Source organism: Stenella coeruleoalba, assembly GCF_951394435.1.
Source record: "Stenella coeruleoalba genome assembly, chromosome: 21".
Classification (NCBI taxonomy): Eukaryota; Metazoa; Chordata; class Mammalia; order Artiodactyla; family Delphinidae; genus Stenella; species Stenella coeruleoalba.
This window is the reverse complement of record NC_137167.1, coordinates 14,970,262-15,092,157: the sequence shown is the minus strand read 5'-3', so window position 1 is coordinate 15,092,157 and position 121,896 is coordinate 14,970,262. Positions and strand designations below refer to the sequence as shown.

Sequence of the window (121,896 nt, the reverse complement as noted above, 5' to 3'; positions counted from 1 at the left end):
TACACGAATTCTGCAACCGGTTGTTTTCCACTTTTTTAGGTTGGTGGACAGCTCAGAAGTAAGTTTGATCGCTATCATTCCTCTCAATTAGAATGTATTGCTATAGTTCCTTTTCTTTCCACCTTAATTTTGGGTTCATTTTGGTTCCTAAAACCTTTTCTACCATCTCAGTTTTTTTTTTTTTTTTTCCTGAAGTGGGTGGCATATAAAAAAGGTGCAATTAATTCAGAGGTTTAAAATGTGCCTCTTGAGACGTTTATTTCCAAATAGCGCCTTATTCCCCGGCAGAATATTTGTTTCCTCCCTCTCCATTGTTTATTTATTTGAAGTAAGAAAGAACAAGAAAGCAAAAGACAGCAAATCGAAGGAGAGGGTTTGCCTGGAAAATTCCCAGGAAGAAGCAACGGACAAAATAATACCCCCTGAAACAGACAGGTCCTATGGAGAACTATGATTTCCATGTTCAAAACTCTTTCTCCTGTACAAACATAGTTGGAAGCTGGTTTTAGCCACTTCTTTCCTCAATGCTCAAGCGAGAGTTGAAATGACAAATGTGCCCCGAAGCCCCAGGTTTCACCTCAGATGTTTGCAAGTGTAGGTGTGTTTACCTGGAGTCCCAGGATGGAAGGCTTGTAAAAGGAGTGAAATTAATATGCAGAAGGTGACCTGGGAGATTTCCCCATCCTGGTTGCTAGCCACATTCCTAGATTTCTAGGACATTCATTAAGATCTTTGCATTTGTTTTAAAATTGTCCATAGTTATTAACAAGGTTTGAGAAATTAGTTCACAAGTTGGAAGATTACTCTTTAGGTAGAAATACAAGGGCCTTGGGCTGTTTCTCTTCAAATGAGTATTTAGTGACTTCTTGTGAGTCTAGTTTTGAGGAGGAAAGATCTGCTGCTTCCTAATTTTCTTTGAGTATTTTTAAAGTATTTTGAATGAGTTTTTGAAAATGGAAACCCAAAAGAGCTTAGAACAGCAGGGGGACTAGCGATCTGAAAGTGGGAACACTGGAGTTCGACTCTTGCCCTGTCCTTATCTAGGACAGCAGTACCAGTGGGCTGTTTTCCACCTAGCCCTCTATCCATCCTTCTCAACCCTGCCCAGGGAGGCCAATCCTGCAGACTGTATCACCCAGGTCCCCTTGCTGTCTGGCATCTCACTGGTCTTGGCCTAGGGATGACAGGTGGGAAACAGGTTGAGTGAATCCTCCCCATTCCTGCCCTTGCTTTTGCCTCATCGTCCTTTGCTTTTCTCTAACCCTGCCTACAACCCTCTAAGTGGTCCCCTGTTAAGGTCTTGTCATTTGAACCATCTGGGGTGGCTTCTGCTTTGAGCCAGGCTTCTGATACAAATGACAACCAGCTTTAGCAAACTGGAAATGGATTTCAAGCAGTGGGATTAAATTCTGAAATTCTGGGATCACACCAGCTGTGTCTGAATTCTTCCTAAGAGACTTGTTAGGTGGGGAGAGAAGCGGGGAAGATTAACTGGTCTCCGCATGCCTGGGGCCCTTGCGGCCTTTTGCTCTATCTTACGAGAAGTGTAAGGCAGAGGACAGTTCAGGTGGTCTTGAAGCCACTGCTCCAGGGGCTTAAAAACAATTTTACCCGCCAAAGGTATTAACGCACTTGGGCACTTGAGGATAAAAGAGCTTTCTTTACTCAGGAGTCAACCGAAAATTTTAATTAAAAATGGAAGGTTTTTTGGTTTTTTTTTAAATAGCCACTTGACAAGAGGGTAAAGGGAGCCCATAATGGGATAGTGAGACCAGAGTCCAGGCTTCACTCTGCTGGCCACACTGTCCTCAGGACCTTGCAATAAGCTAGAAATGTACACAATTGTAGGCGAAAACTTCGAGGCTAGGGGAGGAGAGGAGGCCAGACCAGGGTGGGCAGTGACATCCTCAGTCTTTTGTATTTATATCTTACACACACACACACACACACACACACACACATATATATATAACATCCAAGTACAACAGTCATTTGTACCATTTCCCAGGAGACACAGATGTTTCCAAGGCAAGGCAGGGCGGGGCTGGGGGCAGCACGCGGGACGGGGGCTGCCTCACAGAAGCTGCAGGAGCTTCAGCGATTGTAAGAGAGCTCCGGGCTCCGCCGACGCCAAATACTGGCAGCAGAGCCAGTCCTCCAGCTCCACCCCGCGCCGGCGGTCCACCGCCTTCTCGGCGAACTTCATCATCATCAGGGCCCGCTTCATGTCGATCCAGTTGCTGAGCGTGGCGCACAGCGCCTCCTCCGAGGTGCCCGGCTGCTCCACCAGCTCCCGCCGGGGTCCCCACAGAAGGCACTGCAGCACGCGCTTGGCCTCGCCGATGCGGATGCGCTTGATGGGGTCGGCCTGCAGCAGCAGGTGCGCAAGCCGCTGCAGGCCCGGCGAGTAGAGGGACAGCGCAGGCAGTGGGGGCAGGTCCTCCTGCCGGTAGTCCTGCTCCCGCAGCTGCGCCCGCACCTCGAACGGGTTGGGCTGGTGGAGCAGCTCGTAAATGAGGATGCCCGTTTGGAACTCGTCGAACTTGCGGTACTGGGAGGCAGACACAATCTCTGGGGCCAGGCGGGCCTGGCTCTTTTTCTGCTGCAGGTTGGTGGAACCGCCCGGCTTCTGCTTGGCCTTCAGGAAGTTGCTGATGATGAGTCGGGGCAAGTGCTTCTCGCCGGGCCCTCCCTGACAGGCGGGGCCAGCCGGAGGGGTGGGCGTGACGCCGGCCGGGAGGGCGGCAGAGGGGCAAGAGGAAGGGGTAGCGGCAGGGGCAGGGGGTATGGTGGTGGGAGGGGCCCAGGAGGTGGCGGAGGAGGGGTCCGGGGAGGCCTGCGGGGCGCAGTGCACCAGCAGCAGGTTCTCCAGGCATAGGTCCCGGTGGATGATGCCGTGCTCCTTTAGGTGCTCCAGCCCGTTGCAGAGCTGCAGAAGCAGGAAGCACACGCGCCGCTCGTAAACCTCGGGCTCAGACTGGTGGCTGGTGGCTGAGTCTTGCACAAAGTCCGAGGCGGTCTGGTGGGGTACCTCTCGGGTGATGACCACCACGCAGTCCTGCTCCTGGGCGGGGGGATGTGAAGGCAGGGCAGACAGGGGGTCCTTGGGCACATCGGGAGAGGTGAGCATGCTGGAGGGCACCGAGGCGACAAAGTGGCCGCAGTCCTGCTGGATGTTGAAGTGCACGGGCACGGAAGGGCTGCAGTATGAGGCTGCTTTGGGCTCAGGGGTTTTGCAGATCTGTGGGGGAAAGGGGCAGTGAGGTCAAAGGGCCAGAGCCAGCATTCGGTTCAGCAGCTGGGGTTGGGACATTTAGCTTTCCACATGCAAAACGGTGAACTTACACCCATATCTCACACCGTACACACAATTTAACTCAAAATGGATCCCAGAGACCTAGGTCATAATGGAGAGACTTAGATGTGAGAGCCAAAACATACGCACTTTTGAAGAAAACACAGGACAGAATCTTTGAGACCTTAGGCTAAGCCAAGGACCTCTCAGATACCACACCAAAAGCATGGTCTATGAGAGAAAAAAATGGACAAGCCTGACCTTACCGAAACTCAAAACGTGTATGCTTCAAAAGATACTAAGAAAATGCAAAGACAAGCAATAGAGTGGGAGGAAATATCTGCAAAACACATATCCAGTAAAATGATTTCTATCCAGAATTTACCAAAAATTCTTGCAATGCAGTAATAAGATAAATTACCCAATCAAAAAGTGGGCAAAAGATCAACAGGCATTTCACCAAAGAAATATATAATTGGCCATAAACACATGAAAAGATGTTCGACATCATGAATCATAAGGGAAATGCAAGTCAAAACCACAATGAGAGACCAGGTGAGGCCCACCAGAACGGCTATAATAAAATGATAACCGCAAGTGTCTATGAGGATGTGGAGAAATGGGAACTCTCATTTATAGCTGGTGGAATGTAAAATGGTACCACCACTCTGGAATACAGTTTCGCAATTTCTTAACAAGTTAAACCTAAAATTATCACACAACCCAGCAAGAGTGAGTTCCCTTGGTAGGAAGACGTCCCCATGCCCACGGCGTAGGCTGGACAAATTCTCAGGAAGCCAGATAAGAGCTTACACAGGCAGTCAGCCTCACTCCCCAGCCCTCGCACCTGAATTGGCAGCTACCTTATAATAGATGTGTTCGACCCCTGGGATGTTCCCTTCTTGGGGAATCTCGGGGGCAGATGCAGGCCCCAAACCTCTAGGACTTGGTCAAATTCTCTTAGGCTGCCCTAGTTTCTAGATCCAGGTACATATGCCATGCCTACCGGCTGGCACAACCTGTGGGGCTGATTTCAGTGGAGCCGCTAAGTGGAAGCCATGAGCTTTTCCTCCAAGGGTGAGTCAGAGCAGTTGAAAGAAAACAGAAAGCTCTCCAGAGAATAGGGAACCCAGAGGGCCCAAAGGCACCCTCTGAACCAGAGGTGGGAATAAACAGACGGATGATCTCAAGCTCCTTTGGGGAATTCCCAGTATCTTTCCCACCTCTTCTACATCTTCTTGTACTAACGACAGCGACTGCCAACTAAGGATCCTGAGCAACAGGAACCCTCATCTGGTGGCCACACAACTGAAGAGTCTTGAGCCAGACACAATGGCCCCCTGTCAGGCCTCAATTTCCCTCTAATTACACTGAAAGGGTCGGTATATGGTCTGTGGGTGCCCCTCTCAGAAGGAGATGATGCAACCCCAGCCGTACTTTGTAGAAAGGTAAGGATCAGTGCGTAATCCTGAGAAGAAAGGCATTTCGCCTCCATCTATAAAATATCATCCTGCAAACAATCCAAAAATAACCCTTTGGGGTGCTGCACGGCTGCACTCAGATGAGTACAGCAGTGTTTATGGAGCACCACAATGCTTACAGGTGACGTTTTTAGAAGTTCTGTTGCAAGTACCTTTTCAAAGAGATTTATTTATATTGCAGTTCTACAAAGCTCAGCATAAAACCTGGCATAAAAGAGCTCTGCTTCTGAGAAAACTTTTTAAAAGATAATTGGAGGGCTTGGGGGAGAGAACACATTAATTTATTGATCCCTCTATTAGAGAAGTAGAATAGAAATAAAAGGAAAGTACATTTTATCCCAGACAGTGCTTCCTATTACTAACAAAAGTGATTTCAGAATGCATGCCTAAAAGGCACTGCTGCAGGCTCTTTCTTATCCAAGCACACCCAGCTATATTCAGTTTTTATTTTTGGCTGTGTTGGGTCCCCATTGCTGCACATGGGCTCTCTCTAGTTGAGGCAAGCAGGGGCTACTCTTCGTTGCGGTGCACGGGCCTCTCTTGTTGCAGAGCACAGGCTCCAGAGCGCAGGCTCAGTAGTTGTGGCGCACGGGCTTAGTTGCTCCGCGGCATGTGGGACCTTCCCGGGCCAGGGATCGAACCCGTGTCCACTGCACTGGCAGGCGGGTTCTTAACCACTGCGCCACCGGGGAAGCCCTGTATTCAATTTTTAAATGGCAATCTTCTGGAACACTATTACACTAAAGGAAATTTGGGAGGGGTCCTCAAAAAACAGTCTTGCATATAAATACCAACCCCTGTGTATGGACCCGTATGCTGTGCCATCCATGGATACTGACGTCATCCCCTCCAGTGAGGGCTTCTCAACTACAACATATACCTACTGAACTCTTGCACCATGCCTACAAGCATTTTGTCATGTAGTGTCTCGTTAAATCTCATTGAACAACTCAATGAGGTAGATGCTACTACAGAGGAGGAAACTGAGACTTCAAGAGGTTAAATTATTTGCCCTAGATTATACAGCTAAGAAGTGTTCTGGAGGTGAAAAGTATGGGCTTTGGAGTGAAAAGGACCTTAGTTTAAATATAAACTCTGTAAACATTGGCAACTTTCCCTTGATTCTTGTTATTTGTAGTAGTTATGTTCTATTAAGTAGCCACAAACACTGAATGCATGAATGCTGAACCACTGCTCCTGGGGAAATACAATGTGAAGTTCTTGCAAGCCTCTGGTCACAAGATGTTCACCAACTTATCAATATGTAACCTTGTTGTATACTGTGTGTGTTTCTGTTTAAAGACGCCTTATTCATAGATACTGCTGATGCACTAACACTGACTCACAGCCAACAGCAGTGTAACTCATGCCTGAACTAAGCCGATCTAACACCCTCTCAAAGGTGCATCACAGCCTTCCTGACCTTAGGAACACGAGACAGGACTTCAGGGCTCAGCGTGGCCATTTTAAAGCGAAATCGCCAACGAAAAGCACGGAAGTGTGACGATGAGGCACTCAATAGACACAAAAAGCACACCTGTGTACAGTTATGAGAGCTGAAACAAGAAGGCGGAGGGTCCCTTTGTACCACCTCAGCTGAAGACATGCAAGTCAGATGACCCGGATTTCCGCCCCTGCCCACTGTGTGCCAGTTCAGGAATGAACCCCAAAGCCCTCCAAGTATTGACGTGGGGTTACAAGTAAGTTTCAGCATCGAATTCACAAACGCAGAATCCACGAATACTGAAGATCAATGGTATTTATCTCCAAGTATGTTTCTCCTCTGTATCTCAGGGGCAGTGTCCCTCTTCACAGGGCCACTGGGAGCATTAAAGGACACAGCACAGGTGTGGCTTTCAACACAATGCCCAGGCGAGCACCCACCGGGAGAGGTTGCTATGGTGACTGCCCTTGCGGGTCCGGCTGTAGCCATGTGGTGGTGCTGGGCAATTCCAGAGCTGGCTGGCTGTACAAACCCAGAGGGTTCAGCTGCCGGGGCCTGGGCTGTGTTTCCAAGGATCCCCTTTCTCCAGGGTATCAAAGGCCTGGGCCCGGCAAACACTCTCCTTGGGAGCTCCAGGCACTTCGCACAGAGGTGTAAATGAAAGAGGAGAGTAAATGACAAGTGGCCTGGATGCATTTCAGAATCAGTGAGCTGGTCCCTCTGGCAAGACCTGCAGCTTCCTCACTGCCTCGAACAAAAGACAGAGCGCGTGTTATCCAGAGGGGCAGCCCTGGGCCACCGCCAAGATCATTCTACAGTGTCAAATTAGAGGTGAGGGGAGAGGAGGGGGCGGAGGGAGGGGACGGCTTCTTTTCCACCCCATCTCCCCTCACCGCCCCCCAAGTTCATTTTCAGGGAGTCTGTGCTTGGGTTCTGGCTCAAGACCTTCACACAGACCTTTGGTTCAGCTCAAATTTCAAACGTTTCACTGAGCCAAGTCTCACTTTAAACTTTGGTGCCACGGCCTGATTCGTGGTTGAAAATCTGGGCTAAGTCACGTCTGTTAAATAAAAAAGGCCCAGCCCGCTTAGCGCAGGTCCCTAATTACCGGAGTTCTGGCTGACTGAGGCATGAAACAGCTTCGAAAGCACACACAACTAAGGCTTTTTTCCCCCTCCTCATACTCGTGGAGCTGGGCTGCATGAGCTGGCTTCACCTCCTCGTGGCTACAGGGCGTCAAGCCCACAAACGGAGGGACCAGCGTCAGCCCGAGCAGGTGGGAGCCTGCAACTGAAGCTCCCGCTTCCCAGGCCACAGCCAGGCAGTGCGGGAAGGAGCCCCCTCCCCACTCCTGGGGATTCAGCCGATTCAGATGACTGTATTCCATCTAGGATCAGCACTAATGAAGTGGAACAGCAGTGTGGAAGGATGCTCCGTGCCCCGCCCCCTCCCCTCCCCCCTCCCCTCCCCCCCAGACCAGGCCCATTTGCAAATTGATATTGTTGTTCCCCAGACTCTGAATACTGGAAGCTCTTCTCCAGATTTTCTTTTCACACATTACGGAGATAGTCCCTGAGCTGCCAAGGCTCCAGCAAAATCAAAGAGGAGACCCCGGGGACTCTCTTCCTTAAGAGGACCAAGGTCTATCGCTGGCTTCCTTATGGTTTAGATTTCGAATGCAATGAACGATGCTGTCTTTTAACATCCTCTGGAAATGCTGAATTTTCTGCACTGTTCTTCGGAGAACTGGCTAATTCTACATTGTTACAGGAGGTCCTAGAATCCAAGTTGCACGTCACCATCATGGATATAAAAAACAAACCCCTTTGCCCGGAGGTTCTGATCCAGCGGCAGATCTTGCGCCACGTGGCCCCCTGGGCCATATCACTTTCCACCCCATGGGCAAGAGGGATTAAGCCTGTCCCACCAGGCTCTTTCCTCCTCAAAATGGAGAAGTCAGCTGTCTCTTGACAGTGAAGGAGCCGCCCAGGTCCAGCCCAAGTAGGCGGGGGAGAGTAACACATGCACTGAACACAGGAAATGTTCAGGGTGGAAGCAGAGACATTATTCACAAATCCCTTTCTCAGGTCCACTAGGTTGGCAGAAGCAAAGAACTTCCTAAAGGCACCTCCATCCCCTTGACTTTCAAGGAGCTCAAACTTACATCCCTTTCAGTGCATGGATACAGGCCCCTGGCTCTGGGCCACCAGCGATGACCAGGCTGACCATGTCCAGCTCTCTGGAGGGTCTACTCACTCTTCCTTTACTGGATACAGCACCCTGCTAATAGGAAGGGAAACGCTGGGGTTGTTTCTTTTTCTTTTAATTGTGGTTGGGGGGGGTGACCAGGAAGGGTAGCTCAACAAGAGAGTACTGCCGAGTTCAGATATAAAGAGGCAATGAAGTTCAAAAATCTATCTAGTCTTTCGGGGCCTTGATTTCTGACAATGAACTGGATCCTCCTAATAGCTACCTTCCTGCCTAGTTTTTCTGCAAGAAGGCAGCGAGTAATTATACAGAGCCCCTTGAACAAATAAATCAGGGGTTCCCAATCTATATTTTATGGTGGTGTCACCAATTTTTTAAAAGAAAAATCTCACAGTAAAATTCACTGCAATTTTCCTTGGCTAATAATCATAGTATTAAAAAAAATCTTACTGGTAAGAAGGAAGCCACCCCGCCAAGGTCGTTTCATGTTAGTTCACCGTTTGCATTTTTTCTAATTAGAAATAAAAGAATGTCTTGGGGCAGGCGATGGCAGAAAAGAGTTCAGGGTTCCCTTCTCACTCCTCACAAAAGCCTGCATTTATAGAAGGACCACAGACCACCAGGTACTCAAGGGACACCAAAAGAAGATGAGAAAAGGGGCCACCAGAGGGGCCAGATGGATACAGACAGCTCCACCAGCTTACTCAGAGCTGTGCCCCAAAAGAGCAGTGGGGCGTGCTAGCAACAGCCCTGATCCAGGGCCAACGATTAAACAGCTGTGTTACTTTGGGCTAGTCACTTAGCTTCCCTGAACTTCATTTTTCTTAACTGAAAGGGTGGTAGCATAGGCTTTGAGACAAGACAAAGAAGACTTCAAATCCATCTTAGCCACCTGCCAGCTGTGGGCAGATTACTTAATCATTTTGAGCCTCAGATTTCCCACCTGTAACACCTACCTCCCCTGTGAGGATTTGAGGTCGTGTAGTTAACACACCCATCCAAGAGTCTAGTTGTATACTGACTGCTCTATCAATAATATTACTGTTGTGGTTCAAGATGATGTTTGGGTCTAACTCTCCTTCCGGCTCTATTTTAAGAACTATATCTGAATTGCCTACCTCCCGTATTAGATTATAAGCTCCACAGGAACCATATGTTCACCTCTATATACTCAGATCTTTACAAAATACCTGGCTCATAGGAGGCATTCAATAGAAACCTGCTGAATAAATGAATGAATTCTCCATCACATTAAAAGGCAACTGTCTTAATCCAACTCGATCACGTAGGTTCGTTCCTGAAAGCACAGAATGAACCTTGTATTCATTGTACAAATCACACTGCACCACGTCCTGGGCCAGGCAGAGAGTGAGATCACCGAGCATTTTTTGGAAACTACCCTCCTTCGGGAGCTGGCTGAGGGGAAATGACTTCCCCAGCCATAGCGCTGCCCCCCCAGCCAGGACCGGCTGGCGGCACTGTGGAATGGGAGGAGGGGTTGGTACCTACTTTCACAGCGTAGGTGCTGCCGGGGTCCTCGGAGCAGGTGGCACAGTAATAAATGGCATCCCCCGAGTCGCAGCAGGGCTTGTTACAGGCCAGCTTGAACAGGGACCAGTTATTCTCGCTGAAGTGCAGCCCCTTTTTCTGGCCGCCCATGAAGAGGTCCTCACACCTGGCCACGAGGCGGACCAAGGACTGGGCGTAGAGCCCTCCCAGCTTGGTGTAGGTGCCCTCCTTGCTGCTGATGCTGCTCAGGAGGCTGTGCAGCTGCAGCTGGGCACTGCCCGCCGAGGCCTGGCTGGACACGCTCAGATGGGAGGCCGCGGCCGAGGAGACCCCTTTGCCCTGCAGGCTCTGGCTGCCCGCCAGCCCTGGCGCTGGGCCCCAGGGGCCATTGTCTTTGAATGTTTTCTCCAGAGGCTCGGAAGCAGAGAAGGTGTGCTGGAGGCGGCTGCCGGGGCCTGAGGAGTAGCTGAAGTGGGACTCGTCATGGACACAGACGTTGGTTTCCGAGTGGCTGAGGTTCAGCTTGGGACCTGCTGTTCTTGGCTTGGGGGAGCCTTGGGTCCAGAAGAAGCCATCCGGAGAAGAGGCCGCCCGGCTCACTAGCTTCTTCTGGGGGAGGGGTGGGGGCTGCAGGGGGCCACTGGGGGACACATCCTCAGTGGAGCCCGAAGGGAAGGGGACAGGGCTGAAGAGCTCCTTCCCGCTGCTGGTGGGCGAGTGAGTCAGCTCAGATGATGGACCTGAAAAAGAGAAACAGAAACCATCAGACCGGGGGCCCAGGCCACTCAGTTCCAGGGTCCCGTGGGCCTTTTTTTTCTTTCCATCAAAGCAATCTATTTTATTTTGTTTTTATCTATTTCTTGAAGAGACAACATATGCACAATGAACACAACTCAAAATGCAAAAAAGGTGTACAATGCCAATGAAGTCTTCCTCCTACCCTGTTCCTTAGCGCCCAGTCCCTCTCTTCAGAGGAAACATGGCTGGCAATTTCCCACACATCCTTCTGGAGATCTGCCAAACAACCCAAACACACACACACACACACATTTACACAAAGGAGAGCAAACGGTGCCCACTGATTGCAGTATTCCTTTTCTTCACTTGCCACTATGGCTTGGAGATATTCCACATCAGATGATGTTCAGGTCTATCTAATTCTTTTTAAAAGCTATCCCATACTGTATCATCATATGCAAGTACCAAAATTTATTTAACTGGTCCCCCGTGGATGGACACTTAGGTTGCTTCTAATATTTTGCAAACAATGTTGCAACAGCACCAACAAACTTGAACATGTATGGCTTGGCTGGATTTTTTCAAAATGTCAGTTTATAGAGGGTACAATTTAGCTACAGTATAATTCCTCCTTTTTAGGGTATAATTCTCTGAGTTTTGACAAATGCCCTGATGGCCTGGGGGACAGTGCAGGCCCACAGACATTTCAGAAGACAGAGAATGTGATTTCATAAGAAGAAACAGATTTCAAGGGAAAGCGAGTGGTTCCCAGGCCCCACAGTTCCCAGAGGTGCACGTGGATATTGATGTGATTTGGGGAAAGTTCCGTCACCGCCTCAGGCCTCCGCAGAGCATGGGGACCTTCAGAAATGTCACAGACGGTGAGATAAGAGCGAAGCCTGGACTTACTCTTTATATCAATGTATGAAATGGAGAGTTCACAATGAAACAAGAGTTCAGGTAAAAAATACATAAGAAAAGGTACTGACATCAGAGACAAGAAAGGGCCAATTGAAAATAATACTCATTTCTTTCATTCTAAGAACTGACTCAAAGATATACCCAATATTTTAATAACAGTTTTTAAGGGGACTAAAAAAAAACCAAAACATTAACTGTATCCATACATTATAAAATACATCCTATTATCCTGAAGGTTAAAATGTGAAAGAAATATGGGTCTCAGATTCAAGGAAATAGGCAGTTATGATGTGCGCCCCTCATTTAGTTGACTGTGCATGTAGCCTAAGGGTGGGGCACATAGTGCCTCTCTGGACGCCCTCCCACCTTAGCAGGACGACCAAGATGCAAGACGCACAACAAACACAGAGGCCGGAGGCAAGTGGAGAAAGGCCGCAAAGGAAGCAAACTGTCTGTTAGTTTTGTGTCACTTCACTCAGAGGCACATGGCCTTCGCAGGGCTGCTTCTGAACAGGTAACAGCTGTCTCTGCTTGAGTCCCTCTCTGATTTCTCCAGCCAAAGGGGGACAGAATGGGCTGGCACCAAGCCTCTCTCATCAACACGGGGGCCTCCTTACATGGGGGTGCTCCACAGGCAGGAGGGAGCCAGGTGGATGACCATGTCCTCAGGCGCCGATGTCCGTGCCTCAGCCCCATTGACCAGCATCAGTAAGTGACAGCAGGGGCCTCCTGCACAGTACAAGCTCCAGCGCAAAGCCCCCAGGAGGACAGAGTTGGTAAACGCAGCTAGTTGAACACAGGAGCTGGGAACCAGGTTTGTGCAAAGAGATGCATTATCAACACGCAGAAGATAAGGGTTGGGGAGGCGGCAGGCAGAGCGTGATCAGAATCCCGGTCAACGCTTTACTCAGTGCCTCCAGTCTCCCTGTCCAGACAGGGACAGCCTGCCTATGGTCAGGACACCTGGGTCCCCCGTCCAACCAGCCGGGGAGCTTTTTGACAAATCAGTTTCATGGCTAGTCCCCTCCTTAAGCCTTATGCTTATTCCCACCCCTTTCTTTGGTTTGTCTTCCTGGGCTTCCCCCTACAGCTCTCCTTGATGCTTTCAACACATTCCTTTCTGCCTCTGGTCTGATCTGAGGGCGCATAGTGGGATGAACCCTGATGTAAGCTGTCAATCTTACTCGGCTGAATTTCCTCATTTAAAAACTGACCGGGGGGCTTCCCTGGTGGCGCAGTGGTTGAGGGTCCGTCTGCCGATGCAGGGGACACAGGTTCGTGCCCCGGTCTGGGAGGATCCCACATGCCGCGGAGCGGCTGGGCCCGTGAGCCATGGCCGCTGAGCCTGTGCTCCGTGACAGGAGAGGCCACAGCAGTGAGAGGCCCGCGTACCGCAAAAAAACAAAAACAAAAACTGACCAGATTGCATCCCTGCGAAGGCTCCTTCCAGCACTAATAGTCTATAATTTCAGCCATTCTCTCCATTTTCAACAACTCCTCATGTGCATTTTGTCTCAAAGCTGCCCCTGAAATAAAATACCTCTAGGCAGATGGTTATCTTGCTTCCACTGTTCCTCTATCTCTAGTTCCCACAAGCTGCTGCTGGAAAACTTTTCAATCCTTAAGGATAGCAGGAATCTTAAAAAAAAAAATATATATATATATATATCGGTAACACTTCTCGTTCCCTAGATTACCAAAGAAAACCAAGAGGTTGTGCTTTAGCACAGAAAATAACACGTGTGTTCAGGCAGTTGGAAGGAAGTGATTTTCTCCTTTGCCCTGTGTGTGTTCTCTTGCTTTCTTGTGGGAACTGTGAGTACGTGGCTTTGATCAGATCTATATCCCATAACCACTTAGCTAAGTAGGGGCAGGAGTACTGGGTATTAGAAGGAGGTGTGGCTTCAGGGATTAGCATGTGGACTGGTTCATTTTTCTTTATTTCTTAGATGTTAGGTGTTTCTCACCCAACAATCACTGCCTAAAGCACACAGTAATCAGAGGACGGAAGGCTCCTAGCCATGCACTTCCCCAGAGGTTGTAAAGGACTGCATTACACAGACCTCATCTGGTGAAGTGAGGCTCATCTGAAATGTGCACTTCCTCTGTATGACTGGGCATTACATACACATATTGTGATTTTTGCATTTAAAAAAAAATCTCCTACTTGGGTAACAGGTACACCATCTTCTGACCATTCTCCAGATGTGGACCCGCACCAGGCAAAAAGACCATAATTCACTCTGATCGCCCCCAGGCACCCCAGGACCATATAACATCTCAGCTGTTAATATTCTTGGCTGTTAATATTTGGAGGGAGATGTCTACGTGTAGCCCTTCTCGATAAAACCGATTTCTCCAGCATGAGACAAGCAGTTAGCTGTCTTCTGCGGGACCAGAGAGCCCCCCAGAAGACCCGCTCTGGTTCTGTCGTGTTGTTGGCTCTCGCATGGGGCACCTCCTCACAGACACAGCTTATCCCGGTTCTATGCCAGTGTTAGACCACCCTGTTTCCAAATTCTGGCTTACAATTAAGGGTGTAAAAAGGATATGAATGGAAAATTCATATCAAAGGATATGAATGAAAAATACTTTGCTGGGAAGTCTGCCTACATCATAGTTACATAATTAGTGGTTTTTTGTTTTTTTTAAATGACTTTGAGTCCTAATTGGGCCAGAGAGCTACAAATCCCATTTCCTAAGTTTTCCTTCCAATTTCCAATTCTGCATGTCAACCCTGCAGCCGGCTATAGAGCAGAACACCTCTGCATCTCCTTAGTGCCTGTGCTTCAGAGAAGAGAAAAAAGTTTTCTAGAGAACTTCCTAGAGAAGTTTTCTAGGAAAAAACTACACATCACATTTGGTGCACTGGGTGGGATCTTAAAACGATGGAGAGGAAAGTATACCAGTTTGGTGCCATTATATTTATAAAGCAAGAGAAGAGAAATCAGGATTTCAACGGTGGGGGAAAAAAAGGCTCAACTCCTATGCAGAAATGCAGGCCAAAAGTTCAAACCCAGCACTGTGAGGTTTTCTGATTATAGAGTCCTCTCTTCTGGCTGGGTTTTAATAGGTACTTTCACTGTTCTCTATAGCCAAAGGGAGAGCTGGGCTTCAGGAGGAAGTGGTCAGTCCAGTTTTGAACCGTATAAATGAGCCCGTGTGGCTTGCTTGGCGCCCGGCTCTGCCTCCTGACGGCAGCTGGGCCAGAACAAATGTGGGGACAAAGGGCAGGGTCCCAGCTAAGAGTCCCCCAGCTCCAAACTTCAGCTTTGGTGTCTGACGATTCTCCAACTTAAAGTAAAGGAAAGCAAATTGAATTTTCTTTTGTTCGAAACACTGAGTGTTCTGTGGATTGTTTTTAAAAATGAGGATAAGAGATTTGGCTGGAAACGGCTGTAGAGATGAATCCATGCATTCACTCAGCATTTCTTGAGCACCTACAAAATGCAAGGCGGGGGAACAAAGCAGATGGAGAAAACCTCGCCCACACTCTGTGGCCTGGTTCAATCCCTTCATGTTCAAGGTGAGAAAACTAAAGGCATCTGTGTAGGCCAGGGTCGCACAGGAAGAGGCAGTCTTACAGGTTTTGGCCAAAACCCCTCTTCCCACCCCCAGAAGACGTGAAGAGTGGTGGCAGAGGGGATGTTCTAGCCTCACAGAGAGTAATTTTTTCCTCCAAAGGAAAATTTGGTCAGAATAAACTCTAATTTTTTTTTTTTAAAGGAAGGCACATAGCATTCCTTCAAGAGGAACGCTTGCTTTTTCAAGAAGGTAAACGTGGTCTGAAAATGGAAGCATAGTATTAGCATTTTACAATTGGATGGAAAATGTGGCATTTGTGAGAAGTCTCTCCAGACCAGTTAATCATCCCAAGAAACAGTGATCCAGATGGGTAGGCAATTGACATGCAAAACAGGAGAAGCACCGTCTCAGTTTGGAAAACAGGCTCGTGGAAAATATTGCGTGTCTGCAGCCCATGTGTGGTTCCATGATCTTTCCCCTGTTGTAACAAAATCATCATGGGTTTTCTTCCAAATGAACAGTAAAATTAAAAGTTAGTTCAAGGCACTTTCACATGCTGTTGACAGAAGCATAAACTGACATTTTTAGAGGTTAATTTGGTAACATCTGTTTAAAAATGCATATACATTTTGACATATCGATTCTACTTCTAGTAATTTATCTTACAGATATGCTCACCAAATTATCTTGGTGTACGTCACAGGATCTTCCTGCAGACTTGTAATGAAAGTAACCTAAACATGCATTGACAAGAGAAGGGTTTAACCAATTTATACAATGAAAAAAATATACAGCATGAAAAAAAATGAAGTAGACCTAGAGGTTCTGATTTGAAGGACTTCAAGATACATTAAGTACAAAAATGTGTAGAACTGAAGTTTATATTTAAAATATGGATACGAATTTCTGGGATGATATACAAAAAAATGTTCCAAATGGGGGGTGGAGCTGGGAGTCTGAAGACTCTGACTTTTCACTTTATATCTTTCTCCATTGTTTGGATTTTTATCATAGACACGTATTGACTTCATTGAAGTGATAATATATTTTAAAAAATTTAGTTTAAAGGGAATAGCTCAAACTAAAACGAAGCTTCACTTTAGAGATACTGTGAGGGCTCAGGCCACAGACAATCTTAAAAACGCGTATTTTTTCCTTTAGGATAACTTCTCCATCCTTCAGTAACACATCTCCCAGAATAGAACCGGTGACTCAGTCTGTCTCCGTGGGGGATGGGAGGGTATACTGTGTTAGAGCAAAACATCAGTGTAATATATTAGACTGAACCCATCAATTTAGGATCAAGTGCTCTAACAAGCCTGCTTAATTGTCAGAAAGCACGCTATTTTTGGCTAGAGAGTTTTAGATGCCTTTTTCAGGACCACCTTTCTTTTTTCTTTTTTTTTTTTTGGCTGCTATGTGCGGCTTGTGGGATCTCAGTCCCCTGACCAGGGATTGAACCTGGGCCACGGCAATGAAAGCCTGGAATCCTAACCACTAGGCCACCAGGGAACTCCCAGGACCACCTTTTTAAAAATACTATTTCTTCTTCTTTTTTTTTTTAACATCTTTATTGGAGTGTAATTGCTGTACAATGGTGTGTTAGTTTCTGCTTTATAACAAAGTGAATCAGCTACACATACACCTACATCCCCATATCTCCTCGCTCTTGTGTTCTCCCTCCCACCCTCCCTATCCCACCCCTCTAGGTGGTCACAAAGCACGGAGCTGATCTCCCTGTGTTATGCGGCTGCTTCCCATTAGCTAACTATTTTACATTTGGTAGTGTATATATGTCCATGCCACTCTCTCACTTCGTCCCAGCTTATCCTCCCCCCTCCCCATGTCCTCAAGTCCATCCACTACGTCTGCATTCCTGTCCTGCCCTTAAGTTCTTCAGAACCTTTGTTTTTTTTTTAGATTCCATATATATATGTGTTAGCATACGGTATTTGTTTTTCTCTTTCTGACTTACTTTACTCTGTATGACAGACTCTAGGTCCATCCACCTCACTACAAATAACTCAATTTCGTTTCTTTTCATGGCTGAGTAATATTCCATTGTATATATGTGCCACATCTTCTTTATCCATTCATCTGTCGATGGACACTTAGGTTGCTTCCATGTCCTGGCTATTGTAAATAGAGCTACAGTGAACATTGTGGTACATGACTCTTTTAAAAATACTATTTCTTCTTAGAGTCTCAGGTAACAGCCTGAGTGGGTGAGCAAGGGCTCAGTGAGGGTCAGGCTGTCACTCATTCTGACTGACGTCTTTGTGGACTTACTATCTCCCCACCCTTCCCTGGCCCCTTCCTGGCTGACTTTTCCCCATAGCACTTACTGCCATCTGACACACTGGCTACTTTAGTCCCTTATCTTCCTCATTGCCCATCTCTCCCCACTAGAATGTGAGCTCCACGAAAGGAAGGGACAGGGCATTTTTGGGTCACTGCTGTATCTTCAGCATCTAAAACTGTATCCAGCCCATAGTTTGTATTCAACAAATATCTATCAAACCAATGACTGAATTAATGTCTATATTTCAAAAATCTTCTTGGCATTATTGTTGAGAAACACAAGCTGACTACTGTCAAGATATTTAATTAACTTCCTGTGTTTCTGGGTTGGCAGTTACAAAAAAATCAGAACACAAACACTGCCTCGGTGCATAGCTTCATGGGAGTTTATAAGGATATTCACTACTGTATAGTTATTTAGACCTCTCATCTATCACTTCTGCCCATATTTTCAGTTCAACACAGCACTCATCTCCTTTGGGAAGAGGGGAACCTGGCATCTATGATGTCTGTTTAACTGTGGAACTGAGTTGTAATGTTATCCTAAATCAAAAGGGAAAATGATCTTAATGCAATTATGAGGTCTGCGTATTTAAAAGTAACCATTTAAAAGCACAAGAGTCTTCTGGTGACCATTTCTGCTGATCATTCCCCCCACGCCCATCCATCCATCCACTACAGAGGACCTTCCCCTTGGCAGCGTTCGTGGATCTGTCCTAATACATGCAGTTTGTCCCTCCCCAACCAAGCATAAACCCGACAACTGCTTAGATGGATTTTTCCTTTCACCGAGTTGACCTACTGTTCAATGGAACCGCCCACATGGACAAATGGGATAACAGATGTGCTTGGAGAAGTATGGAATGTGATACAAGCACAAAGAGCTGACATTAACACTGATATAAAATATTTTGTCAACGAAAAGTTTAGACACACTCGTTTTTAAAATGCAACCAAGTTATAGCTTTCGATTATGTTTATTTTACTTAGAAAATTTAAAACTATATTTTGGGGAACCACAAAACCTGAATGGTAGAAAACTAATTTTCACCATTAACCCTGATGAGCTTCCAAGAAGTTTACACAGACTACTACTATGCTATGCCCCAGAATGACTTTGTCCTTAACTCCCCCAGGCCCACCCATACCACAGAGGCACAAAGTCCACGAAATGCATTGTTTTCGTTACTGAATTCTTACTGACAAAAATCAATGTATAGTTGAATGGTCTCTTTTGACTTAATATATAATATTAAAGAGGTGGACGCTACATTCTTGACCTAACTCTACCTCTCCCGTTTGGATTCCCTCTCTCAGCTTTGGCGCTAGATGCCGAATAGTAACAAAAGGCACGATGGGTCAGTATTTCAGCTACGAGGTAAAAGTGAGTACGGATTCACAGGATGGAAAGCTAATTGTTCAGTAATAGATTAAAGCCAGCTGTCTTGGCTACTGACGAGCGGTTGAATGAAGGGTTTCCTACATTTTAGGACCTGCGGTTCTGGACATTCTCCAGCTTAATGTTTAAGAGACACAGAAAAGGAAAAAAAGAGAGAGAGAGAATGCCTGTGGTCTCTTGCCAGTTTCAAAGCATGGTTCTGGGTACAGAGCCATAAGCAGGAGCAGCAGATAGAAACTGCTTTGCTCTGAGAAGCCAGAGTCCGGTAAGAAGGTATATATACCTTTTTGTTGATCTTCTAGGAATCTAAATTTCGAGGTGCATTTCCACTGAATAACTCGTTCGTGATAAAGGACTAGCCATGAAAATATATTCTTTTTTAAAAATTGAAGTACTGTTGATTTACAATGTGATTTCAGTGTCAGGCGTACAAGAAAATATATTCATTTTAATTCGAAAATGACTGAGTTAGGTGTCACCATTGTACTCATAAACCCTCAAATGGCTCCCTATTTCCGAACTCCACAAACTGGTTTTGAGAGTTTTGTACAATCCAGCCCCCAGCCTCCCACCACCTCATGTCCCACTGCCCCTCATTTGCTTCCACTGAAGTGCGTTGGGCTGGTCTGACCCTTTCCCCATGTGCACCGCTAACCCTGTGCCTTCTATCCTCTTGAATTGTTTCCTTAACCTGCAAAGACCCCTCCTCCTCCCTCTACTGTCTCAATTTTAACCACTCTGGAGACAAGAGCTGAAGTCCCATGTCCTCAAAAAGCCTTCTGGGGACTTGCTTGGCAGTGGAGTGGTTAAGACTCCACGCTTCCACTGCAGGGGACGCGGGTTCAATCCCTGGTCAGGGAACTAAGATCCCGCATGTCTCAGGCGCGGCCCAAAAGAAAAAAAAAAAAGCCTTCTCTGAACCCTACATCAGCACTCATTGATTTCTCTCTCTCTGGAAGCTTTCATAAGCACTCCTGTTCTGAGCAGCCCAATTTCCTAGCTTAACCCATCCACCCACATGTCACGTATTTTAATCTTACCTTCCTGGCTAGACCGTGTAAGAGCCCTGAGAGCAAACATCATGATCTGCTGGTTCTGAGAAGCAAAGTGCTGGGGCAATTAAGTCCAGTTCTCACTAACACCAGCTGGCAAGTGGAGGATGAAAGACCCCACCCTCAGAATTGCTCACAATCCCAAGACAGCAGGTCAGGGCTGACCAGCACAGGGACTAACGGTTCACGTGCCCAGCCCAGCCTTCGATGGCATAAGGTGCCTTGTAGAATTTCTGCACAATGGAATGGGAAAAGGAAAAAGATAGAAACCCAGAAAAATCTGCAGAGAAAGAAAATCCTTTTTTGCCACGTCCCACCCAAATCAAGGCTAAGATATTTCCTGTTTTGAAGTCAGAGCTGTCAGAAGTTTCCCATCAGAACACACCACAGGCTGACGTACAACATATGCTTTTGTCTTAGCAGCGCTAATCTTTTAGATAGAAAAATGTTGGTGACAGTAAATTCACAATGGAACCCTCTACTCCAAAAATGCCTATTGAGAGGAAATGCTTCCTTAGGACTGAGAAAGACAGTCATGCTAGCACGCGTCCAAACCTAACATGCTGGGGCAAGTCAGTGAGAAAAGCAGGAGGGGACACATACACACAAGTGGTAAAGGGTGAAGGTGTTAATAGTACCCATCACAACCACAGGAAAGCAAGAGTTCTTTTTTTTAGGAATACAGTCGTCCTTCATTATGTGCGGGGAATTGGTTCCAGGAATCGCCTCAGCTACCAAAATCCGTGGATGCTCAAGTCCCTTATATAAAATGGCGGAGTACCGTCGGCCCTCTGAACCCGAACCAACAGAGGTTGGAAGGTCTTTGAATCTGCGAATTTGGAGCCCGAGAATACCAAGGGCCGACTGTACACCCAGTCAGGACTTAGCCACATATTACGCCTTAGAGCTTAATCCAGAAAGTGGGGTGGATGGTGGTCTAATGAAGCCGGCATGCTTTAGTTCAACACACACTTATGTAAACGCCTGCTGTGTGTCCAAGGAAGTGTGTGCATGTGTGTGTGTGTGTGTGTGTGTGTGCCCATGAAAGAATGAGAGAGACAGAGGGTGGAGGAGGGGGAATTTGTGGTTGGCATGCACCCAGTCCCCTGTAAACTAATCCTGAGGACAGAAATGGAACGCAGACCTATACACAGATGTCTCATTACCCAAGGAATCAGGAGTCTTTCGATATGCTTCCGACTTCAGCCTCCTCCCACCTTGCTGCCATGCGGATGCGCTGTGTGTAACTGGAGAGGGAGATATGGGATGAGGCGCCTTGTCATAAACTCAATAGGGAATAAATGTCAGCTGCTCCTTGGTAGAGTCTACTTCACAGGGAAAGTGGGACCAAGACAGTAGGTCTAGCTCGGCCCTTCCGAATCTAGGCAATTAACCCAGGCTGGCCTTCCAGACTCAGGGAATCTAAGCCTCTCCATCAAGGTCAAGTCTGTTACCTCCATCACTGCAGGTCCTGGAGTCGGAGGCCAGGCTGTCCGTGGAGCCCGTGGTGAAGCTGACGTGGACGCCCCTGAAGGATGGGCTGAGGCTCTCAGCAGAGCCCTGGCTCACCTTCTCCAAATCAGAGCTGCTCTTGTTCATTTTTAAAAGGTGCCTGGAAAATGTAGAAACAAATGATAAAAGTAATTAATTTGGTTTCTATTCAAAAACCAGCTGATGGATTATGAACCTACTATGCTCCTGAAGCCTGATCAGTGCCAGTAAGTTTTAAAAAAACAATTTGGGGAAGAGAGAACAGGGACTCTTCTGAAACCTTACGCACGTGAATGGCAGGAGATTTCTCAAGCACGGTTAAGGAGAAGTGAGTCTATTAAATTTAGAAAAGCACCAAAATCATGATTTGGGAGGAACTGCCTTCATATTCTGGCCCCGTCTGCCAAAACATTTACGTCATCTACTACATTCTATGTAACATCTCTACAAAGAAAAACTGAACATTATCATACAAGCCAATGTATAGAGATACACAGAGATTGGGTAGGTTTTGCAAGATCACAGGACAAGGGAATTGCAAATTCAGACCAAAAACAAGAGATTTCTTTTGTGCCTGATACCCTCTTGACATAGCTTCAAAGGGTCTAGCTTATTCCTTGGACTTAAGGTCAATTTTAACCAGACATCTAGTGCAATGTTTAGATGGAACCATGTTAACATAACCCTTATTCCAGAACTATGGAATGAATCTGCCCTTAGGCTTTCTATGAAATCTTTGATTGCATCTCTAAGATAGCACGACCGATACATCAGGGACAGGAATACCAAGTTCAAGAAAAAAGAACTCGCCGTGGAGAAGACGGTTCCATTATTAAGTGGAAGGTTTAGCTTATTGATTTCTCTTTCCCTCTTTCCAAGGACTACATGAATATTCACTCTGACCTGACATTTCCCCCACGCAGCCGGACAGACCACAATCAATCCAGCCCTTTTCCCTGTTGGTGGTAACCCAGATTTGTCTGAACTGATATTTCCTGATTACATGCCTGCTCCCACTACGGCAGATCTATATCTCAATATCTGCTGTAGGAAATACACAATACAGTATTGATTTGGCATCAGAACTGCCTCATTTAACGCACATGACCTTACAGCCAAGAATGTATCGATCATTCTCTGTGTTCAATATTGCGCAGCCCTGTACTGGTCCTCACAGGCACTGGAATCCCTTGTTCATTAACAGAAAAGTTTAGAGAAAGTTCGCTCCCATGAAATGTGCTCCCTAGAAACATGTCTGTCTCCCCACCTCCAACCCTTAGAACCAGATTAAAAGACGTTTTAAAGCTGTTACACCTAAGTGTGACAGTGATGGCCATGTTACAACTAATAGTATTCTTTATATTTCAGTGTCACTGTAGGGACCGTGGGGATGTCAAATCTTTTGGAAGTGCTACGGCAGTATATTATCTTTATTTTACCCTCTGGCAAAATATAATCATAGAAAGTTTCATGAAATATTTTTATCCTCATCAAATCCATCAATAATGGCTTTTGCAGATGAAGCCAAGATATGAAGCTGTGAATAACGACAAGTCCTCAGTCTAGGAAAAAAGCCAGATCTATGGCAATCCAACTACGCTGCCCTCTTCAAAGTGGCCCCTGGAGTCTCTTGGTTTTCAGGCTCAGAAAGCTGCCAAGGGAGAAATTCCAGCACCATAGCTGCTGAGCTGGTGCAGAAAAACACTAGATGAAATGTATATAAATAGATGAAACTAAGAAGTACATAAATGTGTGTATGTATGAGTATATACAGATACACATACGCACACATACACATAATTATTTAGTATAACAGTGAAGCATTAAAAGAAAGAAAAATGCGCAGTGCCAGATGCAAAGGGAACAATGATTTTCAAATGACTCGTAGTGAATGAATGGCCAGGTCAATTTCATGAGCCAAGGCAGTTTACCGACTAGCAGTTTATTTTAATAAGAACAGACGAGAAAAAAATATGAAAATATAGAGTGAGGATTTGTGAAACCTTGTTTTGTGGAATTTTTGTTTCGTGTGTGTATGTGTGTTGGATCACAATATTAAATATATTCCTTTAAAATATATTTTAAAAACCTGGTTCAAAAAAGGTTAAATAGGGATAGACAAACTTTTCCTTAAAGGCCAGATGGTAATATTTTAGGCTCACAGATCATATAGTCTCTGTTGCAAGTATCAACTCCGCTGTTGTAGCAGGAAAGCAGCCATTATATGTAAACAAATGGGTACGTTTTCCAGTAATACTTTATTCACAGACATAGATGGCTGGCCTGTGGGTGGTGGATTACTGACTCCTGATTTATTGATAGAACAGCCTTATTCAACAGAAGTATAATGCAAGTCATATATCTATACATGTATATATATATATAAAATTTAAAAAATTTTAGTAGCCAAATTATAGATGAAATTAATTTTAATAATGTATTTTATTTCACAAAATGCATAAAAATATCCTCATTTCAACATGCAATGAATATAACATTATTAATGAGATATTTTATATATTTTTTTCATTCTAAGTCTTCAAACTCTGGTATGTATTTTATATTTACAGCACATTGCAATTTAGGCTCACCACATTTTAACTAGTGGCTATTACAGTGCAGATCTAGAGAAACTCATGCATGGACAAGACTGTTCACAGTGTTACTAACAGCAAAAACAAAATCATAAACAGTCCAATGTCCATCAATAAAGGAGTGGATACACTGTGGTAGAGTCTTGTAATGGAATACCACATAGCATTCAAAAATAAATAAACTTGATTTTAAGGTACCAGTATGAAAATTATTCTTAAAATGTTGAATATTAAAAGTAGATTGCAAAAGGCTCATGTAAAGTGTCATACCATTTATATACAATTTAAAAACACATAATGATGCTATGTATTCTTTATATATTACATATATGTGGTAAAATGGAAATAACTTCATCAACTTCAAGATAGTGATGACTCTGGCAAGGGGAAATTGAAATGGAAATTGGATGGACAGGGATCTTCCACTGTACCTGCAATATTTTATTTTAAAAAATCCAAAACAGGTAACAAAATGTTAATATTTGAAAAATCTTAGGGGGACACATGAAAGTAAGTTAAATTATTCTTTGAACTTCATCGTTCGCTTGAAATACTTGATAAGTTGAAAATGAACACAGAAATGTTCATTTCTAGAAAGAAGGAAAGAAAATCACTAGGGCCTGAATGAGTCCAGGATGGCCATTCCTGTTGACCTGTTGCTGAGCCTCTGAAAGGCAAGGAACACAGAGATGACCCAGTGAGATTTCCATCAGTCCCCATGGGACAGACAGGCTCTATGAGGATTGGTTCCGCCACAGAATAGCCTCATGGATGGAAAAAGTTATTTCTCAGTCCTAACAACTCGCCTGAGACTGTGGGTGTTAATTTTTCTGCATCTAGTCACTATGAGAAGTCATAGCTGTGAAGCCCACCAAGTGAATGCACACAAAACCAGATTATTCCTGTGGTTGCAGGATAAATTCTCCGTGTGTGTGTGTGTGTGTGTGTGTGTGTGTGTGTGTGTGTGTGTGTGTGTGTGTGTGTGTGTGTGTGTGTGTAGGGAAGTGGGAAGCCTCCAAATGCAGACTTTGGTCAATCTTAGTACAAGCCACAAGTGGAATTTTCACGTTTCCACGGCTTCTGGGGATATTACTACTGTTTCTCTACCAAAAAAGCTCAGGAAGCCCAGGTTCCCGCCCAGTAACAAAAACCCAATAGGCAGTTGGGATGCTTAGATGTAAATAAGGAGGAAAGGGGTGACCCCTTCTCTTAAATCTGTCATATGAACTGCATCAAATATCTTCCACCTTGGAAACCTGTATGATCTGCTGTCTTAGAGAACTGCCACTTTAATTATTGAATGAACAAAAACACACCAGATTTGAAAACGAAAGGGGAAGCTGGCCATCAAAGCAGACTGACAATCACATTGTTTTTGTATCTCCAGTCTGTGTGTGCAGTAGATTTCTTAAGAATCCCTGCAAAAGGCTTAACATTCCGAAGGTGACTTTTCTGAGCCCTAATGGATTGTTCTGTCAGATGCAAGGCCAAGGTCAATCCGAATGTACTCAGCAACGCATAACAAGACTATACTTATTCTTTTTTACAGGCACTTTTCCCTCATTAATGATAGTTTGATTTGCCTTTCATAAAACCAGTGCAAACCATCTATAAGATGAACTGATGTCATGTGATTTAAGGAAGTGGCTTCATGGGCCCAAAACCACATCTAGTCTTTCCTCTCTGGGTGGCAAATAACTCTTATCAGCTGCAGCGAGAGAGCCTGGCCCGCACAGATGTCTTTGCTCCGCGCTGTGATAAATGACTTGCTCTTGCTCAGACTTCCTTCCCTGCCTCCCCACGTTGATTAGACACAGTCACAGGAGAGCAGCGTGAAATACACAGCCAGTGGCACAGCGTCCTTAGAGACCTGAGCCCTGCAGCTGCTGCCCGGTGTTTGCAGAATGGCTTTTCCCCCCATTGTCCTTGGAGAAAGAAGCCTTGCCAGAGTTTTCTCCATACTGTATTAGTAGAAAGCTGCAAAAAATAATAATAATCCAGCCGGAAGAGCCATCTGCCAGACTTCCTCATCTGTAGGAAAAAAGCCGAGTCTAAAAATACCCCCTGAGTTTTCAGAATGTCCAAAATTTTTAACGGATACTGGACCCCAGTGTGGGTCAGAGATTGTATCTCGAACTTCACATGGCTGCTAGAATCCTCATACGGCAGCACAACTTAAAGTGTGACAGAGGCACATTTTCATTCTCACGGCCAACTTTGGTTTAGTTCACATCCATTTGGTTGAAAACTTTTTGCTTCTGGAGCAGGAGATATGAAAAGTCACATAATGCCAGCATGCAGTTTTAGACTAGCTCTCCAGACCCTGGTACACAATCCCACCACCCAGTCTTTGGATTGGGCAAGTTCACTGCTAAGTTTAGCCTTTTGGAGAAGCCCTTGCGGGTAGCTCTGAAAGCACAAACACGTTAGAAAACTCTACATACCTTGTTTACATTACCAAGAAGTGAAAACAGACTGGTTTAGATGCGAATAAATCAAGTCATGCCTAAATCAAAGAACGAGAGCCTCTTACCATCCCAGACTCCAGCCTGCGGTGCTGTGATCATCCGCATGGCCCCCCAGAGCCTGGGGATGGGCCGTGCCAGTGACCGTGGGGTCCCGTGGAGCAGCCCTGAGGATGAAGGGTCAGCTTCAGAGGCGGCTGAGAGTGCCCTGTCAGACCGCTGTGAATTCACCAGCTCAGAGCTCTCCGTTTCCCCTCAGTTCCTCTCTGACTTTTCTATAAAATGCACTTCCTGCAAAAGCACAGGAAAATAGGGACGGCTTTGCCTCTGTGACCTGCAGCTTTCAATCTCCAATTGTCCTGTTGGGCTGCATCATTAGAAGCAATTCAAATACCCTCTCAAATACACTCGGTTTCACCCCATTCATTCTCTACTATTTGGCCACATCCTAAAGTCAAAATCCTTCAATGATTTGAGCTAAAACACGGGGTTTGCTTGGTGAATAAGAGCACCTCGTTTTTATTTATCTTATGCCTGTAGGACCTGCAGTGCATCCCCCATCCTGTCTCTTCTGACTCTCAGATTTTCCAACGAATAAATATTGACTGCCTGCTGCGTGCCGGGCACTGTGTCAGGTCTTGTGCATACAATAGTGAGTAGAGGTGACACCGTCCCTGCTTCAACAACCCTTCCCTGGTGGCACAGTGGTTAAGAATCCGCCTGCCAATGCAGGGGACACGGGTTCGAGCCCTGGTCCGGGAAGACCCCACATGCCACGGAGCAACTAAGTCCGTGCGCCACAACTACTGAGCCCGCACGCCTAGAGACCGTGCTCCGCAACAAGAGAAGCTACCACAACGAGAAGCCCACGTACCACAACAAAGAGTAGCCCCTGCTCGCTACAACCAGAGAAAAGCCCGCGCGCAGCAACGAACACCCAATGCGGCCCAAAATAAATAAATTAATTAATTAAAAAGCACATTTATCTACAACCTGGTAGATAAATATTGATCAATCTCCTTTCAAAAAGTATATACAGGGTTCAAGCCACATCTTCCAAAAAGATCTGCAGCCTTGGGGCAGATCATCCTGACTCAAAATCTTTCCAAAATTCTACTCTCATAATGATGACCAACCCTGAAGAGCCCTACACGGAGCTCTTGTAAGTATTCTTGACCTTGGCAGCCATACTAGATCAGCTCTGGTCCTCTATGGTGACAGAAACACACACCCTGGATTTTCTTTGACACTCCCTATTTCAAATATTTCCCCACACGGTCTGTACATTAGAACATATGCCTAGTTTTTAGTTTGGAAAAAAATTATCACCATTTTGGTTAATCAATACCTATTACTTATGCTCATATATACTTTGCTCTAATGGGGCTAGTCTCCCACTGTCCGCAAAGCACCCTGCATTCCTGTCCTTTCCCCACCTTGGCACAGAGGAAAACATTCTCTCTCCCCTTCAAACCTTTTCCATCCCCAAGACCTAGCAGCAGGATCACTCACCTAAAAACCCTTCCTAAACCATCTCAATCTTCTCTGACTGGTCTCTCCCCTCTGGAACTCACACCAAACAGTCTGATTCACATCACTAAGCATTTGGTTATAATCCTGGTTAGATTACTCTGTTTCATGTGAAATAGGCTTGTTGCCACCACAATTATAAACTGTTTGAGGAGCTGTGTCATAGTCAGGACATGCTGGAACACAGAGTAATTATTAAATACTTCTCGATTAAGTTTATCTGCCTCTGTTTCAATAACTGGGAGGCATCTAGGAGGATAAATGTTTCCTTTAAGAAAAGAATTACACTTGCCCAGCTACACTTGCCCAGCAAAACTTGCAAAAGGGGCAAAACTTGCAAGAGGCAGGGACACTGAGTAAACAACAGCCCTCAGCAAAGCTGGACCTTTCTCATATCTACAAAATATAACAGTCCCAAAATATCCTGAATTTACACAATCTTGCAGTTAAAAAAACTGTTTTTTCAAGAGATGGGATGAGAAAGGCAGATAGCTACACCAGAAAGGTTCTTATTGTTTTTATCTTTAGTGCTCTTTGATGACGATGCTATGGGAGTTATTTTGCAAGTGTCTAAGTGCCAAATGAAGGAACTAAAGGATGCAGTCTGCTCTGGGGCAGGTTTCCCCGCTGATTTATTAGCATGTATAAAGATAGGAAATCAGTTTCATTTTGGGTCAGATGACCTTTACGGTCCCCACGGTGCAGACTTGTTAATTTGCATTTGCAGTTAATGCACTGGTGACCGCTGGGGCTCTTCAAGCTGAAAAAGCCTTTGGTTCAACCCAAAAATGAATGTGCTTTGCATTCAGTGGAAACCATTTAAAAACAGAAATAAAGCCTTTTTTTTTTTTTTTTCTTGCGGTATGCGGGCCTCTCACTGTTGTGGCCTCTCCCGTTGCAGAGCACAGGCTCCGGACGCGCAGGCTCAGCGGCCATGGCTCACGGGCCCAGCCGCTCCGCGGCATGTGGGATCTTCCCAGACCGGGGCACGAACCCGTGTCCCCTGCATCGGCAGGCGGACTCTCAACCACTGCGCCACCAGGGAAGCCCAAGCCACGCTTATTTTTAAAGATAGTGGTAAGCGCGCCTGTGCACGCACGCACGCACGCCTGCACCTACACACACATCTCTAGGATACTAGTTAGCTAGTATGAAAATGGATAAAAATGCTTAAATTGGTCAAATGGAAATTTGGAGCCATTTGCCCTGACTATACACAGATATACTTTGGCGTTGAGAGACACAAATGGTTTTAAAAGATGACCTTTCCTGTCTTGGAAAATCAGTCTCTTATTTGTGGCCGCAAGTCTGCGTGGCTGTGTCCTTCCCCAAGGAGGTTCTGGTGCAGGAGTGAGAAGCGCAGATGTTTGCAACTACCAAGCGTGGGGAGGTTTCAGCTAAGGCTGAGGATGGGGAGACCAGCTGTTGATAGCAAGTAACAGAGTACGGAAGAACACAGCGGCTGGACGCCATCACCTGGTCCACTACGCTTACACCTCCAATCCCATCACCTGAGAACAATAAGTCTTCAACTCCTGGCCTGTTAAGCCAAGGTGGAAGCTCTTACATCTGTTCACACAGGGGCAGATGGGAAAGAAGACGATGAATAACCACCGGAAGTAAAGACTGAACAACTGCAATCCACAGAGGGGCCCCTCCCACCAGCTGCCCTGCCCACAGGCCAGCATAGCGTGGAAGGACCCTCTGGAGCCTTTGGGAACAACAGCAATGTAAGCATTGGAATAGCTTCCCAGACAGATTTCAGAGTCACCCAGGAAGGCCACTGATGTAGTTAAGAGCATGAACACTGGGGCTCCGCTGCCTGGGTTTGGGGTCCTTGCTCCACTGCTTACTGGCTGGGTGTCTTGGAAAAGACGCTTAATCTCTCTGTGTTATAGCTTCCCATCCATAAAATGGAGGTAACAATACTACTTACCTCATTGTGGGGAAGGAGAGTGGTTAGGAAGATTCAATGACTTAATATTTAAAAAGCGCTAAAAGCAGCACCAGGTACATAGAAGGTACTGGTTATACAGAAAGATGGGTGGATGATGGATAGATGGGGAGAGAGACAGAGAGGACTTCAGCAGCCTCCAGCAAACCCAGCAATTCTTTCTGCTACCTGGATAGAAGCAGAAAATGGATGGGCTAGAGATTTCACTCTCTTGGTACTTTGAAGAGACCCAAAAAAGAAAGTTCATCAGGGTGATTCTTTGAGGACATGCATTATTCTAAAATAACTAGGAAGAGTTGACTTGTCTGTCATCCAGACCTCAGTTTGAATCTACACATTCAAGAGCCTGATAAACGGTAGTGTAGCTCCAGGTTCAGGGGCTGACGTAGTCTTCAGATGACCAGGTAGCTTAGCTCCATTACACAAAAATTTAGAAACAGAAGAACCTCTTTTATTATATTAGCCTGCCTCCCCGCTGTAAAAAAAGAACCTCCCATGATTCCTTCCCCCTTCACACCACCTCCCCACCCTCTAGCACACAGAAGACTTCCAGTGAGGGACTGAACTAAAACTGTACTGGGTTGTTGCTCACCAACCTGGGAATCGCCGCTGTTCTAGTCCTGACCTATTCCTGTTGGAATCAATCCACCACAATGATCTCTGCCTGGCCAGAATCTTTTTGTTTCTAGACTACTGATTTTGGCAACCCTGCTTTCAGAATGATCTTTCCCTCCTTCTCTTGACTCAGCAAATGCTTCAAGTCCACTTTGTTGGCCCAGCTTCTGAGCCCAGCTATTGGGCTTAAGAAATCTGTACGTATTTATGTTAGATTTCATTCCTACCCTCCTGACTCGGGAGATTCAGGCTATTTGTAACTAAGCTCCTAGGATGATCTACTTCTCTACTCTCCACTTTGGTCCAGCCTGTTGCCTAATAAGGATAAGGTTCCCCTCCTACTCCTGGGTCAGTTTGTCAGCACCCTCTTACCTGCTCCCCAACAGCTTCATCTCCTGTCCACAGACTTAGCTGAACCCTCCCCACCCCAGGTAAGGGTTCTGGTCACCCAATTCCAACACGGGATGGTGTGCTCCCCACGCCATCAATTCTCGGGCGCCAGCTGGGTGTTCTGCCATTCAACTCAATTCTGACACTATCTACCCAGAGGCAGCATCAGGTTCCACAAGGTTAAGGGCTCAGTCCCACAAGACCGCCCTCTGTTGCAGATGACCGGCTAGGGTTAGACAGGTTGGAGGTTCCAAACTGGCTGCAGAAGCTCACAGAGAAACATTTTACTTAAAATTAAAAGCACATGACTCAGGAAGAGCCAGATGGAAGAGATGCCTCGGGCAAGGTATAGGGAAAGGGCAGGGAGCTGCCACGCCCTCTCCCAGTGCCCCACAGGCCACCTGTGCCACTTGCTTCACCAACCTGGAAGCTCTCTGAAGCCTGTCCTTTTGGGTTTTTATGGAGGCTTCATTACATTAGGTATGCATGACTGATTAAATAATTTAAATCATCGGCCACTGGAGACAGATTCAACCACCAGTCCCTCTCCCCTCCCTGGAGGTGGTAGTGGGGGGTAAGACTGAAATACCGACCCTAATTACATGATTGGTTCCCCTGGCAACCGGCTTCATCCTTAGGTGGGGTCCAAAAGTCAGCTCATTAACATAATAAAAGACACCTTTATGGCTTTCAGCACTTAGGAAATTCCAAGGGTTTTAGGAGCTCTGTGCCAGCAATGGGGAGGAAGACCAAATGTAGATTTCTTATTATAAATCAAAATATCAAACTAGGTAACTCCAAACATCCTCACTCTTCACTAGGCAGCGCAGTGCTTCTCTAGGAAAGCACAAAACCGTGCAGACTGGGACCACAATTAACGCATGCTTCCTGACCAGCTAGCTCTTGCGGCTCCCTGGCCATCCTTTCACTGGACCTCCCATTCTCCAAAGCAAGACTGCTGTTAAGTATTTCGTCGCACACACATTTTACTTTTCTGTTTCCGTAGAGGTGAATACCTGGGTTTGCTCCAACTCCCTGCTACTGTAAGCAATGTTGTAAAGATCTTTACTGGGGCTTCCCTGGTGGCGCAGCGGCTGAGAATCTGCCTGCCAATGCAGGGGACACGAGTTCGAGCCCTGGTCTGGGAAGATCCCACATGCCGCGGAGCAACTAGGCCCGTGAGCCACAACTACTGAGCCTGCGCGTCTGGAGCTTGTGCTCCACAACAAGAGAGGCCGCGACAGTGAGAGGCCCGTGCACTGCGATGAAGAGTGGCCCCCACTCACCGCAACTAGAGAAAGCCCTCGCACAGAAACGAAGACCCAACACAGCCAAAAATAAATAAATAAACAAAATTTTTTTAAAAAATTAGAAAATTAAAAAAAAAAAGATCTTCACTGTATATGCCCCTAATTGGTCTGTGTGTGTTACCCTAAGGCATGGCTCAGGAATGAAGACCATGGGGACACAGTGTGGTCTCATACTTAATTGTCCGGAGTAATTCGTTTTAGCTCCACTTACACCAAGTCCTCAATACTGGGTGATTGAATGACTATCAACACCAAGAAAGTCTCAGACTCTGTACTGTTGGAAGAGTCTTTCATTAGCTTTCCCTGCTTTCACAGGAAGCGCAGACCAGTATTTAAGGTAGGCCAAGAAGCTGGATCAAGGGGCTGGATTTAGGATTTACTGCACAGACAATTCCCTGTTTCAAGAGAACACAAATATAGAGAAGGCATTTTGAGAGATTTGAAGGCAGGTCACCAAGTAAACATAACAGATCAGTGAATATTCCTGTCCTGGTTTTCTTCTACTTTCTTACCTAGGAAGATGCGTTTTGTCCTCACGTTGAACATTTTTATTAAAAAGATGGCTTTGGGCTTCCTTGGTGGCGTAGTGGTTAAGAATCCGCCTGCTAACGTAGGGACACGGGTTCAAGCCCTGGTCTGGGAAGACCCCACATGCCACGGAGCAACTAAGCCCGTGCACCACAACTACTGAGCCTGTGCTCTAGAGCCCGTGAGCCACAGCTACTGAGCCCGCATGCCACAACTACTGAAGCCCACGCACCTAGAGCCCGTGCTCCGCAAGAAAAGAAGCCACCGCAATGAAGAGTAGCCCCCGCTCGCTGCAACTAGGGAGAAGCCCATGCACAGCAACGAAGACCGACGCAGCCAAAAAGAAATAAATAAAAGAAATAAATTTATTAAAAAAAAAAAAAAGATGGCCTAACTTGCCACCAGTCAAAAAGACTTGGAAAAATTATATGTAATATTAATTATGAAAACAATAATTTGTCTTCAATTTCCAAAATTTAAATTTATATTATAATATTTAATTTCCAATTACAAAAACTATTCCTCCAAAAGATTCTGACATACCTCCTAACCCTTACCCCTCAATCTGGGACACAGAAAGTCAGTGCTATAAGTCAAAGAGGGTGAGGCTAAGTGAAAATTCATTGTTTAATGAGATTTAAGGACCGAAAATGTAAATTTAAGGTCTATAAGGAGAAATAATACTTTAAATATTGGATACTAGACTTAACGGTAACTGTTTTTTACTAAAATAGAGTTCCCAAAATGCATGGAATATTCATAATCACTCATTAAACTTCACAGAATATTCACAGTCACTCATTAAGAGAAAACCAAACATTTTGGCACAATAGTCTGAAATTGAGGCTGTAATCAGAAAGGAAGACCATCTTCTGCAAACTCTTTGCTTTGGGCCATGTGGGCTGGACAGACCACACACCCCTCCCAGGTATGAACTTTTAAATTAGTATACGAAACAGTTATTGACCACCAATGATTTTGCATCACCGATGGTAAACTTTAGATTCTGAAGCTGGATTGGCAAGCAGCTGGCACACATGTCTGCACTCCCCCCTCGTATAACGTGCAGACAGTACTGATGGATGATGGCAAGCTCTCCTGCAGGGTGGGCACGTGGCCTCACTGTTTTCCATGAAGAGCTGCAGACTGGTACTCCAACTGATTGCAGCTGGTGTGGAGGATGCAACCTAACTTGTGGTGCGAGAATATGCAGTCACAAAACCCTCCTTTTGATCTGCACACATTCGTAAGGATTATTTTAAGTGACCTCCTCACTATGACTGATTTTAACATTCCAAGGACTCTTCTTCCCTTTCTTCCTGATCTTCAAGGTCTTATTACTAATTAATGTGTCTATTTATCTCAACCATTCATGGTTTTATCCAAGGTGGCTGCATTTTCATTCATTTTGACTGTCTACAGAGCTCCTGAAGTCAGGAGCCATTCTGGAGGGTTTCTACAACTCAGGGACATATGGTGCACACACCGCCAATTATGGGCCTAAAACACAAGTTTTAAACTCTAGGGAAAATTTTTATAGCACGTGCATAAGTGGGCACGAAACGGCTAAAAACCAAACCGACAGGAAGTCAGGGGGATCATTTGATAGTGACAGATACTGAAATTAACTGGAGAGTAAAATATCTGAGTAAAAAGGGAAGGATTTTTTTAAAGTAGTCTTTAATCTGGAACTTCCCCTTTGCCCCCAATGGAGAACACTTGTTTATATAAGTCTGCCTGTTAAAAAAGTACAGAGAATAAACTGTCCAGGGCATCAGACAAAAGTGGAAGCAGGGGATTTTACAGAGCTGTATGGGAACTGCACGAACACCCTTAATACCCAGCATTTTTAGGGATCTGCTCAAAAGCCAATAGAAAGAAATAATGAGCGATTTTAGCACAGAGGATGAAGACTCTCATCTTAAACTCTGAAAAGTATTAGCTGCAGAAATGGCTGCTGAGGAGTCTCTGTAGTTGGTCTATCTACCCTGATAGAGGGAAACGCAAGCCTTTTCATGATCGCCAAACAACAAATTTCTTGCACTACAAATAGAGAATAGAGGTGTGAGTTCCACACCTCAAAGGTAGGCTGGCTATTCTAGGAACAAAGTCCCTTTGATCACTTGATGGGCAGAGGGGGCTTGATCATATGGCCCATGCTTGTGTTTCCCAACCCACCTCGGAAAGCACGGAAAATCTATTCTCAGAGAAATTAAACCACACCCTAGAATTCCTTGCAATTCATGGGTGGGGAAAAAATGTCCTTAGGTGATTACTGCCTGAAAGGAACATTCTTGTGGCAAGAGAGGGCTGGGCTCCACACACCTGCTCAGCTTTAAAAAAAAGAGCAAATGTACAATCGTTGGAGAGTAATTAATCCATGAAAGGATGCATTGTGCCCTCATGGTGTTTGCCCACCTTGAAGCATTAATAATTATTAACTTCAGTTTCTTTAACTCAAGGCGACAATGTTCTATTGAGCAAGGCTGGCCACAGAATTATAATGGGGTGTCCAGTAAAAAATAAGGCCAAGATCTGTAGTTCCCTCTGGCCTTTCTTCCCCCAATTCAATAATCTTTTATTGAATACCTACTATGTCCCAAGGTATCCTATGGGAAAGTCAAAGGAAAATGTATAAAACGTGGTTCCTGTACTCCCAAGAGTTTACAAGCTTTCAGAGAGATATGAATATGAATCCAGTTTAGTTCAAGACACTGCATTAGCTGCCAAAACAGAGGCAAGAAAAGAGCACTGGGGCCACCCGAAACCTGGGTGTCAGAAAGATACTTTGATACAAGTATTTAATGATGCTACTTGTTCCTTTTCCAATATTTCTTCATGCGCAAAACATAAAGTTAGGTGCTTTGGGCCATAATGAAATAAACAGGGTATGGCCTCTGCCTACTACTGTCTATTGGATAAAAATTTCTTGAGCATCTACACGTGCCCGGCATCAAACAGGATATTTTGGGATGACAGATGGTTAAGCCTGCTTTTCACCTTCAAGGAGCATCTGGATTTTTTTTTTTTTTTTAATAAATGGTTATGTATATGCTGTACTATGTGTGATCTTGTATCAGGTCAAAGGACCTTAAAGGAAGGACTATTTTTTCATTACTCCTGGACACCAAGCCGAGCTTACCTTGGCCTTACTGAATAGAACAAGGAATCTGGTGAGAGGCCAGATGCTATGGTGAACAGTCTCATCAAAAGCAATCAAAGCAGGAGTGAACCTTTCGTGGTCATTTTGCACATCTGCCGATTTCATTCATACCAACTCAACCCTCAGGGGCCTTAAGGGGCAGAACCCCAGTCACTGGCTTTTTAGCACCTTGCACAAAGTGTAACAGAAAGGAGGCAATTAGTAGATATCTGATGAATAAAATAAAGAATCTCTAATCCCTAACCTTCACCATGGATGCCTGCTCAAAAATGGAGAGAATATTGTAAATATTTCAGATATATGAAAATCAGTGATTTTTAAAAAAATTACAGAATAGGAAGATAGGAATCAATTTGATTTCTCCCTGCTTCAGCATCACTAGATGTCCCATGTCAGGTTCTACCCACAAACTCATGGGAAGAGGCCAACTAGTAATTTCCCTCTGGCATGGAGCAGGGTATAAACTTGTATTGTTGATACACGTGCTTTGTTCTGTTTGCCAAACTTTGTGTGTGTGTTGAGGGGGGCGGGGTGTGGAAGGCAATTTCTCCCCCTGAAGTATGCCCAGTATTCAGTCTCCCCTGGACCGACTCGACCTCCAGCTGACTTAGTTTTGTCAAAAAGGCTAAACATAGAGAAGATTCTTGAAGCACATACAGTGCTTTCCAATACAAACTGTGATCTTCAGAATGCCACCCAGAAAAACCTGTTGTACATGAAGAGTGTGGGATTTCTTAGTAAATTGTTGCCATCCCATTGTAATCCACTACAGTAGAAAGGGCTTCAGGAATAAAGCATTTGGAGGTTTCATCAGATTGGATATGGGGTCTGGAGACAATGACCCATCTCACTCATCTGACTCCCATCCTCAAGGTCATGCTAAGAGATCGTGTGATTGAGAGACCACACAATGAAGTCGTTTTGGTTCCTCTGGATAGCAACGTGGCCACTTCTGTGTGCAGAAAAGACCTCTATCTTTGACACCATCACCACCTGTCCGCTGAGAAGCCACGTGGAAGGGAGGGAGGGAGGGAAATTAGGAATGAACGAAAGTCCAGGACAGACTCAGTCTCTGCCCCCAGAATCCCTGCAGAGGAGGAGGAGAACTTAGTACTATTGGGTTAAAATTACAATAAGCATGAGTGATAACTTGAAAACAAAGTCATCCCTCGCTTTCTTGGGGAAACGTTTCTTTCTTTTGATTAGTCTCACCTGGGGCCAGACCATTTGGAAACTAAAACCCTATAAACCTGTCTTATTTCTCAGTCACCTGTTGTCCTCTAATTCCACCTCTGAGTTCAGGTCTACCAGCCTAATTTGGGGTTTCTTTGTGAAATGCCTGCTCTGCACTAATCAGATGATTTTCCCTCAACTGACCTTGTCATTCAAAAGCCATAAGTCATTTAAAACGCAGTTTGCATCCACAAGGAAATAAAAGGCAGAAATAAATTTGATTTTTTCGCATCTTAATTACTCCCCCAGGCACTGGCTGCTCTCATTAAACTGCCTTAAGTCTTGAACGTGACATTTAAACTAAGAAGTCCGCACTTCCTTCCTGCAGGTTTTCATTTTCTAACCAGCAATATTTGTTGACCCTCACCTTCCAACTCTGCTCTAAAGTGGAGCAGGGGTGACCCAGACTCAGTGGGGTCAGTCAGGCTGAGTAGGTGTGAGCTTGTACAGGTAGGAGGCTGCCTGGGCAGCAGCAGGTAAAGAAGGACCCAGGACCCTTACCTGCCCGGGAGGAGGGGTGGGCATATACTTAAACACCTCGAAATGGCTTTCAGGCATTAAATGAGTATTGAGAGCCTTCGTCCTACACGGCATTACAGCAAGAGTTTCCTCAGGAACCCTAATGGGAGTTTACAGAGGATGATATCTCAAAACAGACAGATAAGCTACTGCCAACCATTCAAAACAAGACCACAGGAAAGCCAAGCCACTCTCGACATCTATTTTTTTTTTCCCGCCAAGTGAGTCAGTTTTGTAAAACAGGACCGTAGGAGCATGATTCTTTCTTCTTCCATAATGGCCCAAGAAAGTAGGTGGATCTGCTTAAGTAAGTGTTAGTAAAGAGTAACACCACCTTGCATGCAGCAGCCCCCGTCTCTAGAGCTGTGAGTGTACATAGTACACATCGTGACAGCAGGTATCGTTGTTCACAGGTGAGCTTGATCCTTAGAAACAGGACCCACTGAACAGATGACCCATGTGAAGAAATTAAGTTAACCTGGGATGTCGCTCAAAGACCTTCCAGCATTTCTCCATCTTGGAAAACTGACATCAGCCTGCAATAGTCACCAATGTGGTGCTGGTATCGGTCCTGGATCAACTGTGGGCTGCATTCTCATCAATACTCTGATGTGCCACCACACGGCTAGGTTTGAAGGCTGTGGGTTCCTGACACCCTCCTCAAAGGAATTCAGTACGTACAGTACCGAGTTCCAGAAACAAAAGTCAATTTATGGTCCTGAGCCTGCCCTCTTATCTCCTCATGGGAGAGATGTGATGATTCAAAAGAGAATGTTGGTAATGCTTGAAAAATCTTCCTCAAATGAATATATATATACTAGTTTGATTTATTTTAAATGGTACCAGATGCTCTTTTCTTTTTTCTGTGTTCCCTTACGCTAATTTTATTTCCTAGATTTTTCTCCCCAAAGTTCTGAAAATAAAAACTTTTTTTTAAGAGCTGGCACCTAGAACCTCTGAGATTCCCACCTGGTTTATGTTTTATATAATCCAGTGGTTTTGTCATAAAAAACTGGCCCCCAAACTTGATCGCAATCAACCCAGATGCTAACGAACATTCTACCTGAGTCACATTGTTACAGTGGGTGACCGGGGTTTCTCCAAACATTATGATTCTCACCAGGAAAGTTTTAGTTCCTTCCCCAAGGCTCAGGTGGTGTTCCTGGGATCGGGCCAGGCCCATTCCTACAGGGTGTGTGTGTCCCTGCCACTGTCAACAGCTTGGGGCGGCTTTTGCCTACATAACTAATCTCTGCATTGGATTCTGCTCATCTCACTCGAGAGCCTTTCAACAACGGGGTGCTGCAAATGTATTGTTATTATTAGCCCATTTTGGACAATGACTTGGAGTGGAGTTCACAGCGAGCGGCTTGCGTAAGATCACTTCACCTGCAGGTGAGACAGGCACAGCATGAACTCGATTTTCTGACTCCAAAGCCAGTGCTTTCCACCAGCCTTCCCAGGCCTGAGGCAGACAGATACAATGCCCACGTTTTACTCGCATGCCCTGCCTGCTCCCTAAGCCGGCTGATGTGCCCTAGGTGTTTGGAAGCATAGACTTTGGAAGCAGACTGCCACGTATGGCCGTGTGACCTTGGCAGGTTACTCAGCTCTTCCTATCTCTGTTTCGTCATCTGTAGATGGTAATTCCTCCTTCCTAGAGCTATTCTGAGCATCAAATGAGTTAATACGTCTAAGTCTCTTAGCTCCCTGCCTGGCCCATAGTAAATGCCATATAAATGGGAGCTCTTCTGAGCTGCCTCATTCATTTAGGGAGTGAAAACTGTAGCCCAAGAGCCTGCGGTCGCCCTACGATCTGGAGGATGGCTGTCTACTCCGCATAGCAGGCGCCCAACTCGATACCAGAATAAAGTAGCGGTGCCAGAAAAAGCCCACGTTAGAACGCATCACAGCCCGTGATGCTTTGATGTTCAAAGTCAAGTGTCACAGCCGCTTCCCCCTGCGGTCAGTTCCCCGCTTCTGACATCAACCTGGAGGCACATGAGCTAAAACAGAACCAACAGAGATGACCCGACTGAAGGAAAGTCTGTTCGGAAAGGCTGTCAGCTTTTGAAAAACAGCAGGTTGCTCCTTTCCCTGATAGGAATCAGTTCTGCTCTAATAGAGGGCCATTTTTACCCCCCAGAATTTGAACTCCATGCACAACTCAATACCTTAAAAAAGGCATTTGTTTTTCTTGGGCCTTTGAGAGGGACTTTAAACCGGACTTTAAACTCGGGCCTTTGAGAGCAGTGAAGCAGTGGAGAGAGCTTTCAGTTTCAGCATGCTACCATGAAACTACATATATATTTTTTTCTTTAAAAACCCACATCTGAGGGTTCCAAACCATGTGCAGCACCTCCTGCTACTCTGCTTTTGGCTCCAAAGCCTAATCGCCATCATGGTCCCAATTCAGGAGCCCTTGCTCCTTGGCCTCCCCATCTCGTTGCCTCTTGAGATTCTGTAGCATAGCCTCCTGGAGCCTTCTTTTCCACGTTTAAGTAAACGGGGAATTTCAGGATTTGGAGGGAAAAGCCTGCTGAAGACACTTCAGAGGGACGGAGAGAAAAAAGAGTACCAGATTATAAGAGGACGGGCACCAGGAAAGAGCGACAGCTTGGCATTGCTTCTTGGAAAGATGCCTTCCGAATAGCCAATCCCAAGCAGGGCACTGCTTGTAGGCTTGTGTGCTGAGCACCAAGTCACAGAAATTTACACAAAGGCACGAGGGCCTTTGGGCCGACACTGGTGCCCGGAGGTAGGGCTCTGAGCCCGGGCCTGATGGCTTCGGTACAGGTGGCAAAGACCAAGGTTTCTGGAAGAGGCCTCGGTCCTGCCAGACGAGCCCCGGAGTCGCACGCGCACACACACAACCGTACTCACCGTGACTTCGGAGGCGGCGGAGGAGGCGAGAATGCCTCGATCCCACTTTTGTCCTTGGGGAACTCAAAGGCAAACGAGGCCGATTTGCTCATCCCGGTCCCGGCTTTGCTCTTCGGCCCAGAGGCGCCGTCTGTGGGGCGGGGTCGGAGCCAGGTGGAGGAGCTGCATGGGCCCATGGGGCCACCGTCCACCCCTCTCCCCCAGCTTTGGCTCAGCAAGTCCTGCTCCACCTCCTCCTCTTCCTCTATCCGGCACTGGCGGCTCCAGGCGCCGGTCTGGTACCGGGGCCGCCTCTGGTCCGAGGCTGACGTGGCAGTGGCGGGCGGGGGGCCCCTGGCAGAGTCGCTGGCAGGGACACCGTTGGCCCGGCAGGAGGAAGCAGGGTCAGCGGGGCCCCTGGATGGAGGCTGGGGCCCAGTGACACCCGAGTTGCCTTCGCTGAGGCTGGGCTGGGGGGAGGCCGATGGGGACACCGGGGACCCTGCGGGGCTACTCTTGGACAGTTTGGGAGGGATGGCAGGCCTCCCCTTGGGCGTGCTCTCACTGGCACCGTGATGGCGGCTCTCCCTCGAGCTGAGCCCCTGCCCAGCCGAAGGCTCCCCTTCGCCTGCCTCAGGGGCCTGGCTCAGGGGCCCGCGAGGCCACTGCACCCCCACCGAGGAGTCAGGGCTGCTCAGGTAGATTGTCCGGTGGTCTTCTTCTGGGTGGGCCGCCATGACTGTGATGGTGGCCGCCACCTGGGGGGCCACCTCTGGGCCTTCCCTGTCCTGGCCCCAGCCAGACGTTGTTTTCTGAGCCCAGGTGTTAGCCATCCTCACCTGGCCCTGGCCCTGGGCAGCTGCCGCCTGTTCTGCCTTGGCCTGTGGCCTGGAAGGCACTGGAACAGCCTTCTTCCTCTTGGTGCTCTCAGCATAGATGGGTTCAGGCTGTGCAGTCTCCCCGGGGTGGGATGGGGCCTGGGGCTCCCCAGTCAGCCCCAGGCACCTGCTGGAGGCCACCCCGTGGCAGCCAGAGTCCTGCTGCTTCCCCGGCCCAGGTGCCTTCATGAGGGAGCAGGAATCACTCTCGTGCTGGGGGACCAAGGGGCTGCTGGCGCGGCTACTGGCACTCCCGCAGGAGAGGCCATCCGAGGAGCTGGCAGCCTCCGAGGTGAGGGACTGCTTCTTGGGGCCCAGGCGGGGTGGGTTCTCTGTCGGGCCCTGGCTGCGGCACTCCCTGGGGAAGCTCAAAGCCCGCCTCTCCTCCTCGGTTGGCTTCGAGCACATCCCCTGCTCCCAGCAGGCCGGCGAGCAGTCCCTGCAGCCCTGCCTGCGCCCGGAGTCCTCAGCCTGTGAGGCGTCCTGACCACCTGGGCTCCCAGGGCAGCAGTCCAGGATGGAGCAGTATTCTCCCCCTTCGCTGTCCCCTGAGGGCGAGCACCTTTGATCGCTGTCATCCTCCGAGGGCAGGGATTCCCGCAGGGGCTGTGCAGAGGGGTAGGGCCTGGGGCCCTTGTGGCAGCCAGAGGTCATCTCAGCAAAGGCAGCCAGTTTCTGGCGGAAGCTCTCCTGAGGGGAGGTCAGCTCTTGGTAGGGAATCGTGGGTTTATCTTCTCGTCCAAGCTTCTCATCGGGGAGGCTCACTGGGTGGAAGGCGACACTCCGTTCCCCCCGGGGCTCTAGGCTGTGCAGGCCGACCATGGCATAGGCAGGGGGGCAGCGAGGGTGCGCCCCGTCTGCCGGGGCCAAGGGCCCAGCAGGCTTCTGGACGCCTCGGAAGCTGCCCAGGTAAACTACCGGCACATCTTCCTGCTTCGGGAGGGGGAGCTTGCCGGGGGCTCGTCTCCAGATGACCTACACAGCCCCAAGGTTAAAAGACTTACATTAGACCTTGTCAGAGAAAAAAGGAAGAGAGAGAAAGTGAGAGGGCAGGGCCATGACACTGTAAACTGTCTTCCGAGCCACCATGAAGCAGGCGGGCAGCGTGCCTACCCTCTAACCTCCCCACAGCCTTCTTGTCATCACTGGGGGCCCGTGCAGCCACTGGGCTTCCCGTAACCTGCACTCCTCACCCCCGTCTGTAATTCTTTTGGCTTAGGTCTGTGAGGTAGGGGGGGAAAAACGCCAAAGAATAACGTTTTGCCTTCTCCCTCGAAACTGCTGGACGGGATAAGTTCTCCCAAGGGCTTCGAAATAGAGTTTGGGGTTTTGTTTAATTTTTGCTTTGTGTTCATTAGTGTTTTGATAACATTGTCACAGCACAAAGAAAACAAAGCCATAAAGCTTTTAAAAACACTTTGGGGGGCTTCCCTAGTGGCGCAGTGGTTGAGAGTCCGCCTGCCGATGCAGGGGACACGGGTTCGTGCCCCGGTCTGGGAAGATCCCACATGCCACGGAGCGGCTGGGCCCATGAGCCATGGCTGCAGAGCCTGTGCGGCTAGAGCCTGTGCTCCACTACGGGAGAGGCCACAACTGTGAGAGGCCCACGTACAGCAAACCCCCCCCCCCCAAAAAAAAACAAAAAAAACCCAAAAGACACTTTGGGTGGGTGGTGGTGGGGTCGGAGGGCAGCAGGGTGAGGGCCGCTCTCCGAGCTGGGTCTCAGCTCCCTTGCTTCGCTCTGAGCTGTGCTCTTTCTCCCAGTTACAGGCAGTGACCTCAGCCGAGGCTGCATAAGTGGCTGGACTAGTCGAGCTAGAGACAGCGATGTGGGGTGGTCATTCCCATCACTGAAATCACTGTCCCCTCCTCCTTCCCCTCTAGTCTCCCCTATCCCCAGTTTTAAAGCAGTCTCAAGGCAGGGTCAGCCTCTGGCTCCTTTCCAAGATGATTCAGAACAGAAAGAGTCCCTGGTTTACATCTGTGAAGGTCAAAGGTATCGAGAAAGGCCTGGGGAATGGGTGTAACCAGCTTCTGCAAAATGGGGCGGCTTTGAAGGGGACAGGAAGCTGAATGCAGCCCCAGGAGATGGCTCACCTTAGTCAAGCCTCCCTTGATTTAAAACTGACCTCTGATCTCACAGACGCTCACACACCCTTCCTGACCCACTCAGTATGATATTTTAAGGAAAACTAGTTAAGTTCTTAGAATATGCCCTAGAAATGCAGATTCCCAGAAGACATGTCTAGAGGCAGCAGGCTCCATGTGCCCTTTAAATAATCACACCTTGGTCAGGGTCACCTGGGGGATGAGCGGAATGGTCTAATCTCTAAGGATGTAATTGTCTTTAGTAATCCTAGATCAGAGCTGGAAAAACCCAAGCTCCCAAATTGGAAATATGAACACTGTCTGGGAGTTGGATGACATTATGGAATTACTGCTGACATTTTTAAGTGTGATAATGATATTTTTGTATAAAGACTTTATGTTTTAAAGACGTACGGACATGATGCAGTATGTGGGGTTTGCTTTAAAACCCCAGGTGGGGAAGGGAGGGTCGGGGCAGGGGTAGAGATGGAACAAGATTGGTCATGAGTTGATGATTGTTCAACCTCACGCGGCAGGGTGGTGGATGCATGGGATTCGTTAAGCAATTCTCGCTACTTTTGTATATATTTAAAATGATCCATTAAATAAAAAAATTTTTTTTAACTTTTTAGAAAAAGCTTCATTCCGGTGTGCCCTGATACAGTCTTCAAATGAACTTGGGGGGACTGCATTGATGGTTCTCAGCCTAAAGGGACAGAGAGAAAGGAGGGCAGAGAGAAAAGAGAGGGCGGTAGTTGGGAAGGAGCAGTTTTGGGGTGAGCCAACAGGAAGCCACCCTGCAGGAGTCCTGCTGGGACAGCCCTCCTTGGCCGCCCGCCAGTCACCGGTGTTACAACAGGAGCAGCCTCGTAAAAATACCACAAAAATACCACGGGGCTGAGTCAGCCTCACCTGCGCAACGTCGGCACTCACGCCAGCCTCTGTCCACCCATCGGAGGCGTCGGAGCTCATCATGGTGGGCTTCACGGCAATGGTGGGCTTGGAGTAGGGCGAGCTGCTCAGGCCTTCATCTTCCGGGCGGCCGCTCTCGGGCCTGGGGGGCAGGCGAGGCGGAGGGGGCAGGCTGCCAGCTCGGGGCTGGGGGCGGCCAGGTGCCGGCTGGTGGTCGGTGCGCAGGCAGAAGCAGTTTTTGCAGGACCCGGGCTTCCAGATGTGCTCCACAAAGTCGCTGCACGCAGACATTTTCGGGCTCTCGGGGTTCACTGGGATGGTCTGGTGCATCTTGAGCAGCAGGCGGGGCGCTGGTTCATCTTGCGCCTGGCTCCCTGCCGTGGTCTCAGGGGAGGCGGATGGGGCTCACAGGGTGGCTTCCTGGAAAGGCAGAACACTTGCCTCATCAGAGATCTCCCCTGCCAGAGGACGGGGGCATGATCAATTCGGGTCTGACGATGTGACTGGGGAGCAGAGCGGGGAGCAGGGGGAAAGGAGGAGAAAGAGGTAAAGATGAATATTCTATTTATTCTGAGACCCTCACCCATTTGTCATGAGGCTCTTAATCCCTTTCTAGTGGTGTGGCCTTAGAAAAGCCCTAAAAGCTAAACACAGCTCTGTTGCATGAGTAGAGAGCGTAAAAGACACTTCAGTCCCCTAAACTCCTGAGTGCTTGGAGGTTTGGGGCAGTTAACGGGGAGAAACCGCACAGGGCTGGCGATGAGAAGCTTGTGGCTGACCCATGCCTCCCCTGCTGCTAGGGGTCTCGAGCCTGGGACTCTGCCCCAGAGAAACAAGAACTACCAAGTAGGACAGCAGATAAAAATCGTGGCTTCTGGAAGACAAGCCACAATTTTTAACCAAGAACGATGTGTGTGGGGAGGCAGGCCTGGGCTCTGAAATCAGCACTGTAACCCATACTTGTGAGGATATGGAGACAGAAGTGGTGAGCAAGGGGGGAGGTGGGGTGCCGGCTGCCCCCCAGGGACCTTTGTCGGGAGGTCTGGCATCTTGGGAATTCGCCCTCCCCGGCCCCCCTTTCTTAGTATGCCTCATTCAATCCAGGGCTCAGTGAGATCAATACAGCCAGAGCTGCAGGGCCAGGGGGAAACCGAAAGAGAGATTCATGGTCACAACAGCCCTGTGGTCTAGGGCTGGTTAGGCTACAACAGAAGGAAGAGATGATCACAGTTATTTTCCCTACGAGGCCCCTGAAGGGGAGGCAGTGAGCTTGCTGAAAGAGTTTGTTGCCTCTGACAGTAAAAACTGAAGGCTGAGAGTTTGCACCATAGAATTCACTCAGTAAATTCACCATTGAGGGGGAACTCGAAGGGTTGCAGATTTTAACTAGTTAACCTGAATAACATCCATCAGGTAGCTGTCATCCCCATTTTACAGATGGGAAAAGAACGGCAGCGACATCAACTAAGACTTGGCCACAGACACAGAGAGTTCGGGGGTTCTAGAAAAAGAAGCCAACTTTGCTGGCAGCTCCTCATTATCACCTCACTCATCACCTCATTCTTTATACTGAGTTGCTGCCATTATCTGTTTGCTGCTTTTGCTCTTCTTTCCTCATTTAAATGAACTAACTTCCTCAAAAGGAGAGCGTTCAGGAGAAAATCGTCCTGAAGAATCTACAGTGAACATACTCTCATTAAACAGGGAGGGTTTGGCCCTGGGATCTGCTTTCCACTTTCCTCCCGTGAGACCTGGCTCTGAGGTTGATGCTGTCCATACCGTCAACAGGACTAACCAGGTGGAATGAGCCAGGAGCCCCAAAGATCATTCCAGAATCTCTGTGGGAAGAGCTCTCTTTCTGGTCTCCCACACTCACAGAGAGGGGTGCCTATTCAACAAGAGCTGAAGCTATATTGGCCTCTTTTCCCTCCAAAGTTAACCAGGAAGCCCACCGCATCATCTTTAAGCTAAATGAACTCTCTGAAATAAAAGACAAGTATTTGTCTTTTAGTTTGTGACCGTTGTTAGGATTCACGCATCAAGATGATTGCAAGTTGGGTTCTCCTCCTCCTGCTACACCCAAGTTGCAGGTTCATTCCCTGCCAAGTTCCCAGAAGAGGTCACTAAGCTTCAACGGGCAGAGGAGAGCAAGGGTTTTTCTTTCTCCAACAATCCCAGGCCACGGAGAGCTCTAGGCTCTGCTGCTAGATTGTGGAAAGAGGAAAAAGTGGAGGAGGTGCTCTGGTGTTCAGTAAGGCAAATCTCCATACCCCTGCCCCGAGGCGAGGAGAAAGTCCTTTCCTGGGGTTCCTGGCCCCCCTCTGCTACTGCAGGCAGAGGCTCCCACGCCCCAGGTGGGATGGAAGGCGAGAGCTTGGGAATCGGTTCTGTGTGGGCTCAGCTCCTTCCTGCAGCTCCTCACAGGGCTGGGCTATCTGAGGACGGGGTGGGGGGGGGGCGGGCATCCTACAGATTAGCAAAGCAGCCGTTTGGGGTAGCCACGCCTCATCTCCTGCTCAACAGGCAACTGACCCACGCTTGTCATGGTTACTTGGTGCCGGAGGTTCCCCTCCTGTGCCACAGATGGCCCACTCCAGCCCTGGGACTTTTGGTAGGCTCTGGATTACCAACGTTCGGGAAGCTTCCAGAACCTCTCCCCAGTTCATGAGCACTCTCCTTGCTCCCATCCTCAGCTCTGAAATTCTCTGACGGTGAGTACAACTTCTACCACAGACTGGAGAGGTTTTTCAGGAAAAAAGAATGAAGATGAGAACAGAATAAAGCCCTGAGCTCCTCTCCATCGCTGACTCATTACACATCCTGTTAAAACTGGTTTCTCAGTCACAGCAAACAGAATCTATCACTACATCAAGCCAGAAAGGATTCTCTCTGTCTAGAGAGGTTCTGTGCTTGGAATTATATCCGATTTGTTTTAAGTAAAAGACGGTGGAAAACTCAAGTGGCACTCACAAAGCAGGAGCCCTGCCTGCCTGCCAGTGCCAGCTCTCCACAGCCTGGGAATGGCACCTTTCCAGCCCACATTCCTTGCCTCCGAGGGGAGGTAGCCCCCAGAATTATGCAAATTCCTCCATTTCAGTGGGAGGCAGCGGTGTAAGATTAGAAAAAGATCTCAGCATTCTTTCTGATCCAAGTCATGATAAAATATCTTTGCCTCTGCAAACTTCTGCACCAGATTTGTGGCTAAAGTGTGCAAGATCGAAGCTGTCAGACACACACCCACCCCACTGGAAAAAGAATCCGAAGAATGGTGACCAGATCCATAAAATGAAATCTCTGGGCTCCAAGTGCCCCTCATACTTGCATGGAAAGTTGCTCACACCTTACCCTGAAGTGACAGAACTCCAGAAAATACTCATCTAAAAAAATTATCTATATTACAGTTAGATGAATGCAACACCGGAAGAGAGAACTATTTATGAAAGTGTTTGTCTGGATTTCAACACTCCATTGACAGAGGTTGCCCCGGCAGAAAGGAGAAAGTGACAGCCTTACCTCCCCTCTCCCCCCCGCACACACAGAGGGTAAATCATGATATTCGCTCAACTTTTAATTTTCTTTTTTCCTTCTCCAGGGCAATGTAATCTAATCTCAGCAGTAGGAATGTGGTTTCTGTGGGTTAGACCCATTAGTCTAAACCAGTAAGGAAGATACCCGCGTTCCACAAGACCCCATGATAGCGAAATAACCGCACAGTTTCCCAGTGCTTCCTGTCAAATTTCCGGCTCAAAAAGGGAAGGGGTTGTTAAGGACAGTTCAGGCCAATGGTCCATAGGGCCTTCCCAACCTGACTCGGGGCTGGACGCCTTGCAAAACTCCTCCCTCCTAGACCTTTGGGCTTTGCTATCGGCTCTGCAAAGCCATGTGCTTGCTGGCTGAGCTTCACCTGAGAGAAACATACAGAGCCGGCCCTGCCTCCATTCTCAGTGGAGAGGTTCTGTTTTCTAAGAGAGAGAGAGAGAGAGAGAGAGAGAGAGAGAGAGAGAGAGAGAGAGAGAGAGAGAGAGAGAGTGTGTGTGTGTGGCTGGGGAAGCGGCAGCACAAGCAAAGGTTAACAACGTGCCCACAGTAGCCTTTCAGAGGGCTCTGCCACGGCTCAAGAAGAAGGCATCGTCTCGTTCCCCTTGGAGACCCCCAGGCTGGCATCCAACTCGGGGCTGCCTAAGAGGCAACTACTAACTTGGGGCCCCAAAGCATCACCCCCGGGGTCCTGGTCCGAGGCGCGCGGGCGGTCTCTCCCTCTCTGCTCCTTTGACAATCCTGCGGCCGCGGAAAGGCAGTCTCCACAATAGCAATCCCCAAAGCGCTCCGGTCTCCTGCCCCAAACCCAGCAGCCAGACCAGCGAGACCAGCAGAACAGTCGGTTCCCTTGCCGGAACTCGGAGGAAAGTTTCCCCGTTCGAAAGAGCGCGATTCTCGAATGAATCGAAAACACCCCTCCGGCTCCCCGGTCCTCCGGGATCGGCGCCTCCACCTCGGGCGCAACCCGGGGCGCACGCGGTCCGGACGCTCCACCCTCCCCCAGCGGCCGCCTGTCACTCCGGGGGACGCCGACTGGGGTCGCCCGCTCGGTAACCGCCGCGCTCCCCCGGAGCTTCCCTCTGCGCCCACGTTTGCCAAACAAAAAGAGGCAGGCTTTGGAGAAGGCGCCGCGGGCTCACCTCGGGGCCGCGCTCCCCCGGCCTCGCCGCTGGTCTCCGAGCCGCCAGCCGCCCCGCCGAGCGCCTCGGAGCATTGTTTGCAGAGTGTGTGCGCGCGGTCCGTGCCCGGCCGCGGGCGGTGTCGTCTGCCTGGGCCCGGCGGCCGGGTGGCAGCTGCGAGCGCGGCTCCGCCCCCTCCGCCTGCGGTGGCGCCGCCCGCCCAGCCTCAGCCGCACCTCCGGAGTCCCTGCCGCCGCCCCGCGCCCCCCGCCGGCGGGCGCGCTCCCTGGCCCCTGATTCCTCCCGGAGATCCACGCCCCGCCCCTACCTCACGCTCCCGACGGAGGCTCCGCCCCCAGCCCGAGACTTGGAGGCGTCCGACCCCCGAGCGAGCGCCCTTTTCCACCCCTCTCCAAGGAGGGCCCGAGGGGTTCTGCAGGGGCGAGTTTCGGTTGTCTAAAGCCTTCCTTTTCCCATGATGTGCGCATAGGTATGTAGTTGTCTTGCGTCCCTTCATCCTGCCTGCTCTGAGAGACCCTGAGAGGACCAGAGAGGCGTGGAGTGTACAGCCCCAGAGCTGGAGGGGCGGGCGGGTGGGGAAGGAAAGCGAGGGGTCCGGAAGGGAATGATGAGGTCAGGACCGAGACGCGTTCCGAAAGCTGCGTGGGCGCCGAGATTGTCATGACTTTTGCAGGTAGGAGGAGGCTGACGCACGACCCAGCCGGACTGGGAGTCCTGACAGCGGATTCTGGGTCCTGCTCAGTCCCTCGACTGAGGCCTCAGGCAAATGGCTTAACCCCCTTGAACTTTAGTTTTCTGAAAGAGGAATACAACGGTTAGAGTGGAAAGAGCTGGTCTTCCTCCACACTGGGAAAGTGAGGGCTTTCGCAGGCCAGTATTACACCTGTGTTTACACCGTTTCCAGTAAGTGACTCATTCACTGAGATAGAATGAGTTCGAGATAGTCCTCCGGCTAAAAATCTTTTAACCGAGAGTATGACAGCCTACGACCCAGTCAGTGCCCTCCCTTTCTCCTGCTGCCTGCAACAAGCTTGCACCTTGACCTGGGTGTTTCCTCAAGGAGCTCGCACCAAGGTCACCACCTGGCGCTGGCCTGGTTGGGGGGAATTCGCGAAGACCCCAGAAAAACACTTGTGGCTTTCTCTCTGCTCCTTCCTCCTTCGCAGAGAGGCAGTGTATAGTAACTCCAGCGGGAGTCCTCCGCCAGGCAGCCCACCACGATGCGCCTGTGAGTCTCCACCCAGCTCAGAGCAGAAAAGCTGGTTCTCCTTGAGATTCCTGCGTTCTCTTAGCGATCCGCCGGTGACGGAGCAGGAATGGGGGGTGGGATGAGGGTGGGGAGAAGACATGTATTTGAGGTTTGGTTTCTGTGTGAGAAAAAGAGAAAGTTAGAAAGGATATTTAAAAAAATACTTCCTGTGCTCCAATGTCACTGATTTCTCCTGAGTATGAGTAGAACTGGGGAGAAGGTTTAGAGGGAGGAAAGTACGTTAAATACCTACCCTGTGCCAAACAACCCCATGCGAGGGACATCATCCCCATTTCACAGAGAAGAAGACCAGGGCGCAGGGGGTCACGTCATTTGCCAGGGCCCATCAGCTGAAAAGTCGTGGTCCTGGGGTTGGAACCAAGAGCTGTCTGACTCCTCTGATGGGCAGTTCCACTCTGCCACTCTGCCCTCCGCTAGTACTGGTTGTCCAGCTCTATTTTTCTTTCTTCTCGAAGTGAAGGGAAACCATTTGAACAAACATGGAAGGAAAACTCCGTTTAGGCTCCATCATCATCCAACAAAACTGAAGGGTCAATCCCACTCATTTACAGAGAGACCAGGAGGGGAAGGTGTTGATAAGCAGGTAGGGACAAAGTGGTTGTCGCTGGAGAAATCCAAAAATGACATCAGGAGGTGCATGCAATTCAGTTACAACCGAAGAGGGCAAACCCGGGTGTTTGACAAGTTCCTAGTTCCCATGATTCAGGTGGGATATCTCCGTTCTTCCTCTGTAAAGCCTGGTGGGGACACCCACCCCGCGGAATGGAGCATACAGGAGGCACTCGCGTTCCCACATTGTTCCTTCTCTTTACTTAATTTGTCTTTAATATATTAACAGGCTAAAGAACGTAATTATAAGAAGCAAAGGCTATAGTATAAGATTGGCGGTTCTGTGGCATGGTTCAGCAATTGAATGGTTAATTCAGTCTTGCAAAATAAACTGTTTTCAAGCGTTTTGCTGCGCTCACACGAAGTAAATGCATTATACTGTAGTTGCTGACATATAAAGTGCATCTTTTAATGCAAGCGACATGGCCTTAAAACTGGCTTCATCTTGCCTAATGAAAAGAATAAAAAAATACTTCAAAAGAGTTGCTTAGATCCACACAAAATACCCATTATCTTATGCAGTGCTCCACCAGTGACTGTTAAGTATGTTATCTCCTCAGTGAAGCTACAGTAAGCTCATGCATTTTAATAAAAAATTCTTGCTTGAACTTCCAAAATTCACCCTGCAATGCAGTGCAATTAGTGTATACACAGCATTCTGCGTCTACCCGCTTATCAGTTCATTTTCACGACATTTTTAACTGCAGGGCTTGGCTTCCCAGATACAGATCAGACCTCGAAGAAGAGTGATTCCCTTCAGGGTTTTAGTCCTGGAGCACCATTCTGTACAAGAGAGCAGTTAAATTGGGGGAAATTAAGACAAAGTCTGGGGCAGGTGGTGCTTTGAGGTAAATAAGGGTAAAGTAATTTGGAATTAGAAAGGCAAAAAGGTAGGATTAAATTATACAGAGAAAATAATGCTAGCTGGGGTACTTGAGGAGTTAGCATGAAGATTGGACCAAAATAATCCAAGCCTGTATCTCCCTAGCTGGAGAAGAGACCTCAAATGATAGAGAGGTGTTCAATTTTAGTCAACAAACATTTCTCGAGTGCCTTCTCCTTATGAAGCACAGGATGAGGGAATATAGGGGGAAAAAGAAAGATGAAAAAAAGACAGAATAAAAGCTCTATGAGAGGAAGATAAGCTAGGAGCAGTGAGGATTCAAAGGAGGAAAAGATAAAACCGCAAGAAGTGGTTTCAGGGAGGAAGGGGCTTGGTAGGATGAGAAGGATTATAATTTGTGGACAGTGGGGACTTTCCAGACGGAGAGAGTGGTATCCGCAAAGGAATGGACGTGGGCGAGGCAGAAGACTTTTTGAGAGATTTCTTATCCAGTCTGGCTGGAGCATGATTATTGGAGACAAGCCTGGAAATGGCGTGGGGCACTGGGCAGGAAAGGCTTGCTTTCTAAGTGAGCCAATGGGAGAGGATTGACATTTCTCATCAGCTGGACGATGCTCTCCAAGTTAGTTTTTCATTTGCTCTGTCTGGATCTTATATCTCAGGTGGATTAGGAAGTGGGAGAAGAAATTGGAGACAAGGAGACTGGCTTAGAGTTTCTAACCCTGGTCCAGATGGGAGGTCAGGGCTTGATAAGGGACATAAGCAGGGGCAATGGAAAGGACGGATGTTGGAGGGAGGGCTTTGAAAGGCATCAAGAGGGAGATGTGGGAACTGGATGCTTCCTGATCACTGTGAGCAGTGAGATCTTAACTACTCATGGCTTACAGGATGGGGTGCTTCCTCTGTGTCAGGCCCTGTGTGCTACATGCTCTATGTGCTTTCACTTAAACTGCACAGGGACTCTGAGGTCAGTGCTGTTGCTGAGGGAGAGGAGGGAATCAAAGATAACCAACAGAACTTTCGCTTCAAGAGACTGGTAGAAAGATGATGTCATTAGTACAAATAAGGAAGTCAGAGGATTTCGCTTGTGGTCTCTGGAGTCTGAAGTGTATGGAGCCATCTGGTGAATGAAGTTCTCCTGCCAGAGTGGTGTCTGGAGCCAGAGGAAAAATGAAAGGGCTTGGAGGGGTGGGTGAGGAAGGAGCAAAGATGAGGCGAAGAGAGGCCTGGTGATCTAGAAGGCCATGCATGAAACAGAGGCGCTCTCTTCCAGACCTTGTGTAATCCGGAGCAGTGTGAAGAGAGGTCTCTTGGAGAGGATGGAGGAAGCATTGTCAAGGGAATTCCAGGTTTCTGCTAATTGCATGAGGTGGGGTGTGTTCAAGACCAGCTTAAACTCTTAGTTACTTTGCTTATATCAGCAGGTGTTTCCAGCAGACCCCATGGAAGAAGTAGATCAAATGGGAGCACAGATGGGATGGGAAAGGCCGGCTTGACAGGGATGCAAGTCGGGAAAAGGGCGGATTTAGCAAGGGGAGGAGGGTGACGGCAGGTGAGAGAGGATGAAACTCCTGGAAGCCATGGGTGTGTGCCGGGCTGCCTTGGTGGCATCTGGAGTCCCAGAGCCATCATGGAGGGGATTGCCAGGGTAAGGAGAGAAGGAAAAAGGTCTTCTGAAAGTTTGCTGTGAGGAGCCCTTCTGGGTTCCCTCTGTCCTGCGAGAAGATGGTATTCTCAGCCAGCCAGTAAAGGTTCCTAGGCGTGCGCGGCCCCACTCCTCTTTCTTTTTCCTTCCAGGTGATCATGAGCTCTTTAAGTTGCCAACCCTCAATGCTCTCTTCCTTCTCGAAGGTGTGGAGACTCAATCTGATCAGTTAATCCTGGTCCTGTGGTTATGGCATCACATCCTTGTGTCCCAACTTTGTTTCTTTAAACCATTCCCAACATCCCGTTCTTCCCTGTCTTCAGTCCCAGGCAGTGCTACCCAGGATAAGCCATGTTAAATAATTTACATTATTTTATCCCAAGCACTGAATAGATTCCCCCCTCCAAACTGAAAGCTATTATTTAAATAACTGCAGATGTCAGAATCTCAACCCACATGGGACTGAAAGCCTAGGGTTCAGGATTGTTACGACGTTTCTTTGTGCCCAAGCGCCGTAGAACTCAGATGTCAGGTGTTGAAGAAGGAAAACACTTTTCTCCCCTTTTATAATATAATTACAGTGAGATGTGTATTCAGTGACAGAGACCTTATTGCAAACCTCATTTTTTTCCAAAATGTTACTGTTATGGATTGACTTGTGTTCCCCTACCACCCCTCCCCCCAAAAAGATATATTGAAGTCTTAACCCCCAGTATCCCCAATAAGGTCAGATGTGACCTTATTTGGAAGTAGGGTCTTTACAGATGTAACCAAGTCTAAATAAGGTCATTAGGGTGGGTCCTAACCCAGTATGACTGGTGTCCTTATAAAAGGGGGAAATTTTGACCCAGAGGCAGACACACAGAGGGAGGACAGTGTAAAGACACAACGAGAGAAAGGCCATGTGGGTAAAGTGATGCATTTACTAGCCAAGGAAGGCCGAGGATTGCCAATGCGCCCCAGGAGCTGAAAGACACAAGGAAGGATTCTTCCCTGAAGCTGTCAAAGAGAGCTTGGCCCCTGTGACACCTTGATTTGGGACCTCTAGCCTCCAGCACTGTGAGACAATAAATTGCTGTTGTTTTGAGCCACCCAGTTTTTGGTATGGCCAGCCCTCTGTTTCTAAGGCTTCAGATCCACAGCTGGTTGACTCCAAGGATATGACACCCAAGGATACAGGAGGCTGACTGTATTCCTTGAACTACCTCATTTTATATAAGGGACTTGAGCATCTGTGGATTTGGGTATGCGGGGCACTCCTGGAACCAATCCCCCACGGATACCTAGGGACGACTGTACTTTGTTAGAGCAGCCCTAGGAAACTAATATAGTTCCTAAAATAAAAATGTTCCAATGAGTGATATACACTACAGCTTCTAGACAGATGATCGATATTTTTCAAAAATCAAGAACATGACCTACAGAGGCATGTTAATTAATGCCCACCATGAATGTAATGCCAGACAGTTCACTAGAATAAGAAAGTCAGAGTGTCCCTTCATTCAACCTGCCCGAGGAAGAAAAAGGTCATTCTTTCATCTGTAGCTCCCTCTTTCTCCAGTTTTAAGGTCCATGGTTAGGGGAAAGTCCCAGTTCCTTAATTGAGTTTGTATTTGCATGGTTGAGAAACTCTTTACCTCCACACCCAGGCAGTGTGCATTAAGTATCTCGAAGCCCATCAAGGGATTGTTCTGGGTCCACAGACACATTCAGAGATGCCCTTAATGGACCTTAGAAGTCATCTTGGCCTAATCCTTCACTGACAAATGGGGGCCCTGAGGCCCTAGATGACCAATGTGACTTGCCCAAGGTCTCATAGAACATTTCATAATACTTCTTCTGAGCTTTCAAGGTTGTTTGATTTTAACGTGAACTCAGCTGTGAGTTAAGGATGTGAAAATGAGAACTATTTGAAGAATTAATTCATCACGCCCACTGCTTGGCTTTCTGACTGAGCTGGGGTCAGAGTTGAAAAGCAGCAGAACATTTTACACTGGGAAGGTCACAAAGGAAAAACAAACCCATTTGAAAGATGTGTTTACTTACCCTCAAGCAGACCTCCTGATGGCGCAGCCACATTGGAAGACAGTCTGACAGTTTCTTAAAAAGTTAACTGTAAACTTGTCGTATGGCCCAGTAATTCCACCCTCAGATATCTACCCAAGAGAAATGAAAATATGTCCACACAACAACTTGCATACCAATGTTCATACAACATTATTCATAATAGTTAAACAGGGAAACAACCCAGATGTCCATCAACTGGTCAATGGATAAGCAATATGTGATATATCTGTATAATGTAATACTATTCAGTAATAAAAAAGAATGAAATAGTGATTCATGTGGCAACACAGATGGACCTCAGAAACATGCTAAGTACCAAGTGAAAGAAGCCAGACTCAAAAGACAACTTAATGTACGATTCCATTTCTGTGAAATATCCAGGGGCTTCCTTGGTGGCACAGTGGTTAAGCATCCACCTGCCAATGCAGGGGACACGGGTTTGAGCCCTAGTCTGGGAAGATCCCACGTGCCGCGGAGCAGCTAAGCCCGTGCGCTGCAACTACTGAGCCTGCGCTGTAGAGCCTGCGAGACACAACTACTGAGCCCACGTGTCACAGCTACTGAAGCCTGCATGCCTAGAGCCCATGCTCCGCAACAAGAGAAGCCACTGCAATGAGAAGCCTGCACACCGCAACGAGGAGTGGCCCCTGCTCGCCACAACTAGAGAAAGCCTGTGTGCAGCAACAAAGACCCAATGCAGCCTAAAAGAAAAAAAAGAAAAAAAAAAAGAAATATCCAAAAAAGGCAACTTTTCAGAGACAGAAAGTAGATCAGTTGTTGCCTAGGGCTGGAGGTGGGAAAGGGGTTGGAGAGTGAGGATGAACTGTAAATGGCCATGGGGGGGATCTTATTGAGATGATGAAAATGTTCTAAAACCAGATTGTGATGATGATTGAACAACTTGACCAGTTTACTAAAAATTATTGAGTAGCACGCTAAAAATTGTTGCACTTTATCGTATATAAATTATACCTCAATAAAGTTGTTTATAAAAAGAGAAAGATGGAATAGTATTCAGCCTTAAAAAGGAAGGAAATTTTGACACATGCTACAACACAGATAAACCTCGAGGGCATTAGGCCAAATGAAGTCAGCCAAGAGGACAATTGCTGTTTGATTTCACCTAAGTACCTAGAGTAGTCAAAGTCATGGGGACAGAAAGGAGAATGGTGGTTGCCAGGGCTTTTGGGAGGGGGGAGTGGGGAATTATTGTTTAATGGATACAGTTTCAGTTTGGGAAGATGAAGTTCTGGAGGTGGATGGTGGTGATGGCTGTACACCAATGTGAATGTCCTTAATGCCATGGCATCGCACACTTAAAAAAAGTTATAACGGTAAATTTTATGTTACATATATTTTATCACAATTAGAGAGAGAGATCACCCGTGTCTCTGTGAGAGAACTGCCTGAGTGTGAAAGATGAAGCAGGTCTGAGAAATCTCACGTATCTTTAGGTCAGTGAGCCTTAGTCATTCAGAAGGCCATCGGGTTTAAACTCCTGTAGCAGATAGATGGATCCATGATTCTCTAACATCACAGAAACTCCAGGCTGATTGCTGCCTGATAAATCAGGTCAGGGTTGAGAAAACATCACATGCTTTACTGTGGTTGAACAGTTGCTTCCCCCTCGTCTTTCCCAAGGCAGCTTCGGTTTCGGTTTTACTAGGTCAGTAGGCTTCCCGAGTGTCCTGACCTCTGTGTTGTTGTTGACTTTGACAGGAAACCTTCTGTGTAACCTTACCTCTGAGACCCAGTTATCAGTTGCCCAAACCCAGCCATAAGGATGTCATTCCATGGACCATATCTTAGAGGTTTTCACTTACAAAGGTAAGCCGGTGCTCTAAATCAAGTTTTCCTGAGGATTTTTTCAGTGGTAGAATAAAAGGTTTCTATTTATCTAAAAAGAACATGTCATTTGCCATCTGTTGTAAAGTTGTCTAAACCTCTTGAAAAACTGTTTCCTTTGGTTAGTCGCCCTTGAAGTGAGGTGGCCTTTTCTCTTTCCCTTCTTCTTTTTTTTTTTCCTTAGCTTCTCTTTTTTAAAATTTTTTTTTTTTTGCGGTACGTGGGCCTCTCACTGTTGTGGGCTCTCCCGCTGCGGAGCACAGGCTCCAGACACACAGGCTCAGCGGCCATGGCTCACGGGCCCTGCCGCTCCGGGGCATGTGGGATCTTCCTGGACCGGGGCACGAACCCGTGTCCCCTGCATTGGCAGGTGGACTCTCAACCACTGCGCCACCAGGGGAAGCCCTTCTTAGCTTTTCATAGAAAATATACCACAAAAGGATCTTAAGACAATTTTTGGACACAGAGCATTTTACCAATAAACAGCCTTGGCCCTTTGCAGGAGTAAAATCCCATTTTAATACAGCACAAGGGACGCTGGAGAGAGGTCTTATTTCTCTCTGCGGTACACCACATGGTGAAACCAAAAAAAAGACTTTAACTTCCTTCCTCCTTTCAGGTTTCTGAGTGCGTGCACTCAGTCCAGAGACGTATGTTGCTTGGTTTCTGCATGGGGTGGGGTGGGGTGGGGTGACATGGGGGAGCAAATAAACCTCCCCTGTAGGACCTGCAGGTACCCTGTAGCCTCCTTCAATTTCAGGTCCACGGTACATAATTGACACAGAGTATCTATCTATGCCAACCCCTGCACCTTCTACAAACACTGACTCTTATTAGTAAATTACCTCTTCCCAAGTCATAATGTCACAGAATTAGCATTCTCATTTTGCATCTCTGTCAAGTAGTAGGGGGAGGACTTGCCTAGGCAGACCAGTTAATAATCAAGTGTAGAAGATTGGAGGGAAAAAACCACGATTAATTTGGTCTTCCAGAGCCTCTGTATAAAACTCCCAGATAGCGTCGCATGCAGTGTCACCAGTGCGGCACTTTGTGGAGTCGGAATGATCAGCGCACTCCTGACTGGTGCTGACATATAATAATAATTGTGGCCGAGAGGCTCCTGGAGGGACACTTGGTGGAGTATCCAGTGACCACAGAATGTAACCGATTCAACAAGCTTTGCAGTGACCAGTGAATGGGGAAAGGGGGGCATCATAGCTAGAAGAGAGAGCAGAGCAAAAGCTTGAGCTGATTTACTGGAAAGCCCCAGGCCTTGTTAAGGAATCTTTATGATAATAGCTCTTTTGACTGGCCGTTCTGTTTTTTCCCTTTCAGAAGTAGCAATGGTGGTTGGCTGGGAAAGATGTGGAGAGAGCAGGGTAGGAAGGGGGTCAGAAGACACGTGACAGGGCTGATTAACAAGTAGTCTTTGTGAGCATTGGCCAGGGGACACCTGCAGCTCTTCCAGACATGCCTGCCCAGTAGGGGTGGTTTGAATGAGAAAACAGCTTCCCAAAAGATGTAACACAAGAGCATAAAAGGAAAAGAAAACTGTGCATTTGTGAGATGAGGGAATTGTAGAGTTTTATCTCTGATTCTCCTTTAAATAAACCTTTTACTATCTAATACTCTCACCCGTAGGTCAGGGCTCACCAGATGACGAGAGAGAGAGGACTCATTACCAGGGCTCCAAGCTGGTGTTTTGCTCAAAAAGGAATTTGCTTTCAAACAGACATGTATTCACTAATCTCTTTTCTTAAAAAAAAATAAATAAAACAAACACAAAATCTCTTCCAACTCAGCTGACTAAGTCTGAGTGGGAATGACAGCAGCATTCACTGGCGTGATCCCACAGAGCAAGTGTCCAGGATGAAAATAAATGTGACTTTTCCTATCAGGGCACAGTGGTGCTTTGTTTGTAATTCAATTAAAGAACAGGCGTTACAATGCTCTTGTATGACAGAGGAGATAATAAAGAGATCCACATCTTTGGGGCTGAAATTCAGCTAAACCTGTGCTTGACAGTTTGGAATCAGTATCTTAAGAGAGCCAGAAGGGGACAGTCCTTGGTTTCCAAGGGACTATACTTGGGGGAGGGGGGAGAAGCAAAAGAAAAAATCCTCGTACCTTCCATGTTCAACCAGCTTAGCCCAGATATATTCTAGGTGGTTGTTTCTCAAATTTATTGATATTTTCCATAGCTAATAGAGCCTTGATGAATATCAATTGTGTGATCATATTGTGAGGTATTAATTCATCTTTCGGTCTGTCTATCTCTCTCTCTCCCCCCCTATTGAAATGCTAAGTCGCCAAATAAGGTCATCACTTAAGTTTGGTTTTAGCAGGACTTGGAAGGAATTAAGTGAGGTGTCATCACTGTCACCTTTGGAAAAGCTTTCCTGACTGTGGGAGCTGAGTTGGATGTCCCTTCTTGGCATTTTCACTGGCTTCAGTTTCCTTGTCTGTAAAACATAATTAGTGATACCTTCCTCGGGAGGTTGTTTTGAAAATTAAGTAAGCTAAGTTATGTAAAATGCCTAGTTCAGAACCTGGTGTCTTAGCCCATTCAGGCTGCTATAACAAAGTACCAGAGACCAGTGACTTATAAGCAGAAAACATTTCTCAGCGTTCTGGAATCTGAGAAGTTTGAGATCAAGACACTGGCAGATTCAGAGTCTGGTGAGAGCTCACTTCCTGGGTCATAGAAGGCTGTCTTTTTGCAGTGTCCTCACGTGGTGGAAGGGGTGAGGGAGCTCTCTGGGGTCTCTTCTATAAAGGCACTAATCCCATTCATGAGGGCTCCACCTTCATGACCTAATCAGCCCCAAAGACCCCCCCCGTCTCCTGGTACTATCACCTTGGGGGTTGGGTTTCAATACATGAATTTGGGGGGGACCCAAACAATCAACCTGTAGCACCTGGCAGGCACTCTCAGTAATCTATGGGCATTGTTAGAGCATGCATCAGAAAGCTAAGTCCATTCATTTACTCATTTGGCGCGCTTTTTTTTTTTTTTTTGAGGACACACCTTGTACTAGGCGCTAAGCAAGCCCCTGATGATAACAGCAATGAGCCCAACAGATATGCTTTCTGACTTTCTGAATTGGACAGTATAATGGAGGGGAGAGGGGTAGGCAATGGGAGAGCCAAACAGGACCATGCACTTTTGATGACAAATTGTGACAGGTGCTCTGAACGGACAGTGCTTTGTAAGGTCACAGTGCAGGAGAACTCCATCATCTAGGGAGTCAAAGAAGTCTTCCTTCTGAATGGACTTTGTTGCCGAGTTTGCAAGGATAAGGTTTGACATGGAGGGTGGGACATGAGGCAGAAGCAGGATGTGAGAAAGGGGTATCTGTTCTGTTGTGGTTTAATTTCATACTGTTGGAGGATCAGGGGATTTATTGATGTGAACTTAGAAGACTAAATTCCTCCAGTGCCTTTTCTGGCATGAGTTGCTGTCCTCTGGTATCACAGGGATGTGTATGAAGGGAACACAGACAATGCAAGGGAGACGGTTTAGGGGTCTGCGGGGAAGGCACCTGGCTGGCAAATAGGAAGGAGCCAATAGGATCGTGGAGTTAACACAAGGAACACCGGGCTGAGAGGCAGGAGAGTTAGATCTTGTCCCCAGCTAGCAGCTGTAGGATACAGATGAGAAAACTGGGCTTCAAGAAGATTGTGTATTTACCCAGGATATGCACCTGACAGGTGGTAAAACTTAAACTAAAATCCAGGCCTTCTTATTCCAGGTCTCTTGACTATACCACAAATGGAAGGATTTGAGAAAATAATCGCTGAGGTCCCTTCCAGGTTTAAAGTTCAATATTATGAATGATCCCCATGGTACTTCCTCAATAGTAAAGAGAAAAAAAATGAAAAAGAAAGAAAAGGAGGAAAGGTAAGGTCAACAAGGATGGAAGGAAGGAAGGATGGAAGGAAGGAAGGAAGTATGGAAGGAAGGGAGGAAAGAAAGAAAAAGAAAGAAAGAGAGAAAAGAAATGAGATGAAGACCCACAGAGACAGACAAAAAAGAAAAAGAGAAAGGAAAAGAGAAAAGAAAAAAATCTTAAATTTTATCTATGATTTTTCTACTTTGGAATATGTCCAACTTAATCATTTATAGAGCCGTTAAAGTCCACATCAGAGCACTTGCCAACTGAGTGTTCTGTCTCCAGCCCACCGTCAGTGTACTCACTAGGATGGATGTGAGACTTCCCTGCCATATTATCATAATGTTTATTCCAGCCAATGCTTGATTATCTGTGCCAAACACAGGGCAAACCATGGAGACACGAAGCCCTGAGAGAGTTCACACGGTTCTGAGTCATTAGCTCCACTATCCTCGCAGCTCCAAAAGCGGCCAAGCTGGAGGTGTCTGCAGAGCTTCATTGCCTTAACCTCTTCCATGCTATTGTGTTGAGCCTGTAGGTTCAGAAATGAGACATAACGCCAGGCAAAGAAACAATTTACTTTGCACCCAGGGCAGACACCAAGTTAAGTCACCTGGCCAAAATTAGGGTCTCGAAGGTAGGCAGTGCCTTGTCCTTTCATTTTTTACACCAAACCTCCTTTTGGCTACTCTAGGTATAAGGCAAATTTGCTTCTCCTCGAAGCCTTTTGGGCATTTCCTTTTTCCCTAAGCCATGGCGACCAGACACTGTTCTTCATGCCAATGTCTGCTTCACTGCCCTCCCCTGTCACACACACACAATTTTTCAGTTTACGCTTTTGTAAGAAATTTAAATGTGTTGCCAGTTAAACACAATATCAAAGGCCCCAAGTTGTTTAGTTCTGTTTCTCTATTAGAAGAAAGGAATCATGATAAAAATTGTGCTTTGTGGTTCTAATGGAATTTAGATATGTTTTTAAACAAAATGTTGGTAAGAGACACCTATCTCCTCCTCACCAAAACCCCTCATTTTATAAAACAAGTATTTTAAAAAGTTGGATCTATTTTTTTCTGTGGAATAGAAACTCAGGAGTGACGTTGAAACTTGCTGTTAGTAATACATAGCAACAGCTCCCGGGCTCTCCGTGGTGTAGAAAGAGCAAGCTAATGACTAAAATTGAGATATTCTGACGTGATATAATACATAGACAAATAAATTGTCTCTAAAAACAGCGTATTAATAGCACTCTCATTTTTAACCAAAGTTACTGTAAAACAGAAGGATCTTCTCAACGCTTATCCCAAATTCCATTATTTAAGTATTTCCAAGGGCTGGAGGAATATCTAGAAATGTACAGACCAGAAAGTACAAGAGAGTCAAGAGAGAAAATAAGGTCAGTTCTTCCTGACACACAAGCTACTTCAAAGGAAACTGGACATCTTTTAAGGAGCAAGGGACTGTCTTTTGGGGTCTAGGCCATCAGAAGACGGTTCTGTTCAGAAATGTCATCTGTGTGTCGTGGAATCCCCAGTCTAAGATTTAACTCAAGACTGGCTACACTGGGTCATGTCATTGGAGAGTAACCTATGTTACTTTAGAAAAGATGTTTGTTTTTTTTTTTGGCCACGCAGCATGTGGGATCTTACTTCCCCAACCAGAGACTGAACCCACACCCACTGCATTGGAAGCACAGAGTCTTAACCACTGGACCACCAGGGATGTCCCAAGATATTGTGTTTTAAGAAAAGACATTATTGCCCTTTGTGATAATAACCCTCTGTTCAGGATACAGACACATCCCTAGTTCCTCTTAATGACCTATGATGTGTGTATAAACTGTGAGTTTGTATTCACACTTTTGAATGTATGTACATTTAGTCTGTATCTTTCAAGGTTATCAAGTTCAATAAGGTTTCCAACTACTTTGCAAAGTAATACTTTATTTTACTTTCTCCAAATGCTCTCATTTTCTATCTCCAAAAGGTGATCCTACGTCCCCTTTGGCCTCCACGGAAGCTGTTCATATTCTTTCACTACTTCTGCAAGATTTCTTTTTTTTAATTAATTTATTTATTTAAAAATTTAAAAAAAAATTATTTTAGGGCTTCCCTGGTGTCGCAGTCGTTGGAAGTCCGCCTGCTGATGCAGGGGACACGGGTTCGTGCCCCGGTGTGGGAGGATCCCACATGCCGCGGAGCGGCTGGACCCGTGGGCCATGGCCGCTAAGCCTGCGTGTCCGGAGCCTCTGCTCCACAGCGGGAGAGGCCACAACGGTGAGAGGCCCGCGTACCGCAAAAAACAAAAAAATTATTTTATTTTTGGCTGCGTTGGGTCTTCGTTGCTGCGCACGGGCTTTCTCTAGTTGTGGCGAGCGGGGGCTACCCTTCATTGCGCTGCGCGGGCTTCTCATCGCGGTGGCTTCTCTTGTGGCAGGCTCTAGGCGCACAGGCTTCAGTAGTTGCAGCACATGGGCCCAGTAGTTGTGGCACTCGGACTCTAGAGCACAGGCTCAGTAGTTGTGGCGCACGGGCTTAGTTACTCTGCGGCATGAGGGATCTTCCTGGGCCAGGGCTCTAACCCGTGTCCCCTGCATTGGCAGGCGGATTCTTAACCACTGCGCCAGCAGGGAAGTCCCTGCAAGTTTTTTTTTTAAATCTCTCTTGGTCTTGCCCTAAGTTTCAGTACACAAGTTCGTCCTAGACATGTCCCCTTAAATCTGTCATCATCGATGGAATGCGTTTACCCTACCAATGAGTTTTTCCTTCCATATTTTCTATTCTAATCGGTTCTAATTGTTCTACCCATAGAGTTCTTTCATACCACCCTCCCCAATCTAAATTCTGCTCATTCTCCAAAGTTCATCTTTAGGTCATTTCCCCAACTCCCCCCACCATGTCCTTTCCCTCTTAATCCAATCCACTCCAAACTCCAAACTACTCTACCATTTCTGTTGGTCCCCTTCATGCCACCTCCAAGCCTCCTTTCATTGTTCTTAACCATTTTAGAGTTTTCTCTCTTGCTCTTGCCTTGACAGTGAGAGACCAAAGGCCAGATATCCCAATTTAGACTTGTTCTGTAGGAGGGAGCTTTGCATCTAGCAAGAGCCATACACTGCATTTTAGAGTCTTTAATGGTTTTTCCCTGTCAATCTTTGTCAAGAAGATATTTAGTCTGTCCTCTTGCTAAGTTTATTCCCCACCTGGATCCCTTTTATTGCATCTATACAAACAAGGACACACCTATTATGACTGTGGAAGCTGGTTATCTCAATATGAAGTAGCAGGAAGGGGATTCAGTGGGCTATCATGCTGATAGATTAAGACTCTGCAGTCTTTAGAGCAGCTACAAACTTCATGGAGGTGTTTGACTGAAAATTTTATGGTATCTTTGGGTAAAAGAAGGGAAATAAATTGTGCTGAATCTGAGCATATCTGGCTCCTGAAGCAGTCATTGCTCATTCTGAATTAACTCACTGGCCTTCTGGATTTTATATACTGTACAACCTCACAGGCTTGTCCTGCCACAGGCAGCGTGATTGACCTTCAGGGTACTAATAAGGTCAGCATTTGCTGCCCTGGTCCAACCCACCATGCGTACTCGGTTCTCATCACCACTTTTCTGAGCCAGGGACCTCATCTTTTCCTTATGCAGTTTCTATCGTCATAAGCTCAGGGTTAAGCCAACAGCAAGGTGATGTGTTACCAAAAAAAGTCAGTACAATCTTAGACTCATTGCAGCTTTGGGTGATGGCATCCTGGGCAGAGCTGACGTTCTAGCAGAGCCAAGAGTCTGGACACTGTTGATAAGGAACAGTTTAAAAGGCTGGAAGCTGTATCACCCAGAAAAGAGGATGAGAGCGAGCAACAGGATTCTCTTTTTATCTCTACGGGTTGGGAGGTAATGTGGAAGTGGGACTTTGTTCATATGAAAGCTAGGACTAGTGAGGTTAAATTATAGGGAAGCTCCGTAAGTTTAAAAATGGAAGGGATTGCATTGTAACTGGTGGGCACTCTCCTAACACTAGTCAGATGTAAGGACTTGCGTTCAGTGGTTAATCAAGATACTATGGAAGAGATGCCTGCATTACGTGAAACTAAAGAGACGCAAATCAGCTCTAACTCCAGCCTTCTTTGAATCTGTGATGGTTTCCAATTCATTTATGTCTTTCAAGAGATGTAGCACCTGAAACAAGTAAGACTCCAGATTTCGTATGGATGAAAAGATTTTATGCGAGGGCAGGATTGGGAGGGGGGAATGGGCAGGGGGAAGGTTTTTCCAATATTAATCTTGATGGTTTTGTTCTAGTAGGTCTATCTTGAAAACAGCAGTGGTCACTCACAAGGCGATACTAATTTTGTTCCCTCCTTCACAACCAGTACACAACTCATTACAGTCGCCCCTTACTGTTCATGGGGGATTGGTTCCAGGACCCCCACGGATACCAAAATCCACAGATCTCAAGTCTCTTATCTAAAACCCGGTAGTACCATCAGCTCTCTGTATCTGCGGGTTCCGCGTCTGCGAATTCAACCAATCTTGGATTGAATTTCGACTATAAGTACACGAGGATTTCAGGCATTCTAAAACCTCTAAAACTTTGAAAACTAATGTTTGGTTGCTTTTTCATGTCAATTTACAATGACTAAGAGTACCAAATAATTAGGCTTTGGGGGAATTATTCTTTGGAGAAAAAGTACCTTTTACTGAGTTGCTTTCATACATATATCACATTCAATCTCTAAAATAATTCTACAAGGTAAGCATTTTTATTCCAGTTTCACAGTTGATGGAGTTGGGGACTGCAGGCAACTTATTCAAGTTCACATGACCATAATGCTGCTGCGCTAGTCTTTGAATCTGGGCCTGTGTGATGCCACAGTCCTTTCACAGAATCCCATGGCTCTAATCGTATATCCTGCATATTTTTGAAAGATGGAAGGCAATGTTTAGAGAAGCCTGTTACTTCTGAAAGACATGACTTGGCTTTACAAGGATGGAGGAGTATTTGCTTAGCGGGTGGGAACTCCAGCTCTGGCAATGCACTAGCATGGGTCTGAATATCAGCTCTTCCGTCTTAAGTCGCTGAGTGCCCTTCAGCAAGTTCAATAACTTGTGTAGGTCTCTATCCTTATCTGAAAAATGGGAGTGCTAACAGTATCTTCCTCATAGGGCTGTTTTTAATAGTAAATGAAATAATATATGGAAAGCACCTAACACAGTGTGGACATGGTAAGTTTTAGCCATTGTGAGGAGTATACGGTTGACCCTTGAATGATACAAGTTGGAACAACACTGGTCTACTTATATGTGAACTTTTTTCTATAAATATATTGGAAGAATTTTTGGAGATTTGCAACAACTTGAAAAAACTTGGAGATGAACCGTGTAGCCTAGAAATATCGGTAAATACAGTACAGTATTGTAAATGTATTTTCTCTTCCTTATGAGGGATTTTCTTAACATTTCAAGATATAGTAGTTCTGTCACCCCCTCAAAGTTCCCTCGTGCCCCTTTGTGGTCAACGCCATCCTGCCATTTCTGGCCCCTGGCAATCGCTGACCTAATTCCTGTCCTTATAGTGTTGCCTTTTCCAGAAAATCACACTGGTAGAATCGTATAGTATGTCGCATTTTGAGTCTGCCTTCTTTCACTTAGCATAATGCTTTTGATATTCATCCATGTTGTTCCATGTAGTAGTATGTTTTTTTAATGCTGAATAGTATTCCATTATATGGATATACCACATTTGTTTACCCAGTCATCAATTGACGGACATTTAATTTCTTTCTGGGTTTTGGTGATTTTGAATAAAAATTCATTTTGAAAGGGTTTTTTTTTTTTTTTGAAAGTTGTCAGCCTTGGTTTTTAGCAACTTCCCATAACTTACTCATGTAGCAATTAGCAATCAGTAATTTTAGTTTGATTTGATATTAAGGAATTATCTTTTGCCTTTTCGCCTTTTCAACCGAAGTATTCATTCTGAAATACGATGACAACTAGGGCAGGCTGGCCATGGGAACTCAGCATAGATGCTCCAATAGGTAGCCTTCTTCCTGTACTTGTCATTCCAGGCCTGCGACTTTCCTCGTGGAGAATAGAATGCCACTTCTTCTCCGTATCTGAACAGGCAGATATTCTGCTCGAGGAGGGGACTCAGAAGGTAGTGGTTGTAGCTGCCTGAGATCCAATAGTCGCCCTTTGCAATAAGGTTGTGATATAAATAATCGCATGTGCATGGGTTTTCAACTTTACTCATGGGAAATTGGGAGCCGAACTTTAGTTCTTCAAACTGTTCCGTTTTGAAAATTACCTATCTGAGAAGTAAGAAGAAAAGGGCTTATAAAGACATCAAAGTTCTAAGATAGGTGAGTTCTGATTTATTGCTTAGTGTATTCACTGAAACTGGAATTTGTCTTTTAGATTCATCTGCCTCTGGCACCACAGTGCTGCAGCGTGCTGCAGTATCACATTGCAAAGCTATGGCTGTTGAAACTTCTCCCTCTCTCTCTCTCTCTCTCTCTCTCTCTCTCTCTCTCTCTCGCTCTCTCTCTCCCTCTCTGTCTCTCTCGCTCTCTCTCTCGCTCTCGCTCTCGCTCTCGCTCTCGCTCTCGCTCTCTCTAACATCTTTCTTTTCCCAGAAAAAGGTGGGGGGGAGGAGAAGATGAAGCAAGGAAAAGGGGGTAAGGAGTGGAGAAGAAGGAAATAGAAACCCTGGGTAATTATATAGCACCTTTGATGTTAGAATCTCAAAAGTTGTTTTCAAAATCAACTCACTTGACACTACTTGACTGTCAGGACGGGGGAAACCAGGCAGGAACTGGAATGGGTTTTTGTAGAGAAACACAGTGCAGAGGTGAATTTTATGTGTCGACTGGCTGGGCCATGGGGTGCCCAGATATTTGGTCCAACCTTATTCTGGATGTTTCTGCGAAAGTGTTTTTTGGTGGAGATGAACATTTAAATTGGTGAATTTGAGTAAAGCAGATTATTTCCATAATGGGAGTGGGCCTCATCTAGTCAGTTGAAGGCCTGCATAGAACAAAAACTTGAGCTCTGGAACAAGAGGGAATTCTGCCAGCCCACTGCCTTGGGACTTGAATTGCAATTCTTCGTTGGGTCTCCAGCCTGTCAGCCTATCCTGCAGATTTTGGACTTATCAAGTGTCCGCAATTCCATGAACCAATTTCTTAAAATTTTTAAATAGTTATAGATAGATATAGATATAAATAGATACACACACATATCCTCTTGGTTTTGTTTCTCCAGAGAACCTTGACTAATGTACACAGCAAGTCAGTGGCAGAAGGAGAACAGCCATCTGAGTGGAGACAGGAGAGTCCAGTGGTTAATGGTAAAGGCCCTGGAGCCAATGAACCGCCTTCAAATTAAGGTTCTGCCAATCATCAGCTGTTTGCTCAGTCTCCTTATCTGGGGAGCAATTCTACCTACCTTACGAAAATGTGAAGGGGTAAGGGCCCTGGAAACCCAGCTGCAGTTACCGTTGTAATTAATATCTGAGTCTTAGTGGTACCTATTTTCTAGGTCTGCTTCCACACCACAATGGCAGAATTGAGTAAGACCTGCAAAGCTGAAAATATTCACTATCTGGCCCATGCTTGGAAAAGTTTGCTGACCTCTGAACTATGATGTGGGAAAATCTGACAGTAATACTGCACAAGTAATTTGACTAATGTTCTTTTTAATCAGAAACCACGTTCTTGCAAATCTATCTTGAAGTTGGTCTCTTTGTATTAAACTTTAAAACTTCTTAGAGGCATCAAACAGTCTTGCTAAGTCTCTGGGACGCAGGTTGTCGTGTTTGAGCAGAAATTAGCCATCCTTATGTTTTCTTGAGTAGGCTCCTTCTGAATCTATTAAAATTGCCAATATCATGTGTAACAGGCTTCTCAGAGATCTTGTTTTTGATTAGTTTGGGAATTAGTAATTTGGCCTAACCACCTTTGAGAAAAGGACAGAAATAATTACTCTAAAACTTGGAACATTTTCTGGGTTTGGGAGTGACAAGGTAGGGGATTTTGCTGGGATTATCTCATTTGAATTAGTGCCAGTCGAGGCATGCCAAGAACATTTCTCTTAAGAGCAAAAGGAAACATGTCTAGGGTGGCTGATGTTTACTAAACAATGTATACGCTGTAGGCATAGATATGCATCCACACATATGTCACAAATACACACACTCACATGTACGCATTTCAGGCACACCACTCTTCTTCCCGCTGAGATTTATTTTGTTATAATTTTTCTATTGCTTCCAAGAGACAGAGACAGCCCTGTCTTCATTCTGTGACTCTTATAGTCCTAGACTGACTACATTGGTGACCACAGTGATGATTTCAGAATAGGTTGCATTCAGCCTTGCAAGTCCTACTCAGCAACAATTTCCCATCACCCCTTTAGCAGCATTCTCACTTGTCTTTAAGTTTGTTTGCTGGGCAAATGTCCAAGCAGTGACTGGGAGAATGAATCACTGCGGGGAATGACATCATAAGGGAGATTCAGGGGGTGCTCATCCACCCAAGGGGGGTACCTGCACACGCTGTGATGGGAACTGGGTGATGCGGATGGGGAAGACTATTTATCCTGACACAAGGGATACTTTCTGGCAGATGCGTTATCTGATTAGACTCTTAAAGGGTGAGTAATGACTATTGCCAAGAAAGTAAAGAGGAGCAGAAGGGACGAGTTTGAGTCAAAGGGTGCAGATGGTCAGAAGTCCCTAACAGTTACTCACTGGTCATCGGTTCTGCATCGCTTCCCCCTGTTTAAGTTCCTGCCTCCCCCTACTGCCCACTGCCACCCTGGATGTTTCCAGGGGAAGATGAATCAAGTCAACCCCATAATTGAGGAAGTGCCTTCTGACCTCTGGTCTCTGTGAAACTCTAACTTCTGTTTCTTCCTCTGTAACAGCGTCTCGCGGTAGGAAACACCACCGTCAGTTCATTCCTGCACGGGCGCCTTGCGTGGCAGGCTTGCCCTGGGTGGGGCGGGGTGTAGCTCTTCCACAGAACACTCTTTATCTGGATTAGATGAGAGGCTTGATCTGTCATTGGTGCTGTTTAACCAAAGAACTGCCTTCAGGACTTTCCTTAGTTAGTGAAACTATTGTTGACAAACCAAAACTGCATGCAGACTCACACCCACAGTTTATTCAAGCCAGGTAATACGCTAAGTGCATCGTGAAGGTAACAGTTTCTTTCTTGTCAGAAGCCCTGGGCTCAGATATCAGTCTGGTGGTTTCATAAACATCTTCCATTAAGATTCATTGTTAGCCAAGTGTCTGCAGGATCTGATTTAAACGTGTGATAAAACACAGTGGGGCATGTGTAGTTTACACGTACATGTAATTTACGTGTATAATTTACATGTTTAATTCTTTCCTGAATTTTTTCCTCTACTGTTCACAAACTTAGACATATCTCTTTCTTGAATTAAATAGTAAGTAAGAATTTTAATAAAGCACTCCCTGAATAAAATTTTAGAAAGTCTACTGCTAACTTTGACGGTTGGAAGATGGAACTGGTATGTCAGTGTTGATATTTGCTGGTGGTCCTCATCTCGCCTACATAATACGGTTTTGTGTAGGGATGTGAGCACTGCCTTACACAGTAATATGACACGATCCTTGATATTCAGCACAATTTTGGAGCAAAAGCATGACACTAAGACCCTTCTGACAGGCTTCCACTTTGCCCTGTTCAGCATTACAATGGGGCCATTCTTTTTCCAAGATAGTCATTGAGACCAGCACTATCAGATTATGGCTTGATAGCTATTTATCACTTTGGTTTGATGTAAAAAGCAGGCATCCCTAATCACTCACAACTTAAAAAGGACACAATGTTATCAGAGAAGAAAGTTTTAAAGAAATATTTTAAACATTATTTCACAAACTTTCTAAACCCTTAAAGAAATCTGGCTTTCCATGCAAATATTTAAATAATACATGAAGCTGTTAAATTTGATGACTTTTTAAATTCCCTTCGGTTTTATGTATTTTATGTGGAGAGGGCCAGGGGACAGAAAGAATTTCACTGCTCCTTCTAGGATTTAATCACAAATACCTTGTTTTTTACTTCTGGGGAATACTATAAAGGGAAGTTGGGATGTGATCTGAAAGGCTTGGTTGATTCGATTATATCTGATGCATTTGTCAATTGATTGAAATTATCAGATTTCAGAAGTACCTAGGACAGAGGAAGCAATCTCCTGAAAGTGATAGCCCAGTGCTGGGTGACAGAGGGGATTGCACAGAGAGGACTTCTCCCTCCCCCATCTGAGTAACAGATGTTCTGTGTTCCCATCACAAGTGTCTTTTGCACATCCCTAGTCTGATATTCATATCATGAGGTTTCACGATCTGCCCATTCCATTCATCTGTTTCTTCTGGACTGTGAGCTCCTTGATACCAAGCATGTGTTCTTTATACTGTTTTCCTAAATCCTGGGCAGAGTAGATGCTCAATGAGCATTTTGGAAGGAAGGAAGGAAGATAGGAAGGAAGAGAGGAAATGAGGGAGAGAGGAAGGAAGGGAGGAAGAGGAAAAAGTTTACATATAATGTTTACAAAGATACTCAACAAAGTAGAACATGTACTTAGTTTGATGAGTCATTTGATTAATAACGAAGTATGATTTATTTAAGATTCAAATACAAGTTATAATTTAACAGGTGCTCTGGGCCTGACATAATGAAAAATAAGTGCAATACATTTTAAAGGCTTTCAAGTCTTAAGTATAAACTAAACAGATGAGATTTTTCAACCTTAAGAATTACCTGGGATATTAGCTTTGGAAAGTGTAAAAGGCAAAAAGAGGGAAATTGCTGAAATGAAGTCAGGGGGATTATTTGCATAAATATGTACAGTCACCATAAACTTCCAAAGGAATTTAAAATCACAATATAAACTTCCAAAGGAATAAAAAGGAATTGCTAAAAGAAAGCAGCTTTACTTATTGTCTTTATGTATTGAACCAAAATATTTTAGTAAGTCTTACTGTTAAGTGGTTGATTTAATTCTTTGTAAAGTTATTTTTTTAAAACCTGGATAATGTAAATATGTTGGTTAATCATTGGAGAACTCCCAGTCTTCTTCTTTGTTCCACTTCGTAAACAACCAGAAGATTGTAAATCCTTGAAGTTTCCTTGGAGTTATCTTAGGTAAAGTCCAAAGTTTAAGGTAGTGTTCCATAAAGCATAAATCTCACGACCAAAGTCCCTAAATCTCACCGCCAAAGTCCCCTAAAGCAGAGAAGGATCAAAGGACACTCAGCATTCTAGGTTAGTCCTTACTTAGCCTGCTTTCAACCTGTTTCTTTAAAGATTCATCATACTTGGTGTTTCACCCACGACCTATCCAGCTTTTCTTTAAAATATACTTTTTTTAATCTTAGAATAGTTTTACTTATTTATTTTTATTTTTTAATATTTATTTGGCTGCATCAGGTCTTAGTTGCAGTGCATGGGCTTCTCTCTAGTTGTGGCGTGCTGGCTTCAGAGCGCACGGGCTTAGTTGCCCTGTGGCATGTGGGATCTCAGTTCCCTGACCAGGGATCGAACCCGCGTCTCCTGCGTTGGAAGGTGGATTCTTAACCACTGGACCACCAGGGAAGTCCCCTAGAACAGTTTTACATTTATAGAAAAATCGCAACAATAGTACAGAGAGTTCCCATACACTCTGTATCCAGTTTCCCCTATTATTAGCATCTTACATTAGTAAGTTACATTTGTTACAATTAATGAACCAGTATTGACACATTCCTATTAACTAAAGCCATAGTTTACTCAGATTCCCTTAGTTTTAGCCTAATATTCTTTTTCCGTTCCAGGATCCTGTCCTGGGTACCACCTTTCCTTTTGCTGTCAAATTTTCTTGGGTTCCCCTTGGCTGTAACAGTTATTCAGACTTGCCTTGTCTTTGATGAACTTGACAGTTTGGAGGACTAGTGGTTAGGTATTTTGTAGAATGTCCCTCAGTTGGGATGTTTTTCTCATGATTAGATTACAGGTTTTTGGAAGGAAGACCCCAGATGAAGGGCACCTCTCAATACATCAAATCAAGAGAACATACTACCAATGTGACCTCTCAGTGTTGATGTTGACCTTGAGCTCCTGGCTGAGGTAGTAGTATCTGTCAGTTTTCTCCACTGCAGAGTTAGCTCTTTTCCTCCTGGTTCCAGACTGTCCTCTTTGGAAGGAAGTCACTAGGCACAACCCACACTTAAGAAGTGGACAGTTATCTTCCACCTCTGGGAGGGCAGAGTACAGAAATTATTTGGAATTTTTTTGCACAGCCAATTTGTCTCTTCTCCGTTTATTTATTTATTCAATCATTTATTTATATACATATTATGGGTATTTATTTTTACTTTTGGTTGTAATCCAATTCTACTTTATTTTCTTGCTCAAATTGTTCCAATTTTGGCCATTAGGAGCTCTTTTAGTTGGCTTCTGTGTCCCTTTGACATATGTCTATCATTATGGGGTTTTCTTTTTTATCACTTTTTACAAAAACCTTCTGGCACAATAAGATACTTCAGACTCAACTTTGGTGTTTCCTGCCCCAGTCCTAGCATCAACCATGTCTCCAAGGAGCCCTAGTTCCTTTTACTGGAGGATGCTATAAGAAACCAAGGTTTGAGGTCTAGGTATTCTTGGTGTTGTTGCTTCTAGGTCCTCTCAGCTGACAGAGAAAAGAAATTCATGTGTGTATATTAACTTGTATTTATATGCATGTCTATAAATATTTGTATATGTAACCAAATATTTGTATATGTAGCCATACAGACACATCTATACCTCTATTCAGCTAAACATACAGTGTTTCCAGTGTGGATCCATTAACATATGGATCATTCTAGCCTTCTCCCTTTGCTTATCTGTAAACTCTTATGCCAACAATGAGAAATATGACTCCACTGTCGGTCATTCATTTACTTAATTGTCAATTTCCAGCATGCAGGTATAGTAAATCTGAATTGTGCATCTGTACCCCTGTGGGAAACAACTTTATCAACTCAAGCACAAAGCTTGCTTTCAGTTTCTTTTGCCTTTGGTCTTACAGACTCCACTTACTTCCAAAGTTACTAGGGTCAACACCAATTTCCCCCAAGCCCGAAACCCCTTGATGGGTTGTTTTACGCATTTACAGTATAGTTAACTTGTTTCCTCACATTCTGCATTCCATCTCTGGGATCCCCAAACTCCAGATGATTTTTTTGAATTTGCATACATTGAAGTTCATGCTTTAAACCTAATACATGAGGTTCATGTATTAAAATAACGTTTTAAATTACCTAACGTCTAGCAAAACTGATAAGCTATGGCCTACCTTGTGTCAGGCCCTATAACAATGTCATTCGGTGGGGCTTTATCTTGTAGTCTCCTCGGAGCAGCCCTGATGTGTCCCTGCGTAATCAAGGCCCAGGCACCCCAGTCTAGGAAGCACGGACTACGGAAACTGCCTTGTGATATTTATGGCCGCGTCTCTGAAATTCTAGGATTCCTTAGATTTGTGTAACCACATTTCTCTTAGCGGTTCCAGAATCTGCAAAACACGATCTGTTTGGAGAACTGCATTTACATAAAGTTAGAGTTTTTTTTCTTGTTGCTCTTTTGCTCCTAGGAAGAAAGTAATTTAAACTGCAGGGGAGAATAATAACTACTGAAGTCAATACTAGCTTTTGTCTAGAACAAATGCCATCAGCGCAACTTAAATTAGAATCCCCTTTGTCAGTCTGGGTTTGCTGAAAACAACGATTAAGTTGCTCTGCACTCACAAGCGATCTGCTGCTATATTGTTTTTTTATGGGCTTTATTTGTTGCCCCAACCACATTATCCAAACAGCATGTGCAAAATTATGCCAATGAAGGACAGGCAATGGTTGCGTGTTGCTGTTATTGTTGGGTGGGGGTGAGGGATAGGACTGGCTGGAATTAGCACATTAACAAATAAATTGTCGTCCTGAAGGACTTTCATGCTTTGTAAATCTTTCCAACTTCATTTTACCTAACTCCCAGGATGATCATCCACCACATGATGGTATAAAGTTGTCCCCAGTGGGGAATATTTATTTCTAATGCTGCCATGACAGATTGAGGACTTGGTAGGAGTGATGTTCTGGAGTTGTATGATTGAGCTGAAAAGTTTAAGAAAAATATACTTAAAATCGTAACATTTATGTAGTAAGGCACTGGACTGTATCTTTTGTTTGTTTGTTTAAGCTACTATTTTTTAAACATCTTTATTGGAGTATAATTGCTTTACAATTGTGTGTTAGTTTCTGCTTTATAACGAAGTGAATCAGTTATACGTATGTTCCCATATCTCTTCCCTCTTGCTGGATTGTATCTTTTGATGTGCTGCCCCACTGAGAGATTGCAAGCATCCCTGGGGGTGGAGCCTCCCCTGTGGTAGGAGGGACTGCTGGGTGGGACTTTTCTACATGTTAGTTATAGATCAAACAGCCACCTGTCATGCAATGGGAAACTTGGAACCCAGAGAAGGAATCTAGAAGCAGATGCTTCAGGTTGAGATGTCCTTTGGCGCTTAGCAATGTTGATTAGGTATAATAACAGAACTCCACCTCTGAAGAGATAGAAAAAGGTTTCCCCCAAACTTTCCAGAATATTATTTTTGTTCACAGAAGCTAAGCATACTTTGTCATCCAAATACTTGGTTTTGAATGACTGGGAGGAAGAACCAGCTTAGTCAGGAAGGACAAGCTTACCTGAACTTCTGTTCACTTCAGGCTGGAGGAAGGGCTGAGAAAAGGAGTGGCTGGGCTGGGTCATGCAGCCTGGACTGTTGTCACGGCCCGCACGAGTGGTGATTTCAGGTGAAATGTGCCTGACATTGGGAGGGTTCTCAGGACTCCCATGATCGCCATGCCCGAGCTCTGAGGGTCAGACTCTACCTGCTTAAGACAAGGGTGGGATTTCACCCAAAGGGAAGAAGTAATGATCTCTTATCCCAGAGGAAGAGGAGGCTCGGTTTGGACCAGGCTGAGAAGATTCTTCTCTTTTTTCTGGGAACCGAGTTGGGCTTGGACTCTGAACTACGGAGGTGGGGACGGTGCCAGGGGAGGCCCATGGAACCTAGACTGGGGTGCAGAGGTTGGGTCTGAGCCTGAAATCCTGACAGTATCCAACTCTAGAAGCAGTTGTGAATTTCACCGAGCTTATGACCAAGTCTTCTGTAAGGTTTTATGAAAAACCTGATCTCAGATGTACTATGTACAGATGTATTGCAGGGGGTTAAGGAGAATCAGACCCCCTCTTGGAGGCTGGAGAAAAGGATGCTATGAGGACAGAGATGCATGGCCCAGTAGAGTTGCACTCTTATATAAGAAGCAGCAGCAGAAGGCTGCAGGCCAAGAAGCATGAAAAAAGCAACCCCCCAAAACTTACCCCTGAGAACATATGTGATGGCACCTTGAGAAACCTCAGATTAGCTGGGAGGCATGGGGTGAGGGTGTATGTGGGTGTTGGGGAGTGGGGGCTACATCTGAGTAACTAAATCAGGAGGGACTCATGCAGTAATGTCTTGGGAGGGCAAAGATGGGAACCTAATTTCAGTTCAAGGTCACAGTTTGGAAATGTGAAGGACACAGAAGTCCCACTTAATTTTCTTCAGCTCCTAAGCATGTTTCTATGAATTTTATCCCATGAAAGGAATGCTACTGCACATCAGAAACAAATTCAGTGGCTAATTTGAAAAAGCAGTTATTTAAAAATAGAACAATATTTCAAACATTTTAAGCTAAGGCAGCACATGGGAGTCACATTGCCCCCTTTCTCTTCTTCCCATAACTCCGACGTATGTGCTTTCTTGCGCACACAAGTTCACTCTTCTCTCTCAAACATCCTTAGCACAAGTGGAGTACTTATGTTCTTTACAATCCTAAAACCTTCGATTATAACCCACGCTAACGTAACAAAGGTAATAAAATGTGGAAGCTTGCCAAACATTTGTAGAGTACTGTGCCATTCACAAAGCACTTCAAAAATATTTGATCTCATTGGAATAACACTTTCTTGCCAGCGTAGCTGTGTAGGTTTCTTTCCATTTTCTTTTATTTTATTATTTTTATTTATTTATTTATGTATGTATGTATGTATGTGTAAGCAAGAACTCATTTTTAAAGACTGGGCAGACATGAGCTCCCACTAGCTTTCTAGATTCAGCACACAGGAAAACAACGTTCAGTTTCCTTTTTTGGTATCACATGCTCGATCTCTAAACAGATACATGAAGTGGGTCTCTAAACTGTGAGTGGAAGTAAGCTAATCATTGACATTCCAGACACTTTGCTACTTGACACACTTAAACAAAAAATGGCCAGCCGCTCTGCAAACTAAGTTTCTACTCTGGAGAAAAATGATCCCCTTAAGGGGCCCACACAGCTCTGCTGAGGTTCCTGGTAGACTGTGACCTGTCTGCTTGTTTTTTTTTCCAGCATCCCTTGGAGTACCCCGCTCAGAGACTGGCACAAAGGGAGTGGGTATCGTTGTTGAACAGGAAAAAATAAGGTAATTGCCACCAAAGGAACACTCCCTCAGTCCCAAGCCTTTGCTAATAAGTGCCAGATTGAATCCTCTTAACTACCATGTGATGTATTGATTATAATCCTATTTCACAGATGAAGAAACTGAGGCTGTGATAATGTGATATAATAAGAAATATATATTTGGTCTTTGTCCTCGGTTCCTGGCACAGAGATCCTACAATCCTTGTAATTTCCTGAGCAATAGGGGTGATAAAGAGCATATTTTGTTATCATATTTGTTGTAGTCCTCAATTCCTGACTCAAGGGCTTCTAAGCTTTTGGGATCTCTGGAGTGATAAGAATGTCATTCTTATGCTAATGAGATGACTGGTGGCTGGGGTCCTCTAAAGAGCCTCAGGATGGGGGCTGGTCACTGGAAAGACCACAATGAGAGGATCGGAACTTTCATCCCCACCCCCTGACTTCCGGGTGGAGGGGAGGAGCTGGAGACTGAGGTAATCACCAATGGCCGCGATTTAATCAATCATGCCTATGTAATGAAACCTCCATAAAAAGCCCTAAACTGCTTGGGGGCGGGGGTTTGGGGTGATTTAAAGAGCTCCTGGTTGGTAAACCGACTGAGGTGCCGGGAGGGTGGTATGCCCACATACCTTGTCCTGTGCATCTCGTCCACTGACTGTTCTAAGTTGTATCCTTTATAAGAAGCTGGTAATAATAAGTAAAGCTTCTTCCTGAGTTCTGTGAGCTGATCTAGCAAATTACCAAACCCAAGGAGAGGATGCTGGGAATCCCCGATTTACAGCCGGTGGGTCAGAAGTATGGGAGGTCCAGAACTTACACTGGGTGTCTGAAGTTTTGTGGGACTGAACCCTCAGCTTGTGGGATCCCATGCTAACTCTGAGAAGCTAGTATCATAACTGAGTTAAATTGTAGGACACAGTTGGTGTCCAGAGACTTGGAGAATTGCTTGGTGTGGAAAACCCACACTTGGATATCACAACTGTTATGAGTAAAAATGGTTTATAGAGGCTCAGAGAGATTAACTTGTCTAACTCCACACAGCCTAAGAGTGTAAAAGCTGGTATTTGAACCGAATTCCTCAGATTTTAATTCCGTAATACCATGTTGTCTACTGTTTTATCTGTTTAACTTCTGGAACATTCTTATTAATCCTGGTGCTGATAAAAAATGTATTTCATGAGAAACCCACAGTGGCACTTCAAAATGAATTTTTGTAATCTTTACGAGAGAAAAACAAAGCATAAATACACCACTGAATGTCACAGTGAGTGGCTGAAGTGCTACGTCTGGAAATTAAGTCTCTGGTCCCAGGTTCACTATGGACTAAAAATATTAATTCTGATAAAATAGGTGGTTTCTCACTTTTGCTTATTTTGTTTTACTCTTTCAAAACATAAGCAACTCATTATCTGTGTTTTTGCTTATGAGATAATATTAAACTTCAGGAAACCACATTGTTCACTTCAGTGGAACCAGCTGGGGAAAAGGCATGATAAAAATTAGAAGGATCACTCCCGCTAACAATAATTCCACCACCAGCAGCAAAACCAACAGCATAATCATCACCACTACCCTACCACCAGTAAGACGACCACCACCACCATCACCATCAGCATTAGGTTTTCTTGGGACAAGACAGAAGGTGTCGATTTCTCTTCCTTATGTGGATATCACATTTATGACTTCCCTTTCACTAAAAAGTTATGTCCCACCACTATCCAAGCCTATTCAGACTTCAAACATTGAAACATGGTTTTGACAGGATACAGAGTTTTAGTAAGTAAAAACAAAGAACTAAGCCACGTTAATGGCAGGGGTAGTTTACAAACTTTTTGATCAGTCAGACTTTTTTCATCATTTATATAGAAGTGGTCAATTTTCAAAAATGTCTTTGAAGTAAGTTTGAATATACGCTTTTTCTGACTTACCCCCACACCTCCGAAAACGTGTGCGCGCACATACACACACACTCGCTCACACACTCAGACACACTCAGACACACACACTCACATGATTCTATAATAACATTTAGCTCTTCCTTATGAATTTATGTTATACAAATACAAATGTCTCTCTCACTACTTGTCTTTCGAGGCCCTAGATTAACACACTGTATGACTAATAAACTGGGGATCAGACTTCGCTCTCTGCACAGCGTAGTTTCTAATCTATAGTGACCTGTGTTATGAGCACAATCCCTATGTTTAAAAACTGTAACAAGTAGATAATGACTAAGATTAATTTTCTTAATCAACCAGTTAGATTTTGAGCACACAAACAGATATTTTCCTTTTCTAGATATCAGTATAAAATCTATTAAGAATCCATCTGAAACTGTTCTCAAAGTCTATGACATCTCTTATTTTATGATGGTAAACTCTCCCTATTCAGAATGGATTTGTTTTGAAAAAGGCCTCATTCAGAGGCAGGCTGTTGAGTAAAGGGAATAATCAAACTGAGTGTGAAACTGTTTGTGTTTTGGTTAAAAACAAGCTTTTACTAAAATGTAATACAGTGATTCTGAGTGGGTAAGTAAAAATTCTGGGGATGGTGTATGTGTTGGTTATTTTGAAAATGCATTCTGAGATGGCAGATTGAAAAAGAAAATCCTTGATTTCATTAAATAAACAGTAAAAAACATTGCAACTTAAGTTTAAACTTTCTGGGATGGCATGATAAGTGTGGTGGGGTTTAGGACAGAGGATAGCTGACGGTCTTAAAAAATTTTTTTCACATGTCAAAAAGATGTATGAAAGGTTAAAAAACGTTGTAAGAAGACTTTTTTCTTGTGCGGCTTCTAACTTGATTTTTAAAGAAATTCACAAAATAGGACTCCAGAAATATTTTGAGAAATGGCCTCTGCAATGAAATAGAGGTATAGTCTTAGGGCGACTGTTTTGAAGGTTAATGCTCATTTTAATATTAAAGTTCTAGTATACTCACTTAAAAAAATAGATTAGGGGCTTCCCTGGTGGCACAGTGGTTGAGAGTCTGCCTGCCGATGCAGGGGACACGGGTTCGTGCCCCGGTCTGGGAGGATCCCACATGCCGCGGAGCGGCTGGACCCGTGAGCCATGGCCGCTGAGCCTGCACATCCGGAGCCTGTGCTCCGCAACGGGAGAGGCCACAAGAGTGAGAGGCCCATGTACCGCAAAAAAAAAAAAAAAAAAAAAAGGAAGACACATATGCTGGCTCCTCCTCTGTAGTTTCTCTACTGTCTAATCTGAGAGGCAGGATGGGCAGCCAGGTGCCCAGACACATATGGGCACCCAGGTGTGATGTGTTACCACACCCCAAACGGAAAGAGCAATATATTTCCTGCTCAGCACAACTCCCCTATTCTGGACGTACAGGTTTCACCAATGTCCAATTTCTTAGACAAGAAAATAGCTGGTCCAATGTAGGTTCACGAGCGATCAGTGTTTCTAAAATCTAAGACCCTTTGTTTCAGCCCCGTGTGGCAGTCTTGCATCCCCCCAGGCAGCTGTGCATTCATGGGAATCCACTGAAGTCATTTGTCGGCAAGGAATTCCCTGATTGGGCTTGGGACATGATGCAGCTATTTTTAGGGTTTCAGCTGGTGTCCTTACCAGTTCCACATGATCTAGAAGTTGCTCCACTTCCTTCTATTGAGATAATTTGGGAAATGAGTGTTAGATGGAATTTCAGTCTCTGCATCTATCATTACTGATGTTTTAAAATAAACAAGTTCTTAGAATTCTTTCCACCAACCGGAAAAAATCTAGTTGCCGCTTCAGGTTTGAGTGCCTTAGGAAATTATGGGAAAAATCAGCTAAAGCGAGTTGTGAATCTTGGGCCTCTGTCACTATACGAGTAAGTCAAAGAAGGAGCCTCGCTTGGGACCAGCTTGCCGGGTAATTTTCACACTGGACTCTGCTGAGCATCACTGTAAAGGATGACAGATTGTGAGATGGTAGGGCAGGGTCACATCCTCTACATCCCCTGGGGTGCTTGTTAAGACTCTCAGACTCCACCCAGATCTTCTGATCAGACTCCTCAGGAGTTAAACCCAATAACTTGCATTTCTTATGGACTCCCAGGTGACTCTTAAACACACGCAAAAGCTTCAGAACCACTGCCGACTGTCCATAGATTTAGGAGCTGGAAATTGGGGTCTGGGCTGCCCCCATCCCCATTCCACATTCATCTACTTTACACATGGGAAGAAACACTTCTGTGGCCAAAAAATTTTAAAAGTTAGAAATAACTATTCCAGTGTAAACATCTGAAAAAGACCTTCTCATGCTTATTTTCACTGATGATTTCTTTCTAGTTAGAATACAAATGAATGCATAAGAAAGTGATTTTGTCCAGAAAACGTCAGGATATAGAAAGCCACTTACTTCATTCATCTACCACAAGGACCCAGTTCTGCATCTCCAGCTGCAACTGATCTGTAGGATTCGGGAGACTCCCAGGAGTGTTGGGCCAGGGTGTCTGGGATTAATGGCCGGCCACCATTGCACATCCAGGACCCTACTCCCCCGTCCACTTCTCAGATTTGGCCTTCAGCCCAAGAGCTCCTCATTGCAAAGTTTAAGAATGTGACATATACAAGCATGATCACAGAATGCATTCCATATGCTGGCTTTTGGGTCACACAGAATGAAGACATTAAGAACATGTTAATATGGTTGCTTGTAAGACAATTTTGTGGTTTTTGCTGTCCTAAATACCTGAAATAAGTCTTTCTTATTGTGTCAAATTTAACAAGAAATCTAGAAGATGAAAGGAAGTAGTGGAACTAAAACTTCCAAATTTTAACTCATATAATATACCATTGAGTTTCACATGTTATGAAAACTTATTACTATGACTCAGATAAGTTTCGTAGGGTAAAAACTTCAAATCCATAAAAATACAGTACATAGTAACCCACAAATGTTAATTAATTTATTAAGCATCTATTATATACAAAGCTCCATTCTATATATTTTGTGAGAACTACAAAGGGGATAATATATTGATTCAGGCTTTCAAGGAATGTACAATTGAACAGAGTGTAAAGGAGAGGAGTAATGCTCATATAAGACTCTGTAGCAAATGCAAGGATTAGAGCTCTGTCGTTATATATGAGAGAAGGGGAGGTCTGAGTGCTTCTTTGAAGCTGTTGTACTTTCACAAAGGTATACTTTTTAAAGATGGTACCTTTTGCCATGGATTCTTTGCTGTATTTGTGTGTGTGTGTGTGTGTGTGTGTGCGCGCGTGTGTGTCTGCCTTCCTCTGAGTATTTATTTCTGTATGTTTTGGCTTTTATTTTACAGGTTATTAAAAGAGTACATATGCACTAGAATATTAAAAAGTTAACCTAGAAGCAATTACTATTGTCAGTTTCCTATAAATCTTTTAGAGATATCCTATGAAATTATAAGCATAATGTATGTACATATTCTTTTCTAATCCCTCCTTTTTAAAAAGCAATAAATATTAGCACATGATATACACCATTTTTGCTTTTACCTTGGAGATTATTTCCAAGAAATACATATATAGTTATTGCACTTTAAAAATGGCTGCAGGCTTCCCTGGTGGCGCAGTGGTTGAGAGTCCGCCTGCCGATGCAGGGGACCCGGGTTCGTACCCTGGTCCGGGAGGATTCCACGTGCCGCGGAGCGGCTGGGCCCGTGGGCCATGGCCGCTGAGCCTGCGCGTCCGGAGCCTGCACTCCGCAATGGGAGAGGCCACAGCAGTGAGAGGCCCACGTACCGCAATAAATAAATAAATAAATAAAAATTAAAATGGCTGCAGAGTATTGTATTATCTGAATTGTATTCATAGTATTCTATTATCCATAATTATTTTAACTAATTCTCTATAATAGTCATTTATAAAGTTTCCAGTTTGTTGCTGTTTCAAAAATTTCTAGAAGTAGGATTGTGGAATATATGCACTGTATGCATATATGGTTACCTTGGAAATTTTTAATATGAATGTAAAGTCTAAAGTTAATGAATACCTTTACCACCCACCCAAACAATCCAATGTATAAACACTTTAACTCCAATCACCTCCTCCCTACTTCTATACCATTGCTGTATTTTAGTTTTATCACTTTTGTTTAACTCTGAAAGTATATTATTATTGTTGTTTGCCACATTAAAAGTTTGTTTATGTATGCCCACAATTTTACATATTTCTTTACTCACCATTCTTTCTTTCATCCCAGACCTTTCGTCTAGGATTAGTTTCTTTCTATGTGAAATGCTTATTTGGAAGTTCTTAAAGCCAGGGTCTGTTAGTTGGAAACTTTATTAGTTTTTATTTACCATAAAATATCTTTATTTCATCGTCATATTTGAATGATTTGTGGGTATAAAATTTTAGTTTTTGAGTTATCTTTTTCTCAGCATATTGAAAATATTATTCCACTATCTTCTGATTTTCATTATTGCTGCTAAGAAGTCAGCTGCCAGTATAATTGTTACCCCTTTGCAGATGATTCTTCTTTTCTGGCTGCTTTTAAGATCCTCTTATTATGTTTTTTCTACAGTTTGATTATGATGTGTATAGTTGTGGATCTTAAAAAACTTAATTTTCTTTGAAAGATCCATCTTTCAAATATGAGAATTTGAATCTTTTGACAGTAACAGAAAATTCGTAGCCATTTTCATTTTGAATATTGCCTCTTCTCCATTCTCTTTATTACATCCCTCTGAAAATCTGATTGTGATTTTGGGATTCTGAAACTCACTCTATGCTACAAGATTCTTAATATCTTTCTAATTTTCAGCACTTCATTTTCTCTCTCTGCTGCATTAGTGTAATTTCTGCTGAACCATTTTCCATTTCAGTGAATCAGTCTTAAACTGTGCCTGTTGTGTAGCCTGAAAATTGAGCTTTGACTTTCAATCACTATATTTTTGTTTTTAGACATTCTTTTGGATTCTTTTTGAATTTTCTTGATGGATTTTATAATCTCTCATTCATGACTCCTGTTTATGTGTTTGTTGTACTGCTGACTATGGACTCATGTTCCTTGGAACTTTATCTGTAGTAGTCTTTGAAGCCTTAGTTGAAAGTAATTTCCTTCAAAGATAATATGCATTTACTTCTACCTTGTAGAGCAGGGCACTACCCACTAGGGGCTATTTTAAAATCAGTTCTAGATTTGAAGTAGTGTGAATTTGGGCTGAATATTCCCATGAAAACTAGATTATGGTTATGAATTCTCAGGGGAGAGATTTTTCCCTTCAACCCAGCTCCAAGGTTGAGAGACACAAGCACTTTTTAATGGTCCCTTCTGTGGGTTCTTAGGTTTGTCTGCTGTTCCTAGATTACTCATGGGTCTTCCTTTCAGACTCCCCGCTTTGGTTGCACATGAGGATTTGTCTTATGCCTCACAGTTTGCACAGTTGTCAAAAACAGAAGCTCAAAATAATCATGATTTAAAAGATTTCCCCAGAGCAAAAGCCAGATTCAGTGCTTAGTTACCTATATATATTTCTCCTTTTAATTAACTTTTACCCTCCATTGATTTTCTTTTCTCCCTTATTCATGAGTGCATTTATAAAGAGGTTTATTTTTTTAAATAAAAGCAGCATCTATCTTTGTTGTTTTCAGTGGAAGAGCAGATCAGGCTATCGCTCTAAAATTATGTCAAGAAACAGCAGCCCATAAAATTCTCAAGAGCTGAGCTTCAGTTCCTTCCCACAGACACTTCAATTCTTGTCTCTCTGAGGCATACACTAAGATCACGATAATGGGGGCAGTTACAGTGCAGTGCAGTGGGGATGCTGGTGCCTTTGATGGAAAAGTGAGGGCTTTCACTTCTGCTGTAGCAGCAGGACTGCACTGGCACTACATTCTTCTGCTCACCCAGGTCAGGGGGATGTTGTGTGAGTTCCTCTTACATCCAAACATTTCTGGCACCGCCAAAGTTTCTCACCTGATACTAATTGTATGACCAACTTTGAAGAAAGTATTAACCTCAAGTTGAAAGCTATATCTATCTGTGTTTATGGCACTGGGGTTACAGGAATAATCTGGTGAGTTTTCCGAGAGTGGATTTGTCTGCTCCTGTTGCCATAACAAAATACCACAGACCGGGTGGCTTGAACAACAGAAATTTATTTTCTTGTGGTTCTGGAGGCTGGAAGTCCTAGATCAAGGTCTGGCAGGGTTGGTTCCTGGTGAGAACTCTCTTCCCGGCTTGCAGATGGATGTCATCTTGCTGTGTGCTCACATGGTCTTTCTGAGGTGCAGGCTTGGGGGAAGAGAGAGATAGAGAGAGGGAGATTGAGGGGGAGAGAGAGAGGGCTCTCTTCTGTCTCTTCTTATAAGGGCACCAAACCTATCTAATCCAATTGGATTAGGGATCCACAGTTACGACCTCATTTTACCTTAATTACTTCCTTAGAGGCCCAACTCCAAATACAGCCACTCTGGGGGGTTAGGGCTTCACCATATGAAATTGGGGGGGGGGCGGACACAAACATTCAGTTTGTGAATGAACTCACCTATACGAATGTCAGGTGTTAGGGGACTATTACAGGTTACAATCCGAGGCAGTCACAGCCAGTTTTAGCCCTTGGAAGGCTTTGCTCTGATGTTTACCTGCTTGGTGATACACTAGGCCTGTGTTTCAAAGCAGGGTGTTTAAATCTCAAAGGGGTGGACAGTGCATTAGGAGAAAGGATAAAATATTAGAGCCCTATTTATAATTATTTCATCTTATCATTTTACAATTTGTTTTTGTGTTTTATATATATATGGAAAGTATTTTACTACACTTATACATGTATGTAGTTTATATAATCATAAATGTACTCATAACAAGGAACATGTCTAGAATAATTACTGAGGGGTAGGGAATCACAAAGTCCCAGGGATCACTTGCAAGGAAGGAAGATCGCCCTTTTCAAGGTATAGGAATCCATGAACACAGTTAAGATATAAAACTCGATAATAAGAATAGATCACAAGAAAAAACCGTCAGAGAAGTAGAGACTGTTGATAGAAGGAATGAGAAGGATAAACCATGCCACCCCAACCCAGGAGGAAAGGAAAAGAAAAATGAGAATGAAGAAAGTATTGTTATTATTTCCCAGTAGCTTTTAGTTGTCTCTGCTGTGTTTGCCCTACTGATTCTTTTGTTGTTGTTGTTAAAGATTTTTCTCTTTTTTAAAAAATTAATTAAGTTTTGGCTGTGTTGGGTCTTCTTTGCTGCGTGCGGGCTTTCTCTAGTTGCCGTGAGTAGGGGGCTGCTCTTCGTTTGTGGTGTGTGGGCTTCTCATTGCAGTGGCTTCTCTTGTTGCGGAGCTCAGGCTCTAGGCGCGTGGGCTTCAGTAGTTGTGGCACATGGGCTCAGTAGTTGTGGCTCACGGGCTCTAGAGCACAGGCTCAGTAGTTGTGGCGCACGGGCTTAGTTGCTCCGCGGCATGTGGGATCTTTCCAGACCAGGGCTCTAACCCGTGTCCCCTGCATTGGCAGGCGGATTCTTAACCACTGCACCGCCACGGAAGTCCTGCCCTACTGATTCTTAATAATCCCATTGGTGGCGTGACTCCAGCTAACCACAAGTGATAATCATATAAGTGTTTGCTCTCACAGAGTGCCATGACTTCTTGCAGAGGGCTCTGAGCTGCTCACAGAGTTTATCCTGAACCATCTCTCTGTTTCCTTCATAGAAAGAATAACGTTTGGCCTTGACCCAAACATCCTCTCTGCTGATTAATCCGAGAATTGAAAAGCAGAGTTAACTGCACTTCACCAGTACTCTTGAGGTGCAGGAAAACACATTAAATTGTTTTCTTTGAGAAGGTATTTTAAAACTTGATGTGTTGGATTCCCTTCTGAAAAGGGAAAAACCAGTCAGGGGATTGGCTACCCTTCAGTAATGGGTGAGAAGGAGTCCTCTTTGGGGTTATAAAGAGGCCCAGAGCTTCGGTCCTTTCCTATCTGGCCCCCACAAGGATGTAGAGTTCTATGTGCAGCCCCCAAATTGCCTGAAAATCAGAGCGGCCGCTTCTACTCAGATCCCAGTCAGTGCTTGTCTGTCGGAGGCAAAAACTCAGGCATCCATGCACAAAGAACAAATGTCCTTGTTGGCAACAGGCATTTGCAGAGAATCTGGGCTGGATAAAGGGGAGGGGAAGATTTTCCGTGTCTCATGATACACAGAGAGTCAGTGTGCATGCCCGGGGCCAGCGTGGAGGCAGGATGGGTCTAACTCAATGAGTTTATTCTCTGCTAGGTGTTGAAGGTACAGAAACACATAATGCAGTTTCCCTTCCAGGAACAGTTCACACATAGTACAGGGCTCAGTAATTTGCCTAAAATTTTATGCCAAATTATGTGTTCATTTGGATACAAGCATTTGTTTTTTCTGGGGATGTACTTCATAGATTGTAAAAAGGTCTGTAACCCCCCAAAATGTTAAGAATGATTGTTCTACACAAATGCTTTTTCTTGGGCATCTTTTCATTCAAAAGGGATGTTAGTTCTTAGAATTAGATAGAAGCATCCAGGGCACACAGAGGGAGATATATAGAGTTGGCAACACCTTTTCAGAGGTCCGGTCCTCTAACTCTTACCCTGCTGCTGAAGGGCCTGATAAAACGCTTCCAGGCAGATTGAGCTGGTGGCATTGGTGGTGGCAGTGGTGGTGGGAGATTCTGTTTTTTAAGGACTTCTAGGCTTTTATCTTTTTTTGACATTCACATGGATGACGGATAGATTTCTCATCAAGATCAAAATTTGTTAAATCCCAGCATAAGCACTTTGAGTAGAAGGAGAAGTTTCCATCATAATATTTTTAAACTTTTCTTTTCCTATACATCTTCAAGGAAGACAGATCTATAACAAAAGTAATGTGTGTGGCAGGGTGTTTGTTGGTTAGTGAGAAGCTGTCATTTTAGTGGTTAAGGGCACAGACCCTGGAGCCAGGCTGCCTGGGTTCAAGTCCCAGCTCCTCCAATTTGTCACTACTTAATCTCAGTTTCCTCGTCTGCAAAATGGGAATAGTAACAGTATCTGCCTCGTTGGGTGGCAATGATTTGATGAACTAATGTATGTGAAGACCTTAGAACAGTGCCTGATTGCTTATAAATGCTACCTTAGCACATTCTTAATGATACCTCCCCCTCCAATCCCTCTAGACCCTACCTCTGCTCTCCATTCAGTAACTAGATGGTGGTAGGTGATCACTCTCATAGGGAAGCAATGTGAAAGCAAAGATCAGAGGAAAAAGTCTCCTCATGGCCTTTGAGTTTCAGAAGAATAGGCTTTGAGGAAATGGAAACAGGACAGAGGTAACAGACTATCAATCTCAGATGAGTAGTCGGAAGGGCCCTCCCTTCACCCTCACATACACACTGGCTAGAAAAGGATGCCACAGGCTGGAAGGAGAGTGAATTGGATCGGGGAGTTATGAGACCTTAGAGGCTGGGAGGTCCCTAAGGAGGCCGTGAGCCCTGGTTCCACGTCAAGCGTGAGGGATGCTGGAACCTAAAACCAACCCAACAAAAAGAACAGAGGGCTTCCCTGGTGGCACAGTGGTTGAGAGTCCGCCTGCCGATGCAGGGGACACGGGTTCGTGCCCCAGTCCGGGAAGATCCCACATGCCGCGGAGCGGCTGGGCCCGTGAGCCATGGCCGCTGAGCCTGCGCGTCCGGAGCCTGTGCTCCGCAACAGGAGAGGCCACAGCAGTGAGAAGAGGCCCGCGTACCGCAAAAAAAAAAAAAAAAAAAAAAAAAGAGAACAGAGTGAGCCCACGTCCTGTTTCTTTAATGTTCTGGGGAAGTGACAATGACTCTATACTGTGACTTGGCAGATGTGGCCTTATAGAGTTCTCCGGGCCCCATCATGACCCCAACATGATTTCTTGGTCCCCAAGCGTGGCAGAGTACGGGAATGAGGCAGCCCCAGCGACCACCCGGGCGGACAGTGTGTGACATGAGATGGTGCTTCCCAGCAGGAACCAGGATGAATAGACGACACTGAGGATGAAGACCAGGTCTGCCCTCACCCCGACACCACGTTAACCCCCTGGAGCTCAGATGCCACGCTCGGGAAAACAGAGGGGAGACTCACCTCGCCATCTCAGGAAAAAAATGGAACTTGAAATAAAAATTAAATCGAGTTATGAAAAATTCAAGATTGCTTTTCAGCACATTTGAATTTGCAGAGACTTATACCTACTCTACCTATTCCTTCGTGACTCAGTCGTTGTCCTCATTCGGGGAAAGTGAACGAAGTTTTGGCTTGAAAGATTTAGTTCAATATCCGAGTCAGCAGGGTGCATCTCCTCTGCCCGTCAAGGCTGCACACACTGAGAAGAGACAGGGAACTGGGGAGCAGTGGACCCCTGAGATCACAGTCACAACACGTCAGGCTGGGGGAGGGAGATGAGCAGGCGCTGGGAGCTCTCCACTGGGAGGGATGGGGAAGGGGAGCATTGCTCCGAGGGCTGGACCTCTATCCAAGGCAGGGACTGTGGGAACATCCATACCCGTAAGATGGGAGTACTGTAATCCTAGCTTCCTGTTCTGTTCCAGCCAGGATTCTCTACACAAGCATTAATGGATGTCTGCTCTATTCTAGGCATTGTGTTGGATGCAGGGAACGTTCCTGGGTGAATGAGAGGGGGTCTCTGCCCCCAGAGTGTCCATTTGTAATAGGGGCGGGGCAGGCACATGGCTGTTAGCGAGCCACCCGTAGTGGTCCCGCTCAGCCATTGGTCGGCCTCGCAGGGGGCCCCTCCCCCAAGCAACTGACCGTTAGTGAGAGACCCTTAGGGACCAACCGTTAGGGAGTGACCGTTAACAGTCCTGCTCCGCCGCTGGTCGGCCTCGCAGTGGGCCCCTCCCCCAAGCAACTGACCGTTAACAGTCCTGCTCAGCCGTTGGTCAGCCTCGCAGTGGGCCCCTCCCCCAAGCAACTGACCGTTAGGGAGTGACCGTTAACAGTCCTGCTCAGCCGTTGGTCGGCCTCGCAGTGGGCCCCTCCCCCAACTGACCGTTAACAGTCCTGCTCAGCCGTTGGTCAGCCTCGCAGTGGGCCCCTCCCCCAAGCAACTGACCGTTGGGGAGTGACCCTTAACAGTCCTGTTCGGCCGTTGGTCGGCCTTGCAGGGGGCCCCTCCCCCAAGCAACTGACCCTTAGTGAGAGGCCCTTAGGGACCAACCATTAGGGAGTGACCGTTAACAGTCCTGCTCAGCCGTTGGTCGGCCTCGTAGGGGGCCCCTCCCCCCAAGCAACTGACCGTTAGGGAGTGACCGTTAACAGTCCTGCTCAGCCGTTGGTCGGCCTCGCAGGGGGCCCCTCCCCCCAAGCGAGCCAAGCGAGCGGCCCTTAGCGAGCAAGTGTCGAGGAGCCACTGTTAGCGGTCCCACTCACCGTTAGCCAGCTACCATTAGGGAAGGACCCTTAGCGAGTAACCGTTGGTTAGTGAGCGAGCCTTAGCAGTCCCACTCAGCCATTAGTTGGCATCGCAGTGAGCTCCTCCCCCTCCCCTTTCTCTGTGTAAAAGACCCGAATTTGGACTGAGGGAAGATGGTTTTTTGAGACACTAGTCAGCTATTCTCTCAGTCGGCTAGCTTTCCCGTTAAAGTCATTACTCCTTGCCTCAACAACTTGTCTCCCGACTTACTGGCCTGTCGTGCAGCGAGCGTGCTTGGGCCGGGTAACACATTCCGGGCTCACAAAGACCTTTACACGTTAAGCAGACAGTAGGTAAGGTGGGAGCACAAGCTGGGGAGGGGAGTTTGTCCAATCTGAGAGCTCCAGAGCAATTTCTAGCAAACAGGGCTCCTACGCTGGGTCTTGGGAGGATAAATGGGTGTTCGTGAAGGAGACAGAGATGCAGAGGACACAGCTGCATCACAGGTGTGCAGGGAAGGAGCGGCAGAGGGCACGGAGCGCAAAGCATTCGGCATCTCTGCACTGTCGGGTCAAGTCACCGAGTGGAGACGTGAAGTCGGAGATGGAAGTTTGGGCCAAGTCACAGAGGGCCTTGGAGCTTATTATCAGGAGTTTAGCCTCAGTTCTGGAGCCAGTGAGTAGCTGCTGACAGGTTTCTGGGCAGATGGCGCTATAGCCAGGTTTATATTTCACAAAGACGTGTCTGGGGCAAATGGGAGAGAACTCGAGGGGTGGCCAGAATGTTAGTTAAGATTGTCTGCAGACCCTCATTCACCAACCAGCTCCAGCAGGTCCCCAGATTGGACCACTGGCTCCACAGACCCATCACCAAGTCTTGCAAGTCTTGCTTGTAAAAGAAGGTCCAAAGGAGGTTTCCGACTAACTGGGAACAGTGCAGGATCAGACACCTGAGATCTGAGGGCTGGTACTTGGTCTGGTTTCTGATGAGTTAGAAGAGCAGCAGACAACTCTCCTTGGCGTCCAGACTCCTGCCTGTTCCCCCTCCGGCAACCTCAAGATCCAGATCGCCCACTTCCCTGACCTTGCTGCCGGGTGGGAGCTTCCAGTACCACACCCTCTAGCCATCCTTGTGTAGCTGCCCCCAGCCCAGGGTGGAGGTGCTATTCTTGGAATGAGGAAGCAGGCCATCTCGCCAGTGACTGCACTAGTCCCTCAGTGCAATGGGGTCGGCAAGTGTCCCTGCACCTTCCAGAACTCCCAGTTTCAGCCCAGAGCAGGGTATGACACTTCTGTCAGCCTTAGGACAATTGCAGATTTGTACTTTATCAAAACTGCATTTTCATAATTAACAGTGTGTCCAGGGCTTCCAGGGATTGCAGTAACTCCATCCCGCCTCTTGCTAAGTCATTTGGCTGCATTTCGGAAATACTGTCTCAGTTCCGACTGGCTTCAGTCTGCCTCTTCCAATTCATTATTCATGCCTGTGGCTCAGATTTTCACATCCTCACAGCCATTGGTGGCCCAGCGATCTTGGCTGGGAAAGGGAAGAAGTGGGAAGGGAGGGTGAGAGCATACAAAGTAGGGTGATGGGAAATGACAAAAAATAAATAAAATCATGCAGAGGGTTGGCGGGGGTGGCACAAGGCAAGGTGGGGAGCAGATCTGTGGATGACTGGGCAAGGGGATGGATGGGTTAAACAGGAGTAAGAGGGAAAAAGCTCGGAGAGACAAGAGAACAGGGCAGAGGGAAGTGTGGCACTGTCCTGGAAAAGGAAACTATGTGACTTGACTGCAAGATCAAAAGCATGCAGGGGGTGCGGGTTGGATCCCTGGTCAGGGAGCTCAGATCCCACATGCCCCGTGGCCAAAATAATCAAAACATAAAACAGAAGCAATATTGTAACAAATTCAATAAAGACTTCAAAATGGGTCCATGTCAAAAAAAAAAAAATTTGAAAACAAAACAAAACAAAATGCAGCTCTTGCTATTGATTAATTTTGTTTATCTTTGCAGCACACGCCGGGCTGCAGAGACATCGTAGGTGGGTGTGAACAGGGAAATGAGCTCACTGTGCAGAGTTCCCAGTAGCTTTGATGCTGTCCCACAGGTTTCTTAGGAACCACTACGATTCCCTTTAAACAATCCTTCCCTCCCCAACCCCCCCCCAAATCCTCACTCTTTAGATTGGGTAGTCCAGTTAATGATGTTGACTGTTTCCGCAGATCCTGTTGGAGCTTTGGCCCTGATGACTTATGCATCTGGAACGTTCCATGGGATGGAGCACGGCTGGGCAGGGTGGACCACTGAGGACAGAGAGCTGACCCAACAGACACCTGATCTGACAGGAGCAAGTCCTGCAGAACCTGCGCTGGAGAGATTTTGGCGATCACCCAGCCGCAGTTCACCACCCTGGCTGCACCTAGACGCACCTGGGAGCTTAAAAAAATATTCGTTTCTGGATTCCATCCCTGGAGGTTTAATTCAAGTGGTCTGGGGTAAGGCCCTTGCATCATTATTAAAAATAAGAAAATCAAGCGAGGCTACTGTGCAGCCAAGAATGGAGACCCCTAACATAGTTCAGACTTTTCATTTTACAGATAAGAAAACCAAGGCTCCCAAAGGCAACGTCAGGTGCCCTGATTTTCACAGATAAGGAGTCAAGGCCCTCCTGGCCCCTCAGGTGAATGCTGGCTCTGCCAGGCTAGGAGCATCTCAGCACAAGTGCCTTCCTAGCATTACTCCTGAGCCTTACTCCCTAACATGTCCATCTGGGCCTCAGCACCCTCCGGAGAGGTTCATTCTAGCCTGCTGAATATTTTATAAGTGCCTGAAGACAGGTCAGACACATAAATAACTCCTTCTGTGAGGGAACACACACACACATCCGTGCCCCCCATCCCAGCATGTGCACACACACGTACAAACACACAGACACAGCCTTCCCTCATTTGTGTTTGAAAGCAGGTGGCTTTGTTTCTGAAATGTAGTCACTGCTAACAATAAAAAACGTGAAGGAAAAAAAGTGAACAAAGGGAGCAGCTCTGCTGATGTTCCATTCCAGAAGCGTTCTGTTTGATCCTGGCTGGAGCAGGGCATTTCTTAGATGGATTTGGACTTCATACACATTTGACTGAACAAGGGGTGCTGGGGATGGCAAAAGTGAACACTGAGCCTGGTGAAATGAGGCAAAAGGATGCATGCCTCTCTTTACAGGAAAAATCCAGTTTATTAACAGATTGTGGAATTTCAAATGTAGAACACACTGTATAGCTTTCTTTTTAACATCAACTCCAAATGTTTTTTTCCTTTTTCTTTTTTTTAAAAAATAAATAGAATAGCTTTGCTGCCTAATAATACTCAGGACAAATATTCTCTGGTAAATTACAAATAAGAGAAATCAATTTGATTTCATACAAGGCTGCATTTCATTTTGGAAGATCTTTTAGTCACATTTAAGTGCAAGAGAAAAAGATAACAGATGAAATAGCTTCATATGGAAATAGAACATTCTTGAACATTTGTTTTAATTCATTCCCACGTCCAGCTGAGCATGATGCTGAATAATGGTTTTCACAATGACTCAGGGCATCTCCCTCCCCCGCCTCCAAGAATGTTTCCAGTTACATTCAAAACCTTAGATGATGGAGGATGAAAATAGCATCTTATTACACACCTGTCGGGTGGCAACATTCATTCCTAGGAGAAATATCTCCCCCAAATGTTGCAGCGGGAGACTTAATTTATACACACCACAAAATTCATATTCATGTGTGCTCCATTTAGGCTTCATTACGCTTACAAATCTTCTGATGAATGATGAGAAATCAATAAACTGAGGAACTGTAGATGTAGAAACAAAAAAAATACAGTTCACCATCCATGACAGTTAGTGCCAGCCTGTAGATGCAGTTGTTATGGGTCTAAAACAATGTCAAGTTCACTTGTGCAGTTATCTCAGGGTATATTTTCCAACTATTTATCTTAAAAAGGGACACTGGAAAGTTAAACTACAGGTACATTATAGAGATTCTTATGGCTTCAATTTCAATACCCCCTCTGGAAATTTTCCAGGTAGAACTCCTTCTGAAGTTCTATGAGAAAGAAGAGCTAAATGTCACCCATGACTGCAGACCTCCCTGGGGCCTTGAAGTCAGTGCAAGAGGTGAAACAGCATCTGCAGGCTGAACAGGTAAACGTTATGCAAGGGAGTGCCATCCTGTCTCATCATTATGCTTTTTACCATTAAAACCACTATTATTTAGAAGTTTGAGACTTTAAAAAAAAAAAGATATTCTATGCTTGCAGAGGCTAAGAACTCTCGGCATACATTTTTGAGCTTTGATGACCCATTCTTTGTGGTTTTAGTGTATTCTTTTTTTATTTTTTATTTATTTATAGTTTTGACTGCATTGGGTCTTCGTTGCTGTGCATGGGCTTTCCCTAGTTGCGGTGAGCCAGGTCTGCTCTTCATTGCGGTGCGTGGGCTTCTCATTGCAGTGGCTTCTCTTGTTGCGGAGCATGGGGTCTAGGTGCGCAGGCTTCAGTAGTTGTGGCACGCAGGCTCTAGAGTGCAGGCTTAGTAGTTGTGGCGCACGGGCTTAGTTGCTCCGCAGCATGTGGGGTCTTCCCAGACCAGGGCTCGAACCCGCGTCCCCTGCATTAGCAGGCGGATTCTTAACCACTGCGCCACCAGGGAAGCCCTAGTGTATTCTTAAAACTGTGTTCTGAGGAATGTCTTGATTTTCTTCTGTACTTTTTTTTTTTTTTTTTTTTTTGGAGGGTAGGGCATCTATTCAGATACAATTCCTGATGGGCTTCGTTTTCATAAGGTGATGCAAAGACCCGTGAACGTGAATTAGCACTGTTGAGTTTCTGCATATCCATTTCTCGCCCCAAAGTCTAACCCTGCATTTTTTCCCACCTGCTGTGGTTCATCAGACCCCTCCTACTTGAAACACTCAAGGTCAGGGGCTGATGGGTGATCCAAACTCTGCTTGTTACTCTACTTCATGGTTCTAGACCCAGTGGTTGCTCCAGCAGGTGGGTACATGACCCAAGCTGGCCCAGTTTAGAGCTTGTCTATGGCTCTTCTACATTTGATGTGGAGAGCATGTTTTCTCTTTCTTGCCTCACGGGCTCTGAAGTGCCTAGAATTGTGCCTGATGTAGATTAAGTGTCTCTTCTCATTATTGTTAATGGGATGTGCCTTCAGGGCTGCTAGTGGCCATGGCCCCTTCCACATGAAGGAGCCTGCAAGAATGAGGGCAAACAAAAACAAAAGCTGAGATGAGAGGTGGAGAGAGAAATCTGGTACCATTCACATGAATCCATCCTTTTTTATGGTTTGGTTCCATGAGCTAATACATTTCTTTTTCTTGTTTAATTTGAGTTTTGATTCTGCTATTTGTAATAAAAAGTTCTGATGATGAACATAACATGATGTTATTTAGCAAATGCTTGGAAGTGTGGACTAGAAAAAAGTAAAGATTGATGCAGGAGTTTCTAGTAGGATAGACTCAGAGACTAAGACAGAAAACGCAGGGAGACAGGTTTGAGGGATGATTATGAACTTAACTTTGGATGTATTGAGTTTGAGGATCTTTGGATTTTGCCATGTGGAACTGCTCATTAGGTGTTTAGAAATAAGGATAGAAAACTCAGGAGAGAGTTCAGAGGTGGGGATATAGATGTGTGGTCAACAGAATGGAGCTATAGCTGAAGCCCATGCTGGATGGGGTCCAGAGTGAGACTGGAAGAGGCACAGGAGGAAGAATAGGCAACGGGAGGTGATGTGGTCCAGTGAGAGGACAGGAGAGTCAGGGTATATAACATGAGAGACGTCAAAGAGGATAATCCCAACAACACCCTCAAATGATGCCAAGAGGCTTGGGTGGATGAGAACTCAGAAGAGACATCACATTTTAACAGGTAGTTTATTGGTACCACTTGAAAGAAAATTTCAGTTTAGCAGGAGCAAAACACAGACAGCACAGGGTTGAGAAATGGGTGGGAGAAATGGATGGCAGGTGTGGTCAAAAGAGGGAAAGGTGTGGGAATTCCACAGTTTCAGTGGAGTCAGATCACCTCTTTTTTTCTTGAGAGTAATTGTGATTTAAGCATATTTGTATGTTAAAGAGAAATCAAAAGGCAGAAAAATACATCTGATGGGTACTGATGGAAGAAGCATGTTAAAAGAGGAAGTGATAGAGGGTAAAGGAAGAAGTCTCAGAGAGAATAAAATACATTTCCTTATTTAAGACAACAGGGCAATAGAAAATGACCACGATGAGCCTGGGAGAATTTAAGGTAGGAGGTGAACGGTAGCTGGAACTCCATCCCGTGATGTTGAACCCAGGAAGGTAGATGACAGAGTCATGCACTACATGGTGGGTGGGTGAAAGAACTTCATTGTGGACAGAATTTAGAACCACTATGAGAAATTAATTGAGTTTATTATAATAACTTTGGAGCAGCACTGAAGTTAGAAAGAACAAATTGGCAGTAGATTCAGTCAGTTGCTACTGGCAGCCCAAGATAAGGAATAGCAAAAACCAAAGATGCATTTGCCCAGTTCAATGGAAAGCCAAGGAACAAGGAAATCTAGGATGCCAGGGAGTCTTACTGAGTGAAGAGAGCATGTTTGTCTCACTTATTAGCTTGCTTACTGTGGACTCGGTGCAGGTCGGTATCCAGCAATGAATGGAGATGCAATAAAGATTTACACCATTGTAAAAAGGCACTCGTTAACTTTTATGATGTACTCTTTCATCTAGTTTGAGCTCTGAAACACAGGAATCACTTTCCTTTCGTCTTCGCATTTGCCCTGGTGGTGTCATTAAAAAGAACAAGATGTTTCTGGAATCATCCCTGTGGAGAGAGAGGGTGGTGATAGCCATGGGAAAAATGGGAAGTAGAAATTCTGGAAGAATAAATGAATGTATCTGCATTCGCATTGTGAGGAAGGAACCAGGTGTGTGTGTGTTCTAAGCACATGTGCTGATGGTTTAAGATGAGGCAGTGCATGAGTCCCACGGAAGGAGAGGATTTATAAAGTGATGGTGAGCAAGGAGATCTGGGCAGAATATAGGGTGACCAATTGTCCCAGTTGCCCAGTGGAAGGTGAATATGGGACTTTTAGTGCTAAAACGGGAAAGTTCCAGAGTGATCAGGATGTTTGGTCAGCCTCATATGTGCAGAGAAACATGAACAAGTATATTAAATATCCATTTCTCTTTAAATAGAATAGTTTCAGAACTCCTGGAGACTTTGTGGAAGATGACACCCTAGGGAGCCCCTGAGAAAGAACATTTGAGTTACATCGGCAGAGTAAGATTGTTAACTCCAGGAACTGGACACATTTCTAAATTGGGCTTCTTGAAGATTTCTAAAACTTCCAAGTAATTGATCTGAAGCTAAAAGTGTAAGCCTAGCCTTTATGATGACATCTTAGGTAAACTATCCTATTGCTCCATTTTAAAACATATATATATATATATATATATATATATATATATATATATATAATAGAATCACACAATCGGTGGCCTTTTTTTTTTTTTAAAGAAGATGTTGGGGGTAGGAGTTTATTAATTAATTAATTTATTTTTGCTGTGTTGGGTCTTCGTTTCTGTGCGAGAGCTTTCTCTAGTTGTGGCAAGCGGGGGCCACTCTTCATCGCGGTGCGCGGGCCTCTCACTATTGCGGCCTCTCTTGTTGCGGAGCACAGGCTCCAGACGCGCAGGCTCAGTAGTTGTGGCTCACGGGCCTAGTTGCTCCGCGACATGTGGGATCCTCCCAGACCAGGGCTCGAACCTGTGTCCCCTGCATTAGCAGGCAGATTCACAACCATTGTGCCACCAGGGAAGCCCTTAAAACATATTTTTATTAGAACCTGAAAGTGTCATTTAAAGCGACTCACCAGCTTTCTTGCAGTACAGTTCACAGGATACTAGGGGAAAAAAGTTATTTTTATTTTTTCCTCTCTACCCTCCCCCAGCTGAGGAAACACTGTGCTGGGGCCCATCCACTGTCTCCAATTAGCAGGTGAGATGCTTGCATGTTTCAAAGGCTGAACAAAACATAAACCAGGCCTTATTAGCCTGCTTTGGTGCTGATCTGGACCAAAAGCTGAATAAAATGCATGAACATAATAGGAACACTGTAGATAAATCCCACACAGAAGAAACACACATATAACAGAAACATAATTGTCTTCAATTTGCAGATTCACACTGGATCCTAAGAACCTAGAATGAATGGAGCCTTTTCTTACATCTTAGCTTGAGTCAGTGATTTCAGTAACGTTAACAATTGGATGGTGGTAGCGGTGGGTGAATGGGTGGGGGGACAAGTGTCTTCAGAACTTCTCTTGGGGGTGCAGAACCTGCAGAGGACGATCGAGGAAGTAGTGGTGGGAAAAACAAACACAAAAACTCTGAGCAAAGGAAAAGATGGTAATTCCCAGCATTCTGAGTTGATTGATACGCTCACACACAAATGCTATGAATGACTTACTGCTTCATTCAAATTCTTGCTCCAAATCAGTGGGTCTCAGACTTGGCTGCTCATTGAAATTACCTGGGGAGCCTTAAAAGACCTGGTGCCGGGGTCCAATCCCAGAGATTCTGATTTAATTGCTCTGGGTTGTAGCCTTGGCAGCGGACTGCTTCTGTGCAGCCAAGATCGATAGCCGCTCCTGTGCTGTCAGTCAAGAAATCAGGAGAAATGGCGCAGGCAAGCAGTTCTCAAATTGCACGTGCCTAAGAATGGCCTGGAGGGCTTGGTAGAATCTCCTGGAGCCCATCTTCAGAGGATTCAGTACGTCAGGGTGGCGGCTAGAGATGCTGCATTTCAAAGGGCCAAGGACCTCGCTTTGAGGACCACTGGCTTCGATGGATATTCTGTTACTATGTCTGGAGACAACTAAGCCATTCAGCATTCCTTGTGTACCCCTGGGAGCTCTGTGAACCCTCATTTATGTGTGCTTGGAGGGCACATCCGAATTAATTTGCCCCACTCTCTCAAGCCAGCCGATGGGAGGCAGCCTCTTTTTTTTTTCTAGCCTGGAAATGTAAGGGCTTTATTCTTTGCTGATCTTGGTGATTTTGGGGAAAGCCATCTAATTATTTGTGGGTGTCTGGTAATCCCAAGGAACACAGTGTCCTGGGCATGCGCCAGCCAGCTCCATGGAGTCCCTCAGACCTCCTGGCACACCAGCTAGCCGGGGCACCCTTCCTCCTGTGTACCCCTCCATTCCACCTTGGAGTCCTCCCTCTGTGCTCTAGGCCTGCCCTCATCCAACAAGCAGGACCCACAGCGCATTTGGAATCCTGCCCCATTGTGCTCAGAGAACCGTGGTGGCCCAAAGAACAGTAATAAATCACAGCTACTGTTTGTGAGGGCACTTATTCTGCCAGGAACTGTGCTGGCACTTCACACACATCTTTTAACTTAACCTTCACGCCAACCTTCAAAGATGAGAATCATTATGCCCATTTTATAGATGAGGAAACTGAGGCTCAGAGAGTATGACTTGCCCAAAGCCTTAGGGCCATTAAAGGAGAGATGGGATGTGTGGCTGGGCCTGGCTCCAAAGTCCATGCTTTTCCCCCTACCCTTCTGCCTCCCTGGCACAGATGGACTAGGGTGGCAGAAAGAGCACTGGATCCCAGCTGGTAAATGGTCTGGCCTCCACTCCCAGACGCCGCTGAGTGGACAGCCTTGGACAGGTTGCTGGCCCCGCCCCTAGTGTCTCTGTCCTCAGATCTTTATCTATGAAACGAGGGGTTTGACCATATGGCTAAGGTCCCTCCCACTCTTACTTTCTCACAGTGTCTCTGTGACTAACACAATTGTGCTTCCTTTCCCGGGACTCTGCCCTGCCTGGTGATCACATCATATGTTCAGCAGACCTGTATCCAGGGAGAGCATCTTCCAAAGGCGCAGGTTGAGTAGCTGAGGTGCCACTCAGCCAAGGTAGCGGGGGGTTATGTCAACCTGTCTGAGAGCTGCCTAACGACAATTTATAACCCACTTGTAAAATGTCCATTCTCTGGTGAAACCTGGCGTTCAGTTGTCTGAGTCAGTACTAGATCGAAAGCTGGTCACCTAAAACCTGAGGGGGAGGAGGACGGGAATCAGACACACTCCAGTGTGTGTCCCCTTGCCTGTTGGTCCTGGAGCAGTAGCCTCGGGGGTGTCCCCTGCCCAGAGGAGGCCAGAGAGATGTGCACTGGGCTCCGCTTTCTGTAGCCTTTCTCCCAGGGCCCCAGGGAGCGGGTGTGCGGAAGGAGGTTGTCCTTACAGCTTTTTATTATGATAGTTACTAATATTATGGTTATAGACGGATGTGCTACTTTCCCCCAGGTAAACAGAATCTGACCTGAAATTAGGAACCTTAAATTGTTCTTTCATATATTTTTTTTATTGAATTATAGTTGATTTACAATGTTGTATTAATTTCTGCTGTACAGAAAAGTGATTCAGTTATACATATATATATTCAGTTATATATATATATACACACACACACATTCTTTTTTTATATTCTTTTCCATTATGGTTTATCATAGGATACTGATATAGTTCTCTGTTCTGTACAGGAGGACATTGTTGTTTATCCATTCCACGTATAATAGCTTACATCTGCTAACCCCAGCCTACCACTCCATCCCTCCCCCAGCCCACTGCCCCTTGGCAACCACAAGTCTGTTCTCTATGTCTGTGATTCTGTTTCTGTTTTGTAGATAGGTTCATTTGTGTCATATTTTAGATTCCACATACGAGTAATATCATATGGCATTTGTCTTTCTCTTTCTGACTTCACTTAGTATGATAATCTGCATCCATATTGCTGCAAATGGCCTTATTTCATTCTTTTTTATGGCTCAGTAGTATTCCATTGTATATAGTACCACATCTTCTTTATCCGTTCATATCTGTTGATGGACATTTAGGTTGTTTCCATGTCCTGGCTATTGTGAATAGTGCTGCTATGAACACAGGGGTGCATGTATCTTTTTGAATTATAGTTTTGTCCAGATATATGCCCGGATATATATCCCAGTGGGATTGCTGGATCATATGGCAACTCTATTTTTAGTTTTCTGAGGAACCTCATACTGTTTTCCATAGTGGCTGCACCAACTTATATTCCCACCAACAGTGTAGGAGGGAGGAACTTTAAATTAGAGTTGATCTTTTTGTTCAGATGGGCCTCATTTCTCATATGTAATGTCGGATGAAGGGGTGAGATGGACCACCGATCTTCAAGTCCCCTCCCATGCGTTGTGAGATTCCATCACAGATCAGAGGGCAAGCAGACGCAAGTAAGCAAAAGGGGACACAGAGCAGGTGGATGCCAGGAAACCTGCTTTCTAAACAATCAGGTAATACAAAGATTTTGTTGTTGTTGTTGACTATATATTTATTTTAAAAATTGTGGTCAAATACTCATAACATAAAATTTACCATCTTAAAAAAAATTACCATCTTAACCACTGTAAAGAGTTCATTTCAGGGGCGTTTAAGTACATTCATATCATTGTGCCACCATCACCGCCATCCAACCAGGAACTCTGTTTATCTATAAAGATATGTTAACAGTGTTCACACAGGACTAAAAATAGCATCTCCAAAAGCAATAATATTTTGAATTTATAAACCTCCTTCATAGAAATTTAAGGCATTTCACAAACATTGTCTTGTCTGTCCTTACGATGACCTTATGTAGAAGCAGAGAGATCGGAGAGTGGACAGATCAGACAAAAAGAAGGAAAAAGACCCGGGGGGACATGCAAGTTTGCTAAGTTTCATTGTGACCCGCAGAGACTGAGTGAATCATCCAAGGTCTCATAGTTTTCAGGTAGCTGAGGATCTTAGAACTCGGATACGTGCCTTTAAGTTCAGTTTTCTAAGACTGTGATAACATCAGCCAGAGAGGGAAGTTAGAGGACAGTACGGGCTTGCCCTGCCTTGAGGGAGGAGTTTTCTTCACGGATACATTGTTGGGATGGGTGTATCAGTGTGGGAGTGGGGACTTGGGGGGCAGGGATGCTTTGGCAGAGGTGGGGTGACCTGGGAGGTTCTCGGGTTCTGTCGGTTTCTGGGCAGCTACTAATAGGGAGCTTTGAGTGGAAAGGGCTGAGACCTGGTTATAACACTGAGAGAGGAGTGCTCACAGGTGCAGAAAATTTCATGGCCTGGGAATGAAAGCTTCACTGTCCAGGCTGTGTGTGTGAGAGAGAGAGAGGGAGAGGGAGAGAGAGAGAAAGCCAGGTGGAATTCAGATAAAAAGATACAAAAGAAAAAGTATGTGATTTTTCCTGGCTGTGGATGATGGGTCAGATGACGAAGCTAGTCATCAAAGTTAGTAAACTGAATTCTTGTTTTCAATTTGGTGATTTGTTTTTAAAAAATGATATTTTTTGTTGGAGAAGAAAATTGTATTCGTGGAAAGTTGTGTTTCAGTTAGATTCCACCTTTTGGTGACTGGAAAATTTCCAGTGAATTTCCAGGAACAAGAAAATGGCAGTGTTCCTGGTGCAAAGTCTGAATCCTCAAAGTCCAGGAACAGTCATGCATAAACTGTGATTAAAAGACAGAAAATGAACTTAAGAAACGATCTAACAATTAGAGCCTGGCAAGTAAGATGCCGTCCTTTAGCCTGGAATATACTCATCAACGTGTGTAGGAGAAGGGGCTGCTTCTTCGTGAATAGAGTGGATGATTAACTGGTCTGGTGGTCTCTACTCAGCCAGTTATATGTCATTGGTTTCCCACTGAAAGCACATGGAATAAGTATTAGCTCTGCTGTTGTTCCCTCTGCAGTTGGCCACATTCTGGTGGATCAACAGGGAGGCCAAGAGGAGTTGGCTTCAGATATTCTCCCTTCATTCACTCCATTTCTTAAGAGCCTGCTTTGTACCAGGCACTGTGCTAGAAGCTGCTGGGCAGGGCTCCAGCCTTGACCTTGGATGAGTTTACAGACTAGTAGAGGAAGGGAGACAAGTGTCATTGGTGCCGTGAAAGGAGTTTGTGCAGAAGGTGCTCAAAAGGTACAAACTTCCAGTTATAAAATATATTTCATGGGGTGTGATGTACAGCATGGTGACTATAGTTAATAATATATTATTAACTATATATTATATAATTTTTATATAATATTATATATTAATTATATATTATATAATTAATAATATTATTAAATATTGTGTATTTGAAAGTTGTTAAGAGAGTACATCTTAAAAGTTCTCATCACAGGGCTTCCCTGGTGGCTCAGTGATTAAGAATCCACCTGTCAATGCAGGGGACATGGGTTCAAGCCCTGGTCTGGGAAGATCCTACATGCCGCAGAGCAACTAAGTCCTGCGCCACAACTAGTGAGTCTGCGCTCTAGAGCCCGCAAGCCACAACTGCTGAGCCCATGTGCCACAACTGCTGAAGCCTGCGCGCCTAGGGCGTATGCTTCTCAACAAGAGAAGCCACCACAATGAGAAGCCCGCACACTGCAAAGAAGAGTGGCCCCCGCTTGCTGCAACTAGAGAAAGCCCAAGCGCAGCAGCCCAATGCAGCCAAAAAAAAAAAAAATTTCTCATCACATGAAAAAAAAATTTGTAACTATGTGTGGTGATGGATGTTAAGTAGACTTATTGTGACCATTTCACAATATACACAAATATCAAATCATTATGTTGTATACCTGAAACTAATGTAATATATGTCAATTATACCTCAATTATAAAAAAGAAGTGTGTGTAGAAAATACAATGAAGGGATTGATTAGCTTGTTTGAATGGTGTATAAGGAATAGGGAGGGCTTTGGGAAGAGATGACATCTAAACTGTGTTCAAAAATAAATAAATCGGAATTTTCCAGGCAGGGGGGTTTTCCAGGAGAGGTTAGATGCACTGAAGGGAATGGGGAGCAATTGAAGTGAAGGTTTGGACTCCATATACAATCTTTAAAAAATGATTACCAAACGGCATGGGGCACTGGCAATCTGAATTGCCTAAAGAGATTTGGCCACAGATCCTTATAAGAGAAGACAAAGGTGAAATTGAATAACAGAAAGAAGGAAAATGATGAACAAGTACATGAGAAAAGTTGAATGGGAAAGGAGTAAAGAAAAGTGAAAAGATTTTAAAAATCATATATTAAATCCCAAACAAAGAACGACAAAGTGGTCAGACTTGGAGCAGATGATCAAGAGACAGACTTTTCCATTCTAAAGCTGGACGACATGGTCTGCATCGGACAGAGAACCACCTAAACAGAAGTAGGAGAAGATGGTGCCATTTGGTGACACAGTCTGTAAAGACTAGAAGCCTGGTCCCAATGCCTGGTGACATTGAACCTGCACAAGGGAGGGAGCCCCCAGATGGCACCATGGGGCAGCAGCAAGGCCCATCGTGTGCCCTGGGCCTGAAACCTCCCTCACCTCCTCCCCGAGAGCTGCTCGCACTCTCGCTCCCTCCAGGAGTGGTGATAGGGCCCAGAGACTCAGACGGCAGAAAGGCTACTGGAATCTGGCAAGCCCTGGACAGACAGTTGTCTGCCTTCACCTCCTTTTATCGGCTCTACCACAGCAGACTTTGTCCCAGGACATAAAACCACAGAACCACAGAATTTCAGTGAGAAAAGAGCATAAGTATCTCCTAATTTAATCGTTTCCAAACTCCTTTGATCATCTACCCTCAGCAATAAAAAACAATTTGAGCATGTAGCTTCAATTTAAGCGTATTCATTCATTTTTAAATGACATACTTAGCCTTCTGTACTAATATATTTACTTTAAACATACACAAACATTATATTTACAAATAAATAGTTATATTATTTTCTTCCTGTCCTCTAACATATTATCTTTGTTGTCTCTGGGGTACATGAAATCTATTTTTAGATTCAAATTCAAAATTCAAATTCAACCAGATGTTTTCATCTCTTCTGTAACTCTCTTCCAAAAAAACAGTCTTTTTCTTGAACACCTAGAGGGACACTGTTCCATTTTTGGGAAACTTCTCGGAGTTCCCTGGTTACCGTGTCCCAGGTGGCCAAGGAGGGGGGCTTCTGTACAGGCTCACACCAGGAGTTTGGGTCAGAGCAGAACGCTTCTCTGGGAAAGAGCCCTGGTTCCGCATTTGGCTCTCCCTGTCTCTCACCACCATCTGAGCTGTGAGGACAGCAGGAAGGCCTCTCACTGCCACAGTAAATATTATGGTTGCCTCTGGTATGCAGAAGAGCAAGAGGGGCGGCTGCATTTGCTGCTTCCAGGTGGCAGACGGACAAGAATGAAAGCAGGCAAGGAGGAACTGGAGGGGCGTCTGGGAAAAAAGAGAACAAGAAAACCTCACTAGTGTATGATATGTACTATAAACAGCCCAGGGTTGTTTGGGGTAAGAAACTGTCAACATAAATCAGTTCTTTCTCAGCGAGTGTGGGAGCAGGTGTTCCAGGGGAAGGATGAGCATGGCAGCTGTGGTGGGTTCTGTGATCAGGCCCTGATTGCACGGAAGTCCCCGGATGTTAATGTGGACAGGGCGCAGGGGCCCCTGCCATTTGTAAAACTCGCTTTTCAAAATCCTGCATTACCACAATGTGTAAATTCTTTCAGATCATGGATTGTTTCCTCAATTCTTCAGCAGTTTTTCCAAAGCACACAAACATTAGTGGTGGAGCTGGTTTGGGGCCAAGAATCCTTAACTGACCAAGAGTGCAGAAAGGCCCGGGGATGATAAAAATGCAGGCCGGCCTTGCTCTAAAACATCTCAGGATGCTCAGAGAACCAACTGGAAATGCTTCTTTGCGCAGCTCTTTGCGAAAACATTTGAGAGAAAAATCTCTTTCAGTAATTAAACTGGGTGGTGGGGGGGTTGGAATCAAAGATCTTTCTGGCAATTCGAGATGAACTTTCTCTCTTCCCCCTCCCTAATCCTCCTGCTTTTGAATGACAAACTAAGTCAGATACCGAGGCCAGATTTAAAATCACTGTGACTTTTAATTTGGGTACTTATTGTTTGATAGCAAAAGAAAAATATTTCTTTTGAGGTAGGTGCCCCAAATTGAAAGCTGCTCTGAGTTTAGGGAAAAGGCAGAGTCTTCAGGGTCCATAGGAGTTGGATAAAACTCAAAGGGAAAATAATTTGGGTTTCAGTTGTGGAGGAGGGGTGCTTAGACTGTGGTAACAGTTGGTTTTTGCTTGTCTGGAATGCTTTTCCTAACTCCCGATTTCAGTAACTTGCCCTGCTGCCCTGGCCATGGAGACAAGTGTGTATCCCAAGCCTGGGCAACCATTATATCCCATCTTCCTGACAACAGTGATTGGTACAACGGTTGGATCCTTGACTCAGGCAGGGCTTTGCTGAGGTCTGATATATAAATAGGAAGTGAGCTTCCATGGCCGCTAAATGGGAGGGTGTGGATTTGGGGCTCTTGGACATCATACTATCTCCTGCCACGTGGAAAATTAGAGTGAAGCCAAGAGACAGGCAGAGATGGAAGATGGATGGACACATGCTTGAGGATGGCTGGGGAGGGAGAGAGTCCTGGGAGCAAGGCATCAGACATGACGCTCTCTCGTAGCAGCCCAGGTGGGATCTGTCAGCACGTTCTTTCATCTCCACCTTTGAACTGGAACCTGATCCTGATAATGTGACAGAGTCTTATCTCCATCATAACAACTTTAGGTTCAACCTTCATTGTGTCTCCCCTGGAAAATGACAGTAGCATTTTCCTTGTCCTCCTGCTCCTGCTTTGCCTTGATGCAGTCCATTTTCCATGCAGCAAAGAGGTCATTTAGTTGTCTGCCTGTACAGTGTTTTGAAACGTTAATTACACCTTGTCACTGCTCTGCTCAAACCCTTCAAAGGATTCTCATCTCACCCAGAGGAAAGCCAAAGTCTTACTGTGGTTTTCCCTACAACCTCTGTCCCTTCCTCCTTGGAGCTCATCAGCTTCCTCAGCTCCTGAACGATTCTCCATCCTCTGACATGGCTGTCTTTTAATTTTTGTGCACTATATATTTACCTCTCTGGTTTTTATTGTTGCTTTCATTGCTGTGTCCTGCACGTCCCCAGGAGACCCTGGAACACAGCAAGCACCACAAATTCCAGTGCTGGCCTCCAAGGCCTTCCAGAGCTGGTTCCCTCTGCTCTTGCCTTCATTCTATCACTGATCCCTTCCCGCCTTCTGAGCCTACATATTCCCTTTATTTTGCTTAAGCTAGTTTTGAGTTGTGTCGGAAATTTTTAACCAGGAGATTTGGGGGAGACCTGTACATCACTAAAGCTGCCATAAGTAAATTTTTCCCTAAGCTTTTGATGTTGGTTCAACCTAAGTGCTCTAAAGATACCACTTGTTGAACCACCTCCCGCCAAAGTTTAGAGGTTATTAATATTTTCCATAATGTTTTTTATGCTTAAATAGTGTGCTCTTAAGATTTTTGCTACATTCTTAAGCTTGAGCCTTAGTATATTTCAGGGTCAGCATTCTCCTATGTCTTAAATCAAATCTAATTCAGTGAGCAAATGGGTTCAATTTAGAAAACTTCGGTGTATAGTCAACTTTCCAGGTGGGTAACTACTCTTTAATAAAATGAGAGATACTGTGGGGTTAACACTCCATCTTTTTATCCTCTAGATGGTATAGGGCTAGAGGGAGATGACTGACAAGGAAGCATCCAGGGATCATCTTTTTTTAGCAATAGTTATGTTGCTCACCTAGCTGGCTTCCTCTAGGCTGTGGACCACTGGTTTCCCTTTGCTGTGGGTTAGTGTCATCTGGGTAACTTTTCAAACTCTCTGTACCTAGGCTACACCCCAGACCAATTAAATCAGATCTTTAGGGGTGAGAAAGCAACAATAATGAAAACAATAGTAGGTAACATTTACTGAGCACGTACCACGTGCTGGGTCCCGTGTTACATGGCTTCACACGCATTACCTCATTTCACTCTAACAACAATTCTATCAGGCAGTACTGCTATGATTCCCTCTAAACATATGAGGAAATAAATCGAGTCACATAGAGCTTAAGTAGATTGTCCAACATCTTACAAGGAGCCAGTGATGAGAACCAGTTACTAATCCAGGCAGGCTGATGCCAGAGCCTAAGCTCTTTTATAATTTGGTTTTTATTTTTTATAAAAATTCAATACACGTAGTTTCAAGAGCCAAACAGTTCTCAAAGTTCATTACTAAAAATATCAGCCTATCAATCCCGTAGCACCACACCCAGCTGTCCTACTTCCTCATTCTCAAGACTATCACTTTCAGTTATTTTACTTTTTCTTTTCATATTTGCATACGTGTCTCTCGCTATTACTGTTCATCATGTGATCTTTTTCTTTTTTCAGTTTTAAGCATTAGCTGTTACCTTCCCATGTGGAAGATTAAGGCAGAGTTTTAGTGCCCATCACTGCTCACTTCTCCTAGTATAGCTGCATCATACTTTGATGATATCATAGCAGATTACATCATTTGGATTGTGTAAATCCTGTTTATGGCTGAGCTATATGGTACGCTACTACGTCGTTATTTCTTCCTTCCTGAAACAATTCTATTCTTGTTTTAAGCTGTAATCTCTGTTGTTACCTCTCTGAAAGTAACAGTGGCAGTTTTCTGTTTGTTTTTGACAAGAATGGGGAGTAATTCTCATGTCCTTGCATAGTTTCTGTTTACTTCAAGTTACTTTTTTGTTTGTCTGTTCTGGAGTTTGCCTTTCATATCTGAGACTTGCCTCAGATGTCCTGTGATCCTTGGCTGTTTGTTTCCAGATGTTAGACGGGGGCTAAAAATCAGACTGGGAACCACGTGCACAAGGGCATTTATGGTACGTCACTGGGCATTTGAATCTCAGGCCGATCGTGTTTCCCAGAGGAGATCTTCCAGTCTCCTGTCTGAAGAGTGTTACCCTGGATGCCAGCATTTTAGGAGTAGAGTCAGGGAGGGAGGTTGGGGATTTTCAGTTAATCCTTCTGTTTTCAACCAAGCACTCTGGCCCGAGTACTCAACTGGTCTGGTGTCTGTAGATCTTCTGTTTTGTCCTCCTTAGAGAATAAGATCCAGTCTTCTGGGGAGGGGTGTGGCAGGGAGGGACACTCACCCATCCGTGCAGAGTTGAGGAGGGGATCTGTGCACCTTACTGCTTTGTAAATAGACTTTTAACCAACTGTCTCCTTTTCTGCCCCTTGTTTACCCTCACTTCTAAAAGCACCTGTGCTACCAATTCCTGAGGCTTCTGAAGGTTCTGGATGCAAACTGAGTTGTTTCTCAGCTTCCTGCCTGCTGACTTAGAGTGATTCTGCCTAGAAATTCTGAGCCAGTTATCATTTGTCCTTCTGCTTTTAACAAACATCACACACACACACACACACACGCACACACACACACACACACACACACACACAGAGATATGTATGCATGTATTTGCTTTATTATCTTCTGACCCAGTCTCTTTGTCCTAGTAACGTTATTCCGAATCCTCATTTTGTTGGGAATACAGACAGGAGTGGAGTTAAATGAGTGTGTCCTATCATCCTCCTTGTGGAGGGGTCAGAGCCCTCAATCACCACCTCCCTTGGAATGATAGACAATGAGCTATTTTCACGCTCCTAAATGCGTGTATCAGCACTGTCACGATTTTTGTTTCACTGGCTTTTCTCAGCCTAGTTAGACAGGTCATGAGGCTGTCATATGCCCATAGCACAGATGAAGGATGACATGGCAACAGTAAGGGACTGTGCCAGGACCACACCACATGCCTTCTGACATCTTTCCAACGCTGTTTCTGCATTTTCACAACTGTGTCCTGGCCTATACTGAGGAGACTGTCTGCCACTAGGAACTCTCGGATCCACCAGTGATCCTGGGAAACCATGATTCAAATTTCAGGTTCCAGGCTTCCCTGGTGGCACAGTGGTTGAGAATCTGTCTGCCAATGCAGGGGACACGGGTTCGAGCCCTGGTCTGGGAAGATCCCACATGCCGCGGAGCAACTAGGCCCGTGAGCCACAACTACTGAGCCTGCGCGTCTGGAGCCTGTGCTCTGCAACAAGAGAGGCCACAACGGTGAGAGGCCCACGCACCGCGATGAAGAGTGGCCCCCGCTCGCCGGAACTAGAGAAAGCCCTCGCACAGAAATGAAGACCCAACACGGCAAAAATAAATAAATTAATTAATAAACTCCTACCCCCAACATCTTCTTTAAAAAAAAAAAAATTCAGGTTCACTGCCTGAGTCTACAAAGAAGAGACATAGAAGAGGGAAGTGTGGTATACAACTCTTTTATTCCATTCTGGGCTTTCTTTATCTGCTCCAACTGTTCAGGCTCCTTAACATTTAGGAGCAGATAAATGCAGAGATGACTACATTTGGAGGAGCTACAAAGGATGCTAAAAAGGCATGGGGCTTCCCAGGACTGGAAGAATGAGTAAAACAGTAAACTTTGTTCCCAGGCTGAAGAAAAATGCTGTACCGAAACTGAAATTGGCCCTTGGGATGACATTTGGAAGCCAAATGAACTGCAGCTGTTTAAGCAGTGAGGTCAATGGCTCAGCTATTTGTGGAAACGTGGGGATTCCCCACTGACCCAGAAATCCTTGTCATCCATGGCTAAGGACATACATTGTGAAGGTGATGTGCGCAGTAGATCTTTGAAAACAGGAAGACCTGGGCAGCTCTAGCTAATGCACATGGCTATGTTGCCCTTCTCCTGAAGCTTAGGATCACTGGCAAAATCCAGCTCCATGGCCTAAAAAATAAAAGAGGACCAAACGGTAAAAAGAAATCCAACATTATGGTGAATGGGCTAGACTTGATAAGGTGCACACAGAAAACTGCGTTATTTTGTCTCTCTCTAGTGCAGTTGAATCCCTTCTGTAATTCTGTAGGCAAGTTCATACCCATTGCTGGGGGAAAACTCAGGCAGGTCCACTGACTTTGTCACTGCCAGTAATAAAAAGTCTCTGGGTCCTTTAGATCTCAAGATAAGTCTCATTTCAGAAATTAGGCATTTCAGTAATTAAATGTATGCATCAAAACTCGAAACTTCATCCAAAGTTAAAGCTTTTCTCCTGCTCTGTGTCTGCCGTGGGCTCAAGATCTGACATTGCGATTTTTCCTCCAACTTCTTCTTCCTGGCACTGCTCCTGGCTTCCCTGGAGCTGGAGCTGGGGCAAGGGAGGTGTGGAGGGAGACCAAGAGGTCTTTCCTGAAGGACCCAGATGTAATCAGACAGTGGATTGCACATGATCTTAGTTAGGTGACTGTCTGCTTCTCTCTCATGGGGGCCCTTTCTGACTGTGGACCGCATGGTGAGGACAGAGCTGTTCTGCTGCCTGGTCCTTACGATGACTCCCCCCTCAGTCTTGGGGTCTCTGCATGGTGGTTCCTCTGTTGGAAGGCAGTGCCCCTCCAGGAAGCCCTGTTGGGTGTGGAGGGGGTCTTCCACGGCCTGTGAGCAGTGCTTCCCCACTCAGCCCAGGCCCACCTCCCTTTCCCTCAGCTCTTCCTGCCCAAGCCTGTGGTCATAGCTTCTGCCCTAAGGTTTCCCAGGCAGGAATGAGGTGCCAGTGTCTGTGTTCTGCGCACTCCACGGGGGTGCAGTCACATTAAAAACTCTGTCACCATGCTGCATTCTGTTCCAGGTAGTGCCTTACATGGCCTGGAAGAGGGGAAGGTCCTCTCTCCTCCGTGGGGGTGGGAGGAAGTGAGCAGCATCCTGGTGACCCTCTCTGGCCTTTCTAGCATCCACCTCTGGATATCTAGGTGGGTGATGGTATTTGACTTTTTCTTTAACCTTTTTGGATGCTTTTTGCTTCCTACATTGGCCTGGCACCTAGTGATTTGTTCTTGGCCTGTGGGAGCTGTCACAGCTGAAGAACGTTCCCCAAAGATATTCAGTCCTAAGTCCCACAACCTGAGACACTTACCTTACATGGCAAAAGACAGGGTTAAACTAAGGATCCTGAGATGGTATTATCCTGGATTATATGGGTGGGCTCTTCATGCAATCATAAGCACTCTTCTACAAGGGAGGCGGAGGGAGGTTGGACACATAGGGTTAGGATGCAATGTAATCATGGAGGTACAGGTGACAGAGCTGCAGCCACAAGACAAGGAATGCCAGCAACCCCCAGGAGCTGGAAGAGGCAAGGAGCCTATCCTCCCCTAGCGCCTCCTGACGTGGTGTGGCCTTGGCCTTGATTTCAGCCCAGTGATACTGATTTGGGACGTCTGGCCTCCAGAACTTGGAGAGAGTAAATGTCTGTTGTTTAAGCCGCCCAGTTTGGGGTAATTTGTTACAGCAGCCCCAGGAAACTAACACAGGACTGTCAGCCAGAATCCCATTTTAAATTATATTGTAAAAGAAATAAATTTTTAAATTATCCCAATGCCTCTGAAAGGGGCTGCTTATCACTCTTGCTGGTTGTGTTGATATATTTGACTTTTAATGTGTATGGATCAGCCTGAGGGACATGGTTGGACTGGTGATGTCTCCACATTTGTTATTGCCTCTGACCAAGGGGCAGAGGCACCACCCCGCAGGTGCTTTGTCACTTTCTGGCCTCAGTCATTCTTTCTTTGACATAATCTCTATAGATAGAACCTTCTTAACTGTCCCATTCTCAGGCAGCATCCTTGACCCATTTATGCTTGAAAATCACTGTCTATATACGCATCTGTTTCTTTCCTTGAGAGGTTTAGTATTAATTTTTCCCCAGGGGAGCTCCCAGGGAGAACACAGAACAACATGCCCAGTGCACTCCCTGCGGAGGGAGGAGGATTGCCTTGCTGGAGATAAAAGATGTGATTGACATCTCTGATGCATGACTGGCTCCCAGTTCTGGCATCCTTACTGTTGACTCATAGAAACTTAAGAACCTGAAATTGTATAGTCCAGCTCCTAGAGTTTTCACATGAGGCCCCGAAGGCCTGCTGAGTTCCCTGGTGAGTGGCAAAGTCAGTGTTACTCCCAGGCCAGCCGTGTGGCACCCTGCCACTGGGTCACACAGTTCCCCTCCCTGTGCTCATTTCCTCATCTCCAAGGATGAAGGGAAGGTGGGGTTGGGGAGGGTCATTTGCTCATTCAACAAACAGTGTTGGGCAGCTACCACAAGCCTAATCTCCTGCCAGGTGCTGGACACCAACCAAACTGTCCCAGACTAATAGGCCTCAGCCTGGTGAGCTACATACTCTTTTCAAGCTGACCTCCATGGAAGTCCACTGTATATAACAAAGAAAAGCAGAAGGAGGGCAGGTGGGGTGGGAAGAAGGGTGGAGACTGAGAAACTGGGTGCACCACAGCTAGGTACCTCCCACCCCCGACAATCCCCAGTCTTAGGAACCCTAAGACTCAATGGTTTCTCAGCTTGAAAAGTGCTATTTAAGAGCCCAGCTTAGGGCAGAGGCCACATGTTCTGACTCTGAAGACATTCTGCTCGGTTTCTAATCCTGACATTGCTGCTTCCAAGGGTTGGGCTCTTGTTCGAATTACCTAATCCTTCTGTGTTCCAATATCCTCATCAATAAAATCAGGATAGTACCTAATTCTAATAGTTCCTAACTCTTTGGGTGTAGAAAAGATTAAATGAGCTCATTCATTCACAGCAGTGCCTGACACAGTTAGCGCTCAAGAACTGCCAGGTGATAGAATTTATGTGTTTATGAATTGCCCTTCGACTCTCCACTGTCCTACATACGGTCCTCATTCTTCGATCAGGGTGGACGATGTCAATGGAACACACTTGAAAGTTTAGGAAAATTCCACTCGACTTCAAAGCACTATGATGAATGATCATGTAATTCCTGCCTTCTGATGGGCAGGACTGAACTTCAGCAAACCCTGGACACTGATTGGAGTGAAACCCAGTCAAGGGGAACAGAAGGGAAGCCATGTGGGGCTTCATCTCGCTCTGCCAGGGAATGGACTTCTCTTTGCAAGTTAACAACCAGAGAGTCAGAGGGAAATTGCTTTTGTTGGAGGGTTATGCCTTTGCCACTAGAAAGTTTTCCCTCCTTGCCAAGCCCTTAGCCAAGATGCAGCAAAAACATAAATGACAAAAGCTGGGAGTGTTCCAAAGCAGACCGGAGAGGAAATTTAATTTTGGAGATGGGGTGGGAGTTGGGGGAGAGGGCAGAAAGGAACAGGAAGGGAGACAGGCTTGGGAAAAATGTCAGGGGTGGGAGGGGAGGAGGTGAAGGAGGCTGCATGGGTCTGCTCAGTACAGAAGCCCATCTTGCAATATAGAGTCGGTGCTCAGGGCCCCAGGAGCCTGCATCTTGGACAATGGCAAACAGATGGGGCCTGGAGGGCCTGAAGATGACTCTGGGGGAGCTTCAGCTGGTGGCAGATGCAGCTGGGGCCAGTGGCCACCTGTGCTCTGGCACCCTCGCTCCCCACCTGGCCCATCTGCATTTACTCAGTCTGCCAATTATAGCTGTAAAGCCCCAGGGGCTCCAGATCACGTTCCTAAGGAAGGCTGACATCAGACCCAAGGAAGGAGTGCTTCCTGTCTGGTGCACATTCTAACCAACCATGCAGCCTGTGGCAGGCTTCCCTGCGTTGCAGAAACTGTGAGGAAAGTGAGCCTGGGCTGAGTGTTCCCTGTTCTCACCTGGGTGCCCTAGCATCTGTTTGTTCCCAGCCAGTGGGAGGAGGAGGATGGTGCCAGGGGTTGCCTCAAATTCTTGACCTTGCTGGAGAATAACCCCATGCTTCCTGGGGGAGTGTCACTTTCACATAGAAAAAGAGAACATGGGCACAGCAGTTGGGGATGAACCAACAAGAAGGAAGGTCATCCTACCCGGTATTGAATATCGACAACATCCCAGACACTGGATCTGGAAATTTACATGCATTCTCTGGCTTATTCTCAGCAGTGATGCTTTAAGGTTGCGATTACATCTTTACTTTACAGATGAAGAAACCCAGTCTCACTGATTTCAATCATCTTTCCAAGGCCATGTAGCTGGATTCAAACCCAAGCCTGTCCTAGTCCAAGGGAGGAGTTCTTGCTATTACCTGAGTGGCTCCCAAATGTTAGACTGGTGTTGGGGAGCTGTTTAAGGCTACACATGTCCGGTCTCATCTCTAGAATCAGAAATTCTGAGGTGAGGCTGGGGAATCTGCCTCCGCAGATGTTTTGAGGCCCTCCTGGTAATTCTGATGCTCAGCAACATCAGGCACCAGACCACTGCACCACACTGCCCTTCCCAGCAGCACCTCTGACCACCGCTTAAAGCAGCGCTTGTACTTGTCATGGGCCTTGCCCCTGGGGGAATTCCATCACCAAATCTGCCTTGACCTGTTATAATTCCCTTTATCCCGGATCCCTGACTTTCCTTGGGAGGACTCTGCTGTGGTCTGGTCGACCTGCTTCCTACTGGCTCCCTCTTATAGCCTCCCTTAAGATGGGATCTGGCCTCTCTGTAAACTCAGTCAGGGATTTCTTCATTTCACAAACACCTCTATAGCAGTAACTCTGTGCCTGGTGTGCTTTAATCCTTTACATATGCAATCGAGTCTCATTTTTGCAGTAATTGTGTCTTTAAAGTCACAGGGAACACTGAATTAGCGAATACTGTACTATCCGTGTTCTTGGGAAGATTCAGGGTTAACGTTCCTTCAAGCCTTTAGCCACAACATTTTCATCAGCTGATCAGTACATAACTTGTTTTATCTGGCTTTCTGTTTAAAGACACCTTGTTTAATAGATATTGTGGACTCATTAACATCGAGCTTATAGCCAACAGCACTCTCAGGCGTGCCTGGATAAACCTTATCTAACACACGTATTTTCTCTGAAAGATCCTTCCACAGCTTTCCGCACCTATAAACACCAGTTGGCGCTTTTCAGTGCTCTGCTTAGGGGCCACTATATACAGCTTAATCATTAATAAAAAGCACAAAAATGCAAAAACGTGGCCCTAAGACTTCAAAAATGACACTTGTTTGGGCTTCCCTGGCAGCGCAGTGGTTGAGAGTCCGCCTGCCGATGCAGGGGACACGGGTTCGTGCCCCGGTCCGGGAGGATCCCACATGCCGCGGAGCAGCTGGGCCCGTGAGCCATGGCCTCTGGGCCTGCGCGTCCGGAGCCTGTGCTCCGCAACGGGAGAGGCCACAACAGTGAGAGGCCCGCGTACCGCAATAAAAAAAAAAAAAAAAAAATGACACTTGTTTATAGTCTGAAGCTGAAACAAGAAGGCAGAGTGTCGTCTTGCTCCACCCCACCTGGAAACCTGCACGTGGGGAGACTCAAATCCCTCACCACCTCGCATGTGCCAGAATGACCACGAAAGTGCCACGAGTACTGATTTGGGGGGTTACAAATAAATTTAATAGCAGGCGAATTCTTGAATTGTGCGGATGAACTGTATTAACGTGTCTAATCCTCACAACAAAAATATGAGGTAGGCACAGTGATTGCCCTTTGCCAATCCTGATGACCTTTAGAAAAAGTTATCAGCAAATTCTAAAGATGTCATTCCCATTATAACAGATGAAAAAACTGAGTCACAGAGAGGGCAAGTGACACAGCTAGTAAGTGTCAAAATCTGGATTTAAACCTAGTACATTTGGCTGCACAGTTAACCAGATAACCATGCTACTCTGTAGGGATTGCAAACTTATCTATGGACTGCAGAGCTGACCCAGCCGAGAACTTGCCCACTTGAGGGATGCTGATAGCCTTAAAAAGGGAAAAAAAATGAATAACTCTGAACAGGTGGTAGGCACTACTAGATATTCATTAGGCCTGTTGCCTGAGTTCCCTTAAATTTGGGTTTCTCAAAGTATGTTCCAGGACTCCTGTCTTCAGAACCATTTGTGTAATGCAGAGTCTCAGAGATTCTGATTGAACTGGTGTGAGGTGAGGGCTACATTTTTAGTAGGTACCTCAAGTGAGTCTGATGTTTTAGGATTTGGAAAGCACTATCTAAAATTCAGTACCACCTTGAATAAAAATTACACATCAAAAATAATATTTGTGAAATTTGTAGCATTCCGAGTTCTTCAGACTTTTTTTTAAGGCCATCTCTTTTTTGTTTGTTTGTTTTCTTAATAGGATGGTGGGGGGAAAATGGGTCCAATAAAGATTATTGGGAACTCAATTAAAAATTAGAAAGAGTATTTTTTAAAATGAGTTGCTTCAAGATTTCCATAATACCAAAAGTTAAAGAAAATTCACCTTACCCAGAGATCTTATTTCTTTCTGAAGAGTGGATTCTAACCTAGCTCAACCTCCTCAAACACTTTGGCCTAGGGAGAAGCAAGTTCTTAACCTTCTCTGTTTATCAACTTCCCCAAGATCTGGCCTTTAAAAGAAAAGAAATTGCAGATTTACTTGAAAACAGGGGAGAAACAAGATTAGCTTGTTAATATTACTTTTAGAAATCTGAGCACTTAAAAAAAAGCGAGTGAGTGATTGTTGTATCAGTGTGTGCATTTGTCAAAATGCTCTTATACACTTGTGATTTATATACTATACCATTAGTAAATTGTAGTTCAATAAAAAATAAATCTACAGAAATAAACAAAAAAGTTAATGACTGCTTTTGCATAATTCTGCTCCTTGATTTCTCTCCTTTCTGACTTAGAAGACAAGATCTGTGTGTGCACCAGCTTTCTTTGGGGATTTTGTTCTCACTTGTTTAGTCCTGTGCAAAAGTCAAAGACGTAATAGCTAGAAGGGCTGCAGAAATATTCACCAGCTTAATGTTACCTCTGGTAAGAAGGGATGGGTATGGACTTGCCATGCCTTCTGCTGTATTCCTCTTTAAAAATGGAATGCACTATGATTGTTTCAAAGAAACAGTTATGTACCACATCAAAGGATCTAACTGTAAAACCAACTACCATCCAAGGTTCCAGGCAACTCAATGGTCACAGTGCCTTGGTAAAGGGCAATCTCACGTCTATGAGATTTTCTGTCCAGACACCAATCCGCTGACCTCATCTTCCCCTGTTACACCAACTCATCCATCATCCAGGAGCTTGGAAAAGGAACACCTTACAATCATCTGTGAACATAAACTCTGAACTATGGTCCCAGATGGAGCTCTTTTCCATATACATACAGTTGACCCTTGAACAACACAGGTTTGAACTGCGCATGTTCACTTATAGGCGGATGCTTTTTTTCAGTAGTAAATACAGTACTACACGATCCATGGTTACTTAGCTCCGCGATTGTGGAACCGCGGAGGTGGACTACCGGGCCTGAGCTTCCACAGAGTTGGGTGACCGCAGTATGTCCTAGAACAAATCCCCCGAGGATACCAAGAGACGACTGTACTTCTCTCGTTAGCAACGGTAGCTCTAGAGGTTGAAAGATGGAGCAGGTTGCTTTTCACGTAGAAAAGGAAGTCCACTGACCCTGGCTGGCTCATGAGGCAGAAGACTGATGCTCACGGTGTTCTCTCCCTTAACCGACTTCCCAGAGAGGAAGCAGCCACAGTGGTTGGGTGACCGACCAGAGTTCAGGATGCAGACAGCAGTTGGTTTTTGTGACAGGGGAGCATATTCCCCAACCAGTGAGCTACTCCTGATTGTAATGCTTTTCTTGGGCTAAGGGATTTGTTCTCTGGCATTTTTGGCTCTTGTGTAACAAGGCTGGATGTGTGGCAATCATCAGCATAATTACTATTTCACATTTGTGTTTCCTATCTCTTGTCAGTTTATGCTCCCAGTTAGAGAGGGTTAAGAGGCTCAGCCCTCTGACAGCCATAGCCATGGCTGGCCTTTCAGAATCTAACACAGATTACTATGAATCATCTTCAGATTTCTTATCCTTTCATTCCTGATAACCTGGAAAGCAGGATGGGATTTTGCTTTGGGAACTATTCACACATTTGTTTTCACGAGGCCAGTGACCTCCTTTTGAACTCAGGTGCTCTGCACACCTGGATGATAATATGTTTCAGAGTCTCAGAAAAGTTGCCTGATCTGATAGCTTTGAAGGAATTAAAAAGGACGCAAACACAAGTAGATAATTAGCAATTGTACCAGTAGATGTCAAAATACCTAAAAGGTTCTCAGTTGGATGCCCAAGTAGAAATCTGATTGAAACGATTTCCTTAGCACATTTGTAAAATGTGGACATGAGTGTGACTGTATTTTATTTTTCTTTTTTGCTTGTTACTACATTGCAAATCGGTTGGGACCTGAATCAATGTGTTAAAAAGTGGGCAGTAAAGAGAAGTATGTCTTTTGCTGCAGTTTGGGGCCACCTGCTTGGTTTTAAGGACCATGCCAGCAAGGAGGTCAGATTAGCAGATAGTGAGAAAGCAAACCTGCCCAGAGCATAGGCCAGGGCTGCTCTGACAACAGCTTGGCAGTTCTCTTCTTGGAACCACTCCCTTCTGAGAGATGCAAGAGACACACAAGCCTTCAGCCTCAAGAAAATTTACCAGCGCTCATGTTAAGAAGGAAGGGACGAATGCTCAAATTATCAATCCAAAAATTGGGCATATTAAGTGACTACACACAGCACCGAGCTAGATGGTACACATAATGTACAAAAAAGCAGAATTTTTACCTTCCAGGGACTTATGATCTAATATTTCTCATATAAACCAAAGACGAAAACACAGTGCAATCTTTCTTCTCCTGAAATGAGACGTCAAATGTTGAGGGGGAAATGTAAGCGAGGGAAAACAGCAGTTTGGAATGTAGAAATTTGCATCCTGTCCCTGTCATGGTCAAAGGGAACTCTGGATGCCAGTGTTCTACCTAAAAAGTGAGGAAGGTAATTACATGCCTTCTCAACCTCCCTTCCAGCTTCCGGAGCTCTGATTCTGCGGCCTCCTATTTCCTATGCTGGCAACAGAATTCAGGAGAAATGTTGGTAAAGAACATTCAGTGAGATGGTTAAGTCATTGCCATCAAAGACATCATCAGAGGAGAGTGACTAGTGACATAATCTAGCATAGTATGTTAGAAAAATATCTGTAAAAACCTGAGGTCTTTAGAAATAAAACACTATAATGGTACCTTCGGTGGATTTCTTGGTAGATGGCTTCACCAACAGGCAAAGGAATACAGAAAGGACATGTGAGATATCTCTTACCCTTTTAACTGGGTACTGAGAAGTTTTATCAGCCATACTTGCTTGATGGGTCCTCTGGTCCTTCATTGCTCCATTCAGTGGTCTGCTGCAAATTTCTGCCGTTTAAAAGGCAATAAACAAACAGTGAGTAAAGTGAGAACTGTCAGCGCCAAATCAACGTTTATTAAAGATCTACCACGTGTCAGTCCTTGTGTTAGAAACCAGAAGGATATGTGTCCACATTCCCAAAGAAGGAAGCTAGGATTCTCCTCAAAGTAAATCGCTCGTAAAGTATGAGAAGGTTTCAGGAAAGTAAGTGGCCTCACTTTCTACCAGACCGCTTCTTTGTTAAATACAGCTAGACCTCAGCTCACACTGAAAGCTCCTTCACAGCCACAGAGGACTATTTTAGCCCATTCCTGTAGGACTGGAAGCTCTGGATAATATTTTGCAAGTCATGAATCAATTAAGCCTGGACTAAACAGCCTCTGAATGAATTTTCTTCATATAATCACGTATCCTGACATATTTATAAATGAAACTACTAATTTAAATTAAAATGATTAAATGAGTTTTGTCTGGTATATGGTATTTTGGACTAGAAGAAAACCACTAAAAGCCCTTCCAGCCCTTAGCTTCTATACTTTAATTTTGCTTGTTGTGATTTTTAAAATATTTATAATTCATTTTTAAAGTTAAACTTGTTATTT

General features: G+C 45.4%; 1 protein-coding gene across 1 annotated transcript; it reads right to left on the bottom strand.

Moving 5' to 3' along the window:
• Nucleotides 1-1,447: 1,447 nt before the first annotated feature.
• PRAG1 (PEAK1 related, kinase-activating pseudokinase 1) lies at nucleotides 1,448-49,518 on the bottom strand. Its single transcript, XM_079909503.1, has 6 exons — nucleotides 49,085-49,518; nucleotides 44,406-44,825; nucleotides 40,549-42,380; nucleotides 21,328-21,485; nucleotides 9,938-10,677; nucleotides 1,448-3,241 (listed from the first exon to the last, which is right to left on the bottom strand). Exons 2-6 carry the CDS (start codon nucleotides 44,733-44,735, stop codon nucleotides 2,075-2,077), a joined length of 4,227 nt encoding a protein of 1,408 aa, XP_079765629.1. The 5' UTR covers nucleotides 44,736-44,825; nucleotides 49,085-49,518; the 3' UTR covers nucleotides 1,448-2,074.
• Between the last annotated feature and the right edge of the window lie 72,378 nt (nucleotides 49,519-121,896).

What these genes read in the sequence shown, in the direction of transcription:
- PRAG1 (XM_079909503.1), bottom strand. Translation starts at nt 44,735, where the DNA reads ATGCACCAGACCATCCCAGTGAACCCCGAGAGCCCGAAAATGTCTGCG. An exon ending in TGAGTGCCGACGTTGCGCAG is followed by an intron (nt 42,381 to 44,405) that starts GTGAGGCTGACT and finishes GGGGCTGTGTAG; the next exon opens with GTCATCTGGAGACGAGCCCC. An exon ending in CCGCCGCCTCCGAAGTCACG is followed by an intron (nt 21,486 to 40,548) that starts GTGAGTACGGTT and finishes TACATTTTCCAG; the next exon opens with GCACCTTTTAAAAATGAACA.